The sequence below is a fragment of the Diospyros lotus genome, chromosome 1 (genome assembly GCF_014633365.1).
Source record: "Diospyros lotus cultivar Yz01 chromosome 1, ASM1463336v1, whole genome shotgun sequence".
NCBI lineage: Eukaryota > Viridiplantae > Streptophyta > Magnoliopsida > Ericales > Ebenaceae > Diospyros > Diospyros lotus.
In genome coordinates, this window is record NC_068338.1 from 11,364,857 (window position 1) to 11,509,035 (window position 144,179).

Here is a 144,179-nt window from a genome sequence, read left to right on the forward strand (position 1 = left end):
TTTATTGATCCTTTAGCAGAGAGGATTTGGCTCTCGTCACTTGAAGATAGCGCCCTTTTGGTGTCCTCATTAATTTTGTTACAACCAAATGCCTTGACCCATTATTATTAATATCTGTAGGTTGGGCAATTCTTTTCAAGGGCCCACGAATAAACGTAAACGTTTGGCTTAGGTATAAAATTTATTTCTCACTTTATAAAATAACGTTTATTATCAAATAAATACTCACCCTTAATTTGTTCTTTAATTTTGGAACAATTTCTTTTTTTTTTTTTATCAAAATCTACTGTTATCTTCAGAAATTGCTTTAAATCTATAACATAGTATTTGTCATTTTGGAGCAATAAGTGTTAACTTGTACAATTCCACCCCTATTACAAACAATTGTAATTAACTAGTTGGCTTGATCACTCTTAATTAATTTTTTTAATTTTAGAATTATTATGTGAGATAAAAGTTCATTAAAATCCCAAAACTCCAAAACAATTAATTGAGTTAAAAGGCATAAATTTTCCCTACGTTGAGAGGAAGAAGAGACTCCGAGAGGAAAGGTCTTCTGGGAGAAATGTCTGGCTTTGGGAGGAAGATTGCTTTGGGAAGAAGAAAAGACTTTAACAGGAAGGGTCGTCAGGAAGGAATCGAGTTTGTTTCCCGTGGAATAAAAACACAAAAGTAAATTAAAAGGTATGCGGGAATTTCTCACTCGCATAGACCTTCTAATACTTAAGTCAATACCAAGTAGTGGAAATTGATCTGGGCGAACACTAGGATTCTTTCAGGTGGAATGTGTGTGAAAATGGTGATACAAATGAAAAACAACACAACAAATAATTTTTCACCCAGAGCATTTTAATGTTTTTCACTTGGGAAAAGAGTACAACAAAGAGTTTTTATTTGACTTCTATAGGGTGTAACCCACATAGAAATCTAGAATTCATATAGTCGATCCCACATAATGGGATAAAGCCTGAATATGTTGTTGTTGTTATTGAATATTTGTAATTTGATAATTTGTTTAGTTGTATTATAATAAATTATTTATAATTTATAAATTAAGACTTTATTAATTATAATAATCCGTAAAGTAATTCACGTATTTAATTTAAAAAGTACTTTATATTCACAACAAAATCATTTTATTATATCCATTTGGGTTGGCACAAATCCAATCCATGGCCACAGGAAAGAAGAGGAGATAGATAGAGAGATGGATAATGATAATGGTAGAGGGAGAGGAGAGGACTGACGTTGAAGTGCCACATTTCTGACAGAAAATGACCCACGTGGCATACCGTGACATGTGAACTTCGCTCGTTCACAACGGTTGAAATTAATTTGGAACACATACTGATGATACTGATACTGATCAGGCCATTCGTAAATGGCGACTATCGAAGTGGGACGACATCTTCTGGGGTTCCGATCGACGCCATTGGTAACGATGATGATGATGATCTCGCCGTTATACCGCCCTCGTCTGCACTTTCGCAAAGCTTTTGTTGTGCAGTCACGTAGTCGAAGTCGAAGAGTGGTGCTTGGAATTCGAGCCCCTTCGTGTTCTCTGGTGGGTGAACAAAAGAAAGAAGAAGAAGAAGAAGAAGAAGAAGAAGAAGAGAGGGCTTTGTTCAACGAGCAAGAAAGTTCGCTCATTGAGGCCCTCATCGGCATCCAGGGCCGAGGCCGCTCTGCTTCTCCTCGCCAACTCCAAGTAACGTACAATCGATTCATTCTCTCTTCACCCTTCACTCCTACATTCTCAACTACTATATTTATTTATTTATATGCATATGTGTGTATGTATGGATGTGGAGGAGGTAGGAGAGAGAGAGAGAGAGAGGAGAGAGTCTCAATAGTATCGGTAAAGTTATTTTTGTCGTGTCTGCCTCAAATTTTGGAAACACCCCCTCCTCTCAATTAAAGCAAATGTAAGACTGCCTGCCTGCCTGCCTGCCCAGCGCCAACAGAAACAACCCTTTACCCATCTACACAATGCGACGCTTTTTAACATGTTTATGGATGGATATGAATGTGGAACGAATCCGCAATTTCAAGATGCACATTCTTTTTGATTGCTCTGACAGCATAGCTAGATAAGATTAAAGAAGGAATGTGTATGAGCTTATTTATCCATCATAACGTTTCAATTTTTTTCTTTTTTGGGGAGTAGTAAAAAGGAAAAAGAAAACGAAAAAAAAAGAAGAAGAGATAAAGTGAAATACAGAGTATAGAATTTAAAGTGATGAAGAAAACAGAAGGAAGTTGGTCTCTTTTAAAGCTATGTTGGATATCCTCAATTTAAGGGGAACCGTGTCAAACCATATTATCTACACAATATGTGCCCCAAGCCAGCCAGAATTTGAAGCTCCTTCAAATTATTTCATGTTGTTTTAAATCTGAATTTTGACTAGGAAAATGTATACATTAACAATAAAATGAAAACACAATTGTATAATGAAAGGAAATTTGGAAAAAGAACATAGGACCATATTGAAGTGAGGTATGTCGAAACAAATCTCCTTAAGACATATTTTGCCCTCTCAATAGTGCTAAAGGTTCAATGGACGTCTGTCTCCCAAGATACAACACTTCTTCCAAGAATTAGTATAGCACAATACTAACCTTATTGGGTGAAACCAAACTTGGTTGTACTCTTCTTGATCAGAGGAAAGAGACTAGAATCTCTTGTACTTGGAAGTAATAGAGGATCATGAGAGTATATTGGAGGAGGAATGTACGAAATCAATAAACTCGAATTGATTTTTGAATGATTGAAATGGAAATAAGGGGGGTCCTATTTATAGTTTTCAAGTGTTCAATTGTGAAAGGTTATTTTACTTGATTCGGATTAATCTGGATCTTTAGATCGCATCCTTTTAGATTTCGGCGCGACCTAGCGGTCCGGATTGCATCCTCTCATGAAGGTACATATCTCTTCCTTTGCACCTTTCACATTCGAACAGACGTGTCCACTCATTCTCACCCCGTATGAATGGTTGCGTTCACTCGACACCCCACTTGGCACCGCACTGCATAGAGGCACCATCACATCAGCGCCATGTCAGTCTGCTTGCCACATCAATGAGCCACTCGACTATGCATTTTTGGCGCATTTTCTCCAAAAATCGGACTGGGAGTCGACTCCCTGCATCCATAGTCGACTCCCAATGTTCCAGAGTTGACTATGCAAAGCCACAGTCGACCTAGCCGAGAGCCTATTATGCAGAGTTGATCTAATCGAGAGCCTCTCTTGGACAGTTGACTCCCACTCGATGACAGTTGACTCCAGCTTCCTAGAAGTCAACTTTAGTGACTAGAGCGCACCATAAGGCATTTTTCAATGCGGGATTATTTTCCCACATTAAAGGACACTTTACAACTTGGAGACTCTTCCAATTCACACATTTAAAACCCATTAATTCCAACATTACATTACCCTAAGTAGAATTTTTGTTTTTCTCTCAGCAAAGAACATCCTAAATAGAAGTTTTTGTTGTGGAAATACCTCTTTTCAGAGGAAGGGTAAGCCTATGTATGGAAACAACTCTTCTCCAAACCTCACAAAACAAGGTCCCCCATACACTAGGGAACCCTCTTTTCTAGGAGTACCTTCCAAGGATCCTAAATATAAGTTCTTAATTTTATAATAGAAGGGCATCACTAATGCATGAAGCTTTGTGTGGGTTTGAGCAGGGCCATTCTTTCATGTAGCCCTACCCTTGCTTTGCAAGGAGGTTGCTTCCACATAAGTGTTTATGACAGTACTTCAACAATTTCTGTATTCATTAGTACTGGGGGCAAATGTGGTGAAAGAAAATTTTCAGAGTTAAACCATATCCATTTATTGGTAACTGCTTTAGTTTTTGACATTTACAATGACTGGTTTAGATCTTTGGTGTAGATAAGGGCAGAGCAAGAAGAGCATAGGGAGATGTATAGTGAAAGAAGAGGATTCACAAATTCTTCTAGCACACGCAATGAGTATCTTCTAGTTAATATTTAAAACTTGAACAAAAGTGTAATATGCATCTTTTTGTCCTCAATCAAAACAAATTTTGGCCTCATTATGTAGTTAAATTGCTTGACTGAGAAGGGAACTATTAACACTCAAATGAGTGGAACCAATGTTATTAAAGGTGCGCCTAGGCTCAAGGTGCACCTAGACGCACCTTTGGCTCTTGGAATGCACCCAGCCGGGCGCGCAAGTGGACCAGGCCCTAAAGCGCAGCCTTGGGATTAGGTGCACCTAGCTTTTTAAATTGTTTTTAGGATTTATATTTATTGTTCATTACTTTATTTAATTTTTTACTGTTTAGGATTTATATTTATTACTGTAACTTTTTTAAAAATTAACTATATCTAATAGAATCCTAATGGGAAAAGGAAACGTCTCAATGATTTAGTATTTGTTAAGCATAATAGAGTTTTGAGACGTCGCTTCAATTTACATAAATCAATTGATTCCATTTCCTTAGATGAAATTGATGAAAGTAATGAGTGGTTGCTTGGGACAATTGACAAACTTGGTATCTCAGATGATGAACTTGTACATGAGGATGGTGATTTGACATAGGCTGATGTTTCTAGAGCTTCTATTGGAGAAGAGAAAGGAAAAGGAAGAAATAATTTCAGGTTGTAAATGGGTAGATAAGGAGATAAAAAGATGAGATTAAGATGGGAAAAGATTAGAAGAGTTCGAACTAAGAAGATAAAGGAAGGAAGGATAAAGCTGCTCCAAAAACTAGATAAGGAAGTCCTAGTTCAAATAAATTCTAATCTGGAATATGTTGTTGTAATCTATTCCTATATTTTAGGAGATTTTTTAGGGGATTGTGTATATATATAGCATATCTTTTGGATCAATGAATGCATGGAAGTATATTCTTTTCATTAACTTCCAACATTCCTCTTATTTTTCATGGTATCGGAGCTACGTTCTTGTGGCAGCGTTCCTTTCTTCCCTACGACCTTTAGACTCCTTTAAGTACAATCAGCTAGTGAAGCATCTACCACCATACCTCTTCTAATGAGGAATGCACAAGTTCCAGCTACTCCAATGGCTCTTAACAACCATTCCCTCTAGATTACTCGGCATAAACTGAATGGAACCAATTTTAGAGAATGGTCCCAATTAGTTTTGTTGGTAGTTCGGGGAAAAGGCAAGGCTGGATATTTGACAGGTGCAGTTCCTAAGCCTAACACAAACTCAACAACCTATTGTGTTTGGGAGGCAGAAAACTCTATTGTCATGGCTTGGTTGGTTAATTCCATGGAGCCAAAGACTGGAAGACTTTACCTGTTCTACAAGACAACCCAAGAAATTTGGGACGCTGTGCCATAAATATATTCAGACATGGAAAACACTACCCAATGCTTTCAGATTTGATCTACCATTCGGACAACAAGGCAAGGTATTAGTTATGTTACTGAATATTACATTACTCTAATAGAATTGTAGCAAGGAAATGGACCTATTTTATGAAATCACATGGGAGTTTTCTGAAGATGGAAGAAAGTATGACAAGTTGATAGAAAAGGAGAGAGTGTTTGACTTCCTACACGGCCTTAACTCTGATCTTGATGAAGTTAGAGGCCAATTACTTGGAACCAAACATTTTCCATCAATATGGGAAGTTTTTGCAGAAGTTAGGCGAGAAGAAAGCAGGAAGAAGGTAATGCTAAATTCATCAGGAACTTCCAATTCTGATGTATACTCACAAACATCAACCTTGGTCTCGTCAAGGATGAAAACACCTAACACATCTAGAGGAGAGTCCTAGAAAGATAAACAATGGAGTGAACACTACAATAAGCCATATCACACGAAGGAAAATCCATGGAAAACTAGCAAATTGGAAATCTAAGAACCAAAGGAAGGCGAATCAAGCAACCTATGGGGTAGAAGCTGAGATTGGAAAATCAACTAACTTGACTTTATCGGTAGATCAGTTGGAGGTTTTACAACAATTGTTGAGTCAAACTAAGGTGATCAAACTTGAGACCACAAAAATCCTAATCCGATAGTGTCTTTGGATAAACAAGGTATATCTAGACACTCCCTAATCTCATTTAAATTCCCTATAGACTGTTGGATAATAGACACATGTACTTTAGATCACATGATCGGTTCACTCAAGGTGTTGTTACCCTATGAACGTTGTGCAACTAATGTGGTGGGCTTAATTCTGGAATTAGTTTTATATGTACTTGATTTAAAATGTAACTTATTGTCAGTGAGCAAACTAACTAAAGATAGGAGTTGTTTGGTGACATTTTGCCTTCTTATTGCGAATTTTAGGACTTATCTTCGAGGAAGATGATTGGTAGTGCTAAGGAGAAAAGAGGTCTCTATTATATCTCAGGGCTTGGTCATTCTCTTGGATCTAGGTCACATATTCGATCCTCCTTGTCTACTATTTCAGATTCTAATATTATGTTATGGCACCAACCTTTAGGGCATTCTAGTTTCAATTATCTCAAAGTTCTATATCCCTCTCTTTTCATTAATAAAAGGAGCCATTCTTTTCATTATGAACAGTCTATCCTTGCTAAACAAACCAAAAGTTCACATCCAACCCATATATATAAACCTTCAAAGCCATTTTATCTGGTTCATAGTGATATTTGGGGGCCAGTTTGGACTCCTAATTTAACTAACACTCGTTGGCTCATCACATTTATAGATGACCATACAAGGGTTAGCTAGGTGTTCTTAATGAAAGACAAATTTGAAGCCTATGTCCATGTTTTATGTTTAGGTAATGGTCGGGAATATTTTTCCAATGACTTCAATTATAATCTAACTAAGCATGACATTATTCACGAAAGTTCATGCCTTTACAACTCTCAACAAAATGGGGTGGTAGAAAGAAAAAAACTGCTATCTTCTTGAGATTGCAAGGGTAATCATATTCACTAATTCAGAGCCTAATGCTTACTGGGGAGAAACAATTCTTACAGCGTCATCTCTTGTTAATCGACTTCCCTCCAAGGTCCTTGCATTTAGAACTCCCCTAAGTGTCTTTCTTGACTTCCATCCTCATCATACTCGAGTTCTAAATTCTCTTTCCCTGAAAGTTTTTGGGTGTATTGTTTTTGTACACAAGTACCAACCTTCTCCATCCAAACTTGAACCTAAAGCTCTCAAATGCATATTTGTTAGCTATTCTCCTACTCAACAAGGATATAAATGCTATAGTGCTTTTACACAACACTTTATTGTGTCTTGTGATGTATCCTTTCTTGAGCATCAACCATTTTTCTTCCCATTTTTGCACACCTAATGCAGAGGAATATTAAGACTCCACCATATCTCTACTTATGAGTTCACCTCCCATCTCTCCTCCTACTTCCCTACCTTCTATGAATTTTGCTCTTGAACCACCTCTTACTATTGAACCAGTTCCTCCTACCCAAACCTTAATGCCTAATCCAGGGGGAGATTAGGAAAACTAGATCCAAGATGATCCAGCTTCTGACAAATCATCCTTGGTGTATTCTAGAAGGCCTCGTAACCAAGGATGATTTGTCAGAAGCTGGATCATCTTAGATCTAGAGATACGTCCAAACACTGGTACTATGGAAGATGATGTGGAAAGGATGACATCTAACGGATTTGATGATCTAGATATCCTAATAGCACTAAGGAAAGGGGTGAGATCATGTACCAAACACCCTATTCCAAATTATTTGGGGTATTCCAAATCTATCTCCCTAGTTTAAAGCTTGTACTGTTAGCATTGATGATATTGTGATCCTTAGAGGTATATATCATGCATTACAGGATGATAAATGGAAGGTAGTGTTAGTGATAGTGCCCTAAATTCTAGATTTACACTACATGAGATGTATGTGAGTGGCACTTATGATGTAATCTTGATAATTAATAAAAGGTCATATCTTCATTCATACTCTCTGCATTTCTTTAATGAACGAGTCCTTAGATTTCCTGGTAGAGATCATATTCTTAAGAGTTAAGAATAATATGACAAGAATCTTTGGTTAAATGAATTCTCGGTTCTTAGATTTATCAAAAGGGAAATATGATTTATTGATCATGGACCGACACATGGGCTACTACCATTTATTGGCATGAGATGCTAATGGTGTGGTCTTTGTGCAGTGGTGTATGGAGGCAAATGCTCACTGATGGGATCCATTGACCTCCATTAGATGGGGGTGAACATCTTATGTGATCTAAATTGGTTGTGATTGGAAATCCCCTAGCAAGGATAAGCGTGATTGGAAATCGTTTCCGATGTCGGAAGAGTTCGAGTCCTGTGAGTTTATCAACCCATAACTCTCAGTTGGGATGTTAGTCAGTGGAAGGACTGTAGTGCACAATAATTGTAGAGCCTTAATAGGTTCATCTATTCTGATTTCATTGCCATTAGGATCATCCTGAGTCCTGGCTAGAGGATACTCAGGATCTTTTAGGGTGCTTTGGGATTTGGAGAGATCCTCTTAGTAGGTCGAAGTGTTTGGCTGTCGTCAAGAAGTTGACGTATTCTGATTGCTACATGGCTTTGAACCTAAAAAGTCACATGCATTCTGAGTAATGTATCGAATTAGTGAACTGTTGCTGTTAGTGTGTTTCACGTCACTAAGAGTTAGTGATGCCGGTTGCAGCTAAGAGTTAGCTATATGGATCTATGGGTATGGGAGACCGCTAAGGGTTAGCGGGGCATGCTGTAAAGAGTTGACAGAGGTCTTGGTTCTATTAAGAGTTAGTGGAAAGGCTATTAAGAGTTAATAGTGGGGCCTAAGTGCAATACGGTAAAGTTGGAGCGTTGTTGGCAGAGTCGATCGACTGGTGCATGAGGTGGTTGATCGCTTTAGTCAATCGTTTGTCTCTTTTCTGCTCTTGCCACTTTGTTGCATTAGAGCATTTAATGCTCCGATGCAGATTATTATAAGAGAGAGAAGATTGGGGGAAGCGTACACGGGAAGCTAGCCGATTGCATCTTCTTCTTTGGCTTGCTCATCTTGCTTCCTTGCTTCTTGCTTCTTCTCCATTCTCCATTGCTGCAAGTTGTTGCTTCTTCTTGCTCCAAGCTTTGTTGTAGCATCTCCCTCTCTCTATCTCCCATTTAGATCCGATTGTGAGACAGCTGCGGTGCAACCGAAAGGAACCACGGAATAACTTCGGTTCACCTTCATTGAGAGGGTCCTAGCACGGCTCAAGGGTTCCGAGAAGGCTCAAGCTTGGACCGACTAGGACACTTGAGGAGGCAAGTTGGTCACCTGAGTTGCAAGTTCGTGGGAGCAGATTTGGCAACAAGGAGGAGGAGGATCATTGGACAACAAGCACCTGAAAAACGTCCGTGGAGGTATACCACTGAAACCCCCTATGGATGTTTTTATTTATGGATGCATATGGATGATTTTTACCGTATCTTGCAAAGGTTGTTTTATGCTTCCGCTGTGCATGTTTTGTTTTGAAAAATGCTTTGAAATCTATATACCCTTGCATTGATCCACCAAGAGTTGGTTTTTGGCCTCGGGCCCTTGTTTCCTTTCAGGCAACAGTTATGGATGAGATGCAGGGCTTTAGAAGCCAATGGAACTTGGGATATTGTGAGGCTACCTGATGGAAAGAAAATTGCTACCTGATGGAAAGAAAATTGTTGGCAACAAATGGGTTTTTACAGTGAAGTACAAGTCAAATAGAAGCATTGACAGGTACAAGGGTAGACTAGTCGCTCAAGGCTTTACCCAAACCCAAGGACTTGATTATGAGGAGATTTTTGCTCTGGTAGCTAAGCTTAATTCTATTCGGGTGTTACTCTCATTAGCTGTCAATTTGGATTGAAAATTACACTAGCTGGATATCAAGAGTGCTTTCTTGAATGGGGAACTAGAAGAAGAGATTTATACGAGGATACCTTTGGGTTTTGAGACAGAGAACACAAAGGGGAAGGTATGCAAATTGAAGAAGTTACTATATGGTCTTAAGCAGTCCCCTATGGCATGGTTCAAATGGTTTAGTGATGCTTTAACCAAGTTGGGATACAAACAAGGGCAGGAAGACCATACCCTATTCATATAACTTGAACTAGATGGGAGGAGAACAATCCTCATTATATATGTGGATGACATTATCATCACAGGGGATAACATCTTTGAAATTGAAAATCTCAAGGAGTAACTAAGGACTACATTTGAGGAAAAAGACTTAGGAGAATTGAGATATTTCCTTGGAATGGAAGTGGCTAGAAGCAAAGAAGGAATTTTCATATCCCAAAGGAAGTACATGATAGATTTGTTGAAGGAAATCGGCAAACTCGAGTGTAAGCCTACTAGTACTCCACTGGAACCCAATTGAAAAAATAAAGAAGACAACAGAGGAGAATACCAAATGGATAAGGGAAGATAACAATGCCTAGTAGGTAAGTTAATCTATTTATCACTCACATGTCCTGACATTGCATATGCTGTAAGCATAGTTAGTCAGTTCATGCATTCACCTACGAGAAGACATCTTGAAGCAGCACATCATATCCTTAGGTATCTCAAAGGAACACCTTGGAAAGGACTTTTATTTAAGAAGAGGCAAGACAAAGGAATTAGTGGATATGTAGATGCATATTGGGCTGGTTCCATTGAGGATAGCAGATCTACATTCGGATAGTACAGTAAACTATGGTGTAATTTGGTTACATGGAGAAGCAAGAAGCAACCAGTAGTGGCTCGTAGCAGTGCAAAAGCAGAATATAGAGCTATTGCTCAAGGCATATATGGGTGATATGGGTGGAAAAATTGGTAAAGGACATAAACATACCTGTATCCTCTCTAAAGAGGCTTTATAGTGATAGTAAGTTGGCAATAAGTATTGTGAATAATCCGGTACAACATGAGCAGATGAAACACATAAGAATTGACCGACATTTTTTCAAGTAATAGATTGATAGAGGAAAGTCTTACTTATATTCCTAACGAGTTTCAAGAGGTAGATATTCTTACAAAGGCAATGCAGAAGCAAGGTTTTGAATCCATTCAAGGCAAGTTGGGAATGATGGATATCTATTCACCAGTTTGAGAGGGAGTGTTAGAAAAGATAAGAAGATGAGATTAAGATGGGAAAATATTAGAAGAGTTTGAACTAAGAAGATAAAGGAAAGGAAGGATAAAGCTACTCTAAAAACTAGATAAGTACGTCCTAGTTCAAATAAATTCTAATCTGGAATATGTTGTTGTAATCTATTCTTATATTTGAGGAGATTTTTTAGGGGATTGTGTGTATATATAGTGTATCTCTTGGATTAATGAATGCATGGAAGTACTTTCTTTTCATTAACTTCCAACATTCCTTTTATTTTTCAGCTTCTAGCGTTAAAGAACCTTACCATGAAACTAGATCATAAACAACAAATTTGTCAACTTCAAATTTGACAATGAGTAAAAGGGCTACCATTTCAAATGCTTCAATTGAACTTGATGAAGATGGAGGGGGAGCTGATGTGGAAGAAGAGGATATTGGAGATGATGCTTCTAATGATGAAAATATGGAAATATTTGATCTTGATGATGATGATGATTTTTAGTTAAAATGCATAATTAGTTCATCTTAATTAGGATTTAAGACCTATAAATTGTGTAAGATTTAATTTAAACAATTTATAAAAGACTCTTAAATTGCATCTTTTGGCATTTTTTTATTGTTCTTTTCATCATATGTATATATGCCAATAATAGATTTTAAAATTTCTTACAAAGTTTTTAACTTTTGTGATGCTTATATGTGGGTTGTTAAAATATGATGGGACGTGCTTTGTTGAAATTTATATGTATGTAATTTGTTTTAATATTTTTTTTAGTTAGTATATGTTGAATTTTTTAATTTTCTTGATAACACGCTTGTGAATATGTTATTAGGAGTTATGACCTATTTTATACCTTATTCTTCAACTATGACATATATTTTTCCTTTTTTTTAGTTAGCATGCGCCTTCTATCCACCAGGTGTGTGCCTTGCCTTGCGCCTCTGGCTTCAACACTCTTTGCACCTTAGTGTGCTTTGGGTCTTTAATAACACTGAGTGGAACATCTTCAAATTGATGTTTTTCCATTATTAGAATAGATGTCATTGACACGGTTGTATTCTTGTCGACACATGATCAATAGCCATGCAAAATATTTCTTCATTTCACTCTACGTTGAGCCTCATGCAAGAACGAGGATGAGCACCCAAATCTGTCCATACCTATTAGAATGAAATTTTGTGTTTTGGTGTTAGATCTTTATTGAATGTTTGATTTCTCGTGGATTTAAGGTGATTCCTTCATGGTTGAGTGAGGATCAAAGATGGTTCCGTGCTTCTCACTTTTGAGCAGATTTTTTTTTTTTTTCACTTCATTTTCCCTTGGTGGGTCATGGTTTTGAGAGAGAAAGAGACATAAACCTTATTTTGTTGAAACTTTTGCAGTTTCAGTGAAATCAGGTTTATACATGGGGTTTCTACTAGTATGTTGATTTCACATGTCAGCTATATGTATGTTGATAGTGCAAAAGGACACCAAAGGAAGTCCACATGATGAGTACTCTCAACAAATTGGTGAATTAAAAGAAACAAGAGTGAAATAATTTATGGTATATTATTCAATTGTTGGGCTTACATTGACATGTTCTTTCTTTCGTACACTTTCTTTTGCAACTGAATAGAATGTGTGGAAGCTTGAGATTTTCAGATCATTTGAGAAATCTATAACTTGACTTATATCAACATGTCCTTTCATTTGCTACAGTTTTCTTTTACAATCAAATAGCAATATGTGAATGTCTAAAATTTCTGCTCATTTATGATATATTGTGCAGGAGGTTGAACGTGCAGTAAAAGTTCTAGAAGGTTTGGAGGCTGTACCCGATCCGGTTTGTGGTTAATCTTTGTAATTACATGCTTTTCTTTACTTTGATTTTGTTCTGCTAATCAATATTCAAGTGAATTATGGACTGAATTACTTTACAGTTTCCAAGTACTTTTCATGATTATGCATACTTGTACTGAATATTATTAAATTGGTGATCGCAATGCAGATTGCAAGTAACCACACTGAATAGGCTACATCTGGAATTTCTCTGGACCTTAGTAAATATGTTCTGCATGAGATATTGATTAATAGAGTACTTTTCCTGATTTTCATTCCAATGGCTTTATCAGGAGGTGTTTGGTATTTAAATCAACTAATTTTTTGACCAGAAGAATATAAAATGTGACTCCCTTTGATTATTCTAACATTTGTAGACAAGCTCAAGTTTGATTGAAGGTTGCTGGCAGTTAACATATACAACAAGGCCTGGAACTGCATCCCCTATTCAGGTTGATTTTTGCACTTCTTTCAGATATAAGCTAGTATCTCATAACTTATCAGGTTTTACATTATTAATATTCACAGTGCTATTGAACTATAAATTTATGAGACAAATTACCTTCCTCACTCTGAGTTTGACTTTTTATTTTGTTCTCAACTGTATCAAAAAGTACTTTTAAAATCAATACTAGCTTTGCAAATCACCTCAATTGATTTCAATAGGTCTTAATTTAAGTAAACTATTTGAAATTAGTAATTAATACTTCTATCATGTGACTAACACTTGTATCAATGAGGATTTATTTCTCTCAATAAGCATGTTTAGTTCACTACATCCGATTTACATGACAGAGGACTAATTACAGAACTTGAGAGTGCACTATATGAAATTGCATGATTATAGGACTAATTATATAAATTGAGCTCAATGTGAGCATGATAAATGCTAAATTCTTCTTTTTTTATTTTGTTTTATTTTACAGAAGTATGACGAACACTGATTCAACCTTGTAGATTTACTGAACTAAATCGTTCTTATTTGCACTGGGTTATTTCCCGAGCTTCTGTCTCCACATGCGTCACCAATTCATTTTGGGTGTACATTTACAATCTGAATTGAGATAGCACAACATTAGGAACAATTTGTTAATTCATCTGTGTTTGCTATTTGTGGAGAAAAATAAAATCATTCTTTTTTTTTTTTGAATGTGCTGTACATAGACCATATTTATACACAAATGTCTACGTAATCAAGGAGATTCCACCCCTCTATCAATTCCTAAAAATCTGGGATTCCTGAGAATCAAAAGTCAACTTATCTAAATAGTAAATATACAATTTCCTAGTTGTACATAACTATTCTATAAATAAAAATAAATTTACAGATCTACAACAGTCCCCCTCAAGCTAGTGAATAGATGTTTTCTGTTCCTAGCTTACTTGTAATCTCTTGAAATCTTGAAGTAGGTAGTCCCTTAGTTAAACATTTGCTAGCTGATCTCTTGATGGCATGTACGGAGTGCTGGTTAGGCCACTGTCCAATTTTTCTTTTATGAAGTGCCTGTCACCTTCGATGTGTTTAGTGGTGTCATGTTACATTGGATTGTGTGCAATATTGATGGCAGATTTATTGTCACAATAGAGTTTTATAGGTCCTTCCCTTTTGACTTTGAGATCATCAAGGATTATCATCAACCAAAAACTCCTTGTGCTTTAGCTCTAAATTTAGTGTCAGCACTTGATCTTGCAACTATGGTTTGTTTCTTACTCCTACATGTAACTAGATTGCCCCCAAGGTATAGTAGCCTGATGTGGATCTTCTATCTACCATAGACTCAGCATAATGTGTATTTGTATCAGCTTATAGATTAAGCTCTCTATTCTTCTCGAACAATATTCCTCTTCTTGGGTGGCCTTAAAGTAGTTAGTGTTAAAAGGAACTTTGAAGAGAATAGAATTCATTGATCCTTCCATTTCGTGTGTAAGCTAATAAATATACAAGAAATCTCTTAATAATTCTCCTAAAAACTAGGAACTGATTGCAATCCTAATTAGTAGGACTAAATAACTTTACAATTTACAGATTTACATAAGAGATTAAAAAACTTAAAAATAAATAAGGCTTTACCTTCTAATCGACTCCTATCTTCTCGACTCCTTATCCTTTTCTATATGATAGCCAATCATCCAGCTTTAAACTTCAATTGTTGACACTCCCCCTCAAGATTGAGAATGGATATCGTCCATTCTAAGCTTGCTAGTCATCTTTTGATAAATGGTTGCGTGTAACCCTTTACTTAGAATATCTGCAAGCTATTCACAAGATGATATATATGGGGTACAAATCAAGCCACTATCCAATTTTTCTTTGATAAAATGTTTGTCTACTTCAACATGCTTAGTTTTGTCGTGTTGGACTGGATCGTGAGCAATACTTATTGTTGATTTGTTGTCACAATAGAGTCTCATAGGTGCTACCAAAGTGATTTTCAAGTCATCTGGTAGTATTTTCAACCAAAACAACTCACAAACTCCTAGAGCCATGGATTTGAATTATGCCTCCGCACTTGACCGGGCCATTACATCTTGTTTCTTACTTTTCCAAGTCACAAGGTTACCCCTTAGGAAGGTACAATACCCAGACGTAGATTTCCTGTCCACCACTGACCCTGTATAATCTGCATCAATATAGGTTTCAAGTATCATGCATTCTCCCCTTCTGAACATAATGCCTTTTCCCGGTGTTCCTTTCAAATAATGCAATATTCTATAAACTGCCCTTTGGTGAGTTTCAAATAATGCAATATTCTATAAATTTGCATTCTCCACTACATATGTAATATTTGGCCGAATTTGAGTTAGGTAAATTAGTCTTCCCACTAGCCTTTGGTAGGACCCCTTGTCATTGGTTTCAATTGGAGTTTCAGCTGCCTTGCAACCTAGTAGTCCGATTTCTGTTAGCAAATCCACAATATATTTCTGTTGTGAAATAAAGATGCCTTTTTTTGAGTGGGCAATTTCCATGCCGAAGAAGTATTTCAATCTTCCCAATTCTTTAATTTCAAACTCCTTGATTAGGCATTCCCTGAGTTTATTCCTACCTTCTTCATCATTTTCGATGACAATAATATCATCCACATACACAAGTAAAGCTGTTACTCCCCCTGTGGCCAAATGATGTATAAAGAGGGTATAGTCTCCTTGACTTTGTTTATACCTTAGAGTAAGCATTACTTTCATAAACCGGCCAAACCAAGCCCTGGGAGATTGTTTAAGGTCGTATAAAGCCTTCTTCAATTTGCACACTACATGATCTTGGGTAGTTGGACTATATCCAGGAGGTAAATCCATGTAAACTTTCTCTTCCAGGTCTCCATGAAGGAAGGCATTTTTCACATCATATTGTAGTAATGGCTAGCCTAGATTAGCAGCTAGAGATATGAGTACCCGAACTGTGTTTAGCTTTGCAACATGGGGCAAATGTGTTTAGGTAATCTGTAATACCCGAGAAATTCTAAAGGACTCAAGAGTAAATTATCTTGGGGCAAAAAGAGAATTTGTAGATAAATTGAGGATATATGGTAATTTCTTACTGTTATGAATGATCGAATCGACTGCAGGGAGTGCCCTGAAGTCAAGATACCAAAGGAAAATGATACGACATTGATGAGTATTTCGAGACATGATTTATAGTATCGAAAGAAATCGAATTAGGAACGATTTTCGGTATAGCTAAAATGCAGCTGCGATTGAGGCTGAAAAATTGAATAATTGTAGGGGGCTTCCGAGAAGTCAACGGAATCTTGAGGGGGTTCACATTCGGTATGTAGAGAAACCCTTCAGAGGTTTCAGGAAGAAACAAAAGGGTTTACAGCCAAAATGAAGATTCGAGCCTAAGTGTAGTTTTCCGAAATTGTCGGAGGGAGGTCGAAACGATGTTTTTTCAGAATCTTTGGGAATGAAATGGAAGTCTTAGGACTTGAGAGACTTAATGGCAATTATGGAAAGTTCAGGGCTTGGTGTAAAAGGGCCAAAGTGAGAAAGCCAAAACTGGAGAGGCCAAAGTACAATAAAGCCAAAAGTTTGGCAATGGGAAACCAACTAGTAGCCTTGCTGGTTGGCGACCGCCGATTTCGGCCACGGGGATTGCACGAGGGTTGGTCGGGGAGGTGTTTGGGCTAAGCCTTGGCTGACAACAGCCACAAGGATGGCCAAAAATTCGAGATTTTTGACCGAAAATCTGGCCGAATGGTCGAGCACTTGCAAATCGCTTTTTTGGTCGGGTAAGGTTGATTCGAGGTCGATCCAGGAGAGGTTGAGGCTCTAAGGGACATGGGTTGGTCGAGCACGGGCATTTGAAGGCCCAAAATAGCCTATAAATAGAGCTCGAGTGGCCAAGGGTTTTTAGAGTTTGGAGCTTCAAATTGCTCCCATTATCGAACGAATTGGGGTTTCAAACCATAGGGATTTTGTTGTCCATGAGGTAAGGATCATTTCTGGTGAGTTAGAAGCATTTTGGTTGAGGTTCGATGGAGTTTCGAAGCTTTGTCGGAGGAAGGAGGCGCACGGTCTGGCCGAGCCTTTGGCCGGCAAATCGGACACCCTCCGGTGCTCCTTTCAAGGCACAAGATGCACTAGGGTGATCAAATGGAAGAGGAGAACAAAGAGGTGGAGGAACCCAAATTCTTCGGTGTGCCATCGCCGGAGAAGAAGTCGGAGTGTGAGGCTCACTCGCGGCCATTCAAGCGCAGGCGCGTGGAGGTTCTTCTTGGGGCACGGGCGGGTATGAAAAATTCTGGAAAATTGGGATCTCGAGGGTTGTGCAAAAAGTTTTGGATTTGGCCTTCTCGATTTCTGCAACGACCAGCCTCGTTTTGTGTGGAAACGAAGCTTTGAGGTAAGTTATGGAATTTTCTATTGAAGTTCTTAGAATATGATGAATTGTTGTGGAAAAAGATTGGAGAAAATAGTCACGAAGGTATTTATTTGGAATTTTAGAAGGAAAAATGGGAGAAAATGAAGGAAAATATGAAGAAATTGAGGTATTGAGATATTTTGTGATTAAATATGATTTATATGATTGTTATGCTCGAGGATTTATGATTTGTGCAATTTTTGAGGTTTGGCACGAAAATCAAGGTTAGGCACACAAATCGAGGTGGTGCGCGTTTTTCGAGGTATTCCGAACTTCATGCTAAAGGTGAGTGGTTTTATCCCAAGAACCTATATATGATATGATTGCTTATACTATGCATGTTATTCACGAAATTTATGATCATTTTGTCATATTGCATGGAAAGTCGTTGATAGTTAGAATCAATCGTTGATAGTTAGACTTGTAAGTGTTTTTCCCTCGGATCATGCATGAATTGGCTTACTATGCTCATAGCATAAGCTATATATCTGGCCTAGTGTGGGACAAATAAATCAATCTCCCTACCAACCTCTGATATCTTCCTTGATCTACTACACTATCATCTTCTATTTCACCCAACCTATAACTAGGTTCAATAGATTTGCTAGTTGCCTTGCAACCAAGTGTTCCAGTTTCCTTAAGGAGATCCAACACATTTTCATTGAGAAACAAATATGCCTTCTTTGGAGTATGCCACTTCAATACCCAAGAAATTCTTCAATTTTCCAACTTCCTTAATCTCAAATTCTTTAGCTAGGAATTTTCGGAGGGAGTCCCTTTCAGTTGGTCATTTCTTGTTACAATAATGCCATCCACATATACAAGTAAGGCTTTGACTTCCTTTATGGCTGAATGTTTTATAAAGATAGTATGATCCCCTTGACTTTGTTTATACCTCATTGCTAGCATAGCTTTTGTGGATTCCCAAACCATGCTTTAGGGCATTGCTTTAAGCCATATAGTGCTTTCTTCAACCTGCATACTTTATTGCCACTAAAATTCTCATCAAATCTAGGGCGGAGGTTCCATGAATACCTCATCTTCTAAGTCACCATGCAAAAAGCATTCCTAACATCAAATTGCTGTAAACACCAAGAAAAATTAGTAGCTAAAGACAGTAACACACGCACTGTATTCATCTCTGCTACAGTTGCAAAGGTCTCTTGATAATCTACTCCATAAGTTTGAGTATTCCCTTTTGTAACCAGCCTAGCTTTGTATCTCTCTAAGGACCCATCAACCTTATACATTAAGGTAAACACCTATTTACGCCTCACTGGTTTCTTTCCTTTAGTTAAATTAACAATTTCCCATGTTTTATCCTTCTCTAGTGCATTCATTTCCTCTCATGGCTTGAACCCAGTACTTATCCTTAAGTGCCTCTTGTAGTATTTAGGGAATGTCAATAGAATTCAAGGTAGTGAGGAAGCTCCTATGCTGTGGATAATCTATGGAAAGATACAAAGTGAGAAATTAGGTGTTGGGTGCATTCTCTGATTCCTTTTTTGACAGCAATAGGCAAATCCATATAAGGAAAATCATGACAAACATGTCCATTATCAACCAAGGAAGGGGAAGAGATGGATTCACTACCTGGTTCAGATTCATGGATCTTCACGGGTGTAGAAATGAGTACTCTCTTCCTTGAATAGACCTGAAGTGTGTTGAGTTTGATTTTGAGGATGTTTTAATGATGAGAATTTAAATGCAAAACTTTGATGAACGTTCTCCATTACGATGTTTTGATGATGAGAATCTAGGAATAACCTTAATGTGTTACTCTAGGATTTCATGGACTAACTTAAGTATCCATACATACAAGTGAAATCCTAAGTGTACTTAAGAGTATACTTGAACACGTTTGAAACGTGTTAATAAAGTAACACATAGAGTAAGCTACACTTGAGTAATCATTCTAAACTTAAGGTTTAAGAGAAATGGACTTAGAAGTGCTAGAGAAACATGTTCAAATACATACTTGATGTTTAGGAGACAAATATCAAGACCTTGTGTTCTCAATCTTGATACATTTGTTCAAAGAGAATGTATAAGTGAAAATTATACATTCACTCTATGAATAAAATAATGTGTGTATCTCAAAATGTAAAATACAAGAGAATATATATATATATATAAGTATTTTAAGTTAATTAAACATACCCCTTAGTTATCTTATTTAACACTCCCCCTTAAGCCGATATATATATTGGGCACGCCTAGCTTGGTACAAATGTAATTCACACGAGAACTTCTAAGTGATTTGGTGAGTAAATCAACTAATTGATCGTTGGAACTCAGATATGTTGTTACTACATCCCCAGATAACACATTTTCTCTAACAAAGTGGCAATCAATTTCAATGTGCTTGGTTCTCTCATAAAAATAGAATTAAAAGCAATATGCATTGTAGCCTGATTGTCACAAATCAATTGCATAGACTTAACCTGAGTAACTCCTAACTCCTCAATTAATTGTTTCAACCACATTAACTCACATGTTGTTACGACCATTGCCCTGTATTCTGCTTCTGCACTGGACCTGGCGACAATAGTTTGTTTCTTACTTTTCCAAAAGATTAGGTTTTCACTAACAAATATACAGTATCCAAATGTGGATCGCCTATCACTAGGCTATCCTGCCCAATCAACATTTGTATATCCCACAATCTAACTCTATCCATGATTCTGATACAATACACCCCGATTGGGGGTAGCCATAACATATCGAAGAATATGAATCACTGCATACCAGTAACTGTCACAAGGTGAATTCAAAAACTGACTTACCACACTCACAGCAAATGAAATATCAGGACGTGTGACTATGAGGTAATTAAGCTTCCCAATTAGTCGAAGGTAGCACCCAAGGTCAAAAAGAGGCTCTCCCTGTGCCGATAACAATCTGATATTTGATCTATAGGGGTATCTGTTAGCTTACATCCAAACAACCTTGTCTCCTCTAGCATATCCAAGGCATACTTTCTTTGAGAAATATAGATGTCTTGCTTTTACCGAGCTAACTCAATACCCAAAAAATATTTTAAGGGACCAAAATCCTTAATTTGAAACTATTGGCGAAGATGTGCCTTCAATTCAGTGATACCAACATCATCATATCCCTTGTAAGTACTATATCATCAACATATACCACTAGAAGAATGTGGCAGCCAGATTGAGAGTGATAAAAAACAGAATGATCAGCTCCACAAGAAATTAACCCAAACTCAAGAACAACTGTATTGAATTGACCAAACCAAGTTCGAGGAGACTGTTTTAGGTCTTATAAGGATTTTTGAAGGCGACACACCAGCCTAGACTCCTTCTGAGCAAGAAAGCCAGGAGGTTGCTCCATATACACCTCTTCCTGTAAATCGCCATGAAGGAAGGCATTCTTGATGTCTAGTTAATGAAGAGGCCAGTGAAACATAGCAACAAGGGACAAGAAAAGGCGAACAGAGGAGATCTTAGCAACATGAGAAAATGTATTGCCATAATCAAGTCCAAAAACCTGAGTGTATCCTTTGGTAATGTAAAGATATAATGAAAACCCTAGGGAAAAACACAAATGAAGCAGAGAGAGAATTCTGTAGTTTGAACTAACTTCGTAATTCATAAACTGAATGATCAACATAACAATAGAGAGCACTACTACATATATATAGCAGCGAGTGCCTCTAACACTTAAAACACTTACACACACATTAATGAAAACCCTAGGGAAAAACACAAATGAAGTAGAGAGAGAATTCTTTTGTTGATGCACGAGCAGAGATTGTCGACTAAGAATGTTTCTCATGTGTCTATGGTAAATAACTTTGAGAATGCAACAATGTTTGTGAATTTTGCATCTCAAACAGCCAGAGGCGGTAGGAATTCTATTGGATTTCGAGGTGGTAGTTACAGAGGAGGAAATAATCGAGGTTGAGGCAGATCCTCAAACAGAAGATTTTATTGCCAATTGTGTGGCAAACCAGGCCACTTTGCTGATCGCTGCTACCATAGGTTTGATAGAACCTTCCAACGAAGTTCTAATTCGTTTGGTAAAGGAGGAGGAACATCACAGTCTGATTCTCAGGCTTTCATAGCTTCTTCTCAGGAGTCTAACAGAGTTTACTTGACTGATTTAGAGTATCAGTCTGGGACTTCCTATGGACATGTGTCACAACTTTTTGACTCTAGCTCTTAGTACTCTCAGTCTTATCCTCATTCTAATCAGCTTGGTGATTCGTCTTAGTGTGTAGACTCAGGTCCTACAAAACACATCACTTCAAGCTTGAACAATCTTTCTCTTCACTCTCCTTACAATGGCACTGATAAGGTGGCTGTCGGTAATGGTAAGACTCTTCCAATCTCAAATGTTGGTCTTAGTCAAATGCTTACTCATACAACTCCTATTTTAGTTCTTTCATTACCAAATGTTTTACATGTGCCTAACATGACGAAAAATCTCATTAATGTGTCTCAACTTACTAATGAAAGTAATGTCATTACTGAATTTTACTCCACCTTTTGTTTGATCAAGGACAAGGAAACGAGCCAAGTGCTATTCCAAGGGGTGCTTAAAGATGGTCTTTACCAACTTGCTCCAGCACTTGCTGGTGCTCAGCCTCAAGATGTTTCTTCTTTTGCACTCAACAATTGCTCTGCTGTTACCTCGAATATGTTTCCTACCGCATTTGTTTCAGCTTATCCTGTTAATTGCTATAATAGACAAAGTTTGTCTTCGTCTAGTAACCTGCCTAGCACACCGTTATCTTGTAATAACAGTAGAGTTTGCAAACAGTGGCATGATAGGCTGGGTCATCCTTCATTACATGTATTGAAACACATTCTCAATAAAATACATCTTTCCTGTAACTCTACTAATTTGTCCTTTTGTGATTCCTACAAATTGGGTAAACTACATCAACTTCCATTTGCTACTTGTCAAATCACAACAAAGAGTCCTCTAGAAATAGTGTATTCAAATTTGTGGGGTCCGTCCCCAGTTCTATCAACTGAGGGGTATCGATACTATGTAGTTTTTGTGGATGCCTTTACTTGTTACACATGGTTGTATCCTATTAGACAAAAATCTGGCACTTTAACTGCCTTCAAGACCTTTCATAAATTTATTGAGCTACAATATAATTCTAAACTTCATGCCCTACATACAGACAATGGGGGGGAATTTAAAGCATTGCTGCCATATCTTTCTTCTTATGGCAGTCAACCCAGATTTTCCTGTCCCTATACACACTAGCAAAATGGTGTTGTTGAAAGAAAACACTGGCATATTGCTGAAATGGGTATAACCCTCTTATCTTATGCCAAAATGCCTTTAAAGTTTTGGGTTGAAGCCTTTCAGACAGCTATCTTTACTATTAATTTGTTGCCAGCTGCATCTTTACATTTTCAAAGTCCATTTGAAAAACTCTTATCACAAATTCCCCAACTATCTTCAGTTGCAACCTTTTGGATGTGCTTGCTTCCCTTATCTCTATCCTTATAGCAAGCACAAATTTAATTTCCATTCAACTAAATGTGGGCTCCTAGGTTATAGCCATGCGCATGTTGGGTATAAGTGTATAGATTCTTCGGGTAGAGTATATGTGAGACGCCATGTTATTTTCAACCCTGATGAGTTTCCCTATCCTCACTTGTTTCTAGGACCAGTTTCATCTCGTCAGTTATCCCAGCAGTGCTCATCTCCCGATTTGTCAACTGATGTTCTTAATATCAATCTTCCTCTTGTTCCTTCCTGTTCTACTTCTCGGGTAGCACCAATTCCCTCCTTTGTCTGTCCTGTTGCTAGTTCTGCTGCATCTCCTGCTGAACAACCTTCCATTTCCTCTTCCAGTTCTTTCGGTTCTGCTCCTAAACAACTCCAGCCTAAACCTGCCCCAGCTTTGTCTATTCATCCAATGGTCACTCGTTCCAAGGCCAAACAAGTGACTGTTTCTTCTCCACATGTCCTATTTAGCTCCCTAGAACCTAATACTGTTTGAGAAGCTCTTTTAGATTCCAATTGGGTTCAAGCTATGAAAGAGGAATATTCTGCTCTTCAACGTAATAATACATGGGATCTTGTTCCACATTCCTCTTATATGAACTTGATCTCTTGTAAATGGATTTTTCGGATTAAATACAAGCCTTATGGGTCTATTCTTAAGTATAAGGCTCGGCTTGTTGCAAAAGGATTTCTATAAACTCCTGGCATTGATTATGCTGAAACATTCAGCCTAGTAGTTAAAGCGCCTACCATTAGGGTTCTGTTTTCTTTGGCTGTCCAATTTGGCTGGGATGTGCAGCAGGTTGATATTAACAATGCATTTCTCAATGGAGATCTGCAAGAGGCTGTTTATATGATGCAGCCTGAGGGGTTTGTTAGTCAAGATTTTCCTTCACATCTGTGTAGGTTGAAAAAGTCTCTCTACGGCCTTAAACAAGCTCCACGAGCTTGGTACAACAAGTTAAGGACTACCCTGCAGGATTGGGGTTTTGTGCGTGCTGTCTCCAATGCCTCCCTGTTCATAAAGTGGCATTCTAAGTATGTGCTGTTTGTTTTGGTATATGTAGGTGATATCTTCATAACCGGCTCAAATACAACAACTCTACATGCGTGTATAAAGGATTTAGACACTTATTTTGCCCTCAAGACTCTTGGGTCTGTTAACTATTTCCTTGGCTTTGAGGCTCATAGGGATTCAACTGGACTTTACTTGACTCAGTCCAAGTATACATTGGATTTACTTAAGAAGGCTGGCATGACTGATTGTAAGCCTTGTGAAATCCCCATGAGTCCAGGCTGTTCGCTAACTACTGAAGGAGATGGGTTTTCTAATCCAGCTCTCTACTGGACTATTGTTGGGTCTCTTCAATACCTAACATATACCCGACCAGATGTAGCCTTCACTATCAATAAGCTGAGTCAATTCTCAGCTGCCCCAAAAGTTCAACATTGGCTTGCATGTAAGCAGTTACTTCGCTATTTGAAAGGCATAGTTGGGTTAGGTCTGAAGTTACTCCGTCTCCTTCAATTTTGGCTCTCTTCGTGTATACCGATGGTGACCATGCAGGTTGCAAGGTCACCAAAAGGTCCACCAGTGGAGTGTGTGTCTTTCTTGGTGATAATCTCTTGGTTTGGAGCTCAAAAAAACAAACTGTTGTTGCTCGTTCTGTTGGTGAAGCAAAATATCGAGCTATGGCACAGGGTGTGGCTGAGATTTTGTGGTTAGTCATTACTGACTGAGTTGGGTTATCCCTTTACCTGTACACCCATTCTACGGTGTGACAACCTAGCTGCTAAGTGTATAGCAGAAAATCTTGTGTTCCACTCAAGAACCAAGCACATTGAAATTGATGTTCATTTTGTTCGAGACAAGGTTGAATGTGGAGATGTGGAAATTCGATATGTTCCCTCTCAGCATAAAGTCGCTAACATTTTTACAAAGGGGTTGCCAAAGGATCGGCTTTTGTTTTTACGTAACAAACTTCGACTCCAAATGACACCTACTGGTCAGTGTATAACTGTCCAGGCACATAAGAAGATGGTTTCTGGTAGTTAAGTATGGAGTCTCGTTTGAGGGGGCATGTGAAGCTATTGGTATCTAAATGTTTTGTTGTTAATTAGTGGTAGCATTGTTGTACTGTGTATGCTGGTTGTAGGAGATTATTTGTAGGAGGTTATGTGTTATTTGGTTTGCTGTATTAGTATGGTTACGAGAGCTGACAGTATATAAGTTCGTGTCTCATTGTGTACTGTTGTCGATTTCATTTTTCTGATTTTAATTCAAGTGTGCTTAAGGTATTCTACTTTTATCTTCATTCTTTCCATCATGCAGCTCTCGCTTCAATGGTTACAGTTGTGGACGTGGTGGAGAGGCTTGTGTATGAAGAGTGTGTTGTAGATGGAGACCTGATATGAACTTGTTGTTCTGGCTAACTAGATTTGGGCCCAATTTGGGTAAGATCTGGGTGAGAAGCTTAAAGCTTCTTTAATGGCAGAAACTTGAAGATAGTGACGGCGGCTACAACGGTAGAAGGCGCAACCGGCGGACAATAAGGGAGGAAGGTCAGCGACCGTCGATAGGAGAAGATGGCTGGCGATCAGTTGGCAGAGCAAATCGACGAAGTGCAAGGTGGTGGCATTGATGGCGGTCTAAGGTCGATCGACGTCTGAACACGAACTGATGAAAGGACGTACCGGATCTAAGAGTCACCGGTTGGGGAGAAAGACATGCACTAAATCTGAGAGTCGTGATTGTAGATGCACGAGATGTCGTTGAGAATCGGGTCATCCAGAGAGATATGGGAGACTAGTGTTGGATAGCGGTGGCTGATAGAGTGACCGTTGGTGGTGGCGTCGACTAGCGGTAGCGGTTGGAACTAAGGGTTTGTCTTGGGGCTCTAATACCATGTGAATAAAATAATGTGTGTATCTCAAAATGAATAATACAGGAGAATATATATACAAGTATTTTAAGTTAAGAATTAAAAGAAAGTTGAATACCTTGAGAATTAATGAATGTTTGGGTAAACATTCATTCAAGGTTTTGAAGGAAAAATTGAAGTGAAGATGACTTTGGTACATTCATTCAATATAGTGATACCGGAGTTCTGAAAAATCATTCAAGTATTTAAATGATTTAAAACACGAGCTTCAAAATAATAAACATATGCTTAAAACTAAAAATAGGTTTTTAATCGAGTAATAGTGCTCATTAATCAATTAAAACAACTTTTACTCGAGAAAAACTCAATCTTAGTCGAGTAATTATGTTTGGGAAAGTTAGTTATAACTAACTTTCAAACAATACTAGAGTATTGAATGATATTAATCGAGTAAAATATGTTAGGGTTTGAATTCAAATCAAAGTTAATCAACTAATATATCTGTGTAATCAAGTAACAAATTTCTCAATCGAGTAAGAACATATCTCAGTCGAATAACAAAAAACTTATTTGACTAAGTTACTCTTTTAATCAAGTAAGAGCAGAATACTCAAGAGATTAATCGACTATACACTTGTAGTACGAATAAGTGTTGGAATAGCATTAATCAAGTAACATATATTTTAGTTGAGTAGCTGTATTTCTTAATTGAGTAATAAATTAGGATCAAAATGACAAGTCTTTGTACTTGTATTCTTAATTGACTAAGAAGTTGTTTTAATTAACATATATTTTAATCAAGTAATAATTCGTGAGCAAAATGTAAAGTCTTTGGCTTGAACTTTTAGTTAACTAAGAAGTTAATATTAATCGAGTAACTTTGTTCTAAGTTGAATAACTAAATGTTTTAGTCGAGTAAGAATTATTAGATAGACTGTCAACTTCTGTACTTAAATTATTAATCGATTAAGAATAAATTTTAATTGAGTAATACTATTATACCTTAATCGAGTATAAAAAATGGTTAATGTAGTAACAAATTTGAATCTACATTTGGTTAAAATGTTAATTGACTAAGATATGCTTTTAATCGAATATTATCATTTTGTAGTCGAGTAACAAATATTTTAGTCGAGTAACGACTGATACAGCGGATATTCTTAATCGAGTAAGATTATTCAGTAGTTAAGTAATGTCTAAACTTAATCGACTAACTCTTAAGGTCACTTGAGTAACCTTTTGTCTCACTTGAGTAACATATATTTTACTCGACTAATGTTGTATGGAAATTCAAATTTATAGCCTGTTATAGACTGCATTAAATGTGCACATTTTTTCATTTCAGACATTCAACTCTTCATTAAATGATGTCTAAACAACCTTTCATGAAAGTGATCTATGTTTGAGCTTCAAAATATATTCTATAACTGTTGGAATGGAAAGAAATAGAAAGATCTTGCAGGTCACAGGTTTCAAAGCTATTATCCTTTGGACAAATCAACAAGTGCATTGAAGAAGCCTAACTATAAATACCCATGGTATGCATGAAGTTGAGGTTAGCAAGTCTGATGAAAAAGTTCTCTCAAGGAGAATGAAAAAGAAGAGAGAGAAAAAGAAGAGCTGAACTGAAAGCCAACTTTTATTGTTCACCTATCTTCAAGTCTTCAAGTTATCGAGAGAGAGTGAAGAGTATTAGAATTATTAGTATAATTAGATATATTGCATATTGTTGTATGTGTTTTTATTTATTTATTTGTTATAACTATGTGTAATTAGACTAAGCCCATAGACTAAGCCCGTAGGTTATTAGGCCTGTTGTGCCTATTATAAATAACACACTAAGAGACTAATCTCTAAGATTTTTCTCTCATAATTGTTTTCTCACATCGTATCAGAGCCACCAGTGAGAAAAACCCTAGTCACCGCTGTGTATAATTTTTCAGCAGCCTAAAAACCCTAGTTTTCTTTCTTCACGATCACTGTTCATGCTGAAAAAACCCTAGTTGTCTTTCTATTCGTCATTGTTCATGCCGAACATCACTGTCTGATCGTCTTTTGCTGGAATCGACCCCACCCTAGGGTTCGCCACCTTCAGGCTGAGTTGTTGCCAGAAAATTGTAGCCACCGGAGCTCCCACGCGCAACCGTCCGACCCCACACGTTGGCGCGTGAAGGCGCATCCGTTGGTCGTTTTCTCCTGGCTTCTCCAGATCAGCTCGCCTCCCTGCCCTAGGCCTATTCCCAGTGTCAAATCCTCGCTATGTCTAACTTCAATGACGCAATTTCTGTTAGTGCTACTCCCGCAACCATACATGTTGCCCCTGCTGCCTCTCAGCCCTTTACTATCTCCAATCTCGGAACAACCAATATCACCACTGTCAAGTTGATAGGGTCTGCCAATTATCTCTCATGGGCAACCTCTGTCAAAATGTGGTTTAAAGGGCAAAGCCAAGCCGATCATCTTACCACAAAGGTTGAAAGTGTGCCGGAAGCCAATCGGGCTAGATGGGAACAAGTTGATGCTCAATTATGCAGTCTCCTATGGCAGTCCATTGATCCATCCATCATGCAGGTCTTTCGGCCATTTGAAACTTGTGTTGATGTGTGGAAGGAAGTTGAAGAATGTTATACGAATGACATCTAGCGTTTGTACACTGTGGTCTCTAATATCAAGAATCTAAAGCAAAAGTCATCCATAGAATCTTATTTGGGACAGGTTCGGGCTCTCATACAAGAATTTGATGCTCTTCTTCCCATTACTACAACCAAGACTGAACAGGTTGCTCAAAGAGAGAAGTTTTTTATGATTATTGCTCTTTTTGGTCTAAAATCAGAATTTAACGCCATCAAGCATCAAATCTTGACTAGCTCCACTAATCCTACCATGAGGGACTCTTTTAAAAGGTTTTTGAACATGATCAGTACACATGGTATGTCCTCTTCTTCTCATGTTGTTCCTCCAGCAGAATCTTCAGCCCTTGTGTCTCAGGCTTCTCACTCAGGAGGAAATAGAGGCTGTAATAATAATCGGACACGTCTACATTGTACATTTTGTAAGAAATTGGGTCATCTTGAGGACAGGTGTTGGAAGAGACATGGTCGGCCCGCTACTCCGCCTACATCTTCTACCAGTGCAGCTCATGCATTTCAGAGTGATCCGAGTTCTGTCCCATTTGCACCGGGTTCACAGTTGATACCTATGTCTGCAGCTGAGTATGATGTCTTTTTGAAGTTTCAGGCCACCCAACAATCTCATCCTGGTAATCCCGTTGCTTGCATTGCTAAAAGCCCATCTCTTGGTCCTTGGATTATAGATTCTTGCGCCACTGATCATATGTGTGGTAATGAACTTCTTTTCTCTTCACTTACTTATTCTGATACCTTGCCTACAGTTACCCTGGCTGATGGCACCAAAACTGCAGTTAAAAGGATAGGCCAAACCACACCCACTTCATCTTTATCTTTAAATTCGGTTTTATATGTCCCTGGCAGTCCTTTCAATTTGATTTCAGTTAGCCAGCTTACTGAAACCCTTAACTGCTCAGTCACTTTCACTCCTACCTCTGTTAGTGTACAGGACCAGGGTACGGGGCGGACAATTGGCGTTGGGCGTGAGTCACAGGGTCACTATCACCTTGCTGTGCTGATGGCTTGCACGAGTGTTGCTTCCCCAGATCTTCTCCACTTTCGTCTTGGTCATCCCAGCCTCTCCAAATTGAAGAAATTAGTTCATAGTTTGTCATCATTGTCTATTTTTTATTGTGAGTCGTGTCAACGTGGTAAACACGCACGTAGTTCTTGTTCCATTCGTGTCAATAATAGGGCTGATGCTCCGTTTTCTCTTGTGCACTCTGATGTATGGGGGCCCAATTGTGTCAATTATACTCTTGGTTTCTCATATTTTGTTACTTTCATTGATGACTTTTCTCACTGCACTTAGTTGTTTCTCATGAAGAGTCGGTCTGAGTTGTTTTCTATCTTTAAGACATTCATTGCTGAAATAAAAGCACAGTTTGGAGTTTCTATACGTGCTTTACGTAGTGATAATGCCCCTGAGTACTTTTCTTCTCAATTTACTACTTTTATGACTACTCATGGCATTCTGCATCAATCTTTTTCTCCTTATACACCTCAACAAAATAGTGTTACCGAGCGTAAAATTCGTCATCTCATTGAAACTGCATGAACACTACTTTTACATGCCAATCTTCCCACCAAATTCTGGGGAGATGCTGTTCTTACTGCGTGTTATCTGATCAATCGCATGCCATCTTCAGTGTTAAATGACAACATTCCTCACGCTCTTTTGTTCCCCTCCCAACCCCTTTATTCTGTTCCCCTTTGTGTATTTGGATGTATCTGTTTTATACATTCCTTTTCATCGGAACAGGATAAACTTGATGCCAAATCCCTCAAGTGTATTTTCCTCGGTTACTCCCGGTTGCAGAAAGGCTATAAGTGTTACTCTCCTGAGTTGAACTGCATCTTATGTCTACTGATGTCACATTCTTTGAGCAACAGTCATTCTTCTCGGTTGTTCAGCCTGATTCACAGCGTCTTGACCAGTTATTGCCTATTCCTTCTCTTTCGTTGCCCTTATCAGATCCGTCTATCTCATCCTCGGTGGACCCTTCACTTTCATCTTCCGGTCCACACTCTCCAACTCCTCCAGTTCTTACTTATCATCGTCGTCCTCATCCTGCTCCTGGCACCGGCATTCCTCTTGATTGCAACTCTCTTGACTCACTCTCTCCGTCAGTGGTCACTCCTGCCATGGATCCTCAGCTCGACAGCCTTCCTATTGCACTCCACAAAGGTACACAGTCTACTCGCAATCCACATCTTCTTTATAATTTTTTGTGTTATGCCGTTTGTCACCTGCTTATAGTGCTTTTGTTTCGAGCCTTTCTTCTATTTCTATTCCTAAAACCACAAGTGATGCCATGTCCCATCTTGGTTGGCGCTAGGCTAAGTTAGATGAGATGGGTGCTTTGCATTCTATTGGCACTTGGGATTTGGTGCCTTTGCCACCAGGAAAGACTCCCGTTGGTTGTCGGTGGGTGTTCACCCCTAAAGTGGGCCCAAACAGACAAGTGGAACGTCTTAAAGCCCGCTTGGTTGCCAAAGGCTTTATACAGATCTATGGGCTGGATTACAGTGATACCTTCTCTCCAGTTGCTAAAATGGCCTATGTTCGCCTATTTCTCTCTCTATGGCTGCCACGCATCATTGGCCGCTCTATCAATTGGACATTAAAAATGTCTTTCTTCACGGTAATTTGCAAGAGGAGGTTTATATGGAGCAACCATCTGGTTTTGTTGCTCAGGGGGAGTCCAATGTAGTCTGCAAACTCAAGAAGTCTCTCTATGGCCTGAAACAATCTCCACGAGCGTGGTTCGATAGGTTCAGTACTGTGGTTCAAGCCTTTGGTCTCACTCGAAGTGAAGCTGATCATTTAGTTTTCTATTTATATTCTTCTTCTTTATGTATCTACCTCGTTGTTTATGTAGATGACATTGTTATCACAGGGAACGATCAGGTTGGTGTACAAAATCTGAAAGAACGTCTCCATCAGAACTTTTAGAGTAAAGACCTAGGCAAACTTCGATATTTCTTGGGTATTGAAGTTGCTCAATCAAGAGATGGGATCTCAATCTCTCAGACGAAGTATGCACTTGACATCTTAGAAGAAACTGGTGTGGTGAACTGCAAACCGATTGACACCCCAATGGACCCAAATGTCAAACTCTTGCCGGGACAGGGGAAGTCTTACTCAGATCCTAGAAGGTATAGAAGATTGGTAGGCAAACTGAACTATCTCACGATCACTCGTCCCGACATTGCTTTTGCTGTGAGTGTGGTGAGTCAGTTTCTCAATTCTCCATGTGATTCTTATTGGGATGCTGTTATCCGGATTCTGAGATATATCAAACGAGCACCAAGTAAAGGGTTACTCTATGAGGATAAGGGGCACATAGATATTTGTTGTTATGCAGATGCAGATTGGGCCGGCTTTCCTTCTGATCGTCGGTTGACCTCTGGATATTGTGTTTTTGTGGGAGGAAATCTGATTTCTTGGAAAAATAAGAAACAAAATGTAGTAGCTAGATCCAGTGCAGAGGCAGAGTATCGGGCTATGGCTAATGCAACTTGTGAGCTCATTTGGCTTAAGCAACTCTTGGAGGAACTCAAGTTTTGTGAAGTGTCCCCTATGAAGCTTGTTTGTGATAATCAGGCTGCCTTGCACATTGCTTTCAATCCAGTGTTCTATGAGCGGACTAAGCATATTGAAATCGACTGTCACTTTATTAGAGAAAAGCTGGTTAAATGTGTTATTATTACAGAATTTGCTAACTCCAGTGATCAATTTGCCGATGTCTTCACCAAATCTCTAAACGGTCCTCGGATAGAATATATTTGTAACAAGTTTGGTGCATATGATATCTATGCTCTAGTTTGAGGGGGAGTATTAGAATTATTAGTATAATTAGATATATTGCATATTATTGTATGTGTTTTTATTTATTTATTTGTTATAACTATGTGTAATTAGACTAAGCCCGTAGGTTATTAGGCCCGTTGTGCCTATTATAAATAACATACTAAGAGACTAATCTCTAAGGTTTTTCTCTCATAATTGTTTTCTCACAAAGAGCTTTCATTTTCTATCTTTTATATTCTCTGTGTATTTGTAAAATCCTTCTTGATCTTTCTTTCATATTCTTTTAAGGGTATTTATCTTGCGAGCTTCTGCTCCACTCCTTTGAGAGTTGTTTACTCTATGAGCTTTAGCTCCATATCTCTCTCTCCCTCAAATTACTGTAAAGGTTGTGGCTAAGCATTGTAAAACAGCTATAAAGGTTGTAGTTGAGCCTTGAAAAAGCTATTGAAAGGTCATAGCCGAGCCTTGTAAAAGCTACTGTAAAGGTTGTAGTTGAGTCTTGAAAAAGCTACTAAAAGGTTATAGTTGAGCCTTGTAAAAACTATTGTAAAGGTTATAACTGAGCTTTTGAAAGACTACCGTTATAGAAGATAATGCTCGCCTCTCTAAACAGGCACTTTGTAGTGGATTTGATTAAATCCTCGGCGAGAGGCCAAGGTAGTGGAGTAGGTCAGGTTAAGCCGAACCACTATAAATCTTGTATGTTGTCTATTTCATTACTCTTACATTTGATTTTCACATTTCAAGCTCTTTCAGTTTACATTCATAGCATTGTTTTCAAAGGCATAGAACAGTTTTTGTGTAACATTTTCATCAAAATAAAAAGGTTTGAAACACCCAATTCACCCTCTTGGATGTACACTCCTATATCCCTTTTTAAAGTGGTGTAGTGGAATATATACCAGGTTGTTGCCTTTCCAACTCAGTTTTAGAGGCAGATTTAGGTTCAATTTCAGAGTCCAGTTGCAAGAGACGGATTTGTTTAATGGACTGGTCACTGGAAGACTGCTAAAATCAAGAAGAAGCTCCTTATCTTCCTTATCTTCCCTAGAAACCCTCTCCCCCTGAACAAAAGGACTTTGAACCTGAAAGAAAGGCTCCTTTTCAATAAAGGTGAAATCCATGGAAGTGAAAAATTCTGCAGTGGTCGGGTGGTAAAACTTGTAGCCTTTTTTGGTGGTTGAGTACCCCACAAACACACATTTTAAAGCCCTTGGATCAAGTTTACCCCTGTTGTGAGCATGAATATGAACAAATGAGACACAACCAAACACTTTAGGTGGTAATTTGCAAGAACTATTCATTAAAATCAGGATGAAAGGCAGAAAGTACATTTATAGGGCCTCGGTATCCTAGCACTCTAGATGGCACTCTGTTTATTAAATATGCTGCCGTTAAATAGCCTCTCCCCTAAAACATTTTGGAACATTGTTTTGAAACAATAGTGCTTGAGTAACATTGAGTAGATGCCCCATTTTGTTGGGGGGTATCAATACAAGAGGACTCATGGATAACCCTTTATTTATGGAAGAAAGATGAGAGAATTCAATTAAAATAATCTCTTGCATTGTTAGGCCTCTTTTGTTAGAAACCCCTAACTGCATACTTATCATTTTGTCAAAAATTGGAAAAATATTGCTTATCTCAGATCTTTCTTTCATGGAAAAAAACCAGGTTGCTCTAGAGCAAGCATCAATAAAAGACATGAACCTTCTAGCCCCTGATATGCTATGAATTCTAGGTTGGACCCCAAATGCCGGTATTATCAAAGAAAAGTCCTTGTATTACTTAATGGAAATGACACACAGTAGTGTTTAGCAAGTTCATAAGTATCACAATGAAGGCTGCTAAGTGCTAACATAGACAGATTGAAGCTCTATCTTTCACATTTTCAAAGTCTCAAAGGCTAGTGTAATATCTTTCTTTGGTTAAGCATTCCTGGATGATGGGAATAACAAAGCAGAAATTTTGAAATGAGCACGAAATGCCAATATATGACGTTTCTAAAAAGTGATGGAAACATGTTTTTAGGCAGATTAAAAGGTGGATGTCCAAGGGCGTAAGTGGTGAAGCCAAATCTTGGTGAGGTTGAAAAATTTTGATGAGCAAGAAAGAGATAGCTGGTTGTCTTTGTCCACATTCATTTCCTCAAGGTAGTAGAGCCCATTTCTGTCCTTAGCAAATCCAATCGTCCTCCCCATAACCTGATCTTGAAAGAAGCAATGTGTGGAAAAGGAAATTATTTTGCAATTTAAATCCTTGGTGATTTGGTGAATGGATACAAGGTTAGTGGACAACTTTGGAACATGCAATACATTCTTCAAAGAAAGAGAGGGCGTTAAATTTATTGTTCCTTGGCTAGAACAGTCACGTGTGAGCCATCTGCAACTGTAATTTTTCTATTTCCAGGGCATGGGTTATAGGTAGTAAATCTGGTTGGGGTATGTGTCATATGGTCAGTAGCTCCTAAGTCTACAATCCGGGAGCTAGAAAGAGGTGAATCCAAGGCACTAAAAGCGTAAGAGACAGGGCACTTACTTGATTAAGCCAATGAACATGTACTAGAGGGTTTACTAAGGGAATTTAGAAGATTTCTGAGTTTGTCATTTTCTTCTTTCTTGAGTTCTCCGATTTTGTCACTATTGGAATTGGATTTCTCTTGAAAAGTTCTTCTCCATTTGTGAAGCATGCTTGGCATTGTTGTTGTCCTCTAAAGCCCCCACTCTGAGTGAGAACTTCAGCTTTCCCATGGAGTTTAAAGTAGTTCTCCCTTGTGTGGCATTGCTTCTTACAATATGTGCACAAGATTCCTTCTCGGTTTAGTGGCTTAGAGTATTCTTTTTTTTTATTCTCAGGTTTACCCTTCTGCCCTGGGTTATTAACTTTGACTCCATCATCTGGGAACTTTGTAGAGATCATGCGTGAGCCTTCTACTGGTTGGGAATTGAGCATAACTGTTCTTCGACTTTCCTCAGCATGGACTATTGGAAAAGTCTCATTAAGAGAGGGTAAAGTCTCTTTTCCCAACACCTAAACATGAATCTGATCGAACTCTGCATTTAGACCTGCAAGAAATTCAAAGATTCTTTCCCTTTCTACAAAACTCTTGAGCATCACAATATCGTCACTGCAAAAAATTTCATCAGGTTATGGTACTCTGCGACTGAGTGTGTACCTTGCTTAGTAGATGATATTTTAGTCTCGATTTCATAGATTAGAGCAGCATCTTGCATCTTGGAGTAAGTCTGGCAAACAGCTTCCCATATTGAGCAGTTAGAAACACACAATTCCCATTGATTTCAGGCTGCATTGAATTCCAAAGCCAAGACAGAATCATCAAATATTCCTCATCCCGTGCATTAAACTCAACATCTTTGGGGTCTGGACCAGTTTCAATCAAATGACTTAATTTTCCTCTTCCCTTCAAAAATGTTCTCACAATCTGTGACCATTGTTGATGGTTTCTTCCGTTCAGTCAATATGAGGAATTAATATTCTGAAGTTCCCTAGTTGACGGATTTGGTGCGAACTCTATAGCAAATCCAGAAGGATTTGATGGGTTTTCAGAGGTTTCTGACATTTTCAAGCAAAGAGAAAAATTGGAAGGAGGGTTTTGGCTATGAAGACTGATAATCAGCAATGAAGGCTGTATCAGAAAAAATCCCAGAGAGCGAAATGCTTTGGTACCATGTGGAGAAAAATAAATCCTTTCTTATTTTTGAATGTGCTGTACATAGACCATATTTATGCACAAAGGTCTACCTAATTAAGTAGATTCCACCTCTCTATCAGTTCCTAAAAATCTGGGATTCCTAAGAACCAAAAGTCAACTCATCTAAATAGATATACAATTTCCTAGTTATACATAACTATTCTATAAATAAAAAATAAATTTACAGATCTACAACACTATTCAGTGTGGTCCAAGAGAAACACATATAAAGTATGGAGAGGCAGAAATCAATAGCAAAGTTTCTGCGCAATTCCTTGAGCAAAAATCAAATGTTTTTGGAACTCTTAATCATTAACTCTTTGTCTTTGTAAGGAGGCCAATTATTAATTAAGTATATCTTTTTCTGTTTGTCACTTTCAGTTCTCATTACATTATATCTTTTTCTGTCTGTCACTTTCAGTTCTCATTACATGATTTACTTGTGTTAGAGAACATTTGTTGGGGTTGACTTCTTCAGCATATTTCAAGAGGTATACCTACGAAAAGACGATCCACGTGTGAACAACATTGTAAGATTCTCTGATGCAATAGGTGAGCTCAAAGTAGAGGTATGACTTCAATGTCTATAATTCTTGTGACATATTTTATTTATATTTTTTATGTGCATGTACTGAAATTAGGAAGTGAAGGCAAGAATTTTTGAGATTCCCATCAGAATACAGTTTACAAAAAAGCTGAAGTATGATTTCTAAATGAGTCACATTACCCTGTGTGTTCTGTTAGTTTTTGTCTACCTTCCTCTATTGTTCTTTTCTTTTTTTTCGAGAAATTTGTAAAGTTCTGTAGATATAATGGGTACTTATACAAGGGAGTTTTCTGTATACGATGAATGTCTAAAGTCGTGGCACTTTCTTTGGAGTTTTTTTCTTTGATAATAATGGGTTCTTTCCTTATCAGCTCAGTATGCTTTGCTTATCATCTTCTCAGTCTTGTACTTCATTTCAAACTCAATAGTGGAGCTGTAGATGTTCCATACTTCCAATATCTTCTAGGCGTATTTTTATGTATATGCATATTTATGTAGCAATATTTTGGCAATTTGCATGTACCAAGGTGGTACCTTTATGCAGATCCACAAGTGGTGTTTGCCAAAAATTGTTGAAATGAAGAAATAAAAAAAGCCTATGACATGCATGCTGCAAGTTTCAAAGACTTTTAACTCTAGGAACCTTTCATAATTATCTCCAATTCTAAACATCATTTAGAACCTTCTAGTTGCTCCTACATGTCAACTTATTTTGTAAACCACTTGAAGGGGGAAGAAATAAGATTTTTGGTTTCTAGACTTCATGCAACATGATCTAGTGGAATTGACAATTACAACAACAAAGATTATAAGCCTTAATTCCATTAAGTGGGGTGGGCCACATGAAATCTAGATCTACAATCATCTCTATCCATGGCCATATCCTTTGTAAGGCCATTAAATTCTGTGATGTCTTAGGGTTTCCTACGAAGTTTTCTTCACTCTCTCTCTCTCTCTCTATATATATATATATATATTGTTGCAAATTTCTCCTTTTCATCAACTTGCCTCAGGTGCTTCCAATGATCTTCTCACATGTCCAAACCATTTCATCGTGACTCTATCTTATCTTTAATAAGAACACTTTAACCTCATTAAATATGTTCTCATTTCTTATTTTGTCTTTTCTTGTATGATCACGCCTCCACCATAACATTCTCTGTAACGGCCCACTCTCGAAAATCCCACTAGCATAGGACGTCTGGAAGGAGGTCGTTAAGAGTATAGGTACAAATAAAAACTCAATTTAAACCATCCTCACTGAATTCATTAAATAACATAACCACAAAAGTATATATATATATATATATATAAACAAGGTTGAGAAAATATATTTCTCTATTTCTTAAGATACATTATACGTTGATTCCCTTTTCTCTTTATAGAGGAAGAGAATAATACAAAAGGAAAATAACCAAAAAGGAAAAAGGAATATACATAGAATATACATAGCTTCTAAAATATACAAAGAATATTCTATATTCAAAATACTTCTATTTCTACACTCCCCCTCAAGCTGGCTTGAAAATATCTTCCATGGCAAGCTTGCTCACAAGTTTTTCAAACTGAGTTTTGTGTAATCCTTTTGTAAGAATATCAGCCACTTGGTAACTGTTGGAATGTAGGGCATATAAATTACTCCATTATCAATTTTTTCCTTAATAAAGTGTTTATCCACCTCTACATGCTTCGTCCTGTTATGGAGAACTGGATTATGAGCAATAGAGATTGCAACTTTATTATCACAGTAAACTTTAGCTAGTAGGGAAGTGGAGACCCTCAAGTTTGATAGAAACCTCTTTATCCACATGACCTCACAAATACCATGGGCAACTGCATGAAATTCGGCTTCATCACTGCTTTTGGCCACCACATTTTGTTTCTTACTCCTCCAAGTAACAAGGTTGCCTCCCACAAAGGTGCAGTACCCTGATGTAGATCTTCTGTCAGTTACATTGCCTACCCAGTCTGTATCTGTATAAGCCTTTATATGAAGATGTCCACGTTTTCTAAAAAGTAGACCTTTCCCAAGGGTTCCCTATCGTAGAATTCTATTGGTAGCTTTAAAATGTTGTGAACCAGGTGAGTGCATAAATTGACTTATAACATTTACAACAAAGGCTATGTCTGGTCGAGTATGGGATAGATAGATAAATCTACCCACAAGTCTTTGATATTTCTCCCTTTTTACCACATTCTTGGCCTCTGCAGGTTGAAGTTTTAAGTTGGATTCAATGAGAGTTTCAGCAACCTTACACCCAAGCATTCCGGTTTTACTGAGTAAGTCCAGAATATACTTACAATTGTTGATAAAGGTCCCCTCCTTAGATCTTGCAAATTCCATCCCAAGAAAGTACTTTAGAGGACCCAAGTCCTTAATCTCGAACTCATGAGCTAATCTCCTCTTAAGCTCTTCAATCTCTCCCTTGTCATCACCAGTCATTATTATATCATCCACATAGACAATTAAAATTGCTTTCTTACCGTCACTAACGTGCTTGAAGAACGGTGTGTGATCTGCTTTGTTCTAAATGTAGCCATAGCTTTTCATCGCCTTTCCAAATCTTTCAAACCATGCTCTTGGAGACTGTTTTAGACCATACAAGGATTTTTTTAAACGACATACCTTGTTTGTACCGAGGCTCTTCTCAAATCCTAGTGGAAGATCCATATACACTTCTTCTTCTAAATCACCATTTAGGAAGGCATTCTTTACATCAAATTGGTGGAGTGGCTAATCGAAATTCACTGCAAGGGAGAGGAGAACTTGAATGGAGTTTATTTTAGCTACTGGAGCAAATGTTTCTTGATAGTCGATGTCGTACATTTGGGCGAATCCCTTAGCAACTAGCCTTGCTTTGTATCTTTCTATGCTCCCATCTGCCTTACATTTTATAGTAAATACCCACTTACAGCCTACCGTTGTTTTGCCTTCTGGTTTGTTTACAATCTCCCAAGTTCCATTCTTTCTAAGAGCACTCATTTCCTCCTGGACTGCTAACTTCCAATCTGGGTCACCAAGGGCATCCTGAATCGTTCTTGGGACATGCAGGTTAGAAATATTTGAAAGAAAGGCCTCATGATACTTAGACAATTTTTGGTATGACAGGTATTTGGCAATCGGGTGTTTGGTACAAGATCTCACTCATTTCCTAGTAGCAATAGGGACATCAAGATCGGACAAGTCAAATGAAGAATAATTTGAAGGAGTGAGTTTAGAGTTACCATGAGAAGGCCTATCATTCAGAGACGTCGATTGTTTAATTGTTAGAGGAATATTCGGATTAATAGTATTCTTCAGGGTTTGCCTTCTTGTATAAAACTGAAGCTCTGGTTTTGGAATATTTGGATCCGTTTGTGGTAATTCTCCCTCTGGTTCCAATCCCATCACGCTAGGCACTTGTGAACCAGACACATCCTGTTCCGCAATGTTTGGAACATTTAAATCCTTGAGTTGTTTATTAGAGTGGAGGGGAGCACCAATCATGGTAGGACAAGGGTCATAGAGTTTTAAGGAATTATCTTCCTCAACATTAGAATTCAAAAAATTATCTTCTTTCTCAATATGCTCCCCCTGAAGATGATTTTTGGGAAAGTAGGGTTGAGTTTTGAGGAAAGACACGTCCATACTAATATAGGTTTTTTTGGTGATAGGATTAAAGCATTTGTACCCTTTTTTATTTGATGCATAGCCTAGAAAGACACATTTTTCAGTTGTGGGATCCAATTTGGAACGAAATATTTGAGGAACATAAACAAAGCAAGTGCATCCAAAAACTTTTAAGGGTAACTCAGAATATATACGGCATAGAGGAAAGAGTTGTTTTAAAGAGTGTAAGGGAGTTTGAAACTGTAGAACACGAGTGGGCATACGATTGATGAGATAGGAAGCAGTTAAAATTGCATCACCCCAAAGGTATTTAGGGACATTCATAGAAAACATGATGGCCTTGACAACCTCTAGTAGGTGTCGATTTTTTCGTTCAGCAATACCATTTTGTTGGAGAGTTTCACGGCAGGTGGATTGATGTAAAATTCCTTTTTCTTTTAAAAAAACCCCCAAAGATTCATTAAAATATTCAGTGCCATTATCAGATCAATCAAGTATAATCATCAATAAAAGTAACCAACCATTTTTTGCCAGACAAAGTGGAGACCTTAGAAGGGCCCCAAACATCACTATGTCAAATAGAATGGTTTTAAAAGACAATAGGGTTTTGGAAGAAATTTAACACCGATGATCTTTGGATAAATGACAATTCTCGCATTGAAACATAGAAGGATCCACTCCTTTAAACAACGTAAGAAATAAATATTTCAAGTAAGGAAAACTAGGATGGCCTAGCCTAAGATGACATTGCATTATTTGATTAGAAATAGTAGTAGAACTAGTACCACTCAACCCGTGAGCTTTTTTATTACGCAAGACATCCCCATCCAAATAGTAGAGTCCGTTTATTTCTCTAGCACTGCCAATCGTCTTCCCCGAGTTCTGGGCCTAAAAATGCAATAGGAATCAAAAAAGATAACACGACAGTAGTCTTTGGAGAGTTTACTAACAGATAAAAGATTATAGGCAAGCTTAGGAACATAGAGTACTGATTGAAGATCAATATTGTCAGAGAGTTTAATGAGACCTTTACCTGCAATAGGTGAAAGACTACTATTGGCTATTCTTATTTTTTCACTTCCAGAACAAGGAATATACAAGTTGAATAGATGCGATGAACCAGCCATATAATCAGATGCTCCTGAATCAATGACCCATGGAACAGATTGAAAAGAACTAGACAGGGCAAAGGAATTTCTACCTAAATAGGCCAATAAACAATTGGGTGTACTAGGGGATAGATTAGGCTTTAACAGTCGCAGAAGTTGATCAAGTTGCTCTTTGTTAAATGGTCCTGCATCAGGTTCATGGGCAGTAGGTCGGGATCGCTTCGATCTAGACTTCCAATTGGTTGGTTTGCCATGAAGCACCCAACAGGTCTCCTGAGTATGGCATGGTTTATTGCAATGATCACACCAAACACGAGGTTTTTCTTCCACCTTTCGTTGACCCGCAATATGCCATCCACCAACATTAGCATCAGCAGTCACGAGCGCCATATTTTCAGATAACCCACTTTCACCACTCTTCTTCTTGCCCAACATAACCAGTCTTCAGCTTTCTTCACGCCGAACTTCAGAAAAAGCTTCACTTAGAGAAAATATATAAACAAGGTTGAGAAAATATATTTCTTTATTTCTTAAAATACATTATACGTTGATTCCCTCCTCTCTTTATAGAGGAAGAGAATAATACAAAAGGAAAATAACCAAAAAGGAAAAAGGACTATACATAGAATATACATACCTTCTAAAATATACAAAGAATATTCTATATTCAAAATACTTCTATTTCTACAATATATATACATTTTCTAGGAGTACATTTAGCTTCACTCTCTTGATCACTCCTTAGGGTTGAATCGCCCATACATCACAAAATAAAAAGGGCAATAATTTAAAATACAACATTAGCTATTCTCTCTTTGCCCTCAAAACACATCCCAAGACCTTTTTGGTTGGGAGAGCCCTGTATACCTGCCTATACCCTGCGATACTCAAGCTCTGCTCATCCCGACCCCTTCCTTAGTCTTACCTTTATTTGGAATGACGAAAAGAAACAAGGGTGAGCCACAAGACTTAGCATGTATATAAATATAGCAAGCAAGAAATGTAAAAAATCTAGGCATGAATAATAATTACAAAATAGAATAGAACTCCACACAACATTCCGTAAATTCTTACCACTTACATAACCTCTCACCATGCCTCATCATTAACCACAACATATGCCCATACAATAATAATACCATAATATCATATTGTGGACCATTGTCCGCCCACGCTCTGGTTTTTATTCTAAGCAAGCATTATAACTGGTTTTTATTCTAAGCAAGCATTATAACTGGTTTTTATGCCTACCGGTTTGTTTGGATATCCTTTCCCTCATTTGCGGTCATAGCTGTCGCGCAAAATAACAAGTGCGCTACTTTTCATATATATATATATATATATATATGCCATGCACATGCCATACCACTGTTGGAGATCACGTGACATGAGTAACTAGAGTTGTTAGCTTTCTCTATGTTTTAGTTTTCTGTTAGCTGGCTGTTATAAGTTAAGCCGGTCAAGCTTATAATAAAGGCTGGCTGATTGTGTATATATATCAGCATAGTCTTTCTTTTTTGTATTAGATTGAGGAATTAATACAATATCAGTTCTCTCTCTCTATTCCTCTCTATTCATTCCTCCGTTATATTGTATTTCGACATGGTATCAGAGCCACTGGATTAACATCCATGGCGCCAAATCCTAGTTCGAATTCTGCTTCCTCTCTTCCTCCACATGTCTCGTCGTCACTCTCGTTTGCATCTTCGTCGAATTTTGCTGAGATGACCAAGGCGTTTAACTACATTTCTATTCGCCTTGATCTGAACAACTTTCTTTTCTGGAAGGCATAGATCTCTGCCACTATTCGTGCTTTCGATCTTCAGTCGTTTATCAACAAGACGCCACCTCCTTCGAAATTTATAGCAACTTCAGATGCTGATGCAGAAGATAGTACAACGGTGAATCCCGAGTATCTGACTTGGATGCGATCTGACCAGTTGCTACTTGGCCGGCTATTTTCAACTATTGACAAGGAAGTCTTAGCTCAAGTGATTCATTGCGAATCATCCTTTGAGGTATGGTCGTGTCTAGAGAATTTATATTCGAGACAAACAACTGCTAAATCTTTTCAACTCAAGCAACAACTTCGATCGGTTAAGAAAGATTCTATATCAATTAATGACTATATACTCAATATTAAAACAATAGGACACTCTCTTGCTGCTATAGGTGAACCGTTGAATGATAAGGATGTTCTTCTAGCAATTCTTAATGGATTGGATTAAGAGTATGAGACTGTTGTCAGTCTCATAACCTATCAAATGGACGACATTGATTTAGACAAAGTGCAGTGTCTTTTCTTAATGCATGAACAATGGTTGAGTGTCAAGAATTCTGCTCATACATCTGTTAATGCCGAGTCGTTTTTACCATTGGCGCTGAATGTAAATTTTAGTGATAGCAAGGCGAGAGGTATTGGTGGTTCAGTGAATCATGGAGGAGGTTACATACAAAATAGAGGTGGTTATAATCGTGGAGGAAGAGGTAGAGGTCGTTAGTCTAATAGACGTGTGTATTGTCAGCTTTGTGGAAAGCCAGGCCATGTTGTGGATCGGTGTTATCATAGATTTGATCATAATTTTCAAAGAGGAACTTCTTTTCAATCAAGTCAAAATCCTGGTCAGGTCTATGGGAGAGGCAACTCGAGTTCTTTCTTTGATCCAAGAGCCTATATAGCCTCACACTATGACTCTAACGAGCCCTACATTAGTGATGTAGGTTCTACGTCTGGAACAATTAGCCATTTTTCTCAGCCACAGAGTTTTAATAGCCCTCAGCCTTCTGTTTTACCAGATTCTTCATGGTTTGTTGACTCCGGGGCAACTAATCATGTTACATCAAACCTTAACAACCTTTCTTTACATGCTCCATACAACGGCAATGACAAAGTCTCCGTAGGTAATGGTAAGAAACTTCCTATTTCTCATATTGGTCTTGGACATTTGAATACCCATACACAACCAGCTTCTACCATTTCTCTATCCAATGTTTTACATGTGCCTAACATGACTAAGAATTTAATTAGTGTTTCTCAACTCGCTAGAGATCATGATCTTGTGGCTGAATTTAACTCATCTTCTTGTTTGATCAAGGACAAGAATTCCGGGCTGGTTCTTCTCAGAGGATTTCTTAAGGATGGGCTTTATCAGCTACATTCAGTAGCACTTCAGCCCAGCCTCTTAAACCAACTCCTCCTTCCTTTTGTTCTAGTGGAACTTTTCTTTCATCAAATAAATGTAATAGGCCAGATTCAGTTTCTCCTGAACTGCCTATGACTATAAATGTAGCTTTTAACAGCACATTGTGTAATCAATGGCATGCCAAATTAGGCTATCCCTCTTTTCATATTTTGAAAATGGTATTGAATAAAATTCACATTCCCTGCTCTAGTTCTACTCTTTCCTTCTGTGATTCTTGCAAGGTTGGAAAACTACATCAATTACCATTTATTGATTGCTCTATAACAACAAAACAGCCTTTTGAATTAATCTACTCTGACCTTTGGGGACTTCACCTACTGTTTCTATTGAAGGTTATCGATATTATATTATTTTTGTAGATGCATATACGACACACTTGGCTATACCCTCTGAAACTTAAATCAGATGTCTTGTTTGTTTTTATAACCTTTCACAAGCTTATTGAAACTCAATTCCAGACCAAACTTAAAGCCCTACAAACTGATAATGGTGGCGAATTTAAAGTTTTTATTCCTTATCTCCGCCATCATGGTATCCAACCTCGGTTCACATGTCTCTATACTCATCAGCAAAAATGGAGTAGCTGAACGCAAACATAGGCATATTTCTGAAATGGGGCTTACCCTATTGTCTCATACCAACATGCCTCTTAAGTTTTGGGTAGATGCTTTCAACACTGCTGTGCACACTATTAACCTTCTACCCTCTTCTCCTCTCAAATTTTGTTCTCCATTTGAAGCTCTTTTTCATAAGCAGCTGAACTATCTTAAGTTACAGCCCTTTGGCTATACATGTTTTCCTTATCTTCGTCCTTATCATAAACACAAGTTTGATTTTCACTCTACCAAGTGTGTTTTCATTGGGTATAGCTATGGTCAGGCCGGTTACAAATGTTTGCATCCTTCTGGGAGAATCTACATTTCCCATCATGTAGAATTCAATTCAGCTGAGTTTCCTTATATCCAGTTGTTTCCTTCACCTATGTTGGCTTCTTTGTCATCTTCTACCTCTGATGGACTTTCCACCATTGTGTTTCAATCTCTTCCGTTGGCTAAATCCTCTAGAGGAGATCAACCTGTGAATTCTTCTCCTATGAATACAAATGATTGTCGTGTCTTAGCCCCTGTATCTCAATCTAGCCCTGTGACCACCAGATCTCAATCCCAGATTCCCAACCCTATACCTGCATCAGCTCCCTCTATTCATCCTATGCAAACCCGGTCCAAGACCAAACTTCTTGCTTCCTCTCAACCTTCTCCTCATGTCCTTGTTAGTTCCCTAGAACCTACTTCAGTTAGTGAGTCCTTGTTAGATTTCCAGTGGGTTCAGGTTATGACTGATGAATTTTTAGCTTTCCTACACAACCATACATGGGATTTGGTTCCCTTTTCTATTGATATGAATCTGATTGGTTACAAATAGGTGTTTAAAGTGAAGTATAAATCTGATGGTACAATACTTAAATATAAGGCTAGTCTTGTAGCCAAAGGATTTCATCAAACACCCAGCATTGATTTTGAGGAGACATTCAGTCCAGTTGTTAAGGCCCCTACAATCCGAGTTTTGTTTACTCTAGTAGTGACTTATGGATAGGATATTCAACAAGTGGATGTGAATAATGCTTTCCTAAATGGAGATCTTCATGAGGATGTGTTTATGGTCTAGGCGGAGGGTTTTGTTGATGATCGATTTCCCACTCATGTCTGTAAACTTAGAAAGTTGTTCTATGGCCTTAAACAAACGCCTAGAGCTTGGTATACAAAGTTGCAATCAGCTCTGCGTTCTTGGGGTTTTGTTAGAGTCATTTCTGATGCTTCTTTGTTCATAAAAAGGACTGATCAGTTTGTTATGTATGTTTTGGTATATGTAGATGATATCTTGATTACCGGGTCTAAACAATCGGCTCTTCAAACATTCATTCGTGATTTGGACACTCACTTTGCTCTCAAGACTTTAGGGTCGGTTCATTATTTCCTTGGATTTGAGGTGTTTCGAAGTTCCACTGGAATATTTCTTTCTCATTCTAAATATACAGTTGATTTGCTTAGAAAGGCGTCTATGCTCGCATATAAACCTTGTGACACTCCTATGACTTCCACTGGTGCATTAACATCCGAGGGTGAACTATTTTCTAATCCTTCATTGTATCGAACAATCATTGGTTCTTTACAATATTTGACTTACACCCGGCCTGGCATCTCCTTTGTTGTTAACAAGCTTCGCCAGTTTCTTTCCTCTCCGAAACAGCAACATTGGGTGGCCTGCAAGCGCTTACTGCGTTACCTCAAAGGTTCTATTGGTCAAGGATTATTATTCTCTCCAGTTTCTTCTGATCTACCACTTGTAGTCTACTGTGACGCTGATCATGTAGGTTGTAAAGTTACAAGGAAGTCAACAAGTGGTGTTTGTGTTTTCTTGGCAACAATTTGGTGGTGTGGAGTTTAAGAAAACAAACTGTTGTAGCTCAGTCAGTTAGAGAGGCAACAATCTCAAAATGTGTTGTAGCTATTGCTCAAGGTGTCACAAAAATTATGTGGTTGGTTTCTTTGTTTTCTGAATTGGGTCTTAAATCTCAGCCTACACCAATTATTTGGAGTGATAACATGGCGGCTAAGAGCATTGCAAAAAACCCGATTTTTCATTCTCGTACAAAACATTTTGAGATTGATCTTCATTTTGTTAAAGAAAAGGTTGAGAAGAGAGAAGTGGAGATTAGATACGTTCCTACATCTAATCAGTTGGCTGATGTTTTTACTAAGAGTCTTCCTAAGAACAGATTTCAATTGTTGTGTGCTAATCTGGGCCTACGGATGTTTCCTGCTCAAGTAGCTCAGTCTAAGACAAATGAAGAACAACCATTGGTCAATAGGAAGTTTGTTTTGAGGGGGAATGTTGGAGATCACGTGACATGAGTAACTAGAATTGTTAGCTTTCTCTATGTTTTAGTTTTCTGTTAGTTGGCTGTTATAAGTTAAGCCGGTCAAGCTTATAATAAAGGCTGGCTGATTGTATATATATATCAGCATAGTCTTTCTTTTCTATATTAGATTGAGGAATTAATACAACATCAGTTCTCTCTCTCTCTATTCCTCTCTATTCATTCCTCCGTTATATTGTATTTCGACACCACACACATGAACTAGACAAGCTCATATATTAAACATCCATTCGCATACTCAGAATTATTCATTTTGCCATGCACATCATAACCATCCACAACCATTAATCAATCATAACATATAATCCAACAAATGCACACATGACCACAATAGATTTCCCACCCTCCAATAATGGCAATCAAGATTATAAGTTAGAGGAGCTTATTAGATGCTTGCATGATGATTTGGGGGGTGAATTGGAGGCATCAAAAGAAGAAACAGGTGACTAAAGGGGCGGACCGGTCGATAGACAAGTAGCAACTGTCGACAGCTAAAAGACAATGCCATGATCGGTCGACAAATTTGCCCCCATCTGTCGACTGACAAACCCTTTTCAAGCAAATGGTCAACATATGAGAAGGAACTGTTGACTGAGAAAATGCAATTTACACCACACACCACGAACCAACTACCAAACAGTCGACAGATGAGAAGGAACTGTTGACCAACAGAACCATTTTGAGTGATCGGTCGATAGATGAGCCTTGATTTTTCGACCAACAAACCCCTCTAATACGAAGACCACTACACATGAAGCCAAAAACAACATGCAAGCAACACCAAATTCTTGCATACTACTTAACTCTAATAGTAAACTCATCATTCCTTAAAAAAGATGGAGTGGACCAAAACTCCATTTGGACCTTTAAAGCAATTTTCTAAGAATTCAAGGAAAACTAAACAATTTATAAACAACCAGGTTAAAACCCTCTTCACCAAACATATAAGGGTTTTCGGAATCCAAAACCCGAAAACGGACAATCTAAGGACACCGAATCAAGTGGAGAATCAAGACATACAACTGTAGGGGAAAAGGAGGAGAAGGAGAACTTGCATAGGAACAAGGAAGAAAAAAAACTTGCTATATATAAAGAGAGAATGGGAACTTGCCTTAGATAGATGTTTGATAGCCAAACTGAAGAACAAGCTGCCAAGACCACAACCCCCCACTTCCAAAGCTTCTGCAACCAATAAGATGGAGAGAAACAGAAGGAATAAGAAGAGAAGAAGAACACTAGAAGAAGAAGAGAAGAAGAAAACTTACACGCTAAGGCCCCCGACAGCCCAAACATAAAACACACACACACATATATATATCTGTTGGATTATGAGGATACCCAAGATTAAGGCAATGGAGATTTGGTTAGGATTAATTCCCAAACTAGAATTAGGATCTTATATATATCTTTCCTTTCTTTTCTATTGTTGATTATCTTTCCTCTCTTGTATCTTTCCTTTCTTGTTATTTCCTTTCTTGTTGTATTTTCTCTCTATAAGAGAGCTGGTTGTATTCATAGTTATTAATGAAAAAGTATTAGGTTTATCCTAGAGATTTTACATGGTATCAGAGCCTAATAGGCTAATACACTGAAACCCTAGTGCCTTCATTGCACCAGCCGCCACCCTTTCATTGGGTTCCTCTTCACCATCGATCGTAACCCGTTAGAGTGCCTTTAGCGCACTGTCTGGCCACCAGCACCATCACTGCCAGTGAGGTCGCCACTATCAGATCGGCCGACCATCGGAGACCCACCGCCGTCAGATCCTCCACGCGCAGTCACGCGCCATCTCCCAGTTCGTCTTCGACCCCACGCGCCAGCGCGTGAACCACCCTCTTGCTTCCAGCTTCTCCAGATCAAGCCTCCGACATTTTTCTCACTCATCCCTGGTGTTCAACATACCTTCATCGCATCCACCCTCTTCCTCACCAACTGGATTAGCCATGTCGGAACAATCGGGAGTGACTCCAGATCTGGAAACTAGAGAATTAACTCCAATGGCTCAAGTAATGGAAGCCGGAACTGGATCAGGGATTGGAGAGCTGCCCGGAATCCATCAATCCTACCGATTAGATGGTAGGAATTATTTACAATGGGCCCAACTGGTACAAACATTCCTCAAGGGTAAAGGAAAAATTAGCCATTTGACTTCGGCTCCTCCAAAACCAACAAATCCAGCACTTTCAGCATGGGAGGTAGAAGATGCTCAAATCATGTCATGGCTTTGGAATGCCATGCAACCCGAGGTAAGTAAAAACTACATGTTTTTGGGTTCGGCTAGAGAGATTTGGGAAACCATACGGCAAACATACTCCAAAATTCATGATGCATCAGTTATATTTGAGGTTAAAACTAAAATTAGTAGCACTAAACAAGGGGGCATTAGTGTTACTGAATACTATAATAAGATGCATGGCTGATGGCTAGAGTTAGACCATTATCAGAATATTAAAATGGTATGCAGTGCTGATATTGCAACTCTTAGTCAAATATTTGAAAGAGATAGAGTGGTTGAGTTCCTAGCAGGCCTCAATTCAGAGTTTGATCAGATCCGGGTGCAAATCTTAGGGAGAGAAAAGCTTCCAGCACTCCATGAGGTTTTTGCTATGGTTAGAAGTGAGGAGAATCGAAGAACAGCAATGCTTCATGAAGCTGGATCAGAAAGATCAGCCATGATCTCCAATCGAAGGGCTGCTGTAGTGACTGAAATTGGTTCAGAAAAATCAGCCATGGTGTCCAACAGAGGAGGCGGATCAAGGATGAAAGGAGGCAGGGGAGAATTTCAGTCTCGGGCTGCAAATAAAGAGGCACTATGGTGCACCTTCTTCAATAAACCGAGACATACTAGAGAGACTTGTTTCAAGCTCCATGGAAAGGAAGTGGTATTAAATCGTTTGGGCAGTTTTAAAAATCTGGCAGCCAAAAATCAGGCATATGTATGCAGCAAGGGTCAAGAAGAAGAGGGATTAACTAACCAAAGTGAGCCTGCTCCAGGTGCAGATTTTTTAAACACTGAAGAGATCTCAAAGCTGAAGCTATTCCTCAAGACCCTACAAGATGGTGCATGCTCTCTTGCACACAAAGACTCCTCAGGTAACTGCCTTCATTCAGCATTTTTTCCAGCCTTTAAGATTGATAAACAGGATGTATGGATCCTAGATACTGGGGCCTCTGATCACATGACACCCCATTCCCATGTTTTTGATGTCTACCACTCTCTTTCCTTCTCTAAACAAATCACAATAGCCAATGGAACATCTGTTCCAATTTTAGGCCAGGGTACAGTCACTCTAAATCCTCATTTTTCCCTCAAACAAGTTCTTCATGTACCTAGTTTATCAGCCAATCTTATCTCTATTCACCAACTAACCAAAGATTTGACTTGTCGGGCTATTTTTTCCCCTCATTTGTGTGAATTTCAGGCCATGACAACAGGGAAGATGATTGATGCTACTAGAGAATGCAATGGGCTGTACTACCTGATGAGGGAAGACTCTTATCCTACAAAGAAACAGCTTCCAACTGCTGCCTACTCATCTCAGTCAACCTCTAATTATAAGGATGTATGGCTGCAACACTATCGATTGGGTCATCCTCCTTTTACTCTATTAAAATCTATGTTTCCTACATTGTTTGCATCTTTAAATCCTAGTCTTTTTCATTGTGATGTTTGTGTTATGTTTAAGCATCAGCGTGTGTCCTATCCTCCTAGCAATAAAATCTCATCTACACCATTTACTTTGATTCACTCAGATGTGTGGGGACCATCTAAAATTCCTAATTGTTCTGGGGCTCATTGGTTCATCTCTTTCATTGATGATTGTACCCGTATGACTTGGGTTTTTCTATTAAAAGATAAGGCCACTGTTAGTTCAGTTCTTCCCACTTTTTGTAAAATGATTGCAACTCAGTTTGGTTCGCCTATCAAAAGATTAAGAATTGATAATGCAAGGGATTATTTTAATCATCACTTGCATCAATACTTCCAGCAAGAAGGAATAATCCATGAATCTTCTTGTGTTGATACACCCCAACAAAATGGGGTAGCAGAAAGGAAGATGAGACACCTCCTTAATGTGGCTCGATCTCTTCTTCATCATCACAATGTTCCTAAATCCTTTTGGGGGGAAGCAATCCTTACAGCGGCCTATCTCATTAACCGAGTCCCTACCAAGTTGCTACAAAATCAAAGTCCTTTACATTATCTATCCTCCTTCTTTCCCGATCAGTTCTTACATTCCCCTCTTCCTCTTCGGGTGTTTGGTTGTGTATCCTTTGTTCACATTCCCAAACAACACCGTGATAAACTTGATCCTCGAGCAATCAAATGTGTTTTCCTTGGATACTCACCCACTCAAAAGGGGTACAAGTGTTACCATCCTCTCACTCGAAAATTTTATGTCTCCAAGGATGTCACGTTTGTGGAATCTACACCTTTTTTTGGCTCATCCCAGGCTGGTCCCCAGGGGGAGACTTTGGTTCAAGGTGACCACCCTTCTGGTGACAGCCCTTTATGTGATAATGATATCTTCTTTCCTTCTGTTCAACCTATTCTTACATCTTCTCAGCCCCCTAGCCATCCTATTATCTCTCCTCAATCTTCAAATAGCAATCATGAATCATCCCTCAATCAAGGTATGGCTGAGAAGGAGCAGGGGCAATCGGATACTCAAGAGCTGTCACCCTTTGTCAGGTATAAGGGATCTCCTTATGTATTCAAACGCAGGCAGCCCCAGCATGTACCATCATCATCTCCTAGTCAAGGTATGAATTCCATTCAATCTTCACCCTTAGTGCAGCCTGATGACCTAGACCTACCTATAGCCATTCGAAAAGGGAAAAGAAGTTGCACTCAACACCCATTAACCAACTTCTTGTCCTATCATCTTCTTTCTCAGAATCCATTGAAATCCCCAAGTCAGTTGAGGAGGCTCTAAAAGATCTAAATTGGAGGCAAGCCATGTTGGAGGAAATGAAAGCTTTGAAGAAGAATCATACATGGGACTTAGTGCCTCAACCACAAGGTGTTACTCCAGTTGGCTGCAGGTGGATTTTCAATATCAAATATAATGCTGATGGGACCCTAGAGAGATACAAAGGTAGATTGGTAGCCAAGGGCTACACTCAATCATATGGCATAGACTATCTTGAGACATTTGCCCCTGTGGCAAAAATGGCAACTGTGAGAATTCTTTTATCATTAGTAGCTTATTTTGGATGGAGCCTACAGCAGTTGGATGTAAAAAATGCATTTCTACATGGGAATTTGGACGAAGAAGTTTTTATGGAAGTGCCTCCTGGATTTCAGGAAGGGGAGGCAGGGCAAGTGTGCAAACTAAAGAAGGCACTCTATGGGCTCAAACAGTCCCCAAGAGCATGGTTTGGTAGGTTTTCCAGGGCCATGACAGATATGGGATATAACCAAAGCCGGGGTGATCATACACTCTTCTTCAAGCATTCAGACAACGAGAAGGTTACCGCTCTATTGGTGTATGTAGACGACATAATAGTCACAGGGAATGATGCAGAGGAACAGAAGAGTCTCAAGGACAAGTTAGCCAAGGAATTCGAGATTAAAGACCTTGGTTCCCTCAAGTATTTCTTAGGGATTGAAGTTGCTTATTCGAAGGTTGGAATCTTTCTCTCCCAAAGGAAGTATGTACTAGACTTGTTAGCTGAGACAGGGGTATTAGGAGGAAGAGGATCTAATGTGCCGATAGAGCCTAACAGCAAGTTGGGAGTTGATCCTAATAGTCAACCAGTAGATAAGGGTAGATACCAAAGGCTGGTAGGACGTCTGATATACTTGTCTCACACTAGACTTGATATTGCCTTTGGTGTTAGTCTTGTGAGCCAATTCATGCACAACCCGACAGAAGAACATATGTAGAGAGTGAGGAAGATCTTAAACTATTTGAAGGCTACCCCAGGTAAGGGGATCTTGTTTAAATTAGGAGAAGAGCTGGATATTAAGGGGTTTACAGATGCAAACTATGCAGGATCTCTTATTGACAGAAGATCAACTAGTGGATATTGTGTATTTCTTGGTGGAAACCTTGTTGGAGGAGCAAGAAGCAAAGTGTCGTGTCAAGATCAAGTGTGGAGGCTGAATTTAGAGCAATGGCTCTTGGCCTATGTGAGGTGTTGTGGCTAAGAATCATCCTAGAAGATTTGAAGATCAAGGTTCAAGGCCCAATCAAGGTGTTATGTGACAACCAATCAACCATCAGCATTGCCCATAATCCAGTTCAACATGACAGGACAAAACATGTTGAAATAGACCGACACTTCATTAAAGAGAAGTTGGATGCAGGCCTGATCAAAATACCCTATGTTTCATCTAAAGACCAAGTGGCGGATGTGTTAACTAAAGGGCTGGCAACTAAGAGATTCAAAGACTTAGTATGCAAGCTGGGAATGATTGACATACACTCTCCAGCTTGAGGTGGAGTGTTGGATTATGAGGATACCCAAGATTAAGGCAATGGAGATTTGGTTAGGATGAATTCCCAAACTAGAATTAGGATCTTATATATATCTTTCCTTTCTTTTCTATTGTTGATTATCTTTCATCTCTTGTATCTTTCCTTTCTTGTTATTTCCTTTCTTGTTGTATTTTCTCTCTATAAGAGAGCTGGTTGTATTCATAGTTATTAATGAAAAAGTATTAGGTTTATCCTAGAGATTTTACAATATCTGTATACATATACTCATCCGACAGCCCTTTCTCCCTTCCACTTTAAGCCCACAATTTTGACTTTTCCACAAGTGCGCACACACACACATTCATGCTTTGACTCTTCCATTTGACTATTCCATACACATAAATTCCATTCATTTTAGACTTCTCAACACCACATTAAATATTTCCAACATTTAGATTAAGTAATGCCAAAATATGTCACATAAAAATAATGACAAAATAACTAAGACCCGATAACGGGTCGTTACATTCTCATTTCAACAACAACAACAACATATCCAGCCTTTATCCCACTATGTGGGGTCGGCTACATGAATTCTAGACTTCCATGTATTTCTGTCTTTTGTCATATCCTCATTTAGATCCATATATTTCATATCAAATTTTAATGTCTCTCCCAAAGTCTTCTTGGGTCTACCTCTACCTCTTTTTGTGACTAATTGTTCCATTTCATCAACTCTCCTCACAGGAGCGTCTCTTAGTCTCCTTCTCACATGACTAAACCATCTTAGTCTAGTCTCTCTCATCTTCTCCTCGATTGGCACTACTCCTACCTTATTACGAATAACTTCATTTCTAATTTTATCCTTTCTTGTATGTCCGCACATCCATCTTAACATCCTCATCTCCGCTACACTTGTCTTTTGCTCATGCTGGTATTTGACTGCCCAACATTCTGAGCCATACAGCAAGACTGGTCTTATAGCTGTCCTATAAAATTTTCTTTTCAATTTTAATGGGATTTTACCATCACATAACACCCCCGATGCATTTCTCCATTTTAGCCAACCTGCCTTAATTCTATGTGCGACATCCTCGTGGATTTCTCCATCTTTTTGAATCACTGATCCCAAATATCGAAAATGGTCTTTTCTTTGTAAGATTTGGTCTTCTAATTTTATTATAGCATCATCCACTCTTGCATTTTTACTAAATTTGCATTCCATATATTCTGTTTTCTTTCTACTTAATTTAAATCCCTTAGATTCTAAATAGCCATGGTGTATGCTATTTGCAGACGACATAGTGTTGGTGGATGAAACAAAAGGAGTGAACACTAAGCACTTACATTCTCATTTCAATCACTTTTTTTTTTTTTTTTCACAAATTAGCACTTAAATGCCCAACATTTTGGGTCATACAACAAAAATGGTCACATAGTTGTCCAATAAAATTTCCTTTTTAGCTTTAAAGGATCTTATGATCACATAAAATGATGGATGCGCTTTTCAACTTTAATAATCATGTCTTAATTCTATGAGTAACATTCTCCATATTATTTCCATCTTTTTTAACAATAGATCCAAGATATCGGAATTGATCTTTTTCTAAAATAACTTGATTTCCAAGTTTGACATTAATATTTTCCACTTATATTTTTTTACTGAACTTATATTCCACTTGCATAGTTTTCGACATACTTAGCTTAAAACTTTTAGATTCTAAAGGTGTTTCTCCATAACTTAAGTTTATTTTTCATGCATTCTTTTGTCTCATCTATCAAGATAATACAATTTTCAAATAACATACACCAAGGTACTTCTCGAATATGTTTTGTGAGTACATCCATAACAAGAGAAAAGAGATAAGAGCTCAATGCAGATCTTTGATGTAATCTTATTATAATTGGAAAAGCCTTAGTACCTTTCCTACAAGTCCTAATACACGTTTTGCATGATGATACGCTTAAGCGACAATAGTAAGGCTGGAATTATGGCAATGAAGTCAGTTACCAAGTTGAAGACTCAAAACTGCTATTAACAACTTGAGATTATTAAATGACAAGGTGTATGTGGTTATATATCTATAAGTTCTCTCTATGTGTATAGTATTTTGACTAATGGGAGAAATGGTCTAACTCAAGGTGGTTTTTTCCCAAGCTAGTTACTTTAATGGACCATTGCGCCATGGTGTTTCATGGTTGTGAATTATTATTCTATTTTTTAGTAATGCTGACATTTTTATAGTATTATTAAGTACTGCCCATGTGCATAGAAAAAATAATAGTGGTGACTCTTGCTATACTAATTAGGGGAGTTTTCTTATAATTAGGAAGTGTAATCTGTTTTTACTTCTCTTTGCTTCTCACTTGTATGTCTTTATGAGTGTACTCTTGACTTTCTTCCCCCATGGTTTGGTGCACTCAGGCTGCAGCATCAATCAAGGATGGAAAACGAATACTTTTTCAGTTTGATAGAGCTGCCTTTTCATTCAAATTTTTGCCATTTAAGGTTCCATATCCAGTACCATTTAAGCTTCTTGGAGATGAAGCAAAGGGTTGGTTAGACACTACATATTTATCCCATTCTGGAAACCTCCGTGTCTCGAGAGGAAATAAGGTAAATAGATTACTATTTATTCAGCCAAGGACTGCCGCTACCTCTTATGCTTATTTCTCTTTGTTTTATACTTCTATGTGTGCAACCAGTAAATTGCTTAAATTTCCTTTTAGCATGCACTCTTCCAAGGACTAAGGTGCATCAAAAGATTGCGTTGTTATAGTGCAGGGCACCACATTCGTGCTGCAAAAGAAAGCTGAACCAAGGCAAATGTTGCTGAAAGCCATTTCCAGTGATAAAGGAGTGCAGGAAGTAAGATATCTTTTTTTTTTTTTTTGATAGATAAATCTTATGTCAAATAAGGTTTAGTTGTGTTGCAGTGCTGTTAATATGGCTTCCATCTACCAATTGCAGGCAATTGATGAGTTTATCTCATTAAATAAGAACTCAAATAGTGAACTTGAACTCATAGAGGGAGAATGGCAAATGATATGGAGTTCACAGGTAGTCTTTGAATAGCAATAGAACTTTTTCTGCTTTGTTTGACAAAAGAATATGTCCTACAAATTTATATGTCCAATGATATCTATTTTGATTTTTTTCCTAATCATCCTTGTTTATAAAGAAGGATTTTTGAAGTTTATCCCATATCACTAAGATATTCTTGACATATATCACAGCTCTAGATTTAACTTCATCCCCTTGTACATTTTTCTACAACTTTTCAAAAAATTTCATATTTCTTAAACCTTGACTTTCCTATTCTTGGGCAACTTTTCTAGTTTCCAAAAACACCAAAAATTCCAAAATTATTTTATTTCGGTATTTCCACATCAAATACCCTTTGTGGATTTTTTCCATAACTTTCCTCAATTATATACTATGTTAATATTTAATTTGAATTTTCAAGCTATTTTATCATCTTTCCCACAAATTCATATTTTTGTCAACATTATCCAAAATTTTCAATTTAAAGCTCTTTTTCGATAATTATACTTCAAAATAAAAAATTTGGCCACTTTTTGCTCTTTTTCCAAAAATTGAGGTCAAAATAACCAAAGAATGCCTGTCATGGATAAAATGACTAAAATTGCCCCTATCATTAAAAATCTAACTATTACATCTTTTTCTTCACATATCCCTATATGCTATAAGAAAGGTTATGTACAATTCTTTTGGGTCATCTTAAATTATTAGATTTTTTTTCATTTTCCATTGAAGGTCTACCATTGTACCAAATGTAGGCTAGGAATGAGTTGAGTCAAGTCAAGTGAAGTCGAGTTATAGGTCAGCTTGGCTTGATTCCTTTTAAATTGGTTTAGCCAAGCTTGTGGCTTGGCTCAAGTTCAAAATGAACCAAATTTTCTAGCTCGAGCTCGACTCAAACCAAGCTCATAAACTGTTTGACTCGACTCATTAGTCTCAAATAACATCCAAATGAGTCAATATGAGCCAATGAACCTATGCTAAAGCCAAACAACTCATGAGCTTGGTTCATTAACTTGACTTGTTTAGCTCAATTCTTCTAAAAAAATAAAAAAGAGAAATTCAAAGAGATCTTACTTCAACACAAAACGATTTTTTTTTTTTGAGACATGGTTAGTTTTTGCAATTTCCACAATCAATCACTTGGGAAAAAAATGCACGTATCAAATATGTAATGATTTTGAATTAATAAATTTATCATAATTAATTATATATTATATGCAAATTAAATTTACTATAGTATACTAAATAGATTCGACCCATAGAGTAGGGAACTCAGAATTCAAGTTGAGTCTTTGATGAATGAACTCGATAATCTGATTCAATAGATAGGAATCCTTCTTATATAAGTTTCTATGTTGTCTAATCCTAGAAGTTAGGAGCTAATATACAATAGAATTTTAGAATACAATAAGATAAGAAAACTATTATCTCTACTCCTATTATTTTTCTTGATTTTTAGGAATTTATCTTTCTGCATCTTATCTTCTTTTCCTGATCGACTGGAGGCCTATCTTCATCTACTGCATCGGCTTCTTATTTGCTTCAACCCCCGTGACTTCCTTATAAGCTAGGACTCTCCAACACCCCCCCTCAAGCTAAGGAATAGATAGGAACCCTACTTATACAAGTTTCTGACATGTTTCATTCTATCATGCTGTATGGGGTTGTTGACGATGCTTATAGTTGACTTGCTATCACTGTAGAGTTGTGTTGATTTAGTTAATGGCATTTGTAGATCTTCCATTAATCTTACCACCCAAATTAATTCACAAACTCCTTGGGCAATTGCCCTAAATTCTTCTTCAGCACTGCTTCTTGCTACAACGGACTGTTTTTTGCTTCTCCATGTGACTAAATTATCCCATAACTTTGTACAAAAACCTGATGTAGATCGACCATCAATCACTGACTCTGCCCAATCTGCATTAGAAAATCCTTTTGCCCCTTTTTCATCAGTTTTTTAAAACAACAGTCCCTTACTTGGTGTGCCCTTTAGGTATCCCAGAATGTGATATACAATTGTTAAATGTTGTTGAGTTGGGGAATGCATAAATTGATTTATGATGCTCACTGAATAGGCTATATCTGGGCATGTTAAAGACAGATAAATTAATCTCCCAACTAACCGTTGATACCTCTCCTTATCTACTGGTGGATCATCATCCCTCTTCATATACTTCCAATTCCTCTCAAGTGGAGTTTTTCTTGGTTTGTATGCAAGCATTCCTGTATCTTTTAGAAGATCAAGAGTATATTTTCTTTGAGATATTACAATACCTTCTTTACTCCTTGCCACTTCCATTTCCAAAAAATACTTCATAGTCCCCAAGTCTTTTACCACAAATTATTCTTTCAACCTTTGTTTTAGAGCTGCAATTTCATTAGTATCATCCCCTGTAACGATTATATCATCCACGTACACAATCAAGATACACCTTTTTCCATTTGAGTGTTTAATAAATAGAGAATGGTCGGCCTCACCTTGCTTGTAACCAAATTTTGTTAAGGTCGAGCTAAACTTTTCAAACCATGCTCTAGGGGATTGTTTCCGACCGTAGAGAGATTTGTGTAGTTTGCATACCTTCCCAATCTTTTCTTCGTTTTCAAATCTGGGTGGAATCTTCATAAATACCTCTTCTCCTAGCTCTCCATTTGGAAATGCATTTTTGATGTCTAACTGAAACAACTCTCAATCTAAGTTAACAACAATGGATAGAAGTACTCTAATAGAGTTTAACTTTGCAACCGGAGCAAACGTCTCTTCATAATCTATTCCATAAATTTGAGAGTACCCTTAGACTACCAATCTGGCTTTATAACGGTCTATACTCCCATCTGATTTATATTTGATAGTAAACACCCATTTGCAACCTACAACCTTCTTATCCTTAGGTCTGTCCACTAGTTCCCATGTGTTGTTACTGTCCAATGCCTTCATTTCTTCCATTACAGCATTTTTCCAGTTTGCATCACCCAAAGCTTCATGTATATTGCTCGGAATAGAAGTTTCATCCATAGTTACAGTGAATGCCCTGAACTATGAGGACAATTTAGAGTAATTTAGATAATTCGATATGGGATATTTCACACAAGATCTTACCCCTTTTCTGACTACAATAGGCAAATCCAGATCACTCTTAGCCGCTGCACTGCTTTCCTCATTTGCTGGACCAATCGCAGGTTCTAGCAACTGGCTGATTTGTGGAGCAGGATTTTTAGGCTTTCTTGAGTACACTTTAAGTTGTTTTTCTGGACTCAATTCTTCCCTTAGGTCAGTCTCCCCTAGTTCATCTGATCTATGATAAGATTTTGGGTTTGTAGCAGCTGATGATTGGAGATTGCTGGGTTTAAACGTTGTAGGTTGTGAGCAAACAGCTGTAGGATCATCATCAGTAATAGAGGGGGATATAGGCAGTGTAATCGGTATTGAAACTGTGGGATCCCAATAGTTCTCTTCCACCCGTGATGCAGGACTGGTGTGATAAAAAACTGTTTCATCAAATATTACATCACAAGAAACAAAGAATTTTTGTGATGTAAGACAATAACATTTATATCCTTTTGGGTAGGAGAGTAACCAATGAAAATACATTTGAATGACTTTGGTTCTAGTTTGTGACGATTTGAGCTGGTTTGATAGACATAGACCACACATCCAAACACTTTTGGGGTAAGAGTATTAAGAATCCGACATAAGGAAAGGTAGTCATAAGGTTGTGCAAGGGTGTTTGGTATTTTAGAACTTTGGTTGGGAGCTTATTAATCAAGTAAGCAGTTGTTAGAATGGCCTCCCCCCAATACCTATTAGGAGTGGAACTAGTGAACATTAAGGATCTAGCCACTTTAAGTAAATCACGATTTTTTCTCTCAGCCACCTCATTTTGTTGGGGAGTATAGGGGCACGTGCTTTGATGAAATATTCCATTTGTAGTGAAATATTGGGTAAATGGGTAAGAGAAATACTCTCGGCCATTATCAGTCCTAAGGATGCAAATAGATGACTGAAATACGTTTAGGAAAAGCTTATGTAAATTCTAAAAAATCGCACATACCTCAAATTTTTCTTTCATTAAGTACACCCAACATACTCTTGTGTGATCATCAATGAATGTCACAAACCACCTAGCACCATTCAAGTTTGAAACCCTAGCTGGACCCCATATATCACTATGGATCAAATGGAATGGCTTGGAAGGATTATATGCCTTTTGTGAATAGGAACTGTGAGTTTGTTTGACAAGAATGCAATGGTCACACTTGAGCTCCAGATTGGCTTTATTGATGAATAAATTAGGAAACAAATGTTTTAAATACTGAAAACTAGGATAACGAAGACGTCTATGCCATAACAAGATTTCTGAATTCAAACAAACTGAAAAAGAAAAACTACGAGTCAACTAACTAAGAAAAACCTTGTTGTCCAATACCCAATAGAGCCCATCCTTCTCTTCAGCACTGCCAATTATCTTCCCGTGGATCGATCCTGAAAAACACAATGTGAGGAGAAAAATGTCACGGTGCAATTTAGATCTCTAGTGAGTTTATTCACAGATAACAAGCTACACTTTAAAATTGGCACATATAAGACAGATTCAAGTACTAAATCAGCCACACACACTTTTCCTTTTCCTTTAACTGAGGATATTGTTCCATCTGCCATTAACACAGTTAGATCTTTATTTCCCAACTGAAAATTTTCAAACATAGCCATGGATCCGGTCATATGATCGGATGCTCTTGTATCCACAGCCCAACTGTTGTTGCTTATCCTTCTAGTAGTTAGGGAAAAAACCGAGTTACCTCCTTGGGCCAAAGATGGTGCAAGGGTAGCTGCTGCTGGTCCATCTAAATCCTTTGGAATATGTGCACCATTCAGTAATTTCTGCAAGAAATCTACCTGATCTGCTGTTAAATTCAATCCCATACCTCTTTCATTGTTAGGAGTACTTGCAATTGCAGGTATACTCGTGGTTGTATAAGCTGGTCTTTCCTTCTCCTTGTCCTTCTTGTTTCTTGGTTGCCAATTCGGTGGCTTTCCATGAAGTTTCCAACAATTGTTCTTTGTATGGTAGGGCTTATTATAGTATTCACACCACTGTTTAGCCCTCAAATTTTCTTCTTTTTTCATTGCAGCAAGGGTAGATCCAGTGTTGGGTTCTACTAAAACAAGCATCACTCTCTTTCTGCTTTCCTCACGTCTAACTTCCGCGAATGCTTCTCTAAGTGTCAACAGTGGCTTGATGCCTAAGAGGCGTCCTCGAACCTCATCCAAGTCTGAATTGAGGCCTTGAAGGAAGTCGAAAACTTGCTCCTTTTCCCGCATCTCGTTATATTTCTGGCTATCACTTGGGCATTCCCACTTTGGATCATAATATAAATCCATTTCTTGCCACAACTCCACTAAGTTGTTGTAGTATTCAGTAATCGAGAGTCCACTTTGTTTTGTAGTCCGAATGGCTGCTCTAATCTCGAAACATTGGGTAGTATTCTCAAGATCAAAATATAGCTCTTGGACTGCATCCCATACTTCTTTTGCAGTCTTGTAAAACAGATAGGTTCGACCTATCTTTGGTTCCATTGAGTTGATTAGCCACGCCATGAGAATAGAGTTCTCTACTTCCCATCGCCAGTAATCCTTGGACTCTTCTTGAGGTGTTGGAACGGTCCCAGTGAGGTAGCCAATTTTCCCTTTGCCCTTAATCACCAAAGTCACAGACTGAGGCCATTCCATGAAATTCCTTCCATTCAGCTTGTGCTGTGTGATTTGCAGGGTTTGGCTATCCATGGAGAGGGTGTTGGCAGGAATGACAATAGGCTACACGCTCGGCTGTTGAGGCACTGATCCGAGAAAAGACTCCTTCGTTGTAGGGATGGCTGTTGGATTAGGACTAGCCATATTGATCAAGATACTCAGCTATGAGAAACCGAGCTCTGATACCATGAACAGATTCGGCCCCTAGAGTAGGGAACCCAGAATTCAAGTCGACTCTTTGATGAATGAACTCGATAATCTGATTCAATAGATAGGAACCCTACTTATACAAGTTTCTATGTTATCTAATCCTAAAAGTTAGGAGCTAATATACAACAGAATTTTAGAATACAATAAGATAAGAAAACTATTATCTCTACTTCCGTCTACTCCTATTATTTTTCCTGATTTTTAGGAACTTATATTTCTGCATCTTCTTTTCCTGATCAACTGGAGGCCTATCTTCATCTGCTGCATTGGCTTCTTATCTGCTTCAACTCCCGTGACTTCCTCATAAGCTAGGACTCTCCAACAAATACTCATTAGAAAAAACTAAATTTCTAATCGCAAATAAAGCATTTTATAATACTTAACATTAAAATTCTTTTCATGTATTTTACTATTAAGATATAATATGACATAATATAATAATAGTACTGATATATTGTATAGCATGTAATTTATATTTTATATATGTTGCATGTAATTCAATCAAGCTGGCTCATAACCAAATGAATGGAACATGTCATAAATTGAACTTGACACGTTTATTAAACGAGCATATTTTTAGCTTGTGTTCAACTCATTTGGTTCATGAACTAAGCTTGTCAAGCTAGTTAACAAGTTGAATCACGAATGTATTGTGAGCTAGCTCGACTCATTTCCAACCCTAATTAGATGTCATGCAATACATGCAACTTTACAAGTGCTAATGCATTTATAGATCCATGCATGCCATTAAAATTAATAATAAATGTACATATGTAGTTTTCTTTTTGGTAAAATGCATTGTGCACCCTTAAGGTTTGTTATTAAAATAAGGAGTACATTGATAGAAATTTTATTTCTATCCTAAGTGGGCTACCATTAGTTGCCTTCAATGAGATAAGATTGTCAATTTAAATATAGTTTCAATGGAATCTAAATAGGCTTTTTGATAGAGATATCCAATAATTTGATAAGCCTATCACACCAAAATTTAATTAAAGATGTAGATAGACCTAGTGTAGGCCAATCCTTATCTTATTAAAGTTTGTGATGGGAAAACCCTATGGGATCACTATAAATAGAGGCCAAGTCCCTTCTTCACTCCATAATAACTGTGATATCTGATTCATCCATGTTGTTAGACAACTATGAGTGAGATTAAATAGAAAATGTTGATTTAATCAAAAGATATGATAAACTACTCAAGATGCCCTCAAATGTTTGGGAATAAGAAAACAGTCTCTCATGTTTACCTCCCTTATGTCAATCCTTTCCCCCATGGGTCATAGCCATTACCGCCACCATTTCTACACTCCACTCTTCTACATTATCTTCCTCAACTCACCCACCCAACCAGTAAATCCACAACCAACCTCCTAGCTTTGTTGTCGTCCACATACTTGTTGGCCTCTAAAACAATTGGATCTTTTCTACTGCCCCTCCAACTCTAGCTCTTTGTCAAATCACCCCACATTTCTTGCCTTGTTCTCATCGGCAACCTCTTTTCCCATCCACATTCCACTCAAAAAAGGGGTAACCCCTCTATTGATTGCTTTATCACTAAATTGGCTTTCAACAATAGAGATTGAACTGGGGTAAATCCCTTATCTGCTTCTTCCTTTCTATGATTGAACCAATAAAAGAGGATAAATCTCCTTTCCTGTTATTGCACAAAACAAAATAGAATCCAAGAGAACTTTGGTCTTTGCATTGGATAAAATAAACCCCTTGTTGTGAAAAAGAAAAATATGAAGCGTTAAAAATAGGTCTGGGGTTGTTGATTGATCTTCGAGCATTAGCAGTTGAACTATATTGAGACTCCATGTTGGCGATCAAGCATGATCCTTCTACCGTGGGCTTCAAATAGAAAAAAAATATTGCATTTGTATTCTTTTTCATTTTTTATAACCCTTTGTTTTCTCTTGTGTTTGTAATGAAAGCCCTTTTTTCATAAATTTTTGAAATGTAAAGGGTACTCCTTGTTTTTTTGTAAAACCTTAGGGGCCTCAAATTGTTCATTGCCCTTGGATTATTGAAGAGCAATTTGGTCTTTCAATATGACTCAAAACATCTCTTTTTTATTATTAAATATAATTTCCTTTTAAAACACAAATTAGTAAATGTGCATAGGGGTGTTGAGAATGATCGGTGCCCTAAAGGACAATTTGGTCTTTTAGCTTGACTCAAATCTCTATTTTTGTCAGTAGTTAAATAAACATTTTTTGCTTAAAGTACAAAATTGTTGAAAGATAAAGATGCAACAACCAATCCTAAAGGATTGAGGAGACGATCCGTGGATGAGATAAGAGGAATGAGAAGAGGATAACTCTCCCGAGTTATCCTTAAGCTGATATTATATATCTTGTGTATTATTTGTAGATTAGTTAGAATTATTTTATCTTGTAATCTTATGCTAGAATTTAGGAGTTTATCTAGTAGCTAAAATTTAGGAGATAAGTTTGTATCAAACTAGGAGTCTTGTATATTTAATTCTAGCTGCTAATGGAGAACAGGTGCGATAGTTTCATTAATCTATCGAATTTCTTCATGGTATTGTTATGGTCCATTGCAAGGTATGGGACTTGTCCCACATTGGAAGTTCAGGCTTCTGATGTGGGGTTTATAATCTCTTGGGCACCCTCCCCTTAACAACTAGCTTTTGAGGGTGAGTTCTAGCTGAGAGTTATAACAGTGGTATCAGAGCCAACCCCATGGCTCCCAGTGTAAGCAAGCGGCGATGGAGGTGACGTCGGCATTGCAATGTTCGCTCGAGACTAGCAAAGACTAGTGCACAGCCTACTGTCGTGGGCGCCGGGCTGCGGAGCGTGGTGGTATGCTATGGTCCATTGCAAGGTATGGGACTTGTCCCACATTGGAAGTTCAGGCTTCTGGTGTGGGGTTTATAATCTCTTGGGCACCCTCCCCTTAACAACTAGCTTTTGAGGGTGAGTTCTACCCGAGAGTTATAACAGGTATCAGAACTTGGTTTCAAGTTTCTGTGGCCACCAATTATTTAGAGTTCTAATTGTAAAAGAACTCTTTAACTTGCACCATGGATGATGATCAAACAACCAGTACGGGGACCTTTATCCCTCTTCCAACAAAGAGCAGTCCAGTTCCTGCAACTTCGTCACACTCTTCTGCAGCCTTCGATGGATCTTCCCTAGAGATTACTTTACACAAGCTGAATGGGACCAACTTCTGAGAATGGTCCCAATTTGTTTTGCTTGTGATTAAAGGTAAAGGGAAGGTAGGCTATCTAACCGGAGAAATCATGAAGCCTAGCCAAGATTCAACAGTATATGGAGTATGGGAAGCTGAGAATGCCATTGTCATGGCATGGTTAGTGAATTCAATGGAGCCAAAGGTAGGAAGAACTTACCTCTTCTACAAAACAACAAGTGAGATTTGGAATGCAGTTCGAGAAATCTATTCAGATCTTGAGAATACTGCTCAAAGCTTCCAAGTTCGATCCAACATTCGACCAACAAAGGAAGGTAACAACACGGTAACTGAGTATTACAATACCTTTACTGAATTATGGCAAGAGATTGATCTCTTTCAAGAGATCACATGGGAATGCTCGGCTGATGGAAGGAAGTATAACAAGATGGTGGAGAAAGAAAGGATATTTGACTTCTTGCAGGGTCTAAATTCATAATTGGATGAGGTAAGAGGACGATTGCTTGGGACTAAGCCCTTTCCCTCTCTGAAAGAAGTGTTTGCCAAAGTAAGAAGGGAGGAGAGTAGGAAGAAAGAGATGCTACCTAGTGGTTTAACAAACGAAGGAATGTTACAAAGTTCTACCTTAAACATATCTCATAGCCAGTCATCTATTACGACTAAGGGAGAGATGCAGCGAGATAGGCAATGGTGTGACCATTGTAACAAGCCCTATCACACTAAGGACACCTGCTGGAAGTTGCATGGGAAACCAGGCAATTGGAAACCAAGGAACTAGCGGAAAGGAGTGCAGTCTGCCTATATGGTGGAATTTGAAAAGGGGAATTCAACACCAATCTCTTTAACCTCAGATCAACTAGAAGCCCTCCAGTAGTTGCTAAATCAAACCAAGGTGCAAAAGACAACCCAAAGTATAGACAACAACAGCAATTAGGTGGTATCCTTAGCTAAACAAGGTAAGATTAGTCACTCTTTGTTCTCCAAAAGGCTAACCACAGGTGTTTAGATTATAGATACTAGAGCATCAGATCACATGACAGGTGATCTTGAAATTTTATCCAATTATAAATCTTGTGATCAGAACATTACTGTATTTATGGCTGATGGAACTAATACTTTAGTCCAAGGAAGGGGCACAACTTATGTAGCAGGGCTAAGATTAGAGTCAGTTCTTTATGTGCCAAATTTGAGATGTAACTTGCTGTCAGTAAGCAAGATTACTCAGGATAAAGACTGTTTAGTGATATTCTCTTCTTCCCATTGTGTTTTTTAGGACAAATCTTCGCGGAGGACGATTGGCAAAGCTAAAGAGAATGGAGGTCTATGTTAAATCGCCAATCTTGATTACCAAAAGGAGTGTAGGTCACTTGTTCAATTCTCTTTAGCTGCAGTTTCAGAATCTGAGTTAATGTTATGGCATCAAAGATTAGGACACCCTAGCTTCGATTATCTTAGAGTCTTGTACCCTTTAATTTCTATCAATAAAATTCAGGATTTCTATTGTGAACATTGCATTCTTGCAAAACAAACTAAGAGCATTCATCCGAAACACTCCTACAAACCATCTCAGCCATTTCATTTAGTCCACAGTGACATTTGGGGACTAACCAAACTTTCAAATCTAACAAACACTCGATGGTTCATCACCTTCATTGATGATCAAACACGAGTTTGTTGGGTCTTCCTCATGAAAGATAAATCTGAAACTTGTATGGTTTTCAAACAGTTTCATCTCATGGTTAAGAATATTTTCCAAACTTCCATTCATATTTTAAGAAGTGACAATGGTCGAGAATACTTCTCAAATAACTTTAACCATTATCTAAATGAGCATGGTATTGTTCACCAAAGCTCTTGCCTATACAACCCTCAACAAAATGGGGTACCCGAAAGGAAGAACCGGCACTTACTTGAGACAGCCAGGGCTCTTATGGTCGCTCAATTAGTTCCCAATTCTTATTGGGGAGAGGCTGTTCTTACAGCATCCTATCTCATAAATCGTCTTCCTTCAAAGACCTTAAACTATAAAACACCCTTAAATGTCTTCCTTGAAGCTTTCCCTCACTATTCTAGGGCCTTAAACACTCTTGCTCCTAAGGTCTTCGAGTGTACCTCCTTCATACATCAAAACCAGTTAAATCCATCCAAGCTTGACCCAAAAGCACTCGAATGTGTGTTTGTTGGATACTCTCCTACCCAACAAGGCTATAAGTGCTATAACCCAACAACTCGCAAGTTCATTATTTCTTGTGATGTCTCCTTTCTCAAGAATCAACCGTTCTTCCACAATACCACTCAAAATGACAATCCAGTCGACAATTGGAGTATAGTCATCTCCATGCCTCTCAATCCCCCTACTAGCCTTCCCTCTACTAAAGCTCATCAGCCTAGACCTACCCATCCTCCAACATCCATCTCCCCGTTTCTATATCATCAAGGGGAGAAGAAAGAGGAGACTGAAATCCAGCAGGGTGATCAAGACCTGACTAAACCTCTGAAGGTCTATTCCAGAAGACCTAAAGCTGTTGCTCTTCAACCAACCAATCTGTCCAACTTGGAGGTAAGTTCAAACAAGACAGTTGATACTGATGTCAATATACAACAACAGCTGGTTGATGACCTAAGTGTCCCAATTGCATTGAGGAAAGGAAGAAGGATGTGCACCAAGCATCCTATTAATGATTTCATCGGGTACTCAAAACTGTCTCCCCCCTTTAAGGCGTTTACTTTCAGTTTAGACAGTGTAGCTATCCCTAAAAATGTTTATCAAGCATTGTAGGATGAAACTGGAAAATGGCAATTATGAAAGAAATGGCAGCCTTGGAGAAAAATGGTACATGGGAAATTATGGATCTTCCGGAGGGAAAGAAGGTAGTTGGCAGCAAGTGGGTATTCACTCTAAAGTATAAATCAGATGGAAGTCTGGAAAGGTATAAGGCAAGGCTTGTAGCTCTGGGATTTACTCAAACTCAAGGCGTGGATTATGAAGAAATGTTTGCTCCCGTGGCCAAACTCAATTCAATTCGGATTCTACTGTCCTTAACAGTAAACCTGGACTGGAAACTGCACCAATTGGACATAAAAAATGCCTTTCTAAACGGAGATTTAGAGGAGGAGTTTTACATGAGGATACCACCGAGGTTTGAGAAAGACAATACAAGAGATAAGGTATGCAAATTAAAAAACCCCTATACGGCTTAAAGCAATCACCTAGAGCTTGGTTTAAAAGATTTAGTGATAGACTATACAAGCTGGGATATAAACAGGGACAAGCGGATCACACACTCTTTACAAAAATCAATGAGGATGGAAGGAGAACAATTCTAATAGTCTATGTGGATGATATCATTATCACGGGAGATGATAACCAAGAAATTGAGAAGCTAAAAGAATAGTTAAGGCAGGCCTTTGAAGTAAAAGAGCTGGGGGAACTACGATACTTTCTTGGTTTGGAAGTTGCAAGAAGTAAGAATGGCATTTTTGTATCCTAAAGAAAGTACACTCTTGACTTGCTAAAAGAGATAGGCAAACTAGGGTGTGAACCAGCAAGCACACCTCTAGAACCTAACTAGAAGAACAGAGAAGGAAAAGAAGAGCATCCAGTGGACAAAGGCATATACCAACGGTTGGTAGGCAAACTCATTTATTTGTCTCACACAAGGCCGGATATTACCTATGCTGTGGGTATTGTTATCCAATTCATGCATTCACCAACCGGGAGACTTGGAAGCAGCTTATCATATTCTTAAATATCTTAAGGGTGTTAGAAACCCTCTATCGTGTAGACCTCGATTCTGCTCTATTTCAATCCGTAGAGTCGCAAGCGCAATCTCCTCCAAGTCAGTCCACACGATCGACCCTTCTACGAACGCCTCGAGAAGTGCTAGCAACCCTAGGCGTCTTATGAGAGAATACGAATTTTCTTATCCTTTTTCCAGCTTCTTAAGCGGCATATAAATAGAGTTTAAGGACCCTAATCGTGCATTGGAAAAACTCTTAACACTTTAGGCCCGGCCCTTAATCGCATTAGGCCAACTCTCTCATTTTTAATTGTGGAATGGGCTCGATCTAAGTGTGTGACCCCTTAGGTCCATCATTAGACTAGATGTAGGGCCAATTCTATTGGGCTATATCAAGGCCCAACTTATTAGATTAATTAAACTCATGAGCTTTTTAATTAACACATCTCATGGGCTTCTTAATTAAACTCTTTAATTAATAGTTTTAGAATTAATCAAATTAATTCTAAAACCCTACATATCATGGTTAACGTCTAGCAACATGCCATGAATACCTAGACAACGATGGAAAAATACGGACATTTTCAATTGCAATTACTATGCAGTAAAATTCTTTCATCGATCTATGTCCCGATTGAATTTAGGGTATGGTTTTATGACGAAACCCTAATCATTCAATAACTATGTATCCATTCTAGATTTATGACTTGATAGGTGAAATCAAAACACCTTTTGATTTCCACCTCACCTTGGCCAAGGATTTCCTCAATCATGAAGTCATGAAATTATCGGAATACATAAGACATTCTTTCATCTTCACTATAAGCGATGAATCATATTTCGACATTCACAAGCCTTCATACGTGATAAAGTCACGCCCAGTGATAGTTTGTCAATGACTCCATTAGAATCCAAAAAACACCAAAGCGTAAACAATCAAATATAAGACTATCATGATGTCTCAAGTCTAAGGACCAATCTGCACTATTGCAACACAGGAATTCTAATTCGACATTAAATAATAACCATTAGGAATTCTGTAGCGGGTCAGTTCAGTGTACTTGGTCTTATAATAAACACCCACATATATGCATTAGTGTCCTCACACCACTGTCCATGAAACAAGATATTCTCCTGATTGAGCATGCATCATATGTGCTAGTCTATCTGAGTTATTAGTGTCCAATCCTAATAACTCTATGACTAGGAACATTTAAGATCAAGGCGGATAAGGAATATGTTTCATGATCGTCATCTCTATGCACAACCATATTCCATGAGCCTATTTGATCTATGGACTTTGTCAAGTATGGAATGTAATAAATAATGACGACAACCATCAATGACAAATAAAAACATAATGCCTTGCAATAATAATTGATTGAAAATAAAGAATCCCAATGTAAAATATGATTAATTACATAAAACATGATTGGCTTGTGGTGCATAACTCTTAACAAAGGGAACACCGGGTAAGAGTATACTATTTACAAAAAGACAAGACAGAGGGATCATAGGCTATGCAGATTCTGATTGGGCAAGTGCTATGGAAGATAGCAAATCTACATCTGGCTATTGTACAAAATTATGGGGTAACTTGGTGACTTGGAGGAGCAAGAAACAGCAAGTGGTAGCTCGCAGCAGTGCTGAAGCAGAGTATCGTTCAATTGCTCAAGCAATTTGTGAAATCGTATGGATGGAAAGGTTGTTGAAAGATTTGTCTATGTCGGTGTTATCTCCTAAGGTTCTTTATAGTGATAGCAAATCAGCTATCAATATTGTCAACAATCCGGTGCAGCATGACGATGAAGTATGTCCGAATTGATCGGCATTTTGTCAAATAGGAGCTGGAGGATGGCAACATTATGCTGACTTATGTTCCAACAGAAGATCAACATGCAGATATTTTAACCAAAGCAATGGGAAATCAAGGTTTTGAATATATAAGAAGCAAGCTGGGAATATTTGATATATATTCCTCAGCTTGAGGGGGGGGTGTTGAAAGATAAAGATGCAACAACCAATCCTAAAGGATTGAGGAGATGATTTGTGGATGAGATAAGAGGAATGAGAGACCCGAGTTATCCTCAAACTGATCTTATATATCTTGTGTATTATTTGTAGATTGGTTAGAATTATTTTATCTTATAATCTTATGCTAGAATTTAGGAGTTTATCCAGTAGCTAAAATTTAGGAGATAAGTTTGTATCAAACTAGGAGTCTTGTATATTTAATTCTAGTTGCTAATGGAGAAGAGGTGCGATAGTTTCATTAATCTATCCAATTTCTTCACAAAATAGTAATTGTGCTTATTCATAAACGTTAGTCAAACATAGGGGTGTTGGTTGGTTAATTTCTAACATGTGAGGGAGGATTACTTGTATTTTTGTAAAGACTTACCAGTGCATAGTGTATTTTACACTTTTTTTCTCTGTTTTGAGAGAGAGCGAGAGAGAGAGAGAGAGAGGGGGGGGGGGGGGGAATTACAAGCATTATTTCTCTATTTTTCTTAATTTCTTCTTTTTTGCTATTTTTAATAATCAACATATTTTGTAAATACGTCTAGCAATCTTCACACCATACTGTCTTTGTTATTTTAGACATTGCTACACGCTTTTTTCTCTATTATTCTTAATGTCATGTTTTATTTTTTTTATAACCTTGTCCAGTGTCTAAGTTCCCATAACTAAAGAATATATATGAGCATGCAATTTAGTTCTAGTTATCTCTCCCCTAGTGAGATACAATCAGGTACGAGGAAAGCTTTTAAATAACTTTCATTTGCATTATTGAATTTTTTCCACCTAGCTAATAGCTTTAAGCCTGTTCTAAAGTTGGTTTAGTAATAAGCAATAATCAATATTGTAATCACTTTGCAATTATACATAGGAAGTAGATCTCTCTCTCTCTCTCTCTCTCTGGTACAAACTCTCATACTCCCACACACTATTTCCTGCTCCTCTGTGTTATATATTGCTCAAAGAACAGTTAATGTTGTGTATGAGCTTGATATGAAACAATCACTTATTTTTGTTATTTTAAATTTTGTTTTCCTCGCTTCAGTTGAAATGTGCCTTGTATTTTGCAGATGGAGACTGATAGCTGGATAGAGAATGCTGCCAATGGTCTAATGGGCTTGCAGGTGAATTCCAGAATGAATTATTGATATAGTTTTGCGCGCATTCATTCACTTGCATAGGCTTTATCTTCCCAAAAATGTTTAATGCTTGACATGCTTAATCTTTTAATATTGTTGCTTCAGATAGTCAGGCCAAATGGGAAGTTGAAGTTTCTGGTTAACATATTGCTTGGGTTAAGATTCTCAATTGATGGCACATTCGAGTAAGTGTCCTAATTATGCAATTCAATGGACATCAAGTGAGAGATATATTTTTGTAGTTTTTCCTCTATGGGACATTGTATTATTGCATTCCATACAAACATGAATGCTATTGATAGCTTACAAACAGATTACTTTGTTTTAGGATAGAATGGAGTTTGGGTTGTTTATATGGATTAAAGAGATCTATCATAAAATGGGAACGTGTGTCAAGACTTATAGAGAAGATATTGGGGTTTTTTTCAATCACAATTGGATTAAATCAAGGGTTTACTTGTTAGATCACCTTTGGTTGAATGGCACCACACACCCGAGAAGGGGGGGGGGGCTTAAAAAAAATTAATTTGAAGAATGATTTTCTAAAAACAGTGGGTAAAAATACCGAAAATATAACAATTAAAATGCAAGGTAATAGAAAGCTTTTGAGAAAATATATAAGCACAGGAGATAAGAAAATTTTAGAGTGGTTCGGCTATTCCAAGCCTACATCCACTACTTTAGCTCTCCACTAGAGATTTTCAAATCTACTGTAACACCTTTAGGTTGCAAACCACAATCTTTATACATCAATTAGCTTCAAGTTAGTTCTTCTAGTACAATCTGCTAGGAAGCAGCAAAATACAAGTTTTAAAGAAATGAGAGATGCAACTCTAGAAAACAAAACTCTCTTAAATTACAACAAAAAGAAGGCAAAAGATAGAAATTACACGGAAAGAAACAAGCCTTGTGAGAGAAAAAGATATTGTAAAATAGTGAAAACTCAATGAATGGTGGGAATATATATAACTGAAAGTTTTAGCACAATGTTCTCTTTAATCTCTTCATCTCTCTTTTCATTTAGCTCCAAACTTCTTAGTTTTTATAGATTTTGATCACTCTTCATTTAATATAGCCATTAGAGGCCAAATATGTAAATTTCAGACATTAGAAAACTAGTCATTAGAAAATTTCTCGATAGAAATAGTCGATAGTTTTCATAATGCAATCGACAGTTATTTCAAAATATTGAAAGCCAGTTAATAGTTTGGTAAAACTTTCGACTATTAAGTTTACATAATTAGTCAACAACAAACAACTGAGAGCAAACATATTAGTTTGTCAACAGTTTTCATGACCAATTGACAGTCTTGAATAATCAGTTGACAATTTCAAAGAAGAATAAAATCTAGTCGACTGTTTTGACCTTGAAACATTAATCCAAAATGAATGCATTAAATCGGTCGATTTGTGTGGAAAAGAATACTGCTCTATATTCTCTTGTGTATTTCTGTACACTATACATGAGAGATTAAATAAAAGAGTGGATCGTAATTTAATTAGGTAACTAATCCCAAATAATTGGGGATTAGTTAACTCAATCAAGGAAGGACAAATAAGGGAAACAATACAAATAGGAACGCATAATCCTATTTGAATAAAGAGAAAACTCTAACAATAAGGAAAGATTTTCAAATTTCAAACACTCCCTCTCAAGTTGGTGAGTGGATGTCATCCATTCCCAATTTGCTGATGATTTCTTGAAATCTTGGCACTGGTAGTCCCTTGGTTAAGACATCAACTAGTTGTTCATTAGTTGGAGTGTAAGGATTGCTAATCAATTCACAGTCAAACTTTTCCTTTATGAAGTGCTGATCTACTTCAATATGTTTGGTTCAATCATGTTGAACTGGATTGTGAGTAATATTGATGGCTGACTTGTTGTCACAATAAAGTCCCATAGCCCTTTCTTACTTAACGTTGAGATCTTCAACAATGATCTTAAGCCATAGAAGTTCGCATACCCCATTTGCCATTGCTCTAAAATCAGCCTCCGCACTAGATCAAGCAACCACATTCTATTTCTTACTTCTCCAAGTAAATAAGTTCCCTTCCAGAAAAATGCAATAATTTGATGTGGACCTTTTATTTGTGAAAGACCTAGCACGATTAGCATTAGTATAGGCTTTAATAATCAACTTGGTACATTTCTTGAATAGGATGCCTTTCCCTAGACATACCTTAAGATGGTAAGAGGATTTTGAAGATGGCATGCATATGTTCTTCTCTTGGATCATGCATGAATTGACTTACCACTCCAACGACATAAGCTATGTTTGACCTTGGGTTAGTTTACCCGCTAGTCTCTGATATCTTCTTTTATCAATCACACTACTATCTCCCTTTCCAATTATCTTATAGTTTGGATCAATAGGAAGACTTCCTACCTTGTTATTGAGACTTCCGTTTCTTTGAGAAGATCTAAAACACTTTCTTTGAGATATGAAGATGCCCTTCTTAGAATAGGTCACCTCAATACCGAGGAACTATTTGAGCTTGCCAAGGATCTTGATCTCAAATTCTTTGGCTAGACACTTCTTGAGAGATTCCTGTCCAATTTTATCATCCTCAATCACAATTATATCATCAACATACACCAAAAAGGAGGTAACCATACCTTGATTTGAATGCGTAATAAATAGTGTGTGGTTTCCCCTACTTTGTTTGTAGCCCATTCCTAGCATTACTTTTGTAAATCTATCAAATCAGGCTTTTGGAGATTGTTTGAGACCATACAAAGTCTTTTTTAGTCTACACACTTGATTAGCTCCAAAGTTTTTGTCAAAACTTGCAGAGGCGCCATAAATACTTCCTCTTCTAGCTCCCCATGTAAAAATACACTCTTCACATCGAATTGCTGCAAACACCAATTAAAATTAGCAGCAAGGGAGAGCAATACTCTTATCATATTCACTTTTACTACCAGTGCAAAAGTTTCTTGGTAATCAACTCCATAAGTCTAAGTGTATCCTTTAGCAACCAGCCTTGCCTTGTATATTTCAAGGGTTCCATTTGCCTTATACTTAAGAGTGTAGACCCATTTGCATCCTACTAGTTTCTTCCCCACGGATAAAGTCACAACTTCCCACATGTTATTATTCTTTAGTGCATTCATTTCCTCTTTCATAGCTTGTACCCATTCCTTAGTCTCTAAAGCCTCAATTACCAAGGTGGGAATAGCAACTAAATCAAGAGTAGTGATAAAGGCTTTATGTTGAGGTGTTAGTCTGTGAAGTGAAACAAACTAGGAGATGGGTACATTTCCTGCTAGGTTTTCGTAATGCAATAGGTAAATCTAAATCACAAAATTTAGGTTCACTAACAAATGAAGTAGGTTGAATTATTTCATTACCTGATATTGGTTTAGTTGCTTGGATTTGTGTTGGTTCTGGATGGGACTTCTATTTCCTTAAGTAGGCTTGTAGTTTGGTTGGAGTTGGTTCAATCGGCTGGTGCTGCAGTTGCCATAGTGTCCTCCAATGAATCTGATGGAGACGAAGAAAGTGGTGTATGAGGGGAAGAATGAAGTGGTAGTGGAGAAGATGGTGTAACAAAGAGACTACAGGTCAATGGGTGATAACATTTATAGCCTTTTTGAATATGAGAGTACCCAATGAAGATACATCATAGAGCTCAAGGATCAAGTTTATTCCAATTTTGATTATGTATATGAACAAATGCAATGTAGCCAAAGACTCCAGAAGGGATTTGGTGGTGATGGAAGAAATTTGGACAAAATTCAAATAGGACTTGTATAGGGCTCTTATTATCCAAGACTAACCCGATTGATGAGGTAAGCAACGGTCAAAAGAGCTTCCCCCAAAAATGTTTAGGGTCATGAGTTTGGGATAGGAGGGTACAAGTGATATTGAGAAGATGTTTGTTTTTCCTTTCAGCATCCTCATTTTGTTGAGGGGTATCAACACGAGGATTTGTGGATGATTCCTTCAGTTTTGAGAAAATGTGTAAGAGTTTGATTAAAATATTCTTTTCCATTATTGGACCTATTCCTCTTAATCGATATCCCAGACTAAGTAGTGATCATTTCATTGAAGTGCTGAAAAATGAAATTAACCTATTATTTCTCTTTCATAAGATACAACTATGTAGTTCTAGTACAATCATCAATGAAAGACACAAACTATCTAACCCCAGTAAGATTGGAAACCTTTGATGGTCCCCACACATCATTATGAATAAAAAAAAAAAAAAGGTTTAGAAGCTCTTTGATTGTGCAAAGGAAAGGAAACATGATGTTTAGCAAGTTTACAGATATCACAATAACAATTTTCAGTTTCAACATACTAAAAAAGTAAACGAAACATGTTCTTGAGTAAGTTGAACAGACGATGTCCTAGCCTAAAATGTTGAAGCCAAATTTCAAATGAGTTTGAAAGATGGGAGGAATTGAAACATGTTCTTGAGTAAGCTGAACAGGCGATGTCCTAGCCTAAAATGTTGAAGCCAAATTTCAAATTAGTTTGAAAGACGGGAGGAGTTGAAGGAAGCACCAAGAGAGCATCACCCCAACCAGACTTGCTGGAATCCTCAAGGTATTAGAGTTCGTTCTATTCCCTAGCAAATCCAATCATCCTCCCTGTTCTCAAGTCTTGAAAAACACACTAGTTAACAGAAAAAATCACTTTGAAAGGTAAATTTTTGGTGCCAAAGAGAAGGTTGGTAGAGAGCTTAGGGAACATGAAGAACATCTTTTAGGGTGAGTTGGGGACTTAGACTTATATGTGGCTGGCAACAGTAACAAAAGATCCGTCAGCAATAATGATTCTTTTGGTACTAGGGAAGGTTTGTAGGTGTCAAAACAAGTTGGGTTGGACTTCATATGATCAGTTGCTCCTAAATTAAGAACCCACAAGCCATGATAAGTAGAAACTTTAGAGTTTTCATAGATTAGGCACTCACCTGATTGAACTAATGAGCACACATTAGAAGCTTTAGAGAGAGAGTCAAGAAAGGCCTTGATTTTTTCAAGTTCTTCCCTTTGCAAAGGTTCAGACTTTGGCTGCTCCTGAGTAGGAGTTCCTTCCTTATTTGTTTTGTTTTTCTTTTTATCAAATCGGTAAATATATATAAATATCAATTGTACATACAATCACTGGGAATACCCAGGAAGACAAGGAAACATGGAGAACATCCAAAATCTATAGACCTCAAGAGCTTCAAAATGGACCAAAACATGGGGATACATAGTAAACATTACTTTGTATACAAATGTTTTAATCTTTCTAGTGAGACCCTCAATAGTAGGCTGGACATTATCAAAAATTAAGCAGTATCTTGCTGCCCAAATCTGATAAATCGAACTGGCAAGAGCAATCTTCTTTGCCTTACTCACCCAAGAGGAACCTCTGGCTTCTTTCTTCATCCATTTGAGAACGCCAGGGATTGAATTCATGGCCCTTGAGATGCCAAGCCACAATTTGACACGGGCCCATATAGCTGAGCTAACTGGGCAAAGGAAGAACAAGTGTTGCATAGATTCCTCGGCCTCATTACACAATGGGCAAGCCCGGTCAATATCCAAAAACAGGAGCTTATCTCTAGTTGGAATGCTGCATCTGATGCATAACCATATCATGAAGGCATGCTTAGGAACGAGGCTGGGATTCCACATGACATTTGCCCAAACCTTGAACTGCCCCTTCGGACAAAAGAACTCATAGGCCGCTTGCACATCAAACTTAGGCCCATTGGTCCAGCTATCAAGAGAGACATCGCAACCTCCGATGAGCCTTGAGCATTGCAAATGGCGTCCCTTATAGTCAGCAGCCTCTTCATCAGAGGAGAATCATCATTCTGCACCAGCCGTTGCCAAATGGAAACCGAAGACAAGAACTGTTGATGGATCCATTGCACCCACAGAGTGTCTTTCTTGCGGTGAATGTTCCATAGGGTCTTGATAAGAAGGCTTGAATTCCAACATTTTAGATCCTTTAAGCCGAGGCCTCCCTCACATTTGAGAAGACAAACCTCCTTCCAGGCAACCTGGGAGACCTTAGAGTTCCAAAGAAACCACCTGCATAAGCTGTGGATCTGCTTAATAACAGCAGCTGGAATTGGGAGAATACCAAGCCAAAAACACATAACACCTTGAATAACAGCCCGAATAAGCTCCATACGCCCCGCATATGATAAGGAAGCAACATTCCAAGCCTTAAAACTGTTTGAAATCTTGGCAACAAGTGGTTCATAGTGATTTACCCTCAACTCGACCGTCGCCAAAGGAATACCAAGGTACCGAAATGGCATAACCCCTTTGGGAAAGCAAGTCAAGTCAAGGATGTTTTGCAGCTCCTGCCCCTCAATACCCGCAGTGAACTTGGGCCTGACTTGTTTGTAGTAGTTCCTTCCTTATTTGTTAGATTGGCTTGAGGTTGCTGTTGATCCGATTGAGAACTTGGGCCCTTCCATGAAGTTTGTAGCAGTTCTCTCTCGTATGTTGTGGCTTCTTGTAGTAAGTTCACCATACCCCATCTCAATTTGATGTTTTTGTTGAATCTTAGGTGTTGTCCAAGGCTTTTTCTATCCTTATCCCCCTTTGATATCATAGCAGACCCTTTTGTTTGTAGGGTCTCAAGCATAACTATTTGTTGACTCTCTTCAGTTCTTACAATAGCAAAAACTTTAGTTAATGATGGTAGCCGTTCTTTTCCTGCTAGAAACTCAAATATCCAATCCCTCTTCATATACCTTTGAAGAATAGCAGTATCTGTTGAGCATGTCATCTTTATGTTCTGTAGTGGTCTATTTCTAGCCAAAGTTCCTTCATGACATTATAGTATTCTATAACTGAAAGAGTACTTTGTTTTGTCATTGAAATCTTTGTCTTGAGTTCAAATATAATTATTGCATCTTGAACTTTGGAGTATGACTAATCTCCCAAATTTCTTGGGCAATGGGAAGAAACATACAATTTTAGCTGATTTCAGGTTGCATCGAGCTCCATAACGATGACCATTATCATGGAATTTTCTTCATCCCAGGCTGGGAACTTAGGATCCTTTTTGCTAGGTCTAGTTCCCTCTTAAGTGTCTAAGCTTTCCTCTCCCTTTTTTTTTTCTGTAAATAAGAATTTTATAAAACAAAAACCCATGCCGAAGCTACTACAATCAAAGGCCAAGGCATACCTTGGACCACCAAAAAACCAAGGGTGAATAAACAACCACAATCACCTTCTGGGCTAAAAAACAAAATAAAGAAAACATGTACAAGATATATACAATGGTTAGAGGAGAATTGCAGAAAGAAACCAAAAAAGGACCACCTAATCTAAGGCGATGAACACCATCATAGTAAATCACACCCCCAATACCAAGAGAATAGTGGCCTTGAAACCTTAGCAACACGGCAACACAACAGATATACCTATTAATCATTGGAGATAACATAAAGCTCAAGAAAGAGGACATACGACAAAACCCTCACAACGGGGCATGGCACCTCAATAGAGGAAGGATGATTGATCTAATGGCAGCTGCCAAAAATGTTGTAGAGCATTGCTTTGAAGAAAAGGCTGGAATTGAACGGTCACTAGACGAGCCCAAACAGCGCACTGGATTTGATGTGCCAACTGAGAAGCTGATCTCTTTTGGTTTCGGAAGCATCTATTGTTGTGCTCTCTATAAAGAAAGTAGACTATCACTTGCAGCACCATCTTGTTCACTATCTGCCGAGGACTCTTCCCGCTCCACTTAGCCGCTGCCCAAAGCACTCTAGTCTCCCATTGCTTCTACGACTAAGCAAACTTCTTAGATATTCAGAAACAATGCACCACTTGACGAGAATAGGTACACTCGAAAACAGGTGACTATGCTTCTCTACCACATCCCTGCATAAGAAGCATCTATTCAGGAAAGGCAAATACAGGTTAATACGATCAGGAGTAGATAAACGCTCACGAATGGCTAGCCAGAATATAAACGTATGAGCGGGAACACCAGAAGATGACCATACCAACCAATGCTAGGGAACACAAGGACGCCAAACTATGAGCTCCTTTAACGCAGCCCGAATAGAAAAAACCTCATTCGATGCAGGAAGCCATTGTAGCTCGTCGCATCGCCCAAGCCGAGGAAGACTCGAGAGCTGGAGACGAATAAGGTCTAAGGCCAGGGATGAGGGGAACTCTGGCTAGTTCCAGGCACCATCTACGATGATGTCCGAGACTCTAACCATAGTTGGAATGCCTAATTACCTCGGTAGCTAGCGAGAAAAACGATCAATGAGCACCCCTATGGGATGCCATTGATCATGCCAGAGGACAGTACTACAGCCATCCCTTACTCTCCACCCAAATTGGGACCTCATAACTTCCCTAAGAGAAATAAACTTCTTTTAGTATGAAGGGCATGCATAAGGTACTGTGAGTAACCAGAAACACGAGTCCTTAATACGGTAAGCATGGACCCATGTTACCCAGAGCGATTCCCCCTCACCCAAGAGCCATTGCTAGATCAACTTTGCCACCTAGGCTTGGTTCCAAAGGAAAAAAGGCTTAAGGCCCAAACCCCTTTGCTCTTTAGGACAACACACTCCAAGCCAGGAAACTTTGGCTTTATGGGAATCCATTTCATTACCACTCCATAGGAAATTACGCACTAATTGCTCGATCTCCTGGACCACCCTCTTAGGCGAAATGAAGACTGAGGCTCAATACACATAAATGGAAGAAAGAACAGAGTGAGCTAACTGGAGACACCCGCCAAAGGAGAGCATCCTACTACGCCAAGAGAAAACTCTATTTCTCACCTTATCTATAATGGGCCGACAATCTCCATAAGATAACTTGGTGGAAAGAAGATGCACCCCAAGTATCTCATAGGTAAAGAGCCTCTTCAAAAGCCCGAGGCCCTATGAATCTCCTCTCTCAGAGATTCATCCTAACACGAGAAAAACAATCGCTTTTGTGCGGATTAGCACAAAGGCCAGACATGGCCAAGAATTTCTTCAAACATAATTTCAAAATGCCAACTGATGAAGGATCCCCATGGGAGAAAAGCAAAAGATCATCCACGAACACGAGCATCGTCATACGAGTCTACTCACACTTCCAGTGAAATTGAAAATCCGAGGACCTAGTATGGTGACTCACTATACCATGCATAATTTGCATAACTAGGACAAAGAGATAAGGAGACAATGGATCCCCCTGTCTAAGGCCCCGACCCCCCGGAAAGAACCCATGAAATTGCCCATTGACCTTAATGGAGTAACGGGGAGTCGTGATGTGATGCTGGACCCAATTGCAAAATTGTGAGGGAAAGTTCATTAAACGGAGGACCATAATAATAAAATCCCATTCTACCAAATCATAAGTTTTCGCAAGATCCACTTTCATCGCACAATGGGGAGCCCCTTTGTGGAGATGATACTGAAAGATCAGCTCTTGGGCCAACAAGATGTTGTCCCCTATCGATCTCCCTGCCACGAACGCCGCTTGGGAATCATCCACCAGACCTAAGAGCACCGGCTTAATCCTATTCGCTAAAATCTTGGTAATAACGTTATATAGGACATTACATCAAGAGATAGGCCTAAATTAAGATGGCAACTCGAGATGGGGAACCTTAGGAATGAGACTAATGATAGTTGCATTAACCTGCCCTAACAACTGACCTAAGGAGAAAAAACTCTGAATCGCTTCCACCACGTCGGGACCCACTACATTCCAAGCCCTCCTAAAGAATTTAACAGTAAAACCATCAGGCCCATGGGCTTTATCATCACCCATGCTAAACATAGGTCTCTTTTAACCTCATCAGAGGACACCTCAGCAACAAGCCCCCCCTCCCCCATTGATCTTGCCACAGAGGTCGCTCCACATACAGGGCAACATTGTCAAAGCACAAGGGGTTAAAACAAGAGCTTTTACCAAGGAGATTCTGGAAGTATAACACCATGATATTCACAACTTCCTCATCGGAGTCTACCTCAGAGCCATCCTGTCTCTTCAGACTAGGGATATATTAGCTATTCCTTCTAGCCATCTTAGTTTGGAAGAAGAAACGGGTATACCTATCCCCCTCTGCAAACCACCTGACCCGCGCACGAAGGCGGAAATAATCCGATTCATGACCAAGGGCCAACAAATATTCTTTGTTTAGCTCTAGCTCGTTGTCACGGTCTTGGTACCTCCCTTACCTTAACTGTGCCAGTCTTAGCTTGATCACCCTACTTGATCACACGCTAAGTCAGCCGAACCACAAGAGTAGGCAAAGACAAGTGACTTTGGAAGCTAAGAATTTGAGTGAATGAGAGAGAACTTGTATTACTCTAGAGAATGCTTACAACTTTTCTTGGATCCTCTCAAATGAGGCACCTTCTCCTATTTATATAGCCTTCCACCTCCTTAATGGATGGTGGAGATTATTTTGATCCTATGGTGGTGATTGCTTCTCCAGAAGCTTCTCCCATCTCTACTATATTCTAGAATATTCTTTATAAGTCTATAAGGTTCCATAGTATTCTAGAACCTTCTAGACTACTCTAGAATAGTCTAGACCCTTTTAGGCTATTTTACACATTTCTCGAGTCTTCTAGAACATTATGGAACTTTCCAGAGTACTTTGGAACATTTTCTAGAACTTTCTAGAATCCTCTACTACTTTGCATCCAAAATATCTAAGATATTTACAATGGAGCTTTCTAGAATAAGCTCCTAGAACCTCCCCTTGGAATATCCTAAAATGTCCCATTCTTCTACAACTTTCTTGAGCCTTCTAGAGAGTTCCTTTAGTGCACTCCCATGCAGTCTTCCAGACCTTGCTACGTTCACCATATCTTGCGCGTTTTTGGAATCTTCCATAGAGTTCTTGTGCATCCCTCTAATGTCGACCCACTCGTATGCCTTTCTCGACTACTCTTGGCTATCTTTCGCTGTGTCACGCACGGGGCGTGATATTCTCCCCCACCTATTGTTGCGACACCCTCGTCGCCATGCCGCCTGGTATTCCGTCTCCTTTTCACTTCCCTAAACAAGTCGGATTATCCCCAAGTAGTACACATTGCTTATGTTTGTCCCCTTAACAAGCTGCATCCCTGAGACTCTTGTCTCGTACTACCCTTCCAAGACGAGAATCATGTAAGGTGCGTTCCCTACAAGAATTCACAACGCCTTCATGCTCGGTACTAGGGTCACTTTGGACTTCTTCATAAAGTCCAACAGCAATACAATCTCGTAGCCATCCATCGGTGCTACTAAGAAGTCCACCCGAGTCTCCCACATGCCAAGGCATAGCCTCATGCCTCGTGCTACTCCCAATAAAAGCTTGGCTTTAGCATTCACTGTCTTTATCCAACCGTTATCCTTCCTAACTCAGAAGCTTAGCTATTTGGCCTTTCCCTTGGATATGAAATTGTGGGAAGCTCTTGTATCCACCAAAGCCCGGACGTGTTGTCCGTTGATGCAACCTTCCACTAACTTAAGGCCTTTGCCTTCGGCCATCCCATTAATTGGCTCATTCGATCTCGCTTCTAGGTTGTTCAAGAGTTGGATTGCCCCCATTTGCTTTGGCTCCTCCCCTTGAGCTTGTTCCTCCCTTAGCTCTTCCACAATAACCGACAGTGCACGAATCTTGGGGTAGTCCTTCATCCTATGAGGCCCGCCACAAGTAAAGCATCCTCCCCTGAGCCCAGATGTCTTTTTCTTCTTTTCATACTCCTTTAGGCCTTGAGATCTCGTGTGTTTACCACCTGTAGAAGAAAAGTGACTTCCTCCAGGGGGAAGCTAACTGCCTTTGGGGTGGGGTAGAGTTCTCTCTTCATCTCCGCCACCTTTTTCAATGATTGTCCCATGGCTCCTTGCGTTTTGAGGCATCCTCCATGCGATAGTTTACCAATGACTCCGCTACCGCTATTGCCTAATTGACATTGCCAACTCCTCGCCATAGCAACTCCATCGTTGCCAAATGTTGGAGCCCATCGGTAAAGTAGAAGAGCAAGTCTTCTTCCGCCATCAATGTAGTAAACTCTTGCACGTAGTCTCGAATTGTGGATCTCTAGTTGAGTTCCCTCATTTTCTTGCATGCCTCGTACACCACATTTTCGAGATAGAATTAGTGCTTCAACTCCCTCTTGAAATGAGTCCAAGACCCAATCGTGCACTTCCATTTTTCTATATCATTGTGCTTGTGGCACCACCATAATGCCACAACATCACTAAGGTAGAGAGTGGCAGTCCGTACCTTTGTGGCTTCGTCACTGACGTTGATGCCTTCAAAGTAGATCTCCATTTGCCATAAGAAATTCTCTATCTCCTTAGCGTCACGTACACCCTTAAACTCCTTTGGTTTGGGAAGATCCAACCTTGCTTCCCTTACACCACTGGCACTAACTACCAACAGAGTCTTTGCTTGACTCTCCAAAGAAGTCTTAAGAGATCTAAGTTGGACTTGCATAGTAGCAATAGCGTCCATCACCTTTGCCTCCAACATACACATGAACCCAACTCATTCTTCCTCAACATTGAGGCACGAATCCACATTCGTCCTCAAGTTCTCAAGTTGGCCCAAGGTATGGGTTTCGAGTGTGTTGTAGTCACTCTCCACCTTATCAACCTTAAACACTATTGCCTTGCAATGCATCCTTCTAGAGCAGCTACTTTCACGGACATGGTGTTGATGTCCTCAGCTTGGCGTGACTTCCTAGATCCTCAAGTCTTCTTACCTTGGTGCGGAGGTTGGGTCTCCCTACCCTTTTCCTCCATACCAATAGCAACTTCCTCGGTTGTCCCCGACATCTTCGCCTACAAGATGGCTCCCTCGAACCACGAACAAAGCTTCAAACCTGGCTTTGAGATCACTTTGTCACGATCTTGGCACCTCCCTTACCTTAACCGTGCCGACCTTAGCTTGATCACCCTACTTGATCACATGCTAAGTCAGCCTAACCACAAGAGTAGGCAAAGACAAGTGACTTTGGAAGCTAAGAATTTGAGTGAATGAGAGAGAACTTATATTACTCTAGAGAATGGATCTTTCTAGAATAAGCTCCTAGAACTTTCCCTTGGAATATCCTAGAATGTCCCATTCTTCTGTAACTCTCTTGAGCCTTCTAGAGAGTTTCTTCAGTGCACGCCCATGCAGTCTTCCAGACCTTGCTACGTCCACCATATCTCGTGCGTTTTTGGAATCTTCCACAGAATTCTCATGCATCCCTCTAATGTCGGCCCACTCGTGTGCCTTCCTTGACTGCTCTCAGCTATCTTTCGCTGTGTCACTCGCAGGGTGTGACATCGCACTGCCTTAGGGTTGCGTCAAAAGGATTGTCTTGAACATCTTGCTGGATGTTATGCAACTTTTCCTTAAGATCCATAACGAGCTCAGAAACATGGCCTTGAGAGTGATTAAGGCGCTTCAAAGCATTCTTCATTACCTTAAGCTTTTGGACAACTCGAAACATAGGGAAACCCTCACTCCTCGAAACCTAGCCAGTAGCCACAGAGTCAAGGAAAGATGGATGATCCACTAGATGATTGAGGAAGCGAAAGGGGCTCCCTCTATTCAAACGAATACCAAATAAACTCACCACTATAGGGCTATGGTCTGAAATCCCAGGCTGCAAGAATAAAGCCTTGCTCTTCGGATAATTGACAAGCTAGCTATCATTAACCAAGGCTCTATCCAGCTTACGGAAATACAGTCCATCCCTGACCTCTTATTATTCCATGTCAGATTAGGACCATTAAAGACCAGATCTTTAAGCAAAATAGAAGACAAAAAACAATTAAACATGCGCATCCCATAAGTGAACAAGGTGTTACCACCTCTCATCTTCGAGCCATGGCGACAGACATTGAAATCACCTAGAAGAATCCAGGGGGCATTAGCTACAGACACACCCATTCCTCTAAGAGACTCCTGTGAAACTTAGGAAGAAAACCCTAGCTATTAATATGTATATACAAACTTAATTAATCTCATAAACTATACACATATATATATATACAAAACACAACGGGCCATGGCCACGGGCTCTAACATAAGATTAACCCTAGGTGTATTATATAAATATGACCATATAACTCAACACTTCCCCTCAAGCCGGAGCATATATATTATATGCACCAAGTTTGCTACAAATATACTCAATTCAAGGACCCCCTTGAGAGACTTAGTGAAAACATCTGCTAATTGGTCATTGGAATTGACAAATTCTATGGTAATACAGGCAGATAAAATCTTCTCTCGGATGAAGTGACAATCTATCTTGATATGTTTGGTCCTCTCATGAAAGATTGGATTGGAAGCAATATGTAATGCAGCTTGATTGTCGCAAATTAATCTCATATGTGATATCTCCCCAAACTTGAGCTCCTGAAGTAATTGTTTTAACTAGATAAATTTACACTTTGCCAAGGCCATATCACAATATTCTTCTTCTGCACTCGACCTAGCAATAACCTCCTAGTTCTTACTTTCCAATATACAAGGTTTCCTCCAACCAGAGCACAATATCCTGAAATGGACCGTCTATCAGAGGGAGAACCTGCCCAATAAGCATCAGAATATCCGACTACTTGAGTATGACCTCTGTCCTCATACAATAGTCCTCTACCTGGAGCTCCCTTAATATACTTGAGAATTCGGACTACCGCATCCCAATGGCTATCGCAAGGAGACTATAAAAACTGACTAAGAAAGAAATGTTTGTGCGAGTGATAGTGAAATAATTAAGTTTTCCGACTAGCCTGCGGTATCTCCCAGGATCAGCAAGAGGCTCCCTCTATCCTGGTAAGAGCTTTACTTTAGGGTCCATAGGAGAATCTATAGGTTTACAATCAAACATCCCAGTTTCTTCCAGAATGTCTAACACATACTTTCGTTGAGAGATAACAATACCAGATTTCGACTAAACAACTTCTATGCCAAGAAAGTATTTAAGTAACCCCAAGTCCTTAGTTTGAAAATGATGGAAAAGATGTTTTCTCAACTGAATAATACCATCCTGATCATTACCTATAATAACAATATCATCCACATAAATAACCAAGTATATACACCTCCCCTGTGATGTGTGTTTATAAAAAAATCGAATGATCAGACTCACTACGAGTCATACCAAAGTCTTGAATGACAGCACTAAATCGACCAAACCAGGCTCGAGGAGACTACTTCAACCCATATAGTGAGCGACGGAGTTTACAAACTAGCCCAGACTCCCCCTAAGCAACAAACTTAGGAAGTTGCTCCATATAAATCTCCTCCTAAAGCTCACCATGTAAGAAGGTATTCTTAATGTCCAGCTGATACAACGGTCAATGGCGCATAGTTGCCATAGAAAGAAACAAACGCATAGAGGACATCTTAGAAATAGGAGAAAAAGTGTCACCATAGTCAAGACCATAAACTTGAATATACCCCTTGGCAACCAAACGGGCGTTAAGGCGATCAACCTGCCCATCAGGACTCACCTTGACAGTATAGATCCACCGACAGCCGACAAGAGATTTCCCTAAGGGTAAAGGAACCAAATCCCAAGTACCATTGGAATGCAAAGCAATCATCTCATCTACCATTACTTGTCACCACCCTGGATCAGATAGTACCTCACTAACAGTCTTAGGTACTGAAACAAAGGATAAGGAAGACACAAAAGCACAAAAGGGAGATGAGAGACGGTGATAGCTAAGAAAATTATAAATGGGGTGAGGATTGCGAGAAGAACGGGTACCTTTCCGAAGGGAAATAGGAAGCAGATCCTCAGAAGGCAGGACCATAGCAGGTGGAGAGACTGGAGCAGGATGTGAGGCAACATGAGTCGTTGAAGTAGTAAACACTAGAGAAGGCGCAGGAACAACATCACCACCGAGAGGAGACCGAGGAAGAAACAGGGAGAATAGGAGCAAGAGGACTCAAGGGAAGAGGGATTCCCTCAGAAATGGGTTGACACTCAAATGAGGCGAAGAGTAGAAAAGAGACGACTCAAAGAAGGTAATATCTGCCGAAAGAAAATAGCAGCGGGTGTCAGGAGAATAACATCGATAATCCTTCTGAAGGCGAGAGTAACCAAGAAAAATGCACTTGATGGATCGAGCAGACAATTTATCTTGACTTGGAGACAAGTTATGGACAAAGCGGGTGCAACCAAAGACACGGGGAGGAAGAATATATAGTGGTTGATCAAGAAACAAGAGAGAGTGAGCAATCTGGTGCTGAAGAACCGAGGAGGGTATCTTGTTGATGAGATAGCAAGCAGCGAGGACAGCTTCAGCCCAAAAGTGAAAGGGGACATGATAATGTAGAAGAAGAGTGCGAGTAGTTTCAATCAAATATATGTTTTTACGCTCAGCAACCCTATTCTGCTGTGGTGTATAGGCACAAGACGACTGATGCAAGATCCCCTGAGAAGACATAAAGATAGTAAAGGGAATAGAAAAATACTCGGGGGCATTATCACTGCGCAATACTTGAATAGAAACCGCGTTTTGATTTATGCACAAAATGATTCAAAAATTGAGAATAACTCAGAACGATTTTTCATTAAATATAACCATGTGTAATGAGAATAATCGTCGATAAACGTTACAAAATATTGAAAACCCAAAACAGACACGACACGACTAGGACCCCAGACATCGGAATGAACTAAAGCAAATGGGGACACAGCCCTATTATTGACACGCTTTGGAAAAGAAGTGTGAGACTGTTTTTCAAGTTGACAAGACTCGCAATGAAAAGACGAAAAACTAGACAAACTAGGGACCATCTTCTGAAACTTAGCCAAACTAGGATGTCCTAAGAGATTGTGGAGAAGAGTAGGAGACTCAGTCAACGAGCAAGCAACAGGAGATCCAAGAAGGTTGAGATGATAGAGACCCTGCGACTCACATCCGACGCCAATCATCTGTCCTGTACCGCGATCCTAGATAGTAACAGAATGATCATCAAAAGTGATAAAACAACTTAAGGCACGCGTAAGTTTACTAACAGAGACAAGATTAAAGGGACAATAAAGAAGATAAAGGACAGAATCTAAAAGTAGAGAAGGTAAGGGTTTGGCAGTGCCAATAGCTTTAGCAACCGCTTTGGACCTATTGGCTAATGTTACAAAAGGTAAAGAAATAGAATTAGTAAAATGAGAAAACAAATAGGGAGTACCAGAGATATGGTTAGAAGCACCTAAGTCCAGGACCCATGGTCCTAAAGAGGATGACTGAGCGAGACAGGTAGTGGAATCACCAAAGTGGGCGATAGAAGCAACGGTGGATGAGGATTGCTGAGACGTCTTATACTTGAGATACTTCAGCCCTAGTGAGAAGGACAGATTGTGGTGGATGACCATCAAATGACTTAGATCGAGAACCATCAGCATGAGCAACATTAACACGAGGAGGGCGGCTATGCAATTTATAACACTGTTCCTGAGTATGCCCCCACTTGTGACAATAGTTACACTTGAGGCGTTTGCCCCGATTACCATGATCTCCTCCCTGTTCGCCACTACTCTGAACCTGTGAAGCCATGACTGAATGATCACCTGCAGAAGAGAGAGGCACTGTAGGAACAGATGAAACTCGAAGAAGACGAGAATACACTTCATCCATAGTAGGTACAGTAGGACTAGCAAGAATCTGATCACGAACAGGAGCAAGCTCAGGACCAATAGCAGCAAGAGTACACACCCATGAAGAACTTATCCTGCTGAGCTAGATCCTTTGTAGCAATCTTACTAGCAAGTAACAAGGAGTTAAATTCAGCTTTAGCAGTCTTACCAACAGGTAACAAGGAGTTAAATTCAGCTTTAATAGAGGCCATCCGACTAAGAAAATCAGGAAGAGTAAGACCCTACTGTCGTAAACTGAGCAGATTAGACACCACTGAATACAGGCATTGAATGTCATTAGTGTATAACGCCTTGCCTTGAGCCCACAATTCACAGCACGTGGTATAGTTAGTATAGATCGGATGAAGAGAAGGATCAATTGATTGCCACAAGAGATTGCACAACAGAGCATCAGCTATCTTCCACTCAGGTTTACCTGTGGTCACATTCTCAGCCTTGGTAGTTAGATGATCCTGTAAACCTTGACCCATACACCATAGTTCAACCGCCTTTGGACCAAGAGATATAATTGGAACTACCCATCAACTTCTCAGTAGCAATGGCTGGAGATGGAGACAGAATACCAGAGAAGGAGCCAGATTTACTGGTACCAGCCATGTTGGACAAAAGGAAGCCCTACAAGATCAACAGATCTGAAACAAAAAAGGGGTTAAATAAGCCAAAAATACCTGGATGATCCAGCATAGAGAATGAGGTGTGGAGGCGCGTTGGAGCGACGCAGACGGCGGATGCCGGTGACCGGTGGCAGCGGATGGCGATGAAACCACCTGGGCTGGGATAGATTGAAGGAGGCGAGTCCAATGGTGAAGACGGCGTTGCGATCGAAGCACTGGAGAGAGAGATCGGAGCAAAAATGTCTCCATGAATAGTGCTATAAAGGCGGTGAATGGCGGCGACAAAGGCGATGGGCATCCGAGGGTCGACAGATCGAAGGCCAACGAACGCAACGGCGGCCACTGTGCTCGTGATTGGTGGTCGAATGGTGAAGAACCGCTGCAAACCAGTAGCGTGAGTGGCGGGAACGTAGTGGGTAGCGACGACGGTGGCATGGCAGGCTGCGGCGGCCGGTGGCGACGCGACCAACGGTGGTCGTCAGTGATGTGGGCGGCGGCGGTGACTAGGGTTTCTATTTTGGCTCTGATACCATGTGAAACTTAGGAAGAAAACCCTAGTTGTTAATATGTATATACAAACTTAATTAATCTCATAGACTATACTCCTATATATATACAAAATACAACAGGCCATGGGCCACAGGTTCTAACATAAGATTAACCCTAGGTGTACTATATAAATATAACCATATAACTCAATAACTCCCATAACTGTGCTTGATCCACATCCTCATTACTAGCATAGACGCATGATAAGAAAATTGGAGTAAGAGTCCACTAACTCGTCACTCGAACATGCAAAAATTGCAAGATACGGTCCCCCTCATAGACGTCGTAATTAAAATCCCACTTCCAAGAAGGCATAATCAACCGAGAAATATCCCTAACTTGCTTATGATTCACCCTTGTTTCCAAAAGAGCAATTAATGATAACTTACTCTGGGAAATAAAAGACCACACCTTAGGAGCCTGATTTAGAACCCTCACATTCCATGAAGCAAATTTCATCATAAAACTTCCTGGATGTCAAGACCCAAGCTCATAGATCCCCCCTTACTCTTCCCTTTATCTCTCTTCTTCTTTCTTTCCCTCTTAGCTCTCACTTTTGATTTAGAAGGATTTTCATCTAAGCTAATGCTATTCACCCTATCAGAATCTAAATCTTCCTCCTCCTCCTCCTTCTCCTCCATATTGCCATATAATCCAAGATCCACCCCATTACCATCCCCACAATCCTCAGAATTCATCACATTCAGCTCCATGGGGGATGGGACATCTCTATCCTCTTCAGCTAGAGTACAAAATCTATTATTTAGAACTTCATTTATCTGTTTAGGGGCATAGGGGGTAGCCCTCGCATCCTGCTCTAAGGGATCAACAAAAATCATAGGTTTCGAATTCTGCTCAATAGGTTTAGTAGAGGGACTTGCATCCTCTCCTCTGATAATCCTATTTCCCTTCCCTCTTTTCCCCATCACCTTAACAAAACCCCCATTATCTCCTTGGCTTCTTTCATCTACTTTCTGATATTCCTATTTCCCTTCCCTTTTTTCCCCATCACCTTAACAAAACCCCCATCATCTCCTTGGCTGCATTCATCTACTTTCCCTTTCCCATGGTCACTCTTAGAGTACACAACTCTAGGCTCCCTAACTTTTGGTTTAGGTTGCCTCAAGCAACGCGAATCAGAATGACCAAAAATTTTGCAATGGGAACATACCGGAGGCACCTAGGCATACTCAACAGGCAAGCGAGATATTTTGGGGCCCCCCGAAAACTCATCTATTCCTTGATGAATATCGATATACTTCGAAAATTTACATGAAAGCATTAACTTCAACACACACCGTCGCAAATCCCAACCTACTCGTATCCTCCGTCATAGGATCCGATCCGCATGAATCAGTCTTCCAATATGACTCGCTAGGACATCAATACCCTTTAATGACCATCCCTCTAGAGGGAGATTATTGATCTTAAGACAAATCAAAACAAACGAATGAGATTCCTTAGATATATTCATGCCCGACTCCTAACACTTTAAAATAACTAGGTGACTCGAGTTAAAATTTTTTAGCATATTTTCTTCGGAGTCAAATCGAAGAAAGGAAAATCCACAATCAAAAGGACCTCAATTAAACCATGGCGTTGCCACATTCTCGTAGCAATATTTTGGACTACTGGGAAAGGGATAAACTTTTCAATAAAATAACCCACAAGCATAGTCATCCAATATTCAGTGCATTCCTCAATAACATCAATAGGAAGATGAAGTAATGAAATTTTGGGAGGCGTACCTTGCAGGGGAAAATATTCCAGCCGAGTTGGAACTCGCTAGGCTCGATTTTCAGTGACGTCGGCCCATGATTTTTTGAAATTCCCTTGAGTAGGCTCCTGGATGGTATCGTTATTTTATGCCTGGGCCCTAAACATGGGTTGATTGTCGCTATTGGCCTACTTGTCGCTATTAGAGGGCCCTCCACTCACGTAACAAATGGGCCGGCCCATCAAACCCACGTGAGCCTCTGAAGCTCGATTTAAAAGCTCCAACACCTCAACCTGGCCCAGATCTCGACCATCCGCTACGACCTGAGCCCATTTCCAACCTCCTCGAAGCCCAATCATCCATGGAAGGTGCTCGACGATGCTAGGGGAAACGCGTATCAGCCACCCGACCTTTCAAATCTAGCCAATAACAATCATCTTTGTGATCAGGGCGAGAATTGCAGAGCTGAATTCCACTCATCCTTCGATTTGATTGCCCATCTCTAGCATCAATCACGTGATCATGCCTTCTTAACAAATTCGAGGAATCTTTCGTCGCCGGCTTCCTCATCATCCCTTCTGATGAAACTGCTGACACTGCATATCCTTATCGGACTTTTGATGCATGACCAAAGGAGGAAAAGTATTCGAATCCTCCAAAACGATATTCCTCCGATTCACATCAAATTCCTCCAGCTCATCAACATCCCTCATTTTTTCCTCCCTAAGAATCAAAGGTGGAATCACTCATTCCCTAGAAAATAATGGATTAAATTCATCTTGTTTAGCTGCAGCCAAGGACCTCCCAAAACCCTCCATCAGAATTTCCAAATGCCCAGATCTCACCCTCCTTGCTTCATCGATTATGGACTGATCGACATGCTTCTGGCCACATAACTTCTTCCTCTCCTAATCTGACCCTCTTCAAGATCCATCGCCTCACTCTCCCCCTCACCAGCATGCATGCGGCCATCTCTAGAAAACAGGGGATTATAAATCCCCGTGGATCGCTCCCTTATCTGCTCCGTGAAGCTTGTTGTCACCATATCTGTTTGATGAACAGAAGTCGATCCCATCCTCTATGCTTCTTGCTCTAATTGACGATCACCCATATCCTTCGATTCTCCTCCGTCCGACATACCCACATCCGATCCACCATGCACCGAGTTGGGTAGCCTCCCCATATCGTGCCCAGAACTGTTCACCGTCATCGAATTTCTCAAATGAGACCGGTGTACTTGCTTGGATATTCCTCCTTTGCTTCGGCTAAGAGATGGCCGACTCTTAGGGTGCGATCTTGCTGGCGAAGACCGGCAGGAACATACCATGTGCTCGATTTGCTTAGGATTAGCCACAAGTTTTCACAAGATTTCATAGTTTTCTCTCTAGCTAGAAAGAGAAACAAATGAAAAGAATGGTTTAGCTTTCCTCTCCCTTTTAGATGTTTCTTCACAATTTTTAACCATTGAACATAATTATTTCCATCAAGTTGATATTTTCTCATATTCGGAAATTCTCCATTTAATGAATGTTGTGAAACAGGCCTGGTTGATGTGGAGTTTGCACTTCTTGAATCACCTATCGTTAGATAATGGAGAAGAAAGGTGCACGTAAGGTTAGAAAAGAAAGAGAAAAAGGATGCAAAAGGCAAGGTCGATTATCAGCAAGTTGTAGAAGACGCAGGGAAGGGAAAAATAATCAACAATAAGGTTGATTGTTAGTAGGAAGGACTAATTGCTTGAGAGTCCAAGGATGGTAGCCCTAATAGCATGTGAAAAGGAATATTGCTCTATATTCTCGTGTATTTCTGTATACTGTATGCTAAGGATTAAATAAAAGAGTGGATCTTGATTTAGGTAACTAATCCCAAATAATTAGGGATTAGTCAAGTCAATCAAGAAAAGACAAATAAGGGAAACAATACAAATAGGAAATGTTAGGAATCTGTGTGCTTATGATAAGAAGATGAGGTCATTAACGTGCTACAAGAGAAAGAGATGAAGATAGAGATGAAGTAGAGATGATGCAGATAAAGAAGAAGAAGAGAGTTCCTAGATAACTGGAAAAATTATAGGAGATAAGATTGTGAAGATAAGTTACCTAAATAATAGAGATAATGTAAAGTAGTAGATGTATCCTAGAATGGATATACCTTTATAGTGTTTGAAGCTAGGTAGAATTCTAACTTAAGTAGGAAACTTTTTGTATAAGAGATTGGCCTATGGTTCAATACATGATAACGAGGGATATTTTTCCTAAGTTCTCTTCGACCTAACAGTTTAGTTAGGTGTTAAATTCTGTTCATGGTATTAGAACTCGGTTGATCTAAGTCTGATTTATGAAGGCATATCCTTGCAGTAGCCATGGCCACTACAAAATCTACGGCATCTACAGAATCATCCCCTAATCCGAACCCACAACCAATGGTGACACAAGGACTGCCCTTGTCTTTTGATAGCCAAAGTTTGCAGATCACTCAACACCGATTGAATGGTCGGAATTTCCAAGAGTGGTGTCAATCGGTTACATTAGTGATTAAAGGAAAAGGAAAATATGGCTACTTATCTGGTGATGTTGTAGCACCACCAAAAACCTCTGCTAATTATCAAAGATGGGAGGCCGAGAACTCGATTATTATGGCATGGCTCATCAGCTTGATGGAGCCGAAATTGGTCGTACATACCTCTTCTACAAGACAGCTACGGAGGCATGGGATGCAGTCCAAGAAATATACTCAGATCTCGAAAATACAACCCAATGTTTCGAGATTTGATCAGCCATTTGGACCACTAAGCAAGGTAATATGAATGTGACTGAATATTACAATACTCTGCTAGAACTTTGGCAGGAGATGGATCTCTTTTATGATCCAATTTGGGAGTGCACAACTGATAGCTTGAAGTATGGCAAGATGCTAGAGAAAGAAAGGATTTTTGACTTCCTCCAAGGCCTTAATTCCAATCTAGACGAAGTGAGAGGCCGCCTACTTGGTGTAAAACCTCTTCCTTCCCTCCGAGAGGTATTTGTAGAGGTAAGAAGAGAGGAAAGCAGAAAGCGAGTCATGCTTCCAGCAGGAGATCCAAGTGCAAGATCAACTCTTATCACAACCAAGAGGGAGGAATTCCCTAGGGATAAACCATGGTGTGAGTATTGCAACAAGCCATATCACACCAAGGAAACTTGCTGGAAGTTGCATGGGAAGCCAGCTAATTGGAAACCGAAGAATAGAAGAGAAAAAGAGAGACCAGCCTACACAACATCAATTGCAGCCCCTCCTATACCTGAGAAAGGTATAAGTATGACTCTTAACTAGTGATCAGATGCAGATGTTACAAAAACTACTTGACACTCAACTAACAAAGGATCGAGACATCTAAACAGCTAGCACATCTACATCATTGGTCCAAAGAGGTAACTTAAAGTACTCTCTAACTACTAGAAGCGTGAATGAAAAAGGTTGGATTGTTGATACTGGTGCATCCGATCACATGACCAGATCAAACCTGTTTTTTGAAAAATTTCAGCCTCGAAATAAGAAGTTAACAGTGTTAATGGCAAATGGGAGCATGTCCACTGTTAAGGGGCACGGGAGCATATGTGTGGCTGGACTGCAACTTAAAACAGTACTATATGTGCCAATTTTGACATGCAATTTGTTATCTGTTAGCAAATTAACAAGGGATATGGACTGCACTATGATTTTTCTTCCATCTCTTTGTGTTTTTCAGGACTGAACCTCGAGGAAGATGATTGGCAGTGCTAAGGAAAAGAACAGGCTTTATTGGATATCAGACAACCTATCTCCCTCAAATCAGTTCATTCCTAGACTCTCGTTTACAGTTCATTATAATTCCAATATTTTGTTATGGCGTAATAGGCTTGGCCATCCTAGTTTTTCTTATTTGAAACAGTTGTATCCAGATTTATTCTTCAATAAAGAGGGAGTAGTTCTTTAATGTGAAAGTTGCATTCTTGCAAAACAAACACATAGTACATATCAGCCTCATTCTTACTCTCCTTCTAAGCCGTTTTACTTGATTCATAGCGATATTTGGGGCCCAACAAGAATTCCAAACTTGACTGGTGTTAGATGGTTTGTCACCTTTATCGATGACCACACAAGAGTATGTTAGGTATATCTAATGAAAGACAAATCCGAAGTAGGTGCTATCTTTCAAGCCTTTCATAAATTGGTTCAAAATGTCTTTCAGTTCTCTATTTGCATCCTTAGGACTGACAATGGCCATGAATACTTCTCTCAACCCCTCACCCAATATCTAACAAATCATGGGATTTTTCATCAAAACACTTGCCCCTATACTCCTCAGCAAAATGGGGTAGCGGAGAGAAAAAATTGTCATTTGCTTGAAGTGGCTAGATCCCTAATGATTGCTAGTTCTACTCCTCATAGGTATTGGGGTGAGGCAGTTTTAACAGCCTCTTATCTGATCAATAGGCTGCCATCCAAAGTAATAGACTATCAAATTCCCTTAAATCATCTCCTACGTTATTATCCTCATACACGCATCCTTAACTCTCTTTCTCTTAGAGTTTTTGATTGTATTGTATATGTTCATCAAACCAGTTCTAACCATCACAAACTCGAGCCAAAATCCTTCAAATGCATATTTATTGGCTATTCTCCCACACAAAAAGGATATAAATGCTATTGCCCATCATCACAAAAATTATTTGTTTCTTGTGATGTGACATTAATGGAAAATGAATTCTATTATTCCAGTAGTGGGTTACAGCAGGTCGAAAATCATTGGGATCCTATGGTATCTCTTCCTCTCCTGCCTTCCTTTCAACCAATTCTCATGGAATCAGCCAACCTTGACTCCTCTAACTCTCTTGTTCCCCAACAAACTGAGCCCTTGGTGACTGATTCAGGGGGAGAAAAGGCTATCAAAGTATATTCAAGAAGGTCTAAGTGTTCTAATCCTCATCTCGGCCAATTGTTAGAACCAGGGGAAGGTCCAACAAGAGAGGAATAACCTGTTGAACATACTAAATCAACCAGAGAGCATGATGCTAGCCACGACAATAATTTGGACATTCCCATTGCTATTCGAAAGGGGGTGAGATCATGTGTTAAGCATCTTATTTCTAATTATCTAACATATTCCAGGTTCTCTACACAGTTTAAGGCTTTCACAACTACTGTTGATGCAATAACAGTACCTCAAAATATCAAAGAAGCTCTAAGAGATCCTAAGTGGAAGGAAGCGGTGATGGAGGAAATGAAAGCCTTGATTGGGAACCACACATGGGATGTTGTTGAAACTCCCAAAGACAAAAGATCATTGGCTACAAATGGTGTTACGAACAAACAGAGATAGCAAAATCTCCAAACTCACACACACAGTTCAAAATCGCCACAGATGAACTCACACGAACTGACCGATAAACACAAATCAATATAGACAGTATTGAAAACATAAATAAGAAACAAGAGGCACGAGATTTATAGTGGTTCACCCCAAAAAGGGGCTACGTCCACTTGAGCTCCGGTGAGAAGAGCTCACTCCACTAAATAGATTCAATCTGATTACAAGGTAAAACGTAAACAAAACAACCCTGATTTTCTACACGATAAGCTACGAAATCACTAACAGATTAGGAGCTTACCTTTAATCAAAACCAAAATCAAGAACGCTAAAGAAGACAATCTATACAACATTTACAGAGAGAGAACGAGAGAGAGAGCAAAAAGGAAAACCCTAGAAAATGACCGACTCTCTACAAACCCCTCGATCGTTTCCGTCTTCAATGCGATCTCAGAATCAGCAATCTCGAGGCGTGATATAATATGATTTAATGGCTCGGATTGCTCTCAGTAAAAGCAGCACCAATGGCCTGGATCAAATCGTGCAAAAGGAACAGCAGCAGACAAAACGACAAAAGCCACAGGACAATTGGGCTGCCCCAAAGTGGCTGCTTTTTATAGCCCTCCAGTGGGCGCCCAAGGAGTAGCCCACGGTTGCCATAAGAAGCCCCCCAGCCTTGGGCCTCATTTGAGGTTTCATTAAATATAACAAACTCCACCTTGAAACTTCAAATGACTAAGTAATCAGATATGAAAATATAAGTACAGCATGCTACAATTCTCACCTTCACAGCTCTAGATGACTAAAAAATTTAGCCATCATCGATATGCAACAATTTTAAGCAATGCTTGAATTTAGTTGCAGTTAATACCTTGGTACCCATGTCAACTGGATTGTTGGCTGAAGATACTTTCTGGATTCCCACAGTTCCGTTGGCTATCATTTCTCTTACATAATGATACTTCACATCCACATGTTTAGTTCAATCATGATATACTGGATTTTTGGACAAGTGGATGGCACTTTGGCTATCCGAGAAGACCATCACTTTGCTTTGAAGCAAGTGAATTTCCTTTAGGATACCTTGAAGCCATATGGCTTCCTTGAAGGCATCTGTTACAGTCACATACTCTGCCTCAGTAGAGGACAAAGCTACAAGAGGCTGTAACTGAGACTTCCAGCTTATACAATTTCCATCCAAGGTAAAATAGTAAGTAGTGGTGGATTTTCTAGAGTCTTTATCTCCAGCAAAATCAGAGTCAACATAACCAACAAGATCAAGTGTATCAAATCTTTTCTTAAAATTTAAACCAATGCACACAGTACCATTTATGTACCTAAGCAAATGTTTTAAGGCATCCCAATGTGTTTTACCAGGGTTAGACATATATCGACTGAGTAATGAAATTGAATATGCAAGGTCTGGCCTAGTGCTTATCATTGAGTACATAATTATTCCAATTACATTTGCATATGGGACATTTTCCATTTCTATTATTTCAGAGTTGGATGTGGAACATTGTAATTTTGATAAAATAAAGTGACCTGCCAATGGAATCATAACAGTTTTACAGCTTTCCATTCCAAATTTATGAACAGTTTTTACCAAGTAATCATGCTGATGTATCTTAAGGCTATTGTTGCTTCTATTCCTCTCAATTTTCATTCCTAGTATTTTCTTAGCATGGCCTAAGTCTTTCATGTCAAAAACTGAATTTAATATAGACTTTAACTCCTTAATCTTTGACTTAGACTTGCTAATAAGAAGGATATCATCTACATAAAGTAGTAGATAAACAGGAATATCAGTGAGCATAAAATAGAAGCAATTGTCATATTGACTTCTAATAAACCCAGCCCCTAGAACAAAATTATCAAATTTTTTGTACCATTGTCTTGGGGCCTGTTTTAAACCATACAAAGATTTTTTCAGCAAACAGACATGATCAAATTTTTCAGACACAACATAACCATTTGGCTGAACCATGTAAATGTGTTCATCGAGGTCTCCATGTAAAAATTCAGTTTTAACATCCAATTGTTCAAGTTCTAAATCAAATTGAACTACTACTGCAAGCATCATACGAATTGTCTTAAATTTAACCACAGGGGAAAAAATTTCAGTATAATCTATCCCTTCCCTTTGTGTGAATCCCTTAGCTACTAGTCTTGCTTTATATCTAATAGGGTCATCAAGAGACATACCTTCCTTTAATTTGAACAGCCACTTACATTGGATCAGTTTCTGATTTTCTGGACGAGGGACAAGAACCCAAGTACCATTGGCTATCAGTGAGGCCATTTCCTTGTCCATGGCTTGTTGCCATTTTTTACTTTCCTTTGAGCTGACAGCCTCCTCATAAGAGGAAGGCTCACTGCTCCTCATCTCAACACCTACCACTAGGGCACAAAACACCAAATCTGAGAAAGCATACCTTGAAGGTGGTCTTATAGACCTCCTGCTTCTATCTCGAGCAAGTTGGTAGTTTTCCAGATTATGTTGGGGGGTGTCATATTGCTCCACCTCAATTTCAGTTTCATCATTTTGTTCCTCATAATCAGATTCATGATCAAAGGTCTGGTCTAGGTTTGATATAGGTGAAGGATCACCTTCAGGTAGAAGCTCTGGTATAACTGGATCATTTGGAGGATTATCATCTATAACTTGGTGCTCCACCTCTATTTGGGTTCCTCCTAAGCTGATAAAATTATCTGTGTTACTATGTTGATTGGATTCATCAGTTTTAGATAATTTGCAAGGGTAGACAGATTCATTGAATATAACATCTCGGCTGATGATAATTTTTACACCCTTGGATTGTCTTTCCCATAGCCTGTATCCCTTAGTTCCTTCCTGATATCCAACAAAAACACACTTAGTGGATCTAGGTTCCAATTTTCCTTCTGACTGATGAGCATAAGCTTCACAGCCAAAAGTTCTTAAGTAGTTGTAGTTTAATTTCCTTCCAGTCCATTTTTCTTCAGGGCATTTAAAATTAAGGGCAGTTGAAGGGCTTATATTTACTAGATGTGAAGCTGTTGCTAAGGCTTCCCCCCAAAAGGATTTAGGCAAGCCAGATGTGAACAAAAGGCACCTCACTTTTTCAATGAAGGTTCGGTTCATCCTTTCAGCCACCCCATTTTGTTGGGGTGTGTACTTGACAGTCTTATGCCTATTTATTCCTTGGGAGTTACAAAATTCATCAAACTCTTTATTACAGAATTCTAACCCATTGTCAGTTCTAAGAGTTTTGATTTTCCTGTCAGCTTGGTTTTCTATTAAGATCTTCCAATTTTTGAATTTCTCTAATGTTTGATCCTTAGTTTTTAACAGAAAAACCCACACCTTCCTAGTAAAATCATCAATGATAGAGAGAAAATACCTATTGCCTCCATGGGTGGGAACCTATGAAGGTCCCCAGAGATCTGCATGTAGGTACTCAAGGCATGCCTTCGCCAGGTGAGTTCCCTTATGGAAACTCATCCTGTGTTGCTTGCCCAGCACACATGGTTCACAAAAACCGAGGGTCTCAGCAGACACTGGACCAAGGTATCCTTGGTTTGACAGTGCCTGCAAACCTTTCAGGCTCATATGGCCAAGCCTCAAGTGCCACAGTTCAGTCTTATCAGTGTTAACATAGCATGCAGAATTTGATATAACAGAGGAATGAAAACAGCCATTTAAAACATATAAACCATTTTTCTTTAAACCAGTTAAAATTAATTCTTCTCCTTTAAAGACATTCAAAGAACCATTTTCAGCTTTATATGAGAATCCTAACTCATCAAGTGTACCGAGTGAGATTAAATTCCTTTTAAGGTCAGGGACATATCTTACATCAGTGAGAGTTCTAACTTTGTTATCATGCAACTTAAGAGTTATGTCACCTTTACCCTGAACATTACATGAATGGTTGTTTCCCATATACACTATTCCACTTTCTCTGTTATTAAAGTTGTGAAACCAGTCAATATTAGGACACATATGGAAAGAACAGCCAGAGTCCATAATCCATTCATTTATAACTGAGCTTGAGGAAACATTAAGCACCTCAGCCAAACAATTAGAACTACTAGCTGCTACTGTTACATTACCCCCTTGCTTTTGTTTTTTCAAGTAGTCATAACAATATTTCTTTATATGTCCTTCTTTCCCACAGTGGTAACATTTCCACTTTTGTTTTTGTTTTCCCTTCTTATCCTTCTTTTTTCCTTTATATCCTGACCCATTATGTTGTTTAGTATTCACAGTATAATTTCTTTTATCTGTATTTCCTTTAGCAAACAAATTGTTGCCAGTTTTCTTAGATGTACTAAGTTCTAGTTCTCTAGCCTTAATACCAGATATAACAAGTTCCATATTAGGGACTATACCAGTGTAACGTAAAGCATGTTTCACTACATCATAATCATCAGGTAAGGAGTTTAACAAAATCATTGCCTCACTAGTATCTCCTAAAGCCTGATCAGTACCTCTTAATAACAAGGTGAGTCTAGTTAATTCATCTATGTTTTCATCCATAGACTTAGATGTATTCATCTTAAAGTTAAACAACATGCCTTTTAAATAAACCAAATTTGGAGCAGACATTACAGAATATAAAGATTCTAATCTATTCCAAAGTTCAAGAGGTAGAGATATACCGTCAACCTTACGGATTACAGAGTCACCAAGATGAAGAAAAATCAGATTAAACGCCTCTTCTCTGATTTCATCAGTTCTAGCCAGCTGCTCAGGTGACCATTTCCGGTCATCTGGTTCCAATGCTATAAGCACTTTATGATGAGAGAGAAAAATCCTCATCTTCTTTTTCCAACTTCCGAAATCCCCCTTTCCATCGAATGTACCGATTTCAAATCGGGTTGTTGTCATTTTCGTGTTGCACGAAAAATGCCCAAAAATAAACCCTAGATTACTGACTAAGACCTGTTCAGCAAACTCCCGCTGACAGTGTCTCTTCAGAAAACCCTAGAGTTCTTAAAAAACAACACCGACACAAAAAAGGAAAGGAAACCCTAGATTTCGGAAAAGAGAGTCGGTCGAGATTTTGACCCTAAAACGTTGGATACGATAAACCAGAAGGCTCTGATACCATTGTTACGAACAAACAGAGATAGCAAAATCTCCAAACGCACACACATAGTTCAAAATCGCCACAGATGAACTCACACGAACTGACCGATAAACACAAATCAATATAGACAGTATTAAAAACATAAACAAGAAACAAGAGGCACGAGATTTATAGTGGTTCACCCCAAAAAGGGGCTACGTCCACTTGAGCTCCGGTGAGAAGAGCTCACTCCACTAAATAGATTCAATCTAATTACAACGTAAAACGTAAACAAAACAACCCTGATTTTCTACACGATAAGCTACGAAATCACTAACAGATTAGGAGCTTACCTTTAATCAAAACCAAAATCAAGAACACTAAAGAAGACGATCTATACAACATTTACAGAGAGAGAACGAGAGAGAGAGCAAAAAGGAAAACCCTAGAAAATGACCGACTCTCTACAAACCCCTCGATCGTTTCCGTCTTCAATGCGATCTCAGAATCAGCAATCTGGAGGCGTGATATAATATGATTTAATGGCTCGGATTTCTCTCAGTAAAAGCAGCACCAATGGCCTGGATCAAATCGTGCAAAAGGGACAGCAGCAGACAAAACGACAAAAGCCACAGGACAATTGGGCTGGCCCAAAGTGGCTGCTTTTTATAGCCCTCCAGTGGGCGCCCAAGGAGCAGCCCACGGTTGCCATAAGAAGCCCCCCATCCTTGGGCCTCATTTGAGGTTTCATTAAATATAACAAATGGGTATTTACTATCAAGTATAGATCAGATGGCTATGTGGATAGATACAAAGCAAGGTTAGTAGCCCAAGGGTACTCTCAAACTTATGGAATAGACTATGAGGAAACATTTGCACCTGCATCAAAGTTAAATTCCATACGGGTTCTATTATCTCTTTCTGTAAATCTGGATTGGAAATTGTTCCAGCTAGATATTAAAAACGCTTTCCTAAATGGGGAATTAGAAGAAGAAGTGTACATGAGAATTCCACCTGGGTTTGGAGAAGGAAAAACTGGCAAAGTGTGCAAACTACAAAGATCACTCTATAGGCTAAAGCAATCTCCACGAGCATGGTTCAAGAAATTCAACTCAACAATCACTAAGTTTGGTTATACACAAGGAGAAGCAGATCATACACTTTTCGCCAAGTGTACAACAGATGGAAAGAGATGTATCCTAATTGTATACGTGGATGACATAATTATAACCAGTGATGGTGCTTCAGAAATTGACAATTTGAAACAAAGACTGAAGAAAGAGTTTGAAGTTAAAGATCTTGGAGAGGTGAAATACTTCTTGGGAATGGAAGAGGCAAGAAGCAAGCAGGGCATACAACTCTCTCAAAGGAAATACACTCTAGACCTCCTTAAAGATACAGGTATGCTAGGTTGAAAACCGAGGCACACACCCTTAGAAAGAAATTGGAAATATCTCATAAAGGATAATGATCATTCAGTTGATAAAGAAAAGTATCAAAGACTTGTTGGCAGAATGATCTATATTTCACTCACACGTCCAGACATAGCATATGCAGTAAGCATTGTGAGCCAATTTATGCACTCACCTACTCAACAACACTTAGATGTTGCTTACCATATTTTGAGATACTTAAAGGGGACACCTGGGAAAGGTTTGTTATTTAAGAAAGGTGAGAATAAAGGTGCAAAAGGATTTGTTGATGCTGATTGGGCCGGATTTGTTACTGATAGCAGGTCTACTTCGGGTTTATGCACTAAACTATGGGGAAATCTCATCACTTGGAGTAAGAAACAAACCTTGGTTGCAAGAAGCAGTACCGAAGCAAAATTCAGGGCAATAGCTCAAGGTATTTGTGAATTAATTTGGTTGACAAGGATAATGGAAGATATGAGAATGCCTTTAAAATTACCAACGAAGCTATACAACGACAGCAAGTCAGCCATAAGCATTATCAATAACCCTATACAACATGATAGAATAAAGCATGTGAGAATTGATAAAAGCTTCATACAAAGAGAAATTGAGGAAGGAAGAATCCAGCTAACTTATGTTCCTATAGAAAATCAAGAAGCAGATGTTCTTACAAAGGCCATGTCAAGACAGGGGTTTGAAGCTTTAATTAGCAAGCTGGGAATGGAAGATATTTATTCACCAGCTTGAGGGGTGTTAGGAATCTGTGTGCTTACGATAAGAAGATGAGGTCATTAACGTGCTACAAGAGAAAGAGATGAAGATAGAGATGAAGCCGAGATTATGTGGATAAAGAAGAAGAAGAAGAAGAGAGTTCCTAGATAACCGGAAAAATTATAGGAGATAAGATTGTGAAGATAAGTTACCTAAATAATAGAGATAATGTAAAGTAGTAGATGTATCTTAGAATGGGCATACCTTTATAGTGTTTGAAGCTAGGTAGAATTCTAACTTAAGTAGGAAAATTTTTGTATAAGAGATTGGCCTATGGTTCAATATATGATAACGAGGGATATTTTTCCTAAGTTCTCTTCAACCTAACAGTTTAGTTAGGTGTTAAATTTTGTTCAGGAAAGCATAATCTTATCCTAATAAAAAGGAAACAACAAAAAGGAAAGGTTTTCAGATTTCTAACGACTTGTTTTAAGAATCAGTTGACAATTCTAAAGAACCAATTGACAGTTTAGAAAATAGGTCGACAATTTTTCACTAAATTCAATGTTCAATTGATTTTTCTAGTATTTCAAGTTATTTTGTTTATCTTTTAAAAACTTTAAAAACATTTGGATTTCACAAGATTTCATGGATTATTCAAATCCATTTTCAAGGATTGTTTAAGATAAAAAATTTTGAATTCCAAAACACTTAGTTTAACATGTCCAAAACCTTTTGAATTCTAAAACACTTAGTTTGACATGTCCAAAACCTTAAAAGACTTAATGGTCACAAATGATGTAACTTGATGATCACTTGATGGTTCTAAAAGATGATAGGGGCCCGAGGCTAAAAACCAACTCTTGGTGGATCAATGCAAGGATAACAAGTTTTAAAAATTTTCAAAACCAAATATTATCCGCAACGGAAGCAAAAACAACCCTTGCAAAACACAGTATTAATCATCCATATACATCCAAAACTGAAAACCATCCATAAGGGGATAAACAATATACCTCCATTGAAGTTTCCACTGTTGGTGCTGGTTATCCAACGAACCTCCTCCTCCTTTCTGTCAAATCTGCTCCTACGAACTTGCAACTCGGGTGACCATCCCACCTCCTCAAGTGTGGAGGACCTAGTCAGTTCACGCCCGAGACGCCTCAGAACCCTTTACTAGGGTCGTACTAGGACCCTCTTGATGAAGGTGAACCAAAGTTCTAGGGTTCCTTTCGGTTGCAACATGGTTGTTGAATAGTCGGATCTAAATGGGAGAAGAGAAGAAAGAGATGTTGCAGCTAAGCTTGGAGCAAGAAGAAACAACAACAAGCAACAATGCAGGAAGAAGAAGCAATGAAGCAGCAAAGCAAGAAGAAGAAGAAGGGAGTTACCAAGAAGCTCTCGACCCTCTCTCAATTTCTCTTCTACAAATGAGGCTTCCCGTGCACACATCGTCGTCTCCCTCTCTCTTATCATACGCTACATTAGAGCATTTAATGCTCTGATGCGACAAAGCGGCAGAGCAGAAAAGAGGCAAACAGTCGACTGCACGATATGACCAATCGACTGGTATTGCTAGCAACACTCCAACTTTGTTATATTGCACTTAGGCCCCATTATTAACACTTAATAGCCTTTCCACTAATTTTTAATTGAACCAAGGCCCCTATTAACTCTTGACGGTGTGCCCCGCTAACTCTTAGCGGTTTCCCATATCTATAGATCCATATAGCTGACTCTCAACAACAATCGGAATCACTAACTCTTAATGACGAGGAACTCACTAATAACAATAGTTCACTAATCTGATACATTACTTAGTATACGTGTGACTTTTTAGGTTCACAACCATGTAGCAATCAGGACATGTCAACTCCTTAACATCGGTCGAACACTTTGCCTTATTAAGAGTATATCTCCAAATCCCCAGAACACCTTGAAAAATCCTGAGTATCCTCTAGCCAAAGCTCAGGACAATCCTAATGGCAATGAAGTTTGAACTTCATATGAACCTATTAAGGCTCTTCGATTATTGTGCATTATAGTCCTTCCATTGACTAACATCCCGACCAAATGAGAGTCATGGATTGATTAAACTCACAGAACTCAGTAACTATGCCAGATCCAATATAATGTGATCGAGGGAGCATTTCAAAACTCTTCCGATATCAGAAACTCTTTTTGATCATGCTCACCCTGACCAGGAGATTTCCAATCACAACCAACTTAAATCACATATGATGTTCACCCCCATCCAATGGAGGTCAATGGATCCAATCAGCGAACATCTGCCTCTATATACCACTGCATAGAAACCACACAGAGAGCATTCCCGTCTCTCATACCAAATGGTTCCGCTCAATGGAAAATCCCTAACACCAGCGCACAAGACAACTCTGTCGCTTCCAGTATAAGGACCAAATACACAATCGAGAACCGATAACAGATCATTAATCACCAAACCTATGTGATCTATTACAGGCTTACATTCAGTGGATGTTCAACCAACACCCATCCACATGTTTACTATATGTATCCCATGTAGTATGACATGTGACTTAACACTCCAGTGCCATCAGTATATCATGCTAACAAATGGTAGTAGTCCATGTGTCGATCCATAATCAATAAACCATATTCCCCTTCTGATAAATCTGAAGACCGTGAATTCCTTTAAGAAATGTTGAACTAAAGATTTTTGTCACATTATTCTTAACACTTAAAAATAAGATCTCTACTAGGAAATCTGGGGACTCATTCGTAAGGAAAAAATGGAAAGTATGAATAAATATATGACCTTTTAATTAATTATCAAGAATACATTATAACTGCCACTCACTTACATCTCATGTAGTGTAAATCTAGCATTTAGGCCACTATCACTAACATGTTCTTCTGTTCTAAAACATGATAACACTTTTATTTTAGAACAAGAGTTAAAATACAAGTTTAGAACATTTTCAAGACTTATTCAAAGTAGTGTTTAAATTTAAAACCTTGAAAATCAAAACACTTAATACCTATTAAAGTTTTGTGTAATGATATTCATCAAAATCATTTTAGAATCAAACCATTACTAAGCCATTATCTCTATGCAGAAAAGGTGTCTTGGTAATGTTATTTGTAAATGAGTTTGTTTTGGTGAATGAGACAAAAGAATATGTGGATACTAAGCTCAAGTTATAGAGGGATACTTTAGAACCTAAAGGTTTTAGATTGAAGTGGTTGACTTTTTTTTTTCTTTAACGTAAGAATCGAAGGAAATCCGATACATAAGCCTTTGGCAACGACCGACACCTTCTCTCCTATAACCTATGAGCACCGACCCAATCGGACAGTCAAGCCGGACTAGGTAAATTCGAGTCAAAGACCCGTGCCCGTGACCCCCTACAGCAAATGCGATACCTATTGTGTTGCTGAGAATTCGAACACGCAATCTTGACATACTCATCACTTGAATCCCACATAGTCAACTGCTTGAAAGTGGTTGAAATTTGAATATATAAAATGTAAGTTTAATAAAAATAGAAACATAGATGATGTGACAATGAGATTTGAAGGTCAATTTATTCTAAGAAATGATCAATTTAGATTCTCAAATCAATTGTCCAACAAAAAAGGGAGATTATTAAGAATGTTAGTTATAAAATTAATACTAGTTAAATTGGACAAGTGTTTCCACCACTTTATATGATTGTAAAAATCATTTTTTAAAAAGAAAGTTCTATTAGATGACTTTAAGACAAACTCAAATCTATAACATGAGGTGTTAAGGAGTTATCAAGATATGTAGGGTTGTAAATGGTCCAAATTTGGACTGGATCTGCTCTAGATCCATTAGATCCAGATCTAATCACTAATGGACTAGTCCAAATCCAGTTGTATTTGAACTGTCTGTATCTCTTGAATTTGGATCCTAACATATCTGGAACCGGCCAATCTAGAGTAGGTCCATATCCATTTCTTTTAACATTTTTTTCTCTCTTTTAAACCTATTAGCATTTTTTGATAAAAGAAAAAAACTCTACCAACATTTTTCCATCTTCCATCTCTCTCTCCTCTCTCTCCCTTTCTTTTTCCTGTCCCTCGAAATACGAAAATATTTTTAGAAAATCTAGAAAAAAAAAAAAAAAAAGAAAAAAATACCATTGGTGGCTGGTGATGCCCGGCCCCTATTGCTGGGGTTTCAAATTTGAAAACCCAGTGATGATCGTTGGGGTTTCTGATCTAAACCCCACGATCATCACTAGGGTTTAAGCGGGTTTTCAAATTGTTGTTACACGGTTACAACAATAAATTTGTAAAAAAGGGAAATTGCCGATGGATGCCTCTCGTATGGCTAATCCGAGCGATGGATGACTCTCGTGTGGTGTATTTGAGTGATGGGTGACTCACTCGGGGGATGGATGACTCATTTGGGCAGTGGGTGATGTGTGGACTGTCCAAGCAATGAGTAATTATTGGGAGAGATGGGTGAGTCTCCCGGGGTGGAGTGACAGTGATGGATGAGTCTCCCAGGGGTCACAGCAGCGATGGATGAGTCTCCCGGGGGGTCACGACAGCGATGGATGAGTCCCTTGAGAGCAATGGATGAGTCTCTCAGGGGTCACGGCAGCGATGAGTGAGCCCCTTGGCTAGGTTGAGAGCGATGAATGACCTGCTGGAAAGAAAATCGGTTAGGGGCGCGGGTGAGAATCCCCGCGTGGACCCTCTGATGCCTAAGTCAGTCCCTCGTAAAAGTGAAGTGCTTGAAGGCAAAGAGTAAGTACGAGAGTGAGAGGTTGCATACCGAATAAGAGGAAAAGACCCCCTATTTATAGCGATGGGAGGGGCATCCATGTGTCGGATGATCCGATTTCCTTGGCAGGCATCTCGGAGACAATTTTGACCCATTGTTGACGCGAGGGTGCATGGTCAAGCGCTCACACAAGCGTCCACAAGTGCGCGCGCAAAGACGCGCATTAAGCACCCCCGAGTGACCTCTCTCGGGGGTAGGGGGTGGAGCCACGCCGCTGCGTGGCAGGGGGGGAATGCCCCCTTCTTTGGCAGCGTGGGGGAGGGGCAGGCGCCCCCCCCCCCCCCTTTCCCTGGGAATACCCCCGAGAGAGTCTCTCGGGGGGGGCTTTCTTTAGCCACGTTGTTGTGTGGCAGCATGGCAGGGGGGGAAGCGCCCCCCCTCCCTTGGCCATGCTGCTGCTGGCAACGTGGGGGAGGGAAGCGGCCATAGTGGCTGCTTCCATGCAGCCATAGTGGCTGCCTCCTGGCTGCATGAAGCAACCAGGTGGCACCGTGATGGCTTGCCACGTGGCAGCTCCTAGGGTTGTGATGAGGGAATATTTACAGGGGGGCAATTTTACTGTACTACCCCTGGGAGGTTACCATTAACTCGGAGCCATGTGTGCCAGTAAAGACCAATATGCGATCGCCACGTGTCAAGACTTAGGAGCTCCGCTTATCTTTATAATCTTTATTATGATTTTGAACTGGAAAGAGATAAAGAAGAAGATTAAGTCAACCAATGATATCTTTAAATATCCCAAGAATTATCTCTATTAGGGAAGATTATCTTTTCTCCCCATGGAAAGGGGACCAACCTCTCTTTTTGAAATACATCTTATCTCCTAAGGGAAAGGCCACGAGACATCTATAAATAGAGGGCAACCTCTACAGGTAGGGGGATCGGACTCCTAAGGGACTCATATATTATTTTTCCATTACTATTATACTCCTCAAAAACCCTATGAACTGACTTGAGCGTCGGAGGGATCATGGGGAGCAAGTCCCCACCCTTTTTGCAGGTACTTGGTCCGAGACAGAAGAAGGTGATCGACTCCGCATCATCAGGTTGCTACGTGGCATTTCTTTTCCTTTATTTTAGCAGGCATAACACAAATCATAAAACCTCAACAATAATCGCGGGGTTTCATATCTTTCAAATCAGAACCCTAGCAATCATTATTCTGTTCTGAGAGAGAAAGAATCAAGGTCTATAATTCTTCTCCCAGTGATGCACAGCAGCGAGGCTCCACCCTTTCGTCGGTTGATGGTGGCGATAGAAAGATTTAGCGAGGCCAACAAATTGATTAGAAGGTTTTCAAATTCAGCAAATGAGAGAGAGAGAGAGAGAGAGAGAGATCTCGCTTCGGGAAGACGAAGAACTTTTGGATCTGTAGAGGCAATGATGGAGAGAACCAAAGAGAGATGAGTGCGAAACAATGAGAGTGAAGTGGCTGTATGCTGTAGTGGATCTAGAGATTCTGTGTGGTCCATTTGGGTCTCACGAATTTGGTCCGGGCCTCTCTTTAAATGGATTAGGTTTCACGGGTCTCGTCCAGTCCAGATCTGGACCACACCCGGCCCGTTGACAGACTTAAAACATATGAAGAAAATGAATGTAGCCAAGCTGGGGGCCAGGGGTGTTAGGGTTGAGATGTGGGGTTATACAAAAAAAAAAAAAAAAACAAAGAAATTAGATTGTCCTTAATAAGGTCAATGTGATGTCTTTGAAAAATACGACATGCAAGACATGTTTAAGATAATTTGGACATTTGAGACGAAACTCAATAGATTATGTTTCGTGGGATATAATGGTGCTTTACAAAGAATATGATCTTGAAACAAGATAATTGACAAGACAAAATTTATTTTCCTAACCCCACCACCTAGTGGAATTAACGTTTAATTGTTGTTGTTGTTTTTTTTTTTTTTTTTTTGCAGCTGTTATTTTGCTATTTAGCTATTTTATAATTTATATGCCACTTAGTCACATATATATATCAATTAAAGTTTAATTGATATATGAAAGATCTTTAGCTGGCACTCCACGTGGCAGCCTACAACCTCTTTTCAATTATTAATTATTTATTTCGGCATTTAATTATTTTTTATTGAAATACCAGGGAACCCATGTGTTTCCCACGTCATCCAGTCATATTGATGGGTACTTGGGTTGAACCAAGTTTGATTGTGGGAAGCCAAACCATGGTGGAAAGAAATGGTAATAGGTAGTATTTGAGTTAATAAATGGATAAAGAGGTTTATGGACCGCCAGTCAGTCAGTCGATTGTCCCACTTCTTCATAGTTGATGATGTCTTTCACATTTGTTTTTAGCATATAGCTAGCCGTGAGACTTAACAGTCAACTATCCCTCGGCAATTGAATTTAAAATTCTCTGGGAACTTCCAGTCAACTTCCATGATCTGTCTTAGTCAGCCATTCTTACATTTTGAAACCGAAGCAGTTGATGCCACAGTCGACTGTCATTCCCCTGACAGACCTCGCTGGAACAAAACCCATTCTGATGTTCTCACCCCAATTAACTGTCCCTCACCTGGACCCACCCCTCTCTAATCGACCTAATAATTGACTGTGACTTTGGCACTCCTGTGCATTATGGAATTTGATTGGTCAACCCACAATTGAATTTTCGACATTTTAGAGTTCACCTCCCACTCAACTGTCACAACCCGACTGTCCTTCACTGCTTGTTTATTTCTTGGCATCTTTTGCATTTTTCATGTCACACTGTAGTTCCTTTGAGTCTCTTAAGGTCCGTTAATTGCATTATCTGGGGTTGTTTGCCATCATATATGATGGTTTCCTTACGACTTAATCTCTCCTTGCTCAAACCACTCATACCATTTCAACATAAAAATCAAGGATTCCAAAACCTTAACAGCCTCAGCTGACATATTTGTCTCAGCAGTTTATACACAATTTCAATTTACAACCCCTTTAAACAAAATAAACATGTTAATGGCCATTGCAATCCAGCAAACTATGATAATCTAGCATGTTCCTTGAGGTAGTTTTACTCCCTCTCTTGGGTGAGCCTCTAAGTCTCTCAAACTTGCTCCTCGACCTCATTGCCATATGTGAAAATGAAACAATGAAAATATAAGCTACAAGAACTCAATAAGATCACACGAGCATGCAAGTTATGAAACGTAGATCAAAAACCATTTTCCAACCCTCTAGATAGCCAAAACCTATCCCACAAGGCAGCGAACCTCGTTGTGTGGCCAGCAAATCTCTCCAAATCAGTGAAAAGAAACCGAAAACGAAGAGGGTCCAAGGCCAAAAAGCCAACTCTTGGTGGATCAATGCAAAGGTATACTGGTTTTAAAATATTTTCAAAATTAAAACAAATGCATAGCGGAAACAAAAACAAGCCCTTGCAAGACTTCGTATTAATCATCCATATGCATAATAAACATAAAACCATCCATAGGGTGAAAAGGGATATACCTTAATGGATGATGAAGGTTGCCGGTTGTGCGAGGTGCCTCCAAGTTGTTCGATCCCTTCCCGTTCTTGCAACACTCAAGTGACCAGCCCGCCTCCTCAAATGTGGAGGATCTAGTCCGTCCACGCCTGAGCTTCCTTGGAACCCTTCGCCAAAGCTATGTTGGGATGCTCTCAATGAAGGTGAATGGAAGCTGTCGTGGTTCCTCTCGGGTTGCTTATGGCTATCTCACAGTCGGGATCAACAAGGGGAGAGAGGAGAGGGCCAACTTCTTGGAGCAAGAAGAAGAAGAAGACCAAAGGAAGGAGAAGAAAAAGCAAGGAAGAAGGAGAAGAAGCACGCGGGGTTAATCCCGCTCTCAAAATTGTTAACTGTTCATAAAGATCGGTCAACTATTTTCTTTGTCTCACAAAGAAAACTGTCGACCGCCCGAAGCATCTGTCGACTGTTTGTGCCATCTTCCGTCACTTCCATTATATTGCACTTAGGCCCCATTATTAACTCTTATAGCCCTTCCATTAACTCTTAATGGAAACAAGGCTCCCGTTAACTCATAACGGCGTGCCCCGCTAACTCTTAACAGTCTTCCAAATATGTTGATTTATTCAATTAACTCTTAACAACAACCAACATCATTAACATTTAATGATGTGGAACACTATAACAACAAAGGTTCACTAATCCGATACATTACTACGTGTGCGTGTGACTTTCTAAGTTTACAGCCATGTAGCAATTAGGACACGTCAACTCCATGACGCTAGTCAAACACTTCGACCTACTATGAAGATCTTTTCAACTCCCCAGAGCATCCTGAAAGTCCCTAAGTATCCTCTAGTTAGGACTCAGAACGATTCTAATGGCAATGAAGTGTATACTTTGGATGAACCTATTAAGGCTTTTTGATTACAGTGCACTATAATCCTTCTATTGACCAACATCCCGACCGAGTGAGAGTCGTGGACTGATTAAACTCGCAGAACTCGATAACTATGCCAAATCTAGTATAGTGTGATTGAGGTAGCATCTTGAAACTCCTTCCGACATCGAAAACTCTTTTCCAATCAAGCTTACCCTAGGCAGGGGTTTTCCAACCATAACTAATTGAGACTGTATAGAATATTCACCCCCATCTGATGGAGGAAAATGGATCTCATTATCGAGCATCTGCCTCCATACACTACTGCATAGAGACCACACATAGAGTATCCCCATCTCTCACATCGGATGGTTCCACTCAATGATAAATCCCCAACACCAGTGCATGAGACAACTCTGTTGCTTCAGGTCAAAGGACCAAATACACAATCGAGAACCAGTAACAGATCATTAATCCTCATAACCATGTGATTTGTTACAGGTATCACATTTAGTAGATGTTCTACTAACACATATCCACATATCTATTATCTACATCTCATGCAATATGGCATGTGACTCACCATCCATTATCATTAACATCTCATGTTAATCAATGGTAGTAGCCCATGTCCCGGTCTGTAATTGATAAATCATATTCTTCTTCTAATAAATCTAAAGATTGGGAATACCTTTAAGAAATCCTGCAGTAAAGATTTTTGTCATATATTCTTAACACTTAAGAATAAGATCTCTACCAAAAAATCTAAGGACTCTTTCATACGGAAAAGCGGAGAGTATGAATGAAGATATGTCCTTTTATTTATGAACAAGATTACATAATTAGTTCTGCTGACATACTTCTGATGCAATATAAATCTAGTATTTTGGCACTAACACCAACAAACAAGTGGCCCTGCCCAATGCCATACTCATAGGAGAGCCAATAATCTCGCCTTGGATCCATGTATGTGGCCCAAAATACATAATCATTTATCAGTGTTCCAACATAATAACTCATGCATTGTCGCCAGCACAACGAGCTAGCCACTCTCTGGTTGCCCCAAGCAACAATGCACAGCACAATGCTGCTACTGCTCTCTCTCTCTCTCTCTCTTTGTGTGTGTGTGGCACGCAGCACTTGTGCACAAGCACACACAAGGGGGAAAACCATGTCATTAAACTCCCTCTATAAAGTCCCTAGCTAGATGAGAGGAAGTAGACCATATTGCCCTCAAAATCCTAGCCCTTCCTGATCTTTTTCCTTGCCAAGTTCTCCTTGGTTTCAGCTTAACCTTCAGCTTTTCTCACGAGAAATCAGCTTATGCAACTAAGTCTCCTCTTTTCTCAGCTTTCATTTGAAGATCCCTGCTCATCTCTGATTTGGCCAGAATTTGCACCCTTGATAGCCATTACTTACCCCTTTATGTAGGCAATTTCAGCTTTAATTTCCTGCATATACAGCCCTTTTTCTATTGTGTGCCTCGCATTTGCATGTACACACTCAAACATATGTTAACACAGTTTCCCACACCTAGGATGACCCCCAAATTTACCATAATAGTCCATATCTTGTCCTTGTTGACCTCCCATACATAGGGCATTTTTCTAGTCCATATAGCCTTCAAACAAATCCTCAAACTCTTGTGATTTAATTCAATGTTTGAGCATAGGAATTAACTTTACCCCATGATGTTGTTTGCTATATATATCATGTGCAGGAAATGTGGAAGCAACACATATGATGTTGTTATGGATGATGCTGCAATTCTGGCTAGCCAATTCGGACTTCCAGTAGAGATGCAAAGCAAGTTCAAGTTGGAGTTGCTGTAAGATTAATTCTAATTGCTGTAATGTCTACTCTGATATGAAAAGTTATGTAAAACCTTACTTATCGTTGTACTTTACTTGTGACAGTTACACAGACGAGAAGATCAGAATTACGCGGGGCTACAACAACATTACGTTTGTTCACTTGCGCAACGATGTGGGTGGCGGCTATAACTATAATAAATAAGCAGTATTATTGCATAATAATTATCTGACTTCAGTTCTGAATCTTATGATGCTCACTAAGGGACTGAAATTGAACTTCCTTTCCAAAACTCTGTTTGCGTTTACTTCATTATTTTTATCAATTTTTGAGTCATTTTGTTTGGGGGTTACTGTGTGCCACGGCTTGTTTGCAGATCACAGAGAAATTGGTTTAAAATGGTTAGTCAATAATATACTTGAATATGCATACGTGCATGCATGGTGGTGAAATTAATCTGTTATCTGTGGAGGACACAACAGTTTCATTCATATTTATATATATATATATATATATTTATGGGGGGGGGGGCCTTTATTTCGCTCTTGGCTTATGAAATTTTACTCCATTTCATTTATATTGTGATTGCACAGAAGATCATTTCTGTGTCAATTAAGTATTTTGGCATGCGTATATACTTTAGCAGCCCCGCGGGGAGGATCGGGGCTTTGTTTCAATCTCTTTTTTTTTCAATTGAGTTTTGATGTATCATAGACAAAACTCATTTTTCGTGCAAGAAAAATGGTGGCCGAAAAAAGCTTAATAAAAAATAGAAAAATAATCAAAAAAAACCCCAAATAGAAGATTAGAGAGGGATCAAGGCAAGATGATGGTTCGTGGTCCCACGTAGAATCCTTGTGTGTGCAGCCACAAGGAATCTCACATTGAAACCCGCGCATGAGAGTCTGTGAGGGTTTCCATGTAGAACCACCACGCACACAAACCCCCTTTCACTAGCATGGCCTGAGGGAAAGGGGAGGGTGCTCACTTGCCCAACCGACGAAGCTTTTCCGCACATGTTCCACGCATGGCCATAACCAGCTGACACATGTCCTTTGCATGGTCCTCATTTTGCTCCCCCTATAAATAGGACATTTCCCCTTCAAATAAAGGGTCCAAACTTTAACATTTTGATCTTAGTTATTTTGTCTACATATGTTTTTATTGAATACCCAGTAGAATTCTTGCACTTGCCAATCTCTTGTAAATCTATTCTCACCTTTACTGACTTGAGCATTAGAGGGCATACGCATGTGAGAAATTCTCGTGTGCCTTCTAACTCAGTCTGTGGGTGCAGATTCATCGAAATGAGAACAAGTACAAAGGAACTCTAGCAACCAAGGAACTCCTGCAAATAGGAAACTCCACAGACAGGGAACTCCCACGGCAAAGGAACTCCCACAAATAGGGAACTCTTGCGGCCAAGGAACTCTAACAGCCTAGGAACCCCCCGTGACTAATACTTGAGTACCATTCTATAAATTACCATCCATCAATTGTTCGTCTAATCTTAATCTGAGACGTTTCCAAATAACAAAATTTTAATTGTTGTATTTTGTCAATAATAATTTGGCGTCATCTATGGGAATCAAGCAAAAGGGCTCACAAGATGGTTAGAACAACAAGGTTTGCTTGCGTCGGGAATCAACCAGGCAATCAATGGAAAAACACAAGGATCAGAGCCACTATTATTGGGGAGACTAGTAATGCCCCTCCCTCAAATCATCATATTACTAAAGCTGCAGTTGAAGGAATTGTTTCCCTCAAGGTTGGGAATCTAATAGCGAGGAGGAGGAGCCTAGGGAATGGAGGTTCATCCAAACAAGGACAAGTCCCACCTGAAATGCGCAAGGTTCCGTTTCCCCTAGTGACCCAAGATAATGAAGGCCTAATGCAAAGTTGCAATTGGCAAATCAACCTGACTTATTAGTATTGCCCGAGCCGAGGCCCCATCTTGGGGGAGTACCCCACTCCGCCTCGATATTACTCAAGGTAAACTCCCAAGCACAGCCATCAACCCTGAGAGAGGACCGAACCACAACTCCGGGACAACATGGTCCTTCTAGAAATGCACCACCCACTATCCTGGTGGCTGAGTATGAATAATTGAAGAAGAATTACAAGGAACTGAAGAAGAGTAATGATGAGGTGAGGAGGAACAATGATGAGAATGCAAGGGTGGTACAAAATCTAACTTGTTTACTCCAAGACTTGATGCCTGACGTTGACCTACCATACATCCCCAAGACCTAGAATGTTGATGGAAATAGGGAGCAGATGCCCCATCCTAAAAGTCCAAGGGAAGCCATCAAGAAGCTCGACAAGGGAGCTCCCTACAACATGTCTTAGAAGAATTGTCGGTTGAATATGAAGGCAAATAGGAAAAGCAATAGTATATGAAGAGACTACCGAGAGTACCCTGTCAAGAAGGAATGAACACCAAAACCTGGACTTTCGCTTGCGTCCAACTCGAGGGAGACTACTACCCAGATCCCAATGGGGGGGCTAGAAGTAAAAAAGTTGATTGAAGAAGTTCTAGAACAAAATAAGATGTTGACAACCCATGAAGAAGTATCCAAAAAGGGGTTCCCAATTTTTGATAAGTTACTCGAGCAACTAGCACAACCCGGGGTTTAAGCTCCCCCAATTGCTAGTATACTTTGGGAGGAAGAACTCGGAATAGTATATGCAATTATTTGAGGCTGTCGCCCTATTACACAAGTGGGATGAAGCCACTAGAGTTGGCATTTGCAGTGACCAAGTACATCAGTGGTTCAACGAGTTACTTGGTGGACACATTGGCTCTTTCAACCAAATGAGAAGAGAGTTTGTAGATGCATTCGCAGTGAACGTTCCCAAGAAGGATCTAACATATCTGCTGAGTATTTAGCAAAGGCCGAATGAATCTTTGAAGGAATATGTTGAACGTTTCTGGAGTGTTACCCTGGCAGTACTAGAGTTGCAAACCAGCTTGGCGGTGGCCGCATACTATAGGGGACAACATTCTTGCCAATAAGAGAATCTCTAGCCTTTGATTAACCATCTTCTTTGGCAGACTTGTTTTCTCGGCTGAATAAGTTTGTTATGCAGATGGAGATATTAAATGCTTTTGAAGCAAAAAAAAAAGAAAGAAAAACAATCAGATGAATGGCCCAACAAATCTAAGAAGGTGGTCCTCCATAGGGAGGATTACCGCAAACTGCAGTTTGGAAATTACACGCCCCTCTCTAAGTCTCGAGCCGCTATCCTCTCCTCCATAGCTCATATTGGATTGATCAACTTTCCCTTTGCTCAAATCAACTTATGGGGAAGGATCTGAAAACTTTCTGCAAATTCCACGAATGTCGAGGCCACTCCACCAAACAATGCAGGGAGCTACGTAACCAAATCGAACAATTGATCCAACAAGTCAAACTATACCACTTTATATTGGAAAAGCCTAGGCCGCAACCCAATCAACAATAGGGAAAAGATAGGAAAACAAAGGGTGGTCCCTTAGGCCTAATCAAGATAACCCGAGGGGTTAGGATAATCAGTTAGAAGAAAAGAAAGGATGGGGGAAACCAAGGAAGAGAAGAGACAACTATGGAAAATGATAATGAGCCTACCCTAGAAAGGGATCCACATGATATCAGGGGGCAAGACTTTGGCAAGGGATTCCTCGGCAACCCCCAAAGCTTATGCCTACCAAGCACTTCACATTTTCAATTGCTTGAATATGGGAAGATAAAGATCCTATCATATTTATACCCGAGGACCAAGGGGATGTGTTGATGCCTTATGATAACCCACTAGTAATTTTTGTTGTGATTGTTAAGAATCCAGTCGAGGGGATCCTTGTGGATAACGTCAACTTAATCAACCTCTTGTATTGAAATTGTTTCAAAAAGATGCACATCACCCACAATCGTTTGAAAATTGTTTCCTCCCTTTTTTATAGCTTTACTGGAGAGCCAGTGCCTGTAGTGGGATTATTCCAATTGCTAATAACATTGGGAATGCACCCACAGAACATCACCTGACAGGTTAATTTCATGGTTGTCAAGACACATTCTCCAGCCTACAATGTAATCCTCGGAAGTTCCCTTATTAATAACATGCCAGTGGTGATTTCTCCCAATTATCTGTTGATGAAATTTCCTTCCCCCCATGGAGTTGGCAAGGGGGATCAGAAAAAAGCTCGTGTGTGTTATGTCAGTTTTACCAAATGTACCAAGGGCGATGAGACATTGACACTTCAGAAGAAACATTGATGATAAATGGTTAAACCCAAGAGACCACCAAACCACAACCCATAGAAACCTTGGAAGCGATACAGTTGCATGAGAATGACGAAGATAAGTTATCATATGTTAGGAGTCAACTTACATCACAAGAAAGATATGAGATAATCTAGTGCCTTAGATCTCATGTTGATATATTTGGATAGTCACCCGCCGACATACTTGGTATAAACTTAAGAGTCATCTCACGTCACCTGAACATCCGAGCAAACGCTAAGCCAGTGAAGCAAAGAAAGAGAAACTTTGCCCTAGACAGACTCAAATTCTTAGAAGATGAGGTGGAAAAACTCTTGCAGGCATGCTTCATTCAAGAGGTGTATTATCCTAAATGGCAAGCCAATGTGGTGATGGTAAAAAAAATCAAGCAGAAAATGGAGAGTTTGTGTGGATTTTACTGATCTTAATAAGGCGTGCTCAAAAGACTCATACCTCCTGCCACAGATTGACCGTCTGGTTAACGAAACATCGGGGTATGCTATGCTAAGCTTCCTTGATGCTTTTTTCTGGACATCACCAAATCAGCTTATATCCCTCGGATTCTAAAAAGACAACCATCATCACTGAGAAGGGGACCTATGGTTACAAGGTGATGCTATTCAGGTTGAAAAATGCTAGGGCTACATACTAGAGGATGGTTAATAAAGTCTCTAAAGGCTTACTAAGGAGCGTGATGGAGGCTTACATGGATAACATGATTGTAAAAAGTTTTCCTGACGAGTCACATACCAAGAAACTCTCCCAAGTATTCACAGTCTTCAGAAAGTATAATATGTGCCTGAATCCCAGTAAATGTGCCTTAGGGTCCGTTTAAGGAAGTTCCTTAGGTACATGATCATGTAGCAAAGAATCAAAGCCAACCCCAAAAAGTTCCAGGCCATTGTGGACATGTAGCCACCCTCATCAGTGAAAAAGGTACAACGATTGACCGGGCAACTGGCTACTCTTGGACAATTCCTTTCCAAGTCAGTTGAAAAGTGCTTGTCATTTTTCCAATTCTTGAAGGGAGGAAGAACTCTCAATGGAACGAAGAATGCGAGAAAGCTTCCCAAGCCCTGAAGACATTCCTCAAAGAAATTCCCCTGTTAACTCGGTTCGACACTGGGGAGCCCCTCTATCTCTACCTAGAAGTTAGCCACTATGTAGTCAATGCGGTCCTGATAAAGAAGGTTGACCAAACAGATCGTCCGGTCTACTACTTGAGCAAGGTATTGCAACGCACAGAAGCCCGTTATCTGTACACTGAGAAGGTGGCCTTGACATTGGTGATTGTATCCAGAAAGCTATTTTCAAGCTCACATTATCATAGTTATGACAGACTAGCCCTTACGATATATTTTGTAAAAATCGTAGTGTTCTAGAAGGTTGTCAAAGTGGGCAATAAAACTTAGTGAACATGGCATCCATTTTGAGCCGCGAAGAGCCATTAAGGGGAAGGCCCTCACTGACTTCATAGTTGAGTGTACAAATGCTCTAGGTCTCAAACATGACCCCAGCCGATGGATACTCTTTATGGATGGGATCATGTATGCAAAAGGCTGTAGGGTGGGGGTTGTTCTGATCTCTCCTAAAAAAGAAGTGCTAAAGTACTCACTACGATCTACCTTCTCGATCTCTGACAACATCGTTCAATATGAGGCCCTCGTCGCTGGGATAAACCTTGCCAAGAAATTGAAGGTGTAGAGGCTCATAGCCCTTAGTGACTCCCAACTGGTAGTGCAACAATTTCAAGGATCCTATGAGGCAAGGGAACCTTCTATGGAAAAATATTTGCAATGGGTCCAAGAACTTGCTCATATCTTCACTAACTTCGAGTTGGTCCAAATCAACCAGTCTTCTAATCAACATGTGGATGACTTGTCCAAATTGGCTGCAACAAAGGACATTATGGGGTAGTTAATTCCTGTGGAGATCTTACAAAGGATGAGCATAGAACAGGACGGTGGATCCGTCGCACCCCATCTCATCACCACGATGAAGGACTGGAGAGCACAATAATGGATTATTTGTTGACGGGAGAACTTATGGGCTCCTCTTCGGAGGCTAAGCGGTTGAAAATTAAAGCAGCTCGCTTCACCATCATTGATTGCGCCCTATACAAGCGAGCCTATCAATACCATTACTCAAATGCTTAGGGTCGTTGGAAACCCGACAAGCATTGGTGGGAGTCCAAGAAGGGGACTGTAGGGAGCACCTGGGTGAAAGGGGCCTCGTGGTGAAGGTTCTACGAGCAAGTTTTTTCTATCTAACCCTCCGTAAGGATGTTTCCCAAAAGGTGCGAATGTGTGATAAATGCCAAAGACACACCCCTTTATCCACGATGCTGCCTTTAGCTCTCCAACCTATATTTTAGCCACTTCTATTTTCCCAATGGGGGCTAGACATCTGTGACATTTTCCCATAGCCTCAGCTCAAAGAAAGTTTCTGCTAGTAGCCACCGACTACTTCACTAAATGAATCAAGGCAGAGCCACTGGCGATAATCACTGAAAGAAAAGTGTAAGACATGGTTTGGAAGGACATAATATGTCGCTTCGGCATTGCCCGCATCCTCAACACCGACCACAACACACAATTTGACTTTGGGGCATTCCGTGCATTCTATCAGCGGTAGGGGATTAGTCTTAAAAAGGCATTAATGGCATATCCACAAATGAATGAGCAAGTCGAGTCCAGAAATAAGACCTTCTTGTACGGATTAAAACATGGCTAGAGAAAGCCAAGGGTGCTTGAGTCGATGAACTCTCGAGTATCTTGTGGGTATACCACACTACCAGTCGAGTGTCAACTAGAGGAACTCTGTTTAATCTAGTGTACGGGACTGAAGCGTTTACCCCCCTTGAGATAGATCTCCAATCTCCAAGAGTAATGACCTTCCAAGAACAAGTTAACCCCGAGAACCTACATGAGACTCTAGATCTGATTGATGAACTGAGAGATAAGGCGTTAACATAGTTGGCGGCGTATTAAAAAAAAATGTCTAGATATTACAATTCACGAGTTCGTAACAGACCGCTATAGCAGAATGACCTTGTTCTCAAGAAGTGGGGTGGTAACCAACACCCTTAGAGAAGAGGGGAAGTTGAGGCCAAACTAGGAGGGATTGTACCGGATCTAATGGATTCTAGGGCCGAACACCTGCACGCTGCAGACACTACAGGGAGAGACCTTAGATAAAACTTGGAATACGATGCACTTGAAGAAACATTTTTTTATTTTCCCTAATTGTAGTTGTTGTTTTTGGATATACCACTTCCCTATGAAATAAAAATGTACCAACCCTTTGTATTCCTGTGAACATAGGCAAAGATAAGCCGAACCATGTAAAGTGACCTGAGTCTAATGATGGGTGATGTGTGTGTAGGTTGTGTGTGTTGATTTTTGTTACAGGGTGGCAGGAGAAGTGTCATGGATGATCCCTTAGGGTGGGGCAAGACACCTCTCAAGGAAACCAACAATCTCTAAGACTTACAACCTAAAAAACCAGCAGCTTATAAGATCGGCAACCTATAAGACCGGTAAGCTATGAGGTGACAAATTCTAAGATCGGCAACCTGTAAAGCCAACAACCTAATCTAACGCCAAGCTTTCAAGCTAACCTGGATCCCTTATGATAATCTGGCGCTATGCCTTTAGGCTAACATGGATCCCTCATAGCAACCCAACACGAAGCCCGATGGCTAACCTAGATCCCTTGTAGCAATCCGGTGCAAAGCTTTCAAGCTAACTCGGATCCCTTGGGATAATCCAGCGCTATGCCTTTAGGCTAACATGGATCCCTCATAGCAACCCGGCGCGGAGCTCGATGGCTAACCTAGATTCCTTGTGGTGATTTGGTGTTATACCTCTAAGCAAATCTAGATCCCTTGTAGCAATTCGATGCAAAGCCTTAAGGCTAACTTGGATTCTTTGTGATGATCTAGTACTATGCCTCCAAGTAAACCTGGATCCCTCGTAGCAATGCAGTGCTAAGTTGTAAGGTTGACACGGGTTCTTTGTAATGGTTTGGTGTTAAACCCTCATGCAGACCTAGATTCCTTGTGATGATCGAGTGCTAAGTCTAGGCAAACCAGGATTCTGAACGGTGGCTAAGTTTGAGGACAAAAGTAGGTACCCAAAGTGTGGAACATAGGCTATCACCCTGGAATGCGATTTCTAACCAAGCTGTAGTCTAAAGATAACCACATAATGCTAGTATATATGGTTGCAACTAGATAACACCCTAATTTATTCCACTTACCCTAACCAAAGTGGCAAGGGGGCAAAGATTGAGTGAAAAAATAAAGGCAAACTGCCATGTAAAAATAGAAGTACAATTAAAGAGAAATGGCGTTAACAAATATTGCCTAATCCGCTTACCCAGAAAAAAAGATCATTCACAACACACATAATGAGAAATAAGAAAGGACGATCAAATAATCAACATTCACTTCATATAACAAAAGCATTAACATACAAACCAGAAATACATTAGAAAAGCAAAAACAACCATAAATGAAATGAAGTCTTAACACCCTAAAAGCGGGGAAGGGGCACTAAATGACTCAGCAGTCACATCGAGAAATAATGGAAGGATATTCCTGAAGCCCTCCTCTAGTCATTCAAGAATCCCTTCCCCCATATCTCGAATGGCTTCAAGAATATCCATTGAAGGGATACTCTTTTCTAGCGTGAATGGGTCCCAGGGCTTAGAAAGGTTTTCTATGTTGTCAACCAGTGACACATTAAGATACTCCTCGGGAGCTCAGGGGTTGGGATCGTATAAGCACCAATTTGGAGGCTCGAAAGAAGATGCTTCTGAAACACCATCTCGGGAAAGGATTCGCCACAGCGCTTGTACTTTGAAATTTTAACAAGATCGCTACGGGGCAAGCAGTGTAGTTCAAAAATTTTGAACCTTACCTTGATCCCAAAGATTGGATTAACGTCGAATTAAACAATCACATACATAATAAAATAAATCTAACCTTTAGATTTTAGATTCGTTCGCGGATTTGAGTTGTCCAAGCGTCCGGCCTCTAACTCATGATACGCGGCACGCGTCCATTGGAGAGGAGAGCAAAATGGGAGTGCTAACTCCTTCTCCTTTTGCGGCTTGTGTATGGACGAAAAGAATGATTTTTCAACTCTTGAAAATCATGAAATAAAAGCTTAATTTGGGCAACCCTTAAAGGGGTATTTATAAAGAAGGCTCCTAAGATTTCTTAAACCCTGATGGATTGGGCCAACCCATTTATCCTAGTTCAATTAGGAATTCAATTAAATGGATTTATTCTAGTCTAACTAGAAGTTTAATTAAATAGCTCAAATCCAATTATAAGTTTAAATAAAATATTTGGCCCAAATCTAATTCAAGCCCAAATATAATATTTAATTTAATATTTGATCCAAATCTAATTTAGTCCAAATATTAATTTGATTTAATATTTGGCCCAAATACTTTATTTAGTCCAAATATTAATTTAAGCCTAAATTATTAAATGAGAAACTTCTTTCTAATTTAATCAATTTTCATTTTAGGAAACTCTTTCCTTTATAACGACCCTTCGTCATATCGAGGTCATTACGTCTATTTGTTCTTTTTTTGTGAGAACCTAGGACGACACAACTTTTTGCCGAAGTGTCTCACTTAAACATACGTCCGCTCTCCTAGTTTAAGCCAATGATCGTACCTTTTGTATATGACTCATTAAGCTTCTGAATATGTTAGCAATGTGTTGGTACGAACACATAAGACAAGATTGCCCTCTAGCAAGGCGTCATGCCTGCCCAATTATTCAGAAGGAATCATAATCCACAAATAACCTTTCACGAGCATGGTTACCGTGTAATTCGATTGTATCGTCAATATATCTTATGTGATCTCAAGTCTGGCAATGTGTTGCTTGATTACGATCACATAAATTTTCTTCGGTTATCTGAATATCTTCACTTAATAGAAAATGAATCAATAACTTCTTATTGATCTCTTTTACCATGGCCATGGATTTAAAGTGAATATTCACCGAATACGCCTTAGATACATCATCCTCTATCAAGGGATAGACGAGTCTCATCTTAGTTATGCACCCATCTCTATAAGTCTCACGATATGCCCAACGATCGTCCACGTGCAACCTTTGTCTAGGCCTATCAAAATGATGTCAAAGCATATCGGTCTTCTTATGAGATGATCATGACAAGCTCAGGTCCAAGGATTAGTTACACCCATCTCGTATAAGAATATCATCAACATATAATCAAAATGGATTCTCATGGCGAGTCATGTCCAGTGACATGTTCTCCAACATTGTTCACCTATGTACTTGTCTAAGCATCCCTATACCTATGGGTGTGAGACCCCCATTGCTATCACATAGCAAAAACATAACACATACAAGTCTTACCACAATTGTCAATGTCCATTCTTGATACTACTATGACTTAGGACATTTAATGATGTCTAGAAACTGTGATACATCATTTCACATCTTTATAGATTAATTACTGTAGACATCATATGAACTTTTATCTACTTTCATCTGATTATTACAATAATAACAAGAAACTAATAGAACGATTTATTGTGAGATTGAATAACTCCTTATTCAATAATAAATACGATTGCAATTGTTAGTGTACAACATGCCCAATCTGATTGGGCCTAGAGTAGACATACTCGAGGAAATTCCGACCCAAATAAAACCAACTCTTTATAAAACCAGAAACATAAGCCTTCTTGTACTCAAAGCAATACTTGGATAGCCTATACTCATTGACTGCTTTCGAACACTCAACCTCGATATCTCTTTGCTTCCCCTCATTTTCATTTACCAACTCTCCTCGCAGCCCCTCATCGGAAGCCTTGACACTTGCTAACTCTTCAATCACATGAGCGTGTTCGTCTATCTCACTATCACACTCTTCACGTAGAGACACAAAGGAAGCTTGAGAGTCTTCCAGAGCCCTTTGGTTCTTCTTAGACGAACACTTCTCCTGTTGGCATTCCTCTTTCAATGAATGGTTCCTCATTGAAAGGCCTTCCATTTGATCCTTCAACCCTGCCACCTTCTATTCGAAATTACTTATCCGACCATCATAAACCTATTGCTCCTCCTTCCAATGCCAAACTGTCTCCCTCCATTTGGTTACGTCAGTGTAATATCCCAAGTTTTCTAAAGAGCTCAAGAGTAATTTTAGCATGGGTCATAGGTGAAATTATCAAAAGATTAGGGGCTTAAGTATAATTTCTTATAGCTATCAGTACCGAATTGACTGCAGGGAATATCCCGGAGTGTAAATGTCTAAAGAGAATGATATGGTCTCGATGAGCGTTCTGAGATAGGATTTATAATATAAAAAGAAATTTGAATTGTGATAATTTTTGGTACAACTAAAATACAATTATGATTTAGGCTGAAAAATTGAATTGTCGTAGGGGATCTCTGGGAAATCAACGAAACCTTGAGAGGGCTCCGATTTTTCATAACAATCAATCCTATGGTGGTTTCAGGATGAAACAAACGTCCTATGAGGGCGTATGGACGAAATCGATATTTATCGAGTAAATGTCAGTTATTAATTTTGATAAATTAGGATATTGTGTAGCTTAAGGGTAATTGTTTTAAGGCCTTGGAGGGTCCAAGAGCTATTATCAAAATTTCTAATTCAATTATCAAAACCCCTTAATGCAATTAAGGAGAATTGGTAAGGGTAAATGTGTAATTTATACACATATATATATGTATATGCTACCCTAGCCTTTCTTCAGCAGATCTGGATCTGGCCAATAGCAATGGAGAGAGAGATTGCGAGAATGAGACATCGAGTGAGGGAAATGGTCTGACGGTGGTCGGTTGGGTTGATCTGCGGCAGCGGCCATGGTTGCTTGGTGATGGAGGTCGGGCGGTGCTATGTGCAGCGGCATTGGTTGGCGATGGAAGCTGGCGGAGCAGCAGTAGCAGAGGCGAGGTCACGGCTAGCAATGGCAATGGAAGACGACAGCGAGGCTGCCGAAGGAAGCCGCGGCCAATGGCGGCGCTGAAGAAGGCTGATTGGCCATGGATGGCGGCTGGGCACGGCCATGGAATGAGGAAGTCGCGGCCGGCAGTGGCCGCAAGCCACAACCAATGAGGCGGCGGCCGATGCAGCGGCCAAGGAAAGCGGTAACAGTCGGTAAGGGTGGCGGCAAGGCCGGAAGGAACGTGGGCGGTGGCAGCCGTGAGCGCAAGTCGCTTAGGAGAGAAATGAGGAAGAATAGAGGAAAAGAAGAAGAAAGGAAAAGAAGAAGAAGAAAAACAGGAAGGGAAAAATTGTGAAAAAATCATGAGAAATTCCAGAATATTCTAGGAATTAATTTGGGGGTAGAGGAACATGCCCGGAGCCATAAAATTGATCGGACACGCATTTCGAGGTCAGGACATGCATACCGAGGAAGCTTGAGAGGCTAAGTTAAGGTGAGTAAAATTTTCTAGAAATTTAAAAATGTTATTTTATGAATTGTTATAGTGAAATATTTGAGAAATAATTAGTTTGTATTTATTGAGGAAAAATAGGAAGAAATAGAGAGAGAAATAAAGAAAATGCAAGAAATTATGGAAAATAAGTTTTAATACTTATTTAAATAAATATGATGATTAGGGTGTTTTGAGACTTAAATTGAAGTGACTTGTGCAAATTTCGAGGTTGGCATGCAAATCGAGGCAAGGCGTGAATGTCGAGGTAGCCCGATAAGCTTGAGAAGGTTTGGATTGTTAGGATTTCACTCGATCTTCTTCTCAGACTCGAACTTGAGTCATTCCTTCCCAGGCGAGTAGATAGGATATGTTATGTTTACCTTATTTTATGCATGTATATAATGTTCCATGCATAACTTATATATGATTTTTATATGTGGATCATAGAAAAACACTTTTAAATATTTTTAAAATGCATGAAATATTTTCATCCTACTATGAGAGATATAAGCAGAAAGATTATAAGTGATACCCTAACTGATTTCTTATCTTTGAGTATGTGAAATATTGAATGATATGGTGCATTTTGGGCACCACATGAAATGATAAATGGTTATGACATGTGCATTAAGTAGGGTATCATTTGCACTATTATTAGAGGACTATCTAGTAGATTCCCTGGTGACTCACAGTAGGAAAAGATCATGGTACTGTGAGGCTTGGCATGCCAAGGCCATGAGAGACACGAATAGTATGTTTCAGCACTCCTATCACATGGGCTATTATGGTATTATAGTGTGATGATGATATATGTGTCAGTATATGTACTTGTGTGCATGTGTGTATAGGCGTTGTCCTCAGATTCAGTGCATGCATCGCATATAAAAAGTATAGGAGACTTAGGTGGTTAAGTGAACAACTTATGGGGGTTGTCTCTAAGCACCTATTTTTCCTGCACTATATTTTTCTTTTGAATCTCAAATTATGTAAACTTATGGTACATATGCTCATTGTTCATCTTACTATTATGTTATTGTATCTATGAAGCTCATCCTAGCATTTTTATTGCATACTCTCCTAATGGGCATGGCATACCTTATACTCGCGAGTCCACAATACTTGCCTATTTTTTTTTAAAAAAAATATTTTCAGGAGATTTTTCTTTTGAATAATGGTCCAGCAGATCTTCTGGTATGATGTCAAACTTCTTTTGATTCCTAGTTGATACAGGATGCTCTATGGAAACGCACACTCATTATTGAGTCTTTTCTTTTGTACTTTATTCATATGGTACACATTTGTGCCAAAGCCAACGATATGAGACTGTATATGTATTTATGATAATAGGATTTTTCTAGCTGTTGTATATGAGATATCGAGGTTTTTGTGGGAAGTTGATATAGTGTTTTAATTCATGTCTCTATATTTTATCAGTATTATTAATGCTTATAGTAAATCAAGCTAGAGAAGAGACTTACTAATCCACGGTGGGGTCGTTGGGCCTAGGGATTAGTGCTGGTCAGGACTTATTAGAAATCGGGTCATAACAGTCAGCCTCTACTTGGGCGAGTTGGGCTTGATTTTGGGCGTTGGCGATTATTGAACCTTGGGTGCCTTGCCAATCATGAAAGAACCAAGTTGTTAAGAACACCTATAAAATGCATCCCAAACATGACATTATTACTTACCATCACCAGGTGACGCTCAAACTTGTCCATGTCTTACATGGGGTTCCTGAAGTACATCTCCTTATCCCAAGGCAAGATAGATAAATACATCAAGTGTGCCCCCTACCTCGAGGTTTGTCATTGTATCAGTATCAAGGAGCCTAAGATAGGTCCAGAAGTCTTCACCTCTCAACCGGTGACCTCTCGTAATCACAATCTTCTTTTGATAAACATGAGGCAACTCTAGAAATAGAGGTAGACAAGGAAGGCCTCTCTCAATATCCAAAATGCGTCGGTTACATCACTTGGGATTAACCATTGGATGATTTCATTGAGCCCTTCCCCCTTATGCCTCACACGAATAGCCTCCTCATCAAGGCATGAAGTAGCCTCATCTTCGGGCACGACTAGACATTCTTGAACTGATTCAAAAGCAAGAGGAACATTCACACAACTAGCCCCAAGAGCAAGTTCAGGTAGCGAAGGCAGAGGCAACAACAGCATGACTAAATTGCTTAAAGGTGGAACTTATGCAACTATTGGCACAAACGATTCTTCTTCGACCTGTTTTCCTCTTCTTCTTTTTTTTTTCTTAAGGATCCCTTCATTTCTTCTTAGCCCTCCTCGATCTCCGGAAGTGATGGCGATAGAGGAGGCATTGTCATGACATCTTAAGCCACCCTTTTGTTCATCCCTCAAATAAAGTGCCTCATTCCTATGCAAAGAAAAGTGAGAGCTTAAAAGAGCCCAAGGCATGTAAAAATAAGAGAAGGAAGGGAAAGGCGACAAAGTGCAAACCCTTAGGAGTTGCTCGCCCTTATGAAGGGATTTTCCCCTTCTTCTCTTCTCGAACTGACTTTTCTCCGAGGGCCACTGGTGGTAGAGGCAGGGTAAGCACCTCTGCCCGTTAGGAAGACTCCCCCGAATAGATAATCTAACAAAATCTTCACAAAGAAACTTTGGACAAGATAGCATAAAGATCAATGGGACCTCCCCATATGAGGCAATCTATCTGAGGCTTCAACACTGCTCGTATATCTTTTATTAATCCAACTAGTAATTAATTAAATGGTATTATCTAGTCTAACTAGAAACTTAATTAAATGCCCCAAATCCAATAATAAGTTTAAATAAAATATTTGGTCCAAATTCAATTTGATCTAAATATAATATTTAATTTCATATTTAGTCCAAATACTCTATTTAGCTCAAATATTAATTTAAGCTCATATATATATTATTTATTTTATTTTCTATTTGTCACTCCAACAAATATAGAAAATTATTAAATTATAAATTTTTTCATAATTTAATTAATTATCATTTCGAAAAATTGTTTCCTTTATGATGACCACTCGTCAAATTGACGTCATTACGTCTATTTGTTCTTTTTTCGTGAGAACCTACGACGGCATAACTTTTTCTCTGTGTGTGTGTGTTCATGATTTAGGAGATTGGAAAAATAAAGAATTAAATTTCAAAATATTCTCCAACTATTGGCTTGAGGCATAAAGCAAGCATTTGTCGACTATCTCAATTCATTATGTCGACAAATAAGCAATCATTTGTCGACAGACAGTGGGCTTGCTCCTTGAACTTTTTCAATCTTTGCCTCAATATGTCGACTACACCAAGGCTTCTGTCAACATATGACTAGCAATCTGTCGACTACCCTTTGTATATTAGCTTGAATTTATCGACTAACTCATTCTTTCTGTCGACAGTTTATTTCCCGGAAACTCATAACGAGTAGTTTTTAAAGTATTAAATGCACTCTCAACCACCACCAATGGTCTGATTTTTGTCTCTACTCTCCATTTACTATAAATAGAGGACTGGTAACTCATTTAAAGCTCTTAGAAGAATTCATTGTTCAACTACCAAGTGATCAAGAGCTTTTATTATGCTTAAATTTGTATTCTCTCATTTTCATTGGTAAGGCTTTTGTTGTATTCATTGTTCTATTATTTCAAAGCTTTGTATTTTATTGAGAAAACTTGTAACTAAGAGACAAAACTCTTAGAATCTCTCTTTCAAATTTGTATTGAATTTCCTAGCAAGAGCTAAAGGGCCTACATTGTGTGTAGGAGGTTGTAATACGTAGTCTTTAAACTAGAGCACCTACTTGGTTCAAGTAGGGGGTTTAGTGGATTCATTTCAAAATCCTTAGTGATGAGGTAAGGTAGTGGACTAGACTTGATTAAGTCGAACCACTATAATTCTTGGTGTTCTTATGTGTAACAAACCGTTAGAGGATCTAGAATTTTATTGAAAATTTTTTAATTGCCTTTTTAAAAATTTTAGTTAAAAATGATTTTTTTCAAATAAATATTTAATGTGATATTTTAAAAATTTTGAATTGAAAGGATAACATTAAATGGGATTTAGATTATGTGGAATTTTGAATTATTAGGAATTAATAATTTGAGGATATTACGTATTTGAAGATAATAGGCTTGCGTGAGGATTAGATATTGAGTTTGAAATTCTTTAAGTCATTAAAGGAGTAGGACTTGTGGACAATTAGGGTTTCTCCTCTATATATACCCATCAAACCTATGTTTTTCTCACGTTGCAAGAAGAAGAGGAAAGTTGAAGAAGTTGCAGCACTATGAGGATTCTACATATTTGAGTTTATGTTGCAATTGTTGAGTCCAGTTGAGAAATATAAGGCAAGTTTCTCTCCCTATAATCCTTTTCATTATAGGCTTAATGTTTGGCACAACAATCTCTGTATTTAGCAAATTCTTGTTCTCAAATTTCAAGCACAATCAATATATATATATATATATATGTTCAGTGAGTTATCTCGATTTTTGAATTTGCAAGTTCCGTATTGTTTCTTTTTCAGCAATTTCTTTCAATGTGATCTTTGTATCATTCCATGATTTTGATTCATATCAGTTGGGTTTTGATCGCCCAAATTTCTTTCAGAATGGTGTAGCAATGGTAGCTTTGTATCAAAACAAGAATACTGATCGTAAATTTTATTTCATATGATGGTTCAAACATCCGAATGAAATCCCCCACATCTGGATGGTTTTGTTTAATGTTGTGAGTGACATCCGAATGTCCTAGAAGGAATCTAAATAGGTGCAAGTGTTTCTATGAATGACATTCGAATGGCCTAGAAGGCATCCGAATGGGTGCAAGTGTTTCTGTGAGTGACATTCAAATGGCCTTGAGATTACATCCGAATGCATCTCACATTCCTTAAGCCTTCATACCCGAATAAACTCTGTGTATCATCTGAATGTACTCTTGTAGCATTCGAATATGACTCGTTGTATCAATGACATTCGAATATCTTGGTGAGTTATCTGAATGACTGGAGATCACATCTGAATGCCTTGAGATTACATCCGAATGCCTTGAGATAACATCCAAATGTTTTGCTATCACATCCGAATGTTCTTGACTTATATCCGAATATGTCTTAAATATATCCGAATGAAAGCTATAAATTGAATACAAGGTTAAAATTCATAAATATTGGAATCTCGTACCAACATATGATAAGTCTAAGATACCCATACCATGAATCATAATTCATAAAATTGTTGTATTCCAATATGATTGATGATGATTATACGTTATGCCTAGCTTTGTTATGATATTATGTGCATACATCCTAGTATGAGCATGGCGCATGATATTATGTGGAGCACTACATAATGTGTGAGAGCATGTATATGTACATTACATAGCATTATGCGCGCGAGGCGGCTTAGTTTGTGAGGATCCCGTAAGTTTCAGATTCAGTTTAGGGGCGCAAGACCCACAGTTCAATTTCAGTTTCGTTCGCCTCGTGATAACCAGTGGACTAAAGGCACAAGGCCCACAATATGTGCTTACAGTTTCTATGGTTGCAGGTATTCAGATTAGGCAAGTATGTTTTTAGATTATGTGGGCCTAAGGGCCGAAGTTGCTTACCTGTATTATACAGTATATGTGCATTAATACTTATCACATGTGTGCAACCATACAGTTGATTAACAATCCCTCAGTGCAAGAACAGTCAATACTTGATGAGTATCGATGTTTCTTGATTTAGTTGCTATGTTATTTCATGTTATTACTTGCTGAGTATTGTGGCTCACCTTGTATTCTTCACCATTCCAAGTCTTAGCAGGGCAGATCCAGATGTTGGGCCTAGCAGTGTTGGGCAATAGAGTGTCTACAGGTAGCCGCTCAAAGATCAAAAGATTTCTAGGAGTTACTTGTGTCTTGAGATTTTTAGAGTTTTTATATTTTTAGATGAGGGATTTCTTAGCCAGTGTTTATTGTTTTAGTTTATGTTGAACCCTCTCACAATTTAGAATTTTGTTACAGTACAGTTGAGGCATTTTTCAGTTATGATGTGATCAGCTTAGCAAGTTTTTGATGACTTTAGATTTTTAGATTTATTGTGAGTTTTTATTTTATCTCCATTCTAGTAGCACATCTTCCCCTATTGTTCTAGGAGAGGGGGTGCTACATTATGTGCTTGTGCTCTTTAATTTCTTTTCGTTTTCAAGCATCCATCCATTTCTCATTTATTTCACACATTATCTTTCATTGAAAAAGATTTCATATTTCTCAAGTTTTACAAGCCATTATAAAAAATAATCAAATTCACCCCCCTCTTGGTGTGTGTCATAGCACTTCTATTCTGTCAATTGGTATTAGAGTAAGTTCCCACCGTTTTTGTTTAGGTTTAATCACCTACAAGATCCACACAATGGCACACTTTACTAGTTCTTCTCAACATGAAGGTCAAAACACTACATGTTCACCTTATTTTGATGGAACTAACTTTAATTATTGGAAAGCAAGAATCACATCTATCTTATGCAAGACACAAGCCTTATGCAAGTAATTAAGAAATGAGTCACTTTGGCTGATATGGAAACCATGGAGAAGTGGATAGCTAAAGAAAGAATGAATATGGAGACAAATGCAAAGGCGATGCACACTTTGATTTGTGCACTTTGCCCTTAGGAGTTCAACATACAAGACTGCTAAAGAGATTTGGGACAAACTAAAGGTAACTCATGAAGATACAATCAGGTAAAGAAAACAAAAATTAATTTACTTATTCATGATTATGAATTAATCTCTATGAAAGAAAATGAAACTATTAAGGATATGCATGCTAGATTCAATAATATAGTCTCTACCTTAGAATCTTTAGGAAAAATCTATACCAATGTGAAAAGATAAGAAAAATTTTGAGGAGTCTACCTAAGCCATGGGATCCAAAAGTTACTGCTAATGGAAGCAAAGGATCTAGATAATCTTCCATTTAAAAATCTATTAGGCTCTTTAGTGACTCATGAAATAATGATGAAAATGAATGATGTTGATGAATCAAAGAAAAATAAAAATGTAGCATTTAAGGTTCAAAATGAGCATAGAGATTGACAAGATAGTGAAGATGATGAATTTGCCATGTTAGTTAGAAAATTTAGAAAATTCATGAAAAATGGGAGATTTGGTCAAAGAAGAAACTTTAGGAAAGAAAAATATCAAAATAAAGCTAACCCCTCTAATGAGATTTGATGTTCTGAGTGCAAAAAGCTAGGTCACATGAGGAATGAATGTCCTTTATCGAAAAAGAAAGATCATAGAGAAAAGAAGTTGAAAAAGAAAGCCTTAGTTGTATGGAGTAAGGGGGAATGATTTAAGAAAGAAAACAAGCTTATTAGAAAGTGAGATTAAAACATTGATATCTGAAAAGGAATCTTTAATAAATGAGAAAAATGTTTTGTTTGATGAAAAAGGAAATCTTCTTAAAGAAAATAAGGATATGAAAGAATCTTTAGAAAAATTAGTTGAAGACAAAAAGAAATTGAAAATGATTTTGGGTGCACAAAGGAATTTTGGAGACAAACAAGGTATTGGATTTGATACATGTAAATCTAGTTAAAACAAAATTGTTTTTATAAGGGTATCAAATCAAAAATTCATTCAAAAAAAATCATTTTTCAAACCAAAAGGAAGAGTCTTATGTCATTATTGTGCTAGAGTTGGACACTCAATTAACAAGTGTTTCATAAGAAATTATCCTCACAGGTTTAAACAAACTTGGGTTCCAAAAAATAAAATTTCTCAAACTTGAATAGACCCAAGAAGATTTGGGTACCAAAGGGAACAACATGATTGGTTTCTTGGCAGGTTGTTATGGTGTCAAATGATTCAAGGAGCAAATGGTTTCTTGATAGTGGGTGCTCAAAGCACATGACGGGAGATCAGGAGCTTCTTAACAATGTCAAACTCACGGAATGAGGTAACGCATATTATGGTGATAACTCCTAAGGTAAGATTATTGGTATGGGTTCAATTTCATTTGAAAATCTTATGCTAGATGATGTGTTTCTAGTTGATGGTCTTAAACACAATTTGATTAACATTAATCAACTATGTGACATGAATTATAAAGTTTGTTTTGACGCAAATTCTTGTGAAGTTAGTTGCTCTAGGACTAATGAAGTGAAATTAAAAGGAAATAGAATAGGCAATGTCTACCTTACATTTCTAGAATCCCTTTCATCTAGGTTAGGAAATTGTTTTATAACCAATATTTCTCAAAATACCTGGTTGTGGTATAATAGACTAGGGCATGCTAGTATGAATCTAATTAACAAAATAGTGAAACATGATCTTGTAAATGGTTTGCCAAAGTTCAAATATGAAAGAGATTACATTTGTGGCACTTGTATGAAAGGCAAACAAATTAGTGTATCATTTAAGCCTATAAATGAAGTATTCACATCTAGACCTCTAATGCTTTTTCATTTAGATTTATTTGGACCAATAACAACATTGAGTTTAGGAGGAACACAATATGTGTTAGTTATTGTTCACGACTACTCTAGGTTTACTCGGGTGATCTTTCTTGCATCCAAAGATAAATCCTTTTAAGTTATTTGAAACTTTTTGCAAAAAGGTTCGAAAAGCCAAAATTAGAAGTGATCATGGTGGAGAATTTGAAAATGAATCATTTAAAAGTTTTTGTGAGAAAAATGGTATAGATCAGACATTATCTTGTGCTAGAACATGTCAACAAAATGGGGTTATGGACCGTCTAGTCCCAATCTAACCCCTCCCTCTTAGCCCAATCAGGCCCATCTCTCGACCCAATCCGGCCCCTCCCTCACGGCCCAATCTCTACCCATTTCCCGGCCTAATCTGACCCATCCCTCGTGGCCCAATCTCGACCCCATCCTGGTCCTACGCCAGCCTACAGCAATATCATTGCAGTCTCTACTGAGTATTCGCACATCCGCTCCAGATCCCATCCTCATTAATGGCAGATCCCATCCACATTAATGAAGGTCTCATCGACACCATGCTACCACCTGGGAACCCCCACCGACACCGGATACTCAGTCCCATCACCTACAAACACACGATGCATGCATGTAGGAGGATGCCTCATCCTCCTATATCAATCAACTATTTTTAGAGCCAATGTATGTTTTGTCTTCTAACCTACTGATACACTGACCTTTCTTTACTCTCTCACTCACTTGAGCGTCGAAGTGCTTGCACCCCAGCCACCCTCTAGATGGACCCATTGCCGGAGCTTACTCCCTGCCATTGCAATCCAATCTCCGACTGCTCCCTTTGGTGAGGAAGGAACATCTAGCGGCCACCATGGGGCTCGGTAAAACTTACCTACCCCATAATCTCACTAAAGCCTTTCAAGCCAACCCCATCACCTTACCATGGTGCGAACTAGAAGCACCCCTACCCAAGAGCCAAACGACACCTACCACCATCCAACCACCCATGCCACTACTCACGCCAGCCCACCCCCGGCCAATCAAATAGCTGAGGTCATTGGCACCATCTCTGGAGATTTTACGGGCAGAGAGTTGAGCTCGACGCAAGAATGACATCTCCGTGTGGTAATGTTGATAGATAATACCAAAAAGAAGCTGCGAAGAATGGCCCAACACCCCGTGATCTACTTCATGGGCAAGGACTCCGAGGGTGTTGATCAGAACCTCGACGATCCCATGGTAGTCTCGATCGCCATCGCGAGCTTTTTGGTAAAGAAAGTGCTTGTGGATCAAGGTAGCTCGGCCGACCTATTATACCTGTCAACTCTAAGAAATATGAGTATTCTCGAAAAGGAGTTGAAGCCATTTCACGGGAACCTGATTGGCTTTTTCGAAGAGTAGGTAGGCGTCAAGGGCTACATCAATTTGTTAACTTCATTTGGAACGTCCCCCTTTATCAAAACAATCGACATCCATTACCTAGTTGTTGATTGTCAGACGCCGTACAACGTACTCTTCGTCTGACCCTCTCTCAACATCTTAGGCGCGATAGTATGCACCCCCCACCTGGCCATGAAGTTCCCGGTATCAAATACCAAGGTCAGGGTCGTTCACGCCGACCAACAGGAGGTCAAATAGTGCTACTCAATAGCCTCAAGGCCGGGGTCCCAAGCCCAACAACGACAATAAGAGAAAGAAAGCACCCGGCAGCGATAACCAAGTAGTAGGCGTCAATAGCCAGGGCCCACATCACCGTCTGCATGCGGTCGAATTGAACCCACAAGGTGAGCTCTCGGATACGCATCCCCAGCCCATAATGGAACTCCATCCCGTGAACCTAGGTACTCTCCCAGAATAGATCGTCCATGTTGGTTCTACATTACCAGGCAAAGTAAGAGAGGTCCATCAACCTGCTCCGGCAGAATGCCAACCTCTTTTCTTGGACGCCCGTCAACATGCTTGGGATAGATCCACTCATCATCTGCCACAGGCTGGCATTGGATCCAGAGGCCAGACCCATCGCCCAAAGAAAAAGAAGACTAGGAGAAGAAAGACGGCACACGGCCACTAAGGAAACAATAAAACTCTTGAAAGCCGGGTTCATCAGAGAAGTCCCATACACAACATGGCTCGCCAACGTGGTCATGGTAAAAGATCCTCAGGTAAATGGAGAATGTGCGTCAACTTCACCGACCTGAATAGAGCATGCCCAAATGATTCATACCTACTACCCAGCATCGATCGGCTTGTAGATGCAGCCTCCTGATACATGTACTTGAGCTTTATGGATGCTTACTCTGGTTATAACCAGATCTAGATGCAACCTAAAGATGAAGATAAAACAACGCTCATCACAGAGAATGCCAACTTCTGTTATCAGGTCATGCCATTCGGATTAAAGAATGCGGGAACAACATATCAACAGCTGATGAACAAGGTGTTCGCTAACAAGATCGACCGGAATATTGAAGTCTACATAGATGACATGGTGGCAAAAACTTCAGAAAAATGGGACCACTACTTGAACCTAACCGAAATTTTCAACCAACTTTAGCAGCACAACATAAGGCTTAACCCCGACAAATGCGTCTTCGGGGTGCAAGCCGACAAGTTCCTAGGCTTCATGTTAACCAGTCAAGGAATTGAGGTCAACCCCGACAAATGTGAAGCCATCCTCGCAATGTGCAGCTCCACCAACATAAAAGAGGTCCAACAGTTAACAGGCCGGATAACAACTTTATCTCGTTTCCTCCCAAAATTGGCACATCGACAAAACCATTCTTCCACTACCTAAAAAAGTTAGTTGAATTCCAGTGGACAGAAGAGTGCCAAGCCATTTTCCAAGAGCTGAAGACCTTCTTAGCAACACCCCCCATTCTTTCAAAGCCGGAGCCCGGGGAAGAACTCTCACTTTACCTCTCCGTCACCAATAACGCCCTTAGTGTAGTATTAGTCAGGGAGGAAGGAAAGTTGCAATGGCTAGTGTACTTTATCAGCAAAACCTTTCAAGAAGCCGAGTTGCGCTACCAAAAGATCAAAAAGCTAGCACTAGCACTGGTAACGATGGCTTGAAAACTCATGCCATACTTCCAAAGCCATCAGATCACGGTCCAAACCGATCATCCAATCTGGCAGGTGCTTTAGAAGCTGAAACTTTTAGGAAGAATGATCGCATGGTCAGTCGAACTCTCTGAATTCGGCATACAGTACCAACCCTACAAGCACATCAAGTCCTAGGCACTATTCGATTTATGCGCTAAGCTCTCTCCCTCTGATCCAAGCCTAGAACCTAACCCTTGGATATTGTTCGTGGATGGAGCCTCCAACATTAAGGGAAATGGGGCCAGGATCATTTTAGAAGGACCCAAAAGGCTGACACTTGAACAGTCTCTTCACTTCAACTTCAAGGCAACCAACAACCAAGCGGAGTATGAGGCCCTCACAGCCGGGTTAAAAGTAGCAAAGGAAATAGGAGCATCCCGGTTGATCTCCAAGAGTGACTCCCAACTAGTAACCAACCAAATCAAGGGTGAATTCCAGATAAAAGAGTCGCAGCTCGACCAATACCTCAACAAAGTCAGAGCCTTAACCGGATCCTTTCACTACTTCCAAATTGAATATATCCCCAGGGAAGAAAACGCGTTAGCAGATCTGCTCTCAAAGCTCGCCAACACCAAGAAACTCAGGAGCAACCAGTCAGTTATACAGGAGGCCTTGGACTTACCCAATATCAACCTTCTCGATATACAAGTGGTGGAAGCAACACCAGAATTCTGGGGATCCCCCATTATACGATTCCTACAAGAAGGAACGCTCCATGCCGACGCTGAAAAGGCCAAGAAACTCAAAAGGTCAGCTTGCTACTTTACCTTACTCGGGAACCAACTGTATAGAAGAGGCTATTCCACACTGCTCCTCAAGTGTGTCAACTTTGATCAGTCCACATACATTATGACCGAGGTACAAGAAGGGGTATGTAGAGGCCACCTCAGTGCACGATCCCTAGTAGCAAAGGTACTAAGAGCTAGATACTATTGGCCAACAATGAGGAGCGACTGCCTAGCCTACGTAAAACGCTGCGACAAGTGCCAGAGGTTTGCCAAATCATTCCCTACCAGAGGAGCTCCACAATCTCAGCAGCCCTTGGTCATTTTACAAATGGGGGATAGATATCCTCAGATCCTTCCCGACCGCAACAGGACAACTCAAGTTCATGGTAGTAGCAGTCGACTACTTCACCAAGTGGATCGAGGCCGAACCCCTTGCTACTATCATAGTTGAAAGAATCCAAAGATTCATTTGGAAGAATATTGTTTGCCGATACGGTCTACCTAGAGTGCGGAGTTCAGACAATGGCACTCAGTTCACCAACAGCAAGCTCAAGGACTTTTGCCAAGAGCTCGACATCCACCAAGTCTTCACCTCGTTTGAGCACCCTCAGACTGACGACCAAGTAGAAGCCTCCAGCAAAGTCATCTTGGCTAGCCTAAAAAAGCTACTCCAGCCAAAGACGCCTGGCTAGAAGAACTTCCCATGATGTTGTGGTCATACCACACCACAACTCAGACCTCAACCAAGGAAATTCCCTTTTGACTCATTTATGGGTCAAAAGCCGTGATCCCAGTCGAGATTAAAGAACCCAACCCCAGGCGACAGCATTTTTTGGAAGACGCCAACAATGAAGAACAGCGAGTCGACCTCAACCTTATCCAGGAAATTCAAGACCAGACCTAAATTCATGAACATGCTACCAAGCAAAGAGTGGCTCGAAAATACAAAGGGTTAAGCCCAAATGATTTCAAGATAGGGATCTAGTCCTAAGGAAGATTGAAGGCCCAAGAAAACAACCCGCACAAGGAAAACTTGGTGCCAACTGGGAAGGCCCTTACTGAGTCACCAACAACCTTGGCAAAGGAGCTTACCACTTGGTCGAGCTCTCAGGAAAACCCGTGACCAAATCATGAAACGCGGACAGCCTGTGAAAATATTATAGCTAAGTAGCTATTTCCTTATATCGTTCATATAAATATACTTCCTTCTATCACTTGTTATTCCTTATACTGGTTCAGACCCAAGGTCCTTTTTTCTTTTATCACAGATCTCGAGTTACCTCGGTCTATTGCCTTTGGTCTCGAGTAACCTCGGCCTATCTGAAAGTTTAGCAAGATCACTACAAGGCAAGCAGTGTAGTTCAAAATTTTTTTGAATCTTACCCCGATCCCGGCGATTGAATCAATGTCGAAATTATAACATTCACATACAAAATAAAATAAATCTAAACTTTAGATTTTTCAAGTCGTTTGCCACTACATGAAATTTGGTCATTAGTGGCGACACAAAATCGTCACGTATGATTAGAATTTTGTCACAAAACGGTATTGGTGATGATTTTATGGCATCCCAGCCATCGTCACATTAGGTCCGTAGGGAAAAATAATTAGTGACGTTTTTATATTTCGTCGAAAATGCATAAAGGAAAGGTGACAAAATTTTTGTCGTCATTAAAAGAATTTCCTTTAGTGACACATAATTTTGCCACAAAAACTAATAAAAATACATCATTTTAGAGTTCAAATTGTCACAAAATTGCTGTGACAGGGTTTCTTATAATGATAAGATTTCTATCATCACTAAATATTGTGACAACAGTGAAGTTATTATCGTCACTATAGTCTTTTTATATTTCGCCACTATTAGATCAAATCGTCACTGAATAGTTTGATCAAAGTTTGATTTGGTGATGCAAACTAAAATGTTACAAATATTGATTTCGTTACAAATAAATTGGGTCGATATGTTAATTAGTGATGCATAAATATTGTCACCTATCAAATATATTTTTTTAACAAACTTTTTTCCCACAAAAAAAAATTTGTCATATATAGACCTTTTCGTCACTATAGGCATGACTTTTGTAACATTAATAAAATTTTCAAAAAATAGAATAATCAATTGGTGACAATTTAAAAACGTCTTAAACTTAT

At 39.2% G+C, this 144,179-nt stretch overlaps 3 protein-coding genes across 6 annotated transcripts; all 3 read left to right on the forward strand.

Annotated features, from left to right (window-relative positions):
• The first annotated feature begins 1,255 nt into the window (after window positions 1-1,255).
• On the forward strand, window positions 1,256-117,460 carry LOC127787001 (probable plastid-lipid-associated protein 12, chloroplastic). 4 transcript variants are annotated; one of them, XM_052314827.1, is made up of 11 exons: window positions 1,269-1,708; window positions 12,811-12,864; window positions 13,238-13,312; window positions 36,693-36,812; window positions 56,501-56,692; window positions 56,861-56,944; window positions 57,047-57,136; window positions 73,093-73,146; window positions 73,267-73,346; window positions 116,956-117,063; window positions 117,152-117,460. In XM_052314827.1, the coding sequence occupies exons 1-11, from the start codon at window positions 1,382-1,384 to the stop codon at window positions 117,249-117,251; spliced, it is 1,284 nt and encodes a 427-aa protein (XP_052170787.1). In that variant the 5' UTR covers window positions 1,269-1,381; the 3' UTR covers window positions 117,252-117,460. The 4 variants fall into 4 exon arrangements, with proteins under 4 accessions (XP_052170803.1, XP_052170813.1, XP_052170795.1 ...); XM_052314843.1 differs by lacking the exon at window positions 36,693-36,812 and having other exon boundaries at window positions 1,256-1,708; XM_052314853.1 differs by lacking the exons at window positions 116,956-117,063; window positions 117,152-117,460 and adding an exon at window positions 97,349-97,578 and having other exon boundaries at window positions 1,257-1,708.
• Window positions 47,145-51,194, forward strand: LOC127787025 (uncharacterized). Its single transcript, XM_052314864.1, has 2 exons — window positions 47,145-50,743; window positions 51,073-51,194. Exons 1-2 carry the CDS (start codon window positions 50,104-50,106, stop codon window positions 51,096-51,098), a joined length of 666 nt encoding a protein of 221 aa, XP_052170824.1. The 5' UTR covers window positions 47,145-50,103; the 3' UTR covers window positions 51,099-51,194.
• Window positions 117,461-122,000: 4,540 nt separating the features above from the next.
• LOC127801434 (uncharacterized) lies at window positions 122,001-123,010 on the forward strand. The gene is made up of 3 exons (XM_052336634.1): window positions 122,001-122,115; window positions 122,333-122,592; window positions 122,681-123,010. The coding sequence occupies exons 1-3, from the start codon at window positions 122,001-122,003 to the stop codon at window positions 123,008-123,010; spliced, it is 705 nt and encodes a 234-aa protein (XP_052192594.1).
• The last annotated feature ends 21,169 nt before the right edge of the window (window positions 123,011-144,179 follow it).

Bases quoted from the DNA above. Each gene is read 5' to 3' on its own strand.
- LOC127787001 (XM_052314827.1), top strand. From the start codon at position 1,382: ATGGCGACTATCGAAGTGGGACGACATCTTCTGGGGTTCCGATCGACG. The intron at 12,865-13,237 runs GTTTGTGGTTAA...TAACATTTGTAG, and splicing joins TGGAGGCTGTACCCGATCCG to ACAAGCTCAAGTTTGATTGA. The intron at 56,945-57,046 runs GTAAGATATCTT...TACCAATTGCAG, and splicing joins GTGATAAAGGAGTGCAGGAA to GCAATTGATGAGTTTATCTC.
- LOC127787025 (XM_052314864.1), top strand. From the start codon at position 50,104: ATGGTATGCAGTGCTGATATTGCAACTCTTAGTCAAATATTTGAAAGA. The intron at 50,744-51,072 runs GTAACTGCCTTC...TGTGAATTTCAG, and splicing joins TGCACACAAAGACTCCTCAG to GCCATGACAACAGGGAAGAT.
- LOC127801434 (XM_052336634.1), top strand. From the start codon at position 122,001: ATGGAGGCTTACATGGATAACATGATTGTAAAAAGTTTTCCTGACGAG. The intron at 122,116-122,332 runs GTAAATGTGCCT...CAATTCTTGAAG, and splicing joins TAATATGTGCCTGAATCCCA to GGAGGAAGAACTCTCAATGG. The intron at 122,593-122,680 runs GTGATTGTATCC...TAAAAATCGTAG, and splicing joins AGAAGGTGGCCTTGACATTG to TGTTCTAGAAGGTTGTCAAA.